Genomic DNA, 121,896 nt, shown 5'->3' with positions numbered 1-121,896 from the left:
AAGTTGAAGATAGTGTAAGAAACCTCTGGGACAACTTCAAGCGAACCAACATCAGAATTATGGGGTCCCAGAAGAAGAGAGAGAGCAAGATACCGAAAATATATTAAAAGAAATAGTGACAGAAAACTTCCCCCACCTGGGGAAAGAATTAAACTTACAAGTCTAGGAAGCGCATAGAACCCCAAACAAAAGGAATCCAAAGAGGACCACACCAAGACACATCATAATTAAAATTCCAAGAGCAAAGACAAAGAGAGAATACTAAAAGCAGCAAGAGAAAAGCAGGTAGTTACCCATATGATTGTCAGCTGATTTCTCAACAGAAACCATGCAGGCCAGTCGGGAATGGCAAGAAATATTCAAGGTGATGAATAGCAAGAATCTACAGCCAAAAATACTCTACCCAGCAAAGCTATCATTCAGAATCAAAGGCCAGATAAAGAGCTTCACAAATAAAAAATAAAAAAACTAAAGGAGTTTATCACCACCAAACCAGAATTATATAAATTGTTGAAGGGGGTTCTTTAGGATGAGAAAGAAAATAAAGATAAAAATTATGAACAACAAATATGTAAATATCAACAAGTGAAAAAGCCAGGGGAATTTAAAAAATCTGATGAACAATATTAACTGGTGAATATAATAGAATCAGAGGTATGGAAGGGGAGTGAACTGATGATTCTGCCCTCAAGGTTCGCCCACTACTAGGCAGTCTAGTCTCTTCCCCAATTAACCCAGAACTGGGGTTCTGTGCAGTTGGAAGTGGGGTTCAGTGCAATCCAGAACTTTTGTCTCCTTCCCGCTAGGGCAATCCAGTGGCACAGTCCGTCCTCTGCATGCAATGTGTGTGACTCTGGGGCTCTGCCTTTCGCTGCTCCGCCTTACAGTCCAGATTCCCTCCTGTATGAGCCTGGGTCCCCAGGGTCTAGTCTAGAAGTGGGGTTCATTGCAGTCGGAGCTGGAGCTCAGCACAGTCCGGAGCTTTTGTCTCTTTCCTGCTATGGCAATCCAGCAGCACATTCAATAGTCAGTCCTCTGTGCGCAATGTGCGCAAATCCTGGGCTCCGCTTTACAGCTTAGAATCCCTCTGTATGAGCCTGGGACCCCAGGGTCTTGCCCAGAACTTGGGTTCAGTGCAGTTGGAACTGGGTTCAGCACAGTCTGGAGCTTTTATCTCCTTCCTGCTAGGGAATGCCAACCAGGCACTCAGCTGCCCCTCCTCTCTGGCTCTGCCCTCTCCCCACGTGCGCATCCTGTCTCTGTACCTTAGGCTTTTACAGCTCCTCCAATTTTCCTTCTGGTTTTATTTTTCCTTCTAGTTATAGAATTTCCAGTCAGGCAACTTTCCTATAGTTCTGGATAATGTCCACTTTATATTCTAGTTGTATTTTTTGAAATTGTTGTGTGAGGCTGCAGTTAGGCATTTACCTATGCTGCCATCTTGGTTTCTCTCTCTTATTCAGGTCTTTGTTAAAGATTGTCATATCAAAGAAACTGCAATTTCAAGTTTACTCACAGAAAAAAATTGTAACTTGGAAAGTTTCAAAATAATAAATCTAACCCAGAATCATAATTTCCCAAGGGAAAAATGTTCTCTGGGCTTACTTTTACAGCATTCTTAGTTCAGTATACATCCACATTATTCAAAAAGAAAACACACATTCTTATTATATTGCATTTGGAAATGGACTCAGTCACCCATGTTCTCCAAAAGCTCAATTGTCAATTATCAAAATTTGTCAATTTTGTTGATCTTTTCTGATGATCATAATTTTTTTTAATTCTCCATTCCATTTATCTCTGCTCTAATCTTTATTATTTTCTTCTTTCTGCTAGCCTTTCTTAGTTTGCTTTTGTTTTCCTAATTTCTTAAGGAGAATGCTTGGGTTACTGATTTAAGATCTTTTCACAAACATAGGAACATATTGCTGTGTATTTCCCTCTGAAAACTACTTTTATTGCATCCCACAAATTCATTATGGTATATTGTGTTTTTGTTTCCATTCATCTCAGTTTACTTTCTAATAGTCCTTGTGATTTCCATTTTGACCCATTTTTTAATTTCCATATATTTGTACATTTTCTACATTTTATTTTGTTATTGATTACTAATTTTATTAGATGGTGGTCATAGAACATACTTTATATAATTTCAATCTTTTTAAATTTATTGAGACTTGTTTTGTGGCCTAACACATGGTCTAATGTTTCATGTGAACTTGAGAAGAATATGTATTTTGCTGTTATTAGGTGGAGTGTTCTAGATGCCTGTTAGATGCTCATAAGTTTATATTGTTGTTCAAATTTTCCATTCCTTGCTAATTCTCTATCCAATTGTTCTATCCATTATTAAAAGTGGAATATTGAAGTCTACAACTATTATTGTTGAATTGTTCATTTCTCCCTTCCCTTATGCCAGGCTGGCTTTATTAATTTGGGGGCTCTGTTGTTAGAAGTATATATGTTTATAATTGTTAAATATTCTTGATGGACTGACTCTTTTATTATCTTAACATACCATTTGTCTTCAGTGACAATTTTGTCTTAAAGTCTTCTTTGTCTGATAATTAGCATAATCAGTCCAGCTCTGTTTTGGCTAATGTTTTTATGACATATCTTTTCACATTCTTTCAACTTATTTGTGCCTTTGAATACAAAGTATGTTTCTTATAGACAATATATAGTTGGATTATATTATTTTCTATATTATTACTAGAAGCCCAGTTCACAAAATTCATGCACGGAGGTCTCTCAGCCCAACCTGCACCCTCTATAATCCAGGAACTCTCAGGGGATGTCCTACTGATGGCTTAGGCCCACTCCCCGTGGTTCTCTGCTCTCTGTGGGCCTGGAGGTTTTGCTGCAGTCAAGGAGATGCAGCCCCCATGCCTTGCTCTCTGCTCTCTCTCTGCCATGCACCATGCGAAGGAAACCCCAATGCCCTGCAGTGTGCTCTGTCTGCCAGGCCTGGAGGCTTTGCTGACACCAACACAGTAAGGAAGCCTCCATGCCCTGTAGTCCTGGCTCTGTCTGTGGGGCTTGGGGGTGTTCCAGCTGCCACCTTGCTAAGGAAACCTCCATACCCTGCTGTCTGGGCTCTGTCTGCAGGGCCTGGGGGTGCTCCTGCTGCTGTTGTGCTAAGGAAGCCTCCATGCCCTGTTGTCCAGGCTCTGACTGCCCTGTCTGGAGTGGATCAAAAACCGCTCTGGAGGCAGATCCAGCCTCGTTACTCCTGCGGACAGGCCGGACACTCCAGCAGCAGAGCTGAGGGGACTGAGCACCACCATCTTGTGGCTATGGGGGCCACTATTTTTGTTGCAGAATGATGGTTAATTTGAATATTACTCTATTATTAGATAGGATTATATTAATACATAATAATGTATCTCTAATATAATATATTTCATCATATGTTATATATTTATATATTAAAACTTTAATTTTATGTATAATTTTATACTATTTATATTTATTTTATTTATATAGTTCATTCTACCAACTTCTGTCAATTAATTGGAGTGTTTAACCTATTTGCATTTTAATTACTGATAAGATAGGATTTACATGGGCATTTTGCTATTTATTTTCAATATGTCTTTATTTTTGCCCCTCTGTTTCTCTGTTATTGTGCTAAGTAAATATTTTCTAGCACATTCTTTTCACTCCCTTGTTAAAAGGCATGAATCATAAAAGAAAAATTGGATAAATTGAACCTCATTAAAATAAAAAATGTTTATATGCAAATGCTAATATGCAAATAGACTGAATGTTGGAACAATCAGTTGCTATGATGTGCGCTGACCACCAAGAGGAATAAGCAGAACGTGGCGGGCATTGACCTGGATGGTGGAGCAGGTAAGTGGGGACACAAGACCAAGATGGAGTGCCAGTTGCTGTCATCGGGGTGAGGCTTGGGTGGTTACTTAAAATTCTTTGCTCCCATGCACCACAGTCCCACCTGGCACTCACACCTGCAGCCAGCACCAGAGCTACTGCTCCCCATGCCTAGTGCCAGTCCCAATCACTCAGCGCCATCAGCAAGTGTGAGCAGCATCTTCCAGCCCCAATTGCCCCTGAGGGCTTCACTTCCCCATGCTCCTGAGGGGTGGTCAGGGCAGCAGCCACCACTCACACCCACTGATTACACTGCCTCCACTTGTACCTGCTGATGGTGCAGAGTGATTGGGGCTGGTGCTACGGTGTTTCCCCGAAAATAAGACATCCTCCAAAAATAAGACCTAGTGCATGGAAAGATAAGATATCCCCTGAAAATAAGACCTAGCGCAACTTTGGGAGAAAAAAATTAATATAAGACAGTGTCTTATTTTAGGGGAAACAGGGTAGTAGTGGTGTGAGTGGGGTTTCTGCTGTCAGTGTGTAGGAGCAGGTGCAGCAGGAGTGGGGTTGCCAGCAGATAGGGAACCAGGGGCTGCAGCAGGAGTGTCTTGCCCCTTTGCCTACCGCAGCCTCAGGGACCACAGTTCCTTTCAAAGTTCATAAATTCATGCACTGGGCCTCTAGTATAGATAATAAGAAAACAAATTACCCCATAAACACAAATGGATAAAGATCTGAATAGTCACTTTACCAAAGAACCCAGATGGATAGCCAATAAACACCTGAAAATATGCACAATATCTTTACTCATTATAGAAATGCTCATTAGAACCAAAGTTAACATTGCACATCTTCTTGAATGGTAAAAATAAAAGACAAACAGTATCAAGTGTTGCAAGGACATACAGTAACTGGAACATTCATGAACTTGCTGGAATGAAGTATTCCAGCTTTGGAAAGTCACCTGGAAGTTTCTTACCAAGTTAAACATGTACTTACCAGATTCCTGAACAATGCTACTTCCGGTACATGATAAATGAAAATTTACTCAATATAAATGAAAATCCATGAAGACTTGATTATGAATGTTGATAGGAGCTTTATTCTTTATAGCCAAAAGCTGGAAACAGCCCAATTATTCATCAATGGGTGAATGCATAAACAAATTTGGTACATCATACAAGGATACACAAAACAACATGGACATATTTTAAAAGCTTTAGACTAAATCAAAGAAATCAGACACATGAGATGACATTCTGTGTGATTCCATTTATACAAAATGTTTTAAAAGGCAAAACTTGCCCTACCTGGTTTGGCTCATTGGATAGAGCAGACTAAAAGGCCCCAGGTTTAATTCTGGTCAAGGGAATGTACCTTGTTGTGGGCACATCCCCAGTAGGAGATGTGCAGGAGGCAGCTGATTGATGTTTCTCTCTCATCGATGTTTCTAACTCTCTATATTAAAATAAATAAATAAAATATATATTTTAAAAAAAGGCAAAACCTCAGATTCAGAAAGCAGATCACCAGGGTGAGGAGTGGGAGAGGGGAATGGTCTGCAAAGGTATTATATATAAGACAATTTGGAGGATGATGGGAATATTCTACAATATATCTTAATTGTGGGGGAGGTTATAGGACTATGAAAAACTGTCAAAATTCATTGAACTGTACACTAAAAGTGGGTGACTTTTGTTATATATAAATTATATCTTGATAAAGAAAATAGACACAATTAGCAAATAACAATAAAATACAAAATATTAAGACTAATTCTAACAAAATATACAAATGAAGACAATTATAAAACTATATGAAAGATTTGGCAGAGACAGTAAATGTCCAGCAAATATTCCATGTGCTCCCACACACATTGTAGTTCCTTCATTTACAGGTACATCATGGCCAAGTGACAATAGAATATGAGAGGAAGTGAATGTGTCAATGCGGGACAGAGGTCATTCATAACCAGTCATTTTTCACAGTTGTCTCTTCTCCGCCCATAGTGATATTAGAGACCAGAGATCCAAATTGATATCAGTGGATTTTACCTTCATTGTTTTAAACCAATATAATTTGGGGCTTTTTCTATTGGGTAGCTAGTGCTAATTACCCTGACTAATACACAAGACATTAAAGAAGAACCAGAAGCAGGAAGAGTTACACCATTTTCATCAGTATGAATACAAATTTTAATAATGTTTATGTAATTTCAAATCACAAGTTCATCAAGTTCATGCAACAAACTCATTGTACAATGTGTGTGGTAGCACAGACTAGAATAGTCACGATGTTCCTTAAGAAGAAGATGGTGGAGATCTTGCTCTGATAATAGCAACATACTTTAAAAAGCTACAGTAATTAAGACAGGGTACTATTTGAACAAGGATAGACATGTTAACAGTACTGAATAGAAAACCTCAACATAGACCAACATCTGATATATAAATGACCTTATAAATTATTAGGAATAATGTTGTCCATATGGAATTGAACTATGCTTTGAGTTAAAATCAGGTTAAAGACTTAAATATGAAAAACAACACTTTATATTTTTATAAATTAATATAGGAGAATATATTTATAACATCAGAGTAAGAGAGATTTCTTAAACCAACAAAAAAGGCACTAAGAAGTACTAGACATTTTTTTTAATATTGCTAAATTTTACTTCATTAAAATGTAAAAATTCTGTTAATCAAAGAACACCAAAAGAAAAGTGAAAATAAAGCAATAAATGGGCAGAAGATATTTGATGTGTGTGTGTGTGTGTGTGTGTGTGTGTGTATGTGTGTGTGTGTAAAACTCCCATGAATCAATAAAAAAGGAACAAAAGGAAATTGGGCAAAATGCATGAAAATATATTCCTCAAAAGAGGAACTCAAATGGCAAATAAATACGTAAAAATATTCGTCCTTACTAGAAATTAGGGATTTTCCCATTAGGACACAATTAGATATCACCAGATTAGAAAAAATATAAGAAAATCTGATGATCTCAATTATTGGTAAGAATGACTCTCAAACACTGCAGTTGAGAGTGTAGGACTACTTAAAACAGCCTGGCATTATTTTGTAAAGTGAGAATTAATTTATCCTGTGATTCATTTATTCCCCTCCTAGACAAAGAGTTTAGAGATTTTTTTACACATCTTATCAGAAGCTGCAAACAAGAACATTTGTAGTAGCAGTGTTTATAACAGCAAGAACTGAAGCTGATCAAAACATCTATCCCCAGAAAAATGCATAAATGGTGGCATATTCATATACTGAAATGCTATACAGTGAAATATACTGAAATGCTATACAGTGAAAATGAGATAACAATACTCCAGGCACCAACAAGATCTCAAAATTACAATATTACTACAGAATACATAGAAGATGATACTACTTACATAAAGTTCTAAATCTTACAAATATATTTAGTGGTATATGATCATGGAGGGGGGATGGCTACCTCTGAAGCAGGTGATGAAATGGTGATAATTTGTAAAGAAACTTAAACATTAATAAACTGGACTAAAACTAGTCTGCTTTTTATTATCATGATGCATCAGCAATTCCAAACAATATTATTGAAAAAATTCTCCTCCCCACATCTGCTTCCAGTCTCCATCTGATATAAAACTGAATACATTATTCAGAAATATTTTATTTCTCTAGTAAAAGTATCATGAGGAATAAGGGAATGATAGAACTAAGTTCAGATGAGAGGAGTTCTGGTCAAGACAGTAGAATAATTGGACACTGTGCTCATGTCATCCCGTGACCACACCAAAATCACAACTAAATTATAGAACAATCAATCTGTAGAACCACCTGAAATCTAGCTGAACATAAGTCCTCTATTAAGGATATAAAGAAGAAGCCATGTCAAAACTTGTAGGAGGATCAGAGACATGGAACAGGCTGTATAGCATTTCAGTATATGAATATGCCACCATTTACATATGCATTCTTCTTGGGCTATATATTTTGATCAGTTTCAGTTCTCACTATTACAAACACTGATACTACAAATGTTCTTGTTAGTAGCTTTTGATAAGATGTGTGAAAGGATAGATCTCTAAGCATTGTGTCTAGGAGGCAAATAACCCATGTGTAATGGTTAAGAATTTGGAAGAATATCTCAACTGCAAAGGTCCCCCTTAGGAGTAAAAGGGTCCTGGCCTCACACCAAGCTACCCAGCCTGTAGCACAAGTGCTGATAAGAGGAGCCCAGAAAACATTTGGCTGTGAAAATTAGCAGGGATTCCATCTTTCTGGGTGAGACAGAAGGCTGCTAGAAACCCAGGCATCCACTTAGGGAGCCCATACACAGATTCTTGCTCACAAGCACTCACCCTGGGCTCCTGCAGATGGACTGTGGCTCAGGAGATGCCAGAGACATACAGGGAGAAACTGAGTTGTGTGGCTTCAGGGTAGAGCTGGAGGAGCAACCATCATTGTCCCAGTGTTGAGCCCTTGCCCTGACAAGGCCAAATCTGAATCTCCATTAGTCTGGTAAACTCCACTCGTGCCACCCTGACAACTTCCTGGGATTCAAGCTCACCCAACTCATACACCACCTGAGGCTCTTTCAACAGCAGACTCCAAGCCTTGGCCCATGATAAAGTCTTTCTTTAAAAACACTCAAAAGTCTACATGTCCCAGACAGGCAGTGGTTTGTCTCTGTGTAGCCTGTATCTTGCTTAGTGGCCCCAGGCTCAACACTGATGCCATATCTGAATCTGCATTAACATAGTACCACTACCCTGTTGACTTCCTGTCTCACCCAACTCTCTTGCTTCCCAAGGTTCTTTCAGTGGCTGAGCTTTATAAGTAACCAGCAGGCAGCAGCTAGTCTCAAGGTGCCTTGGGCATTTTGCTGACTTACCACAGGCCTCATACTAGTGGCAGTTGGCCTTGGTTCACATCACGACCACTTTCACATGTATCCAGATCCAGCAGAGGCAGCTACCAACTACAGATCACTTTGTAGCACCTAACAGATAGCCACGACCTGTCATAGGTAGCAACTGATATTGGCCTGAACCAGACACTCCCAAGAGGCCCCAGAACCAACACACACAGTGGCAAGCTTCAGACTACGACAGAGTACTGCCTAATTAGCTCCACAAACAGCTTGCCCAAAATGTGGTCCCAGCAGGCACCAGAGCCTACTGGGGAAAATCCTGCCCTGTGGGGATCTTCCCTCACACAGCAGCACTTCTGCTGTGGTCTGGCCAAGCCTCACAGATAATCAGTCTGGGGGTCAACCTCACCCACTGATATGCTAACAGAAATCAAGGCTCAACTACAGCAAGAGTTCACATATCACCCACACAAGGGACACTCTTGGAGCACCCAGCTCAGATGATCAGAAAGACTGAGTCACTGGATTCCACAAGATATATATTACATAGGCACCCTGCCAAGACTGGGAGACATAGCATATCTACCTAATACATAGAAACAAACATAGAAAGATATCCAAAGTGGGCAGACAAAGAAACATGCCCCAAATGATAGAACAGAAGGAACCTCCAGAAAAATAACTAAATGGCAAGCAATCTACCAGAAACAGAGTTCAAAATACTGGTTATAAAGATGCTCAAGGAACTTAGTGAGAACTTCAAGAAAGAGCTAGCAAGCACACACAAAAAAGTACATAAAAATCATAAAAGAGAACCAATCAGAAATGGAGACTACAATAACTGACATGAAACCGAGGACTGAAGCATTGATTTGGAAGACAAAGTAGCAGAATATACCCAATCAGAGCAGCAAAAAGAAAAAATAATTGAAAAAATGAAGATAGTTTAAGGGACCTCTGGGACAACATCAAGCATACTAATCAAAAGGGTACTAGGAGGAAGAGAAAGGCCTCTCAGGGGGCCTGTCATTCCATTGTCTATGTCAACTCTCTGAATCAATTACCTGTGTGTAAACATGCATGTCTGTTACTTGTGCACTTGTGACTCTGTGTATATACATTCAAAATAAATCAATCTTGGACTGTCAGATGGACAGTTTAAAAGCTTTTAAAAAAATAAAGGGAAGAAAAAAGACATTCATGCAAATGGGAAATGAAAAAAAAGGTGTGGTAGCAATATTTATATTATACAAAATAGACTTTAAAGCAAAGGAAAATAAAACTACAACAACTCAAAATCTATGGGACACAGCAAAAGTAGTAATTTTATTTTCCTTAAGAAAATAAATTAATTTTTATTTTCCTTCTTAATTTCCTTAAGAAGGAAATTCATAACGATAAAGGTCTACCTCAAGAAACAAGAAAATTTTCAAATAAACAACCTAATCTTACACCTAAAGGAACTATAAAAAGAACCACAAACAAAGCCCAAAGTAAATGGAAGGAAAAGCCTAAGCGACTGAATAAACCAACAAAAGAACCAGTTGCTGTGCCTCACACTGACCACCAGGGGACAGACACTCAATGCAGGAGCTGCCCACTGGTGGTCAGTGTGCTCCCGCAGCCAACCTCCTGCACTAGGCCAACTTCCCATGGTCTCTCCCCCTGGCTGGCTAGCCAGTCCCCCCCCCCCCCCCCAGCCCCTATGGGCCCTTATCACCAGCCAGACTGAGGGACCCCACCTGTGCATGAATTCGTGCACCAAGCCTCTACTAAAATAATAAAGATCAGACTGGAAATAAACAAAATAGATCCAAAAAAAAAAAACTATACAAAAGATCAATGAGCCCAAGAGCTGGTTCTTTGGAAAGATAAACAAAATTAATAAACCTTTATCCAGACTCATCAAGAAGAAAAAAATAAAAGAGAGAGAAAAGACCTAAATAAATAAAATAAAAAATGAAAGAGAAGAGACAATCATGAGAAATACTCTCAAGGGGTGAACTTACAGGCACCAGCACCCTGCTGAAGTGAGTTATGCCCCATGTTATGCCCAGCAGATCCTCCATTATAGTTTTGACCAGTCTTTGATGATCCTTGAGATAAATCCCTCCAGTTGACATGCCAACAACAATAAAAGCTCAATTACAAAAGGAAAGTATGCATAGCCCACATAGGGGATGACCTGAAGAGTCTTGCTAGGGTGGCCAGAGTGGCTATGCCACTGGGCCCCATAGGAGATCTACTATGTAATGCCACTCTACCAAGATCATGAGACAAAGCCGCTCAACCTAATACACAAAAACAAATATAGAGAGAGCCGCAGCCAAAATGAGGAAACAAAAACAAAAACAAAAGAAAATGTCCCAAATGAATAAACAGAACAAAACTCCAGAAAAATAAACTAATCAAAGTGGACACAATCAATCTATAGATAGGAAGTTCAAAACACTGTTTATAAGGATACTCAACGAACAAAGGGAAAAAATAGATTAACTCGGTAAAAACTTCAATAGGCAGAAAACATAAATATGCAGATAAAACACATTAAAAAGGACCAATCAGAGATGAAAAATTCAATAACAGAAATAAAGAATGCATTAGAAAAAATTATTAGAACATTAGATGAAACAGTGATTTTGAAGGTAAAGTAGCAGAAAACACCCAATCAGAATAACAAAAAGAAAAAAGAACCTCCCAAAATGAGGATAGTTTAAGGGATCTTTGGGACAAATCAAGTATATTAATATTCACATCATGGGGGTGCCAGATGGAAAAGTAAGAAAGGAATTGAAAACCTACTTGAAAATTATAATGAAAAATCTTTCCTGACTTAGCAAAGGAAATAGACATACAAGTCTAGGAAGTTCAGAGAGTCCCAAACAAGATGAACCCAGAGAGGTCCACACCAAGACATATCATAATTGAAATGCCTACAGTTAAAGACAAAAAGAGAATATTAAAAGCAGTGAGAGAAAGGCAGTTAGTTAGCTACAAGGGAGCTCCCATAAGATTGTCAGCTGAGAGAATTTGCAATCAGCTGAGAGAATTTGCAACCAACTGCTCCCAACACCAGTTGAATTTGCAGATGACCTGCAGGGCAACCAACATGAAAAAAGCAAAAAAGCAAAAAAATAGCTGAAGTGAGGCTGATCTGAAATATTGTGAAGCTGGAAAGCAGAGAAAAGACAGAGTAGACAAGAAGAGGTTGAGCCAACTTATGCAAGTGCATGGCTGGGAAGCTGGAGAGATTTTGTGGCAGTGGAGCCCCTGCACTTCTGGGAGTGCTGGGTCTCAGCTCTGTGAAGGAATCCCCAACTCAGAAAAACAGAGAAGGGACAGGTTCCCTATGTAGCACCAGCTAGAGAGAAGCCGTGGAGATTTTATACACCTTGAAAGCTCTAACCACAACAATCAGGCAAAGAGCATTCCCTTTGTTGCAGATCCAGGGACAATCACTCTGATCTGGGATTGGGGGAGTGGCCATGCAGCAAAGCTCCACACTTCAGAGCTAGCTGGTGAGGAACTGATTGATACATCCAGCAGTAACTAAGAAGGCCTCCATTCCCTAGTAGGACATTGTGTAGAGAGGTGGAAGGGAGACTGGTCTGTGTGTCTATGGGAGGAAAAAAGAGAGAGATGGGACTTCCCTATTTCACTTCCACCTCAAATGCACTGAACCCCCAAACTGTGAATGTGCTAGATTTGCCTTGTTCTGCTATGATCTAAACCAAAGAAAATGGCTTGGGGCTAGAAATCTGCACTGATACTGCTCAGTCTGATGGCATGAGAGACACAGACATTTGGCCAGTCAGATCCTGGGCAAAGGCCCCGCCCCAGGTCAGCCTGCTGCACAGAAAAATTGAAGTGCCAACCAGGGCTGATCTTTTTTTATCCCCTCCTACTCTGAGTGAGGGAGTACCAGGGATCCAGGTGGAGCTGAGGTGTTGTAACAGTGTCTCCCAGGTGGGTCTCTGTCTGTAAGACCAAGGGATGTGTGCTGAGCCCTTTCATAGCATTACAGGGAAGCAGACCCAAGCTCCCCAGTGAGTACAGTTAGCCTAACCCTAAGAAAAAGAGGAAGTGCCCATCCGCACTTCTACAAGATTACAAGTACTACCCCCAACATGAGTCTGTTTAAACCACATACCCAGATCCAGGCTACCCCAGGCAGAAGAAAGATCCATGGGGAAAGGGAGAGCAACTAAGATAAGGGACATTCAAGGGGTGAGACTCTAGGCCAACCAATCTCTGGGCTTCAGAGGCCCACCCACTGGGCTGTTTGGGACTCTGCCCTGCCAAAAGTCATATGGGTGGCTGAAAGCTAGGCATGGATATCCACTGACATTGATTGCCCCAGAGAACCTACTGGACAGCCTATGACCTGCACACCAAGGGACCAGTATTGGGCAACATCAAACTAAAACCTAGTAGCACTACAAATAGCAGATCCAAAGGATGAGTGCAATAGGCACCAGGATCTGTGTAGCAGAACTCCACATTTTCTTTATAATTTTCTTTTTATTTCTTTACTAGAGGCTTGGTACATGAAATTTGTGCACAGGGAGGAGGGAATCCCCTCAGCCCAGCCTGCACCTCTCCAATCTGGGACCCCTTGGGGGATGTCTGACTGCCAGTTTAGGCCTGATTCCAGGGATCGGGTCTAAACAAGAAGTCAGACATTGCTCTCACAATTCTGGACCACTGGCTCCTAATTGCTCATCTGTCTGGTCACCCCTAACTGTCCCCCCTGCCAGCCTGATTGTCCCTCACTGCCTCTATGTGCCAGCCTGATAGCCCCTAACTCCCCCTCCCTCTGCTGACTGGTTGCCTCTAACTGCCCCTTGTGCCTGCCAGGTTGCTCCCAACTACATCCAGCCCCCACCAGCCTGATTGCCCTTAACTCCCCTCCCCTTTGGCCTGGTCACCTCTTACTGCCCACCTTTGCTCTCCTGGTCACCCTTAATTGCCTCCCTGCCAGCCTGGTCGCCCCCCAACTGCCTCACCCCCCCACTGGCCTGGTTGCCCCTAACTGCTGCCCCTGCCAGCCTGCTCACCCCTCACTGACTACTCCCCCTGCCAGCCTAATCGTCCCCAACTGTCCCCCCTGCCAGCCTGATAACCCCCAGCTGCCCCCCTCTGCTGGCCTGTTTGCCCCTAACTGCCCCCTTCCCCCCACCAGCCTGGTTCCCCAACTGCCCCACCTGCTGGCCTGGTTGTCCCCAACTGCACCCTTCTGCCGACCTGGTGGCCCCAAGCAGCCTGCTTGTTCAGTCACTTTGTCATCCTTTACTAACCCCCTGCCAGCCTGGTCACCCCATGCAGCCTGCTTGCTTAGTTGTTTGGTCATCCCTCACTAACTCCTCTGCCAACCTGGTTGTAGGCAGCCATCTTGTGAGGGTGCAAGGGTCAATTTGCATATTGCCTATTTGTTATATAGTATTATTATTTTGTATATAATTTTCTCTTTATTTTTTAATATTTCACTTAATTTCTTCTCTTTTATCTCTCATATCTTTTATTACCATTTCCTTTTCTCCATATGGTTTTTCTCTTTGTTCATAATTTTTTTTCTATTTTTCTCTTCTGCTTCTATATTATTTTATTTATTATTATTTCCCTTTAAACATTATTAAATATATGTATTTTTCTTATTCTCTTCTATCCTTATTTTCTTTTTTTCCACCTTCTTTTCTTTCACATTCTTCTCTTTCATTTTCTTCTTTCTGCTCTAATTCCTTTGGTCTCCTGTATTATAGTATTCTCTTTCCATCCTTTCTTCTTCTTCTCTTTTCTTATTCTTTTTTTGTTGGTGGTGGGGTTGTTTTTTTATTTTGTAATTGTTCTTGTTATTATTTTTTATTAGGTGTGTGGGTGTTGGTTTCAGTTGTTTTGTCTTGTTTTATTCTATGAGCATCTGCATAACAGTTTACACAACATGGTTGGGGTTGAGCCTCATAGTCAGCCAGCCTGAGGATCAAATCCTCAAAAATTACAAAAGCAATCAAGAGCCAATTGCAGAAGAAGACCCTCATAATCCACACAAGTAAAATTTCTAGAGCACCCAGTTCAGAAGATAAAGGAGGCTGACACCAGTGGGTCCCACAGCACACCCATTACAGAAGGTCACACCACCAGGACTAGAAGTCATAGCAAATTTACTTGATAAATAAAAACAAGCACAAAGAGACTGCCAAAATTGGGAGTTAGAGAAACAGGCCCCCAAAGAAAGTAAAAGGGAATTCTCCAGAATAAGAGCTAAAAGGAATTGAGATAAGTGATTTATCCAATATAGCATTCAGAATAATGATTATAAGAATGATCAACAGCATGAAAAAAGATAGAAGCTATGAAAAACAACTAGTTGGAAATGAAAAATGACATATCAGAAATAAAAAATACACTGGGAGGAATAAACAGTAGAGTAGAGGAAGCTAAAAATCAAATCAGCTAACTAGAAGACAGGGTAGAATAAAAATCACTCAATTAGAGAACCAAAAAAAAAATAATAATAATTCATGCAAACCAAATTTTGAAAAAGCTGGGATAATAATACTTATATCTGATTAAATATACTTCAAAACAAAGGCCAGAAAAATGACAAAGAAGGTCACTGCATAATACTAAAGTTATCATTTCAATAAGAGGATATAACCCTGATAAACATACATGCACCAATATTGAAGCACCTAAATATATATTTTTTAAAAACTTGGAGGACTTTAAAAGAGAGATTGACAGTAACACAGTCATAGTAGTGGATTTTAACACCCCACTAACTGGACAGATATTCTGGACAAAAAAATAACAAATAAACAGTGACCCTAAAATCAGATGAATTTAATTGACATTTATAGAAAATTTCATCCCAATAATACAAAATATACATTCTCCTCAAGTGCACATAGAACATTCTTAAATAGATCACGTCTATTATAATACAAAAGAAGTCTTAATAAATTAAAAAAGATTGAAATTATATCAAGCATCATTTGGATCACAATGACATAAAACTAGAAATCATTACAATGAAAAATACTCAAAAATATTCAAATACATGGATACTAAATAGTATATTATGAAACAATGAATGGGTTATCAATGAGTTCAAGGAACAAATAAAAAACTTCCTGGAAACAAATGAAAATGAACACACAACAACCAAAAATCCTGAAAGGGAAGTTCATATCATTACAGACCCAAAAAGTAAGAAAAATCTCAAATAAACAATCTAACTCTATATCTAAAAGAAGTAGAGAAAGAACAACAAACAAAGCCCAGAGTAAGTAGAAGGAATCCTATTTAATAAAGAGGGAATATGCAAATTGTCCATCATGCCATCACAAAGATGGCAGCACCCATAGCCACAGATGGTGGTGTTCAGTCCCCTCAGCCCCGCTGGAGTCCCCCAGTCCTTTCAGCCCCACCAGGGGAGGCGGTGGCAGGCACACAGTGTGGCCAGAGTTCCACAGTCCTTTCAGTCCAGTAAGGGGGAGAGGGGGAGGCGGTAGGTGCACAGTGCATCCAGACCCACCCTCAGCCCCCCAATTGCCCAGTGCTGGCCCGAGGCACAGGCAAGCCACAGATGGTAGCTTCCTGACGCCCAAGCTGCAGGCAAGCCTCGGATGCCAGTTGCCAGCTGCCCAGAGCCACCCAAGGCTCAGGTAACCAGGGTTGGCCAAGGCTTGCACTGCTGGCAGTGGTAGCAGCAGAGGTATAATGGGGTCATTGCCTTCCCCTGATTACTGGATCACCTCCTGCCCCTGAGAGCTCCTGGACTGTGAGAAGGGGCAAGCCAGACTGAGGAGACCCCCCCGCTCCAGTGCATGAATTTTCATGCACCAGGCTGCTAGTTAAACAATAAAGATCATAGTGGAAATAAATGACATGGAGACTGAAAAAAATACAAAAGACCAATAAAACCAAGAGTTAGTTCTTCAGAAAGATAAACAAGATTGAAGAACCATTAGCCAGACTCATCCAAAAACAAAGAGAGAGGATGCAAATAAATAAAATAAAAAATGAAAGGGGTAATGTAACAGTGATATCACAGAAATATAAAGGATTGTAAGAAAATACTAAGAACAACTACATGCAAACAAATTAGACAACCTGGACAAAATGGACAAATTCTTAGAAACATACAATCTTCTAAAACTCAATCAGGAAGAATCAGAAAATCTGAATAGACCAATAACAACTATTGAAATTGAAACAGTAATAAAAAAACTCCCAGTAAACCAAAGTATTTGACTAGACAGCTTCTCAGGTGAATTTTACCAAACATTCAAAGAAGAACTAACACCTATCCCCCTCAAACTCTTCTAAAAACTTCAAGAGGAAGGAAGGCTTGCAAGTTTTCTTTATGAGTCCAACATTATCCTAATTCCAAAACCTGACAAAGACACTAATTATAAATAAAGTTATAGGCCAATATCCTTGTAGACCACAGATACCAAAATCCTCAACAAAATATTAGGAAATTGGACCTAGCAACACATTTAAAAGATCATACAATATGACCAAGTGGGATTTATTCCAGGGATGCAAGACTGGCACAATAATTGCAAATCAATAAATGTGCTACATCACAAACAAAATGAAGGATAAAAATCATATGACCTTATCAATAGATGCAGAAGAAGCATTTAACAAAATCCAGCACCCATTTATGATTTTTAAAAAATTATCTTCAAATTATCTCCTGCATTGAGTCAGTGTACATCATAGTGATTGGTCGACTGGTCAATCTGGTCCTTCTTCCATTCAGTCTCTGGGCTTTTATTATATAGGATAGCATTGGAAGTCCTAGTAACTACGATCAGACAAGAAGAAGTAAATAACATCCAAATAGGAAAGGAGGAAGCAAAACTGTCATTATTCCCAGATGACATGATATTGTACATAGAAAACCCTAAAGAATCCATCAAATAATTACTATACTTAATAAGCGAATTTGGCAAAGTAGTAGTATACAAAATTTATATCCAGAAATCAGTGGCATTTTTATACATCAATAATGAACTCTCAGAGGAGAAAAAAAAATGGCAGCGGAATAGACAGACATGTCCCGAGCCTTGTCCCTGAGCAGATAGAAAGAACAGCTGAGGGTTGCACTGGGAGTGTTTGTTAGCGAATTAAGGTACAGCTATACTCCAGGAGGTGAGGGACAGCTGTATGGGATTCCCCTGACTGGGAAGCCCCCACTGCTGCTGGGTTCCCTCCCAGAGCCAACAGCTCCGACAGCTCGGAAACGGGGAAAGTAGATGTTACCAGAAGCCTAAAAATCTACAACTGTAGTACCCACTGAACAGCTGAAAACCCAGAACACCGGTCCCCAACTGGCACAAACATGCAGATTCAGAGGAGCTCTACACTCCACCACAAAAAGTGTATCCCAGATTTCGCCTGGGATAAGGTGAGGTCTCTGGTCCCTGCAAGAGGGAGAAACGCACATACTGTGGGAGCTGAAGGACCGGGGCTTAGAAAAATTTGTGGCTGTTGGGGCTGGCATGATCTGTGAATGTGGAAGGGGGTCCTCAGAGCTGCAAACAGAAGGGATCTCTAAAATGAAACCCATTTTGATCTGATGCAAAAGGACAGCCTAAAAATATTTTAAAAGTGTGCCACGTGCTTAGATACAAGGGGGGAAAAGGTAGTTTGCACACTTGTGCTTTTCCTTCTTCAAATCCTTGCTTCTGATTACTAAGCACAATACATAGGATCACCCTATGAGACTGCAAGGGAAAGTTGTTTTTCTGGAACCTGGGGATCAGAGCAGGGAGTGACCATCAAAGAACCAGCTCTTAGACAGCCCACTCCCACAAACTGGTATAGAGTGCCAGAGGGAAAGCAAAATCTAAGCACAGGCTAGAGAGGCCCTATAGATCTGGAGGTCAATCCAGAAACACTGCCACCCAGGGGTTGAATCACAAATTGACTCTTGTGTAATCACAAATAAAGAAATACAAGAAATTAAGACACAATGCCTGCTTAAAAATCAGGAATATTTCAAAACACGGAGGAGCAGTGGAACGCAGAGAACTGCAATGCTGTCTTGACTGGGAAGCAGGTGTACTAAACAGAATAATAGAGGAAGTGAATGATCTTCACTACTGCACTTTTTTTTTTTCATCTTTTACTTAAGAAATTATTTTTCCTCACTTGATTTTACCTTTTTAATTATTACATTTTTATTTTCAATCAGTATTATTACTACTACTATTTTACTTAAAAAGTGTCATTTTATTTTCTCTTTAGTTTATTTTGGGATTAGTGTTCATCTTTTCTTTTCTTTTTTTAAATATATTTTATTGATTTTCTTACAGAGAGGAAGCGAGAGAGATAGAGAGCTAAAAACATCAATGAGAGGGAAACATCGACTAGCTGCCTCTTGCACTCCCCCTACCGGGGATGTGCCTGCAACCAATGTACATGCCCTTGGCCGGAATCGAACCTGGGACCTTTCAGTCCGCAGACCGACGCTCTACCGCTGAGCCAAACTGGTTTCGGCTATTTTCATCTTTTCTTTAGCATATTTTCACTCTATCTCAACTCTACTTTTATGCCATCACTCTATTTCTAACTTTTCTCCTTTTGGTGTCCTGTTTCTCTTACCCTTTTCCTGCTTTAGATTTTCCCTATTTTTTTTTTTACACTCTGTTAAAATTTCACCCTACTTACCGTATTTTTCGGACCATAAGACGCACTTTTTTTCCCCCCAGAAGTGGGGGGAAAAAGTCCCTGCATTTTATGGTCCAAATATAGCCTACACATATACTGTAAAAAAAAAGTTTTTTTACTTGCCCGGCTCTGTGTGGTCTCTGTGTGCTTGCCCGGCTCTAAAATGGTTCTAAATGCTGCTGTTTACTTTACAGGGTTGATTACATGTGTTTATGACTGTGATGTTGGGTTTTAATGCACATAAAATATTTTAGGACACTATTTGTTTCAGAATCTTTTTTTCTTCATTTCCCTTCTCTAAAAACTGGTGCGTCTTATGGTCCGGTGCGTCTTATGGTTGGAAAAATATGGTATATATTTAATTTCCCATCTCCTGCTTCAAGTCCAAACACATCTCTCTCTTCTCTGTCTTCACTATCCAAAAAATTGTTTTTCTCTCTATCCTTTTGTTGTTGTTTGCATGAATGTTGATTATATAGATTTTTTATGCTTTTTTTTGTGAGATTGTTTTGCTTACTTTTTTTTTCTTCTGTTTTCCCTTGCCTCACTTGATATTAGTTGTTGTTTGTAGTTTGTATTAATCTCCAAGTATTTGTTGCTGGAATTTGTTGGGATTAGTGGCTGTTCTATTGGAGTTTTCTCCCCAAAAATATAGTTTGTTCCCCTTTTCTCTCTTATTCTCTTTCTTTTCTCTCTTACTTTATTTTCCTTTTTCCAATTTCATTTTGGCACTCCTTTCTCTTTTAATTATTATTTTTTCTCTCTTATTTCTCTTCTATCCCCTAATTTGCCTTTCTCTGGTGGTCACCTTTATTTGGAGTTATTGATATTGTGAATACATTCCTGTTCAGTGCCTTATGCATTTTACTTGGTTGTATTGTATTTGTGCCTTTAAATCAACGCAGGAGAGAGAGAGCTACATAGCCAGACACCCGTAGAAGAGAGACCATGGGGAGACAAAGAAACAGCCCACATATGAAAGAAAAGCAGGCATCGCCAGAAAAGGAAGTAAATGAAATGGAGGCAAGCAACCTGACAAAGAAATAATTCAGAGAAATGGTCATAGAGGGATTGAAAGGATGGAAGACAAATACGACAATATGAGTAAGAACCAAGAGGAAATGAAAAAGAATCAAGAAAAAAAATGAAAAATGACATCGCTGCTGTAAAGTACTCAATAGAAAGCATTAAGAGTAGAGGACAACATCAGTGAACTAGAAGACAAAGTAAAAAAAATACTCAAGTAGAGCAGCTTCTAGGAAAAAAAAAAATTAAAAAGCAGGAGGGGAACACAAGGGAACTTTGAGACAACGTGAAACAAAAAAAATCCACACATCGCTTCTCGGCCTTTTGGCTAAGATCAAGTGTAGTATCTGTTCTTATCAGTTTAAAAAAACATCCACAAAATAGGGCTTCCAGAAGGAAAGGAAACTAAGCAAGAAATAGAAAACCAGTTTGGAGAAATAATGACAGAAAACTTTCCTGATATAGGAAATAAAAAACCCACACAAATCCAAGAAGCTCACAGAGTCCCAAGCAAAATGAATCCCAAAAGACTGATGACAAGGCACATTATAATTAAATTGGTAAACACCAATGGCAAAGTAAGAATCTTAAAAGCAGCTAGAGAGACACAGAAAGTTACCTACAAAGGAACCCCCATCAGACAAGCAACTGATTTCTCAACATAAACTCATCAGGTCAGAAGGGAATGGAATGAAATACACAAAGTCATGCAAAGGAGGGGTCTGAATCTAAGAATATTGCACACAGCAAGGCTATCAATTAAAATTGAAGGTGAAATCAGGAGCTTCACAGACAAAAAAGGACTAAAGGAATTTATTATGACCAAACTGACAATGCAAGAAATGCTAAAGGGTCTGCTGTAAAAGAAAAGAAATAGATAGTGAAGAAGGAACACAGGGGTAAAGAATTAAAATGGTAACAAATAAGTACCAATCAATAATAATTATAAATGTAAATGAATTAAATGCTCCAATCAAGAGACATAGGGTAACGGATTCTATAAGAAAACATGACTCATATATTTCTCTCTACAAGAAACACAACTCAGAAAAAAAGACTCACACAGATTGAGGGTGAAAGGATGGATAAAAGTTTTCTAGGAAAATGCCAAGGGGGAGGATCCAAGATGGCTGCACAGGTAAACACCTAACCGCAGCTGCACACAACAATTTCAATAAAATACAACTAAAATATAAAATGGACATTGCCAGAGCTACAGGAAGTAGACTGACTGCAAATTCTACAACAAGAAGGAAAGAGAAAACCAGAAGGATAATCAGAGGAGCTGTAAAAGCCTAAGGTACAGAGACATGATACGCACGCACGCACGTGTGGAGAGGACAGAGCCGGAGAGGAGGGGGAGGCTGAGTGTCTGGTTGGCGTTCCCTAGCAGGAAGGAGATAAAAGCTTCAGACTGTGCTGAACCCCAGTTCTAGGCCAGACCCTGGGGGCCCAGGCTCAAACAGAGGGAGCCTGAGCTGTGAGACAGAATTTCAGGGGAGCGGCGAAAGGCAGAGCCCCCGGAGTTGCGCACATTGCGCGCAGAGGATGGACTGTTGACTCTGATGCTAGATCGCCCTAATGGGAAGGAGACAAAAGCTTCGGACTGTGCTGAGCCCCAGTTCCGACTGCTTTGAACCCCAGTTCTAGGCCAGACCCCGGGGACCCAGGCTCATACAGAGGGAAACTGGGCAGTAAGGCAGAAACCCAGGAGAGCAGTGAAAGGCAGAGCTCTCAGGAGAAGGGATAGTTGGCTGTGCTGCAGGATTGCCCTGGTGGGAAGGAGACAAAAGCTCCAGACTGAGAAGAGCGTGATAAGGAGCAGGAGCCGCCTCCAGGCGCTGGCAAGGAGCTGGGCAATAGGGCCCCTGGGGGGGAGGTGCCACTGGGCCCTCGACCGCTAATCACGGGCCTTGTAGCCAAGGCTGGGGGCTACTTCCTGGGCGGTTCCAACCCTGGCAACAGGCTGAAGCCGCACAGGAGGCCACAGAGAACAAAGGGGCAATGTGGGCCAGCCTGCTGAGCTTCTAGGACAAGGAGGAAGAAACTGAAGTTTTCAATGTGAAGAAGTCAAGTTATAGCAAAAAGATAGTAAAATTACTTAAGAAAGAATACAAAGAAGATCTTGAAAAAGCGAAGATTAAGACAGAACTCAACTCATCAGCCAACATTGAAACACAAATGAGTTTAAAAAAAAAAAAAAAGACAGAATTTCGGGGTGGCGGCGGCCAGGCCCAGAGCGGCCAGGCCCAGGGCAGTGGTAGCCAGGCCCGGAGCAGCCAAGCCTGGGGCAGTGGCAGCCAGGCTTGGGGTGGCGGTGGCCAGGCACAGGGCGGCCAGACCCGGAGCAGCCAGACCCGGAGCAGCTGGGCCTGGAGCAGCAGCAGCCAGGCCCGGAGCAGCGGAAGCCAGGTCCAGAGCAGCAGCAGCCAGGCCCCAGAGCAGCAGCAGCCGGGCCCATAGCAGCTGGGTGCAGAGTGGCAGAAGCCGGGCCCAGAGCAACCAGACCCGGAGCAGCAGCGGCCAGGCCCGGAGCAGCTGGGCGCGGAACAGCTTGATCCTCGCCTGCCCATGCCCCAGGGCTGCTTCTCAGACATGGCTGGAAACTTTTGGGGGAACTTGAGGGTCTGCTGAATCAAGTAATGAAGGCTTAGATCTGGATGTGTTGAGTTGTTGTAGCGCTGGGGTGTTGATGTGTGAATGCCTTATGTGGGGTCTGGATGAGGTTGGTTGATCTATTTGGATGTGTCTTTTATTTGAAGTGTATCCTTGGGAATGTGGAGGTATTATTGATTTGAGAAAATGCTAAGTAACTGATTTGCTACCTGAAAAATTTAAAGTTCTAAAAGTTTAAGGTCTCTAGCCAAAAAGAGGTTTTAAAGCTAACACCTTAATTTTAATGGAGAAAGGGTAGGACATGCCCTTCCTACCCAGAACAGGTAATCCAATTCCAGCCAGCAGTTATCTTTAAACAATGTGTTCATTTACATTTGAATGGCTACGCCTTTTGATAGCCCAAGGGCAAGTTTACATGTAAACAAGTTTGCTTCTCAGTTCCCAGGGCAGAAAAAACAAGGTTTAAAATTATTAGATTTTAAAATTTATTCTTAAAAATATAGAAGTTTATTAATTTAAAAAAAAACAAGGAAATTGAAAAACCTGATGAACAATATTAACTGTTGATTATAATAGAATCAGAGATACGGGAGGGGAGTGGACTGACAATTATCAGGGAAAAGGGGAATGGTGGATGCGGGAAGAGACTGAACATAAACTGTGCACCTATGGATGAGGACAATGGGGGGTGGGGAAAGGGCAGAGGGTAGGGTGAGAATCTGGCGGAGGGGGAAAAAATGAGGAACTTTTGTAACAATAAAGATTGATTTAAAAAAAAAGTTTTCCAGGCTAACGGAAATGGAAAAAAGAAAGCTGGGGTAGCAATACTTATATCTGACAAATTAGATCTCAAAGTGATGGGCATAATAAGAGATAAGGAAGGCCACTTCATAATACTAAAGGGAGCAATCCAACAAGAAGAAATAACTCTGGTAAACATATATGCACCCCAAATAGTAGCACCCAAATACATACAAAAACTCCTGGAGAATATCAAGGGAGAGATTAACAGCAATAAAATCATAGTAGGAGACTTTAATATCCCACTATCACCATTGGACAAATCCTCTAAACAAAAAATCAGCAAAGAAAAATCAATCCTAAATGACTCATTAGACCAGATGGAATTAATTGACATCTTCAGAACATTTCACCGCAATGCCACAGAATATACATTCTTTTCAAATACACATGAGTCATTTTCAAAAAAGGACCATATGTTGGGTCATAGGCAAAGTCTCTTCAAATTCAAGAAGATAGAAATCATATCAAGCATCTTCTCAGATCACAGAATCATAAACCTGGAAATCAACTACAATAAAAACAATCCAAAAAAATCAAACACATGGAGAATAAACAGCACGCTATTAAACATGACTAGGTTACCAGAGAGATCAAGGAAGAAATAAATAAAAAAAAATGTAATCACAACAAATGATAATGAAAACACAACAATCTAAAATCTGTGGGACACAGTGAAAGCAGTCTTGAGAAGGAAGTTCATACCTCTACAAGCCTACTGCAAACAAAAAAACAAACAAACAAAACAAAACAAACAAACAAAAAGATAACACAAGAAACAATGGTAATATACTACCTAACTCTACAACTCAAAGTGTTCAAAAGAGAGCAACAAGAAAAGCCCAGTGTAAGCTGAAGGAAGGAAATAATAAAGATCAGAGCAGACATAAACAACATAGAGACAATACAAAAGATCAATGAAACCAAGAGCTGATTCTATGAAAGGATAAATAAGATTGATGAACCTCTAGCCAGTCTCACCAAGAAGCAAAGAGAGAAGACCCAAATAAACAAAATCAGAAATGAAAGAGGTGAAATAACAACAGACTCCACAGAAATACAAAGGATTATTAAAAAAAATACTATGAACAAGTCTATTCTAACAAACTGGACAATTTGGAGGAAATGGACATATTCCTAGAAAATATAACCTTCCAAAACTCAATCAGAAAGAATCTAAACTGCTCAATATGCCAATAACTATGGAAGAAATTGAAGCAGTCATAAAAAAGCTCCCAGCAAACTAAAGCCCGGGGCAAGACAGCTTCACAAGGGAGTTTTACCAAACACTCAAGGAAAATCTAAAACCTATCCTCCTTAAAGTATTCCAAAAAATTCAAGAGGAAGGAACACTTCCAAGCTCCTTCTATGAAGCCAGTATCACCCTAATACCAAAACCAGATAAAGATAACACAATGAAAGAGAATAATAGGCTAATGTCCCTCATGAACACAGATACCAAAATCCTCAACAAAATTCTAGCAAGTCGGATCCAGCAGTACATCAGAAAGATCATATACCATGAACAAATTGGATTTATCTCAGGGATGCAATGATGGTAAAATATCTGCAAATCAATAAATGTGATACATCACATAAACAAATTGAGAGATGATAATCACATACTTGCTGGAAAACAAATCAGTTTCATTAAAAAAGAGATGTTGAAGCCAGGAAGACTGGTCAACAACTTTAATTGCTCTAACCTTTAGTTGAGATATTGTTAGCTGAAGCAGAATCTACCTTGTTTGTCCCATGAAAGTTTCTGTTATTTCCTGCCTAATGGCTACATGTAAATTTCTGTTTATGTCGCCTATAATGTTTTCCCCAAAGCCTCAATAAAAGGGGATGGCAGGGCCAGAGCAGGGAGTAGTAGTCCACTAGAGTTGGACTATCGCCTGCCCCCCCCCCCCCCCCCATATTGCCAAATTGAATTTCTTCAAGTCTCTTTTCATTTGTGTGTGGCCCTTCTCCAGAAGCTGAACCCTGAATTGGAACTCTTTCTATGCGGGCTTTGAAAGAGAGTCCTGTACATACTCATATCAATTGATGCAGAAAAAGCATTTGACAAAATCCAGAACCCTTTCTTGATAAAAACTCTCAACAAGGTAGGAATAGAAGGATTATTCCTCAATATAACAAAAGCTATATATGATAATCCCACAGCTAACATCATATTAAATGAGCAAAAACTAAAACCATTTCCCAGAAGAACAGAAAAAAATAAAAAAAAACAGGGATGCCCACTCTCACCACTCCTGTTCAACAGAGTACTGGAAGTATTAGCCATTGCAATTAGACAAGAAGAAGTAATTAAAGGCATAAAATTGGAAAAGAAGAAGTAAAGCTATCCTTATTTGCAGGTAACATATTGTACATAAAAAACCCAAAAGACTCATCAAAAAACTAATAGACTTAATAAATGAATTTGGCAATATAGCAGGATACAAAATTAAAGCCAAGAAATCTATGGCCTTTCTATACACCAATTAACTTACAAAAATAGAGATTAAAAAAGCAATCACATTTACCATTACACCAAAAAAATTAATATACTTAGGAATAAACTTAACTAAGGAGATAAAAGACCTATATGCAGAAAACTACAGGACAATGAAAAAGAGATAGAGGAGGATATAAAGAGATGGAAGAACATACCATGTTCATGGATTGGTAGAATCAACATCAATAAAATGTCCATACTACACATGCAATCTATAGATTCAATGCACTCCCCATTAAAATATTCATCTGGAATTTAAAAAAAAAGACCCTGAATAGCCACATCAATCCTGAGAAAAAAAGAATAAAGTAGGAGGGATCTCAATACCAGATTTCAAGCTGTATTACAAAGCCACTGTTCTCAAAACAGCCTGCTACTGGCACAAGAACATATTTATACACCAATGGAATAGAATAAAGAATCCCAGATCAACTCTCCCCAGTGATACCAACAACAAGCAAGGCTTAACAACAAGACTGCACACACAGCTCACGAAGGTCTTCACAAAGACTGTCCACTTCAGGTGACTGGGAAGGCTGAGTTCCTGGGCCCTGCTAAGAAACCTTGCACACAAAGCTACTCCATCAACTCAGGGAAGTAGCTTAAATGCAGAGAAGAGGCAAGCCACAAAGGAAGGAAATGGAGGAAAGCAAAAGAATGGACAAAGTTCAAAACCACAGTTATAGGTTTTTCAAGAATTTTGTAGAAAAGGCTGATAAAATAAAGAAGACCTTTGAGGATATGAAAGGGATCAACTAGAAATAAAGCATACAGTGACTGAAATAAAAAATATTATACAGAGGCCTAAAAACAGACTGGAAGATCGCAATAATTAAGTCAAAGATTTGGAACATAAAGTGCCAGAGGACACTCCTCTACAGAAGCAAGAAAAGAAGAGAATCCAGAAAGTTGAAGATAGGGTAAGGAGCCTCTGGGACAACTTCAAGCGAACCAACATCAGAATTATGGCGGTCCCAGAAGAAGAGAGAAAGCAAGATACTGAAAACCTACTGGAAGAAATATTGACAGAAAACTTCCCCCATCTGGTGAAATAAATAGATTTACAAGTCCAGGAAGCACACAGAACCCCAAACAAAAGGAATCCAAAGAGGACCACACCAAGACACATCATAATTAAAATTCCAAGAGCAAAAGACAAAGAGAGAATATTAAAAGCAGCAAGAGAAAAGCAGTTGGTTACCTATAAAGGTGTACCCATATGATTGTCAGCTGATTTCTCAACAGAAACTATGCAGGCCAGATGGGAATGGCAAGAAATATTCAAAGTGATGAATAGCAAGAATCTACAACCAAGATTACCAGCAAAGCTATCACTCAGAATTGAAGGCCAGATAAAGAGCCTCACAAATAAAAAAAAATGCTAAAGGAGTTCATCACCACCAAAACAGAATTATATGAAATGCTGAAAAGTATTCTTTAAGAAGAGGAAGAAGATAAAGATAAAAATTATGAACAACAAATACGTAACTATCAACAAGTGAATCTAAAAACCAAGGGAATTAAAAAATCTGATGAACAATATTAACTGGTGAATATAATAGAATCAGAGGTATAGAAAGGGAGTGGAGTGATGATTCTCAGGAAAAAGGGGAGTGGGGGGTGTGGGAAGAGACTGAACAAAAATTGTACACCTATGGATGAGGACAGTAGGGAGTGGGGAAAGGGCAGAGGGCGGGGTGGGAACCTGGTGGAGGGGAGCAATGGAGGGGAAAAAGCGGAACAATTGTAATAATCTGAACAATAAAGATTTTTTTTTAAAAAAAATCAATAAACAACAAGGATATGGAGAAAAGAAAACTCTAGTGCATTGTTAGGAATGAATATGGGTGCAGTCACTATGAAAAATAGTACATAACTTTATTTAAAAAAAATTAAAAATGGAACTGCCTTTTGACCCCATGATCTCACTTTTAGTTATATGTCCTAAGAATTGCAAAATACCAATCAGAAAGAATATATGTACCCTAAGTTTATAATAGCATTATTTTTAGTAGCTAATATCTGGAAACAGCCCAAATGCCCATCAGTAAGAGATTAGATTAAAAAAAAAAGCTGTGGTACAGTTACACAATGGAATACTATATGGCTGCAAAAAAGAAGGATCTCTTACTCTTTGAGACATCATGGAGAATATTATGCTAAGAGAAATAAGCCAGTCAAAAAAAAGCAAAATATAACATGATCTCACTTACATGTGGATTCTAAAGAACAAAATAAACTGTTGAACAAAATAGGACCAGAGGAATGAATGCATGGAACAGGTTGGCAGATGGCAGAGGAGAGGAGGATGGGAAGGACAGGCAGAGATCAACCAAATAATACATAGGACATAGATAATAATATGGTGAATGCTAGGAGGGGCAGGGGCAGAAGCAGGGTGGAGAGAGGCAAAGTGAGGTGGGGGAGAGATATATTTAATACAGTCAACAATAACAAAATACTCTCAGCTGATTTCTTAACAGAAACTTTGCATGCCAGAAGGGATTATCATGAAATATTCAAAGTAATGAAAAGCAAGTATCTAAAACCAATATCACTCTAACCAGCAAGATGTAATTTAGAATTGAAGATCAGACAGAAAGCTTCCCAGACAAGAAAAAGCTAAAGGAGCTCATCACTACCAAGCCAGTATTATAAGACATGTTAAAGGGTCTTCTTTAAGAAGAAGAAAAAAATAATTGGCAGTAACTACATATCTATCAACAATTACTTTAAATCTTAATGGATTAAATTATCCAATCGAAAGACATAGAGTGGTTGAATAGATAACAAGATCCATACATATGCTATCTACAAGAGACTCACTTCAGATCAAAAGACATCCAAAGACTGAAAGTAAAGAGATGGAAAAAATATTTCATGGAAATGGAAAAAAAAAAGAAAAAGAAAAGAAAAGCTGGGGTAGCAAAACTTATACCAAACAAAATAAACTTTAAAACAAAGTCTATAACAAGAAACAACCCCCCCTCTACCCCACAGAAAATCCACATCTAGGTATTTATACAAAGAAACCCAAAACACTAATTCAAAAAGACATATGCATCCATATGTTCATTGCAGTATTATTTATAATAGCCAAGATAAGGAAGCAATCTAAGTGTTCATCAATAGACTATTGGATAGAGAAGAGGTAGTGCATAGTATATACAATGGAATATGACTTGGCCACAAAAAGAATTAAATCTCACCATTTGCAATAAAACAGATGAACCTAGAGAATATTGTGCTTAGTGAAATAAGTTGAATAGAGAGGGCCAAATATCATAATATTTCATTTACTTGTGGAATCTAAAGAACAAAACAAACAAACAAAACAGGAACAGACTCATAGATATATGGAAATTTTTGATTGTTACCAGAGGGAAGGTGATTTTGGAGCTGAATGACCAAGGTGAAGGTATTAATAAGCACAAATTGATAGTTCCAAAACAGTCATGGGGATGTAAAATATAGCATAGGGAATATAGTCAATAATATTGAAATAACTATATATGATGCCAGGTGGGTACTAGATTTATTAGGATAATCACTTCATAGGTTATATAAATGTCCAATCACTGGGTTGTACAACTGAAACTAATATAATATTGTATGTCAACTTTATTTGCAAAATAAAAAAATTATTAATCATAAAAAGACCTGTACTTGAAAAACTACATGACATTGAAGAAATAAATTGAAGCAGATACAAATAAATGAAAGCACATATTGTGCTCATGAATAGAAAAAAATTGGCCTCATTAAAATGTCTATATTACCCAAAGCAACCTATAGATTCAATGTAGTTTCTATCAAAATACCAATGGCATTTTTCATAGAACAAGAACAAATAATCTAAAATTTATATGGACCCACAAAAGACCTTGAATAGCCATAGTAATCTTAAGAACAAAATTGGAAATATCACACTACTTGATAGCAAACTATGCTGCAAGGCTATAGTAATCAAAACAACATGGTACTGGCATAAAAACAGGCATAGAGAACAATGGACCATAATAGAGAGACCAGGAATAAACCCATGCCTATATGGTCCATTAATACATGACAAAGAAGGCAAGAACATACAATGGGGAAAAGACATTCTATTTAATAAATGGTATTGGAAAAATTAGACAACAACATGCAAAAAAATGAAAGATCTTCTTCACTGATACTGCCCATAGGGCAATGGAAGCTAAAGAGAAAATAAACAAATGGGACTACATCAAAATAAAAAGCTTTTTTACAGCAAAAGAAACCATCAACAAAACAACAAGAAAGCCCACGGTGTGGGAGAACATATTTGCAAATGTTACCACTGATAAAGGTTTAGTCTCCAACATCTACAGACAGCTTATACAACTAAATAAAAGGAAGATGAATAATCCAATTAAAAAATGGGCAATGGACCTAAATAGAATATTTTCAAAAGAAGACAGAAGGAAGGCCAAAAGGCACATGAAAACATGCTCAAAGTCACTAATTATCTGAGAGGTGCAAATCAAAACAACAATGCGGTACCATCTCACACCTGTCAGAATGGCCAACATCAACAAATCAACAAACGACAAGTGTTGGCGAGGTTGTGGAGAAAAAGGAATCCTCTTGCACTGCTGGTGGGAATGCAGAGTGATGCAACCACTGTGGAGAACAGTGTGGAGTTTCCTCAAAAAACTGAAAATGGAACTCCCATTTGACCCAGTAATCCCACTCCTAGGAATATATCCCAAGAAACTAGAAACACCAATCAGAAAGGATATATGCATCCCTATGTTCATAGCAGCACAATCTACAATAGCTAGAATTTGGAAACAGCCTAGGTGCCCATCAGCAGAGGATTGGATCCAAAAACTATGGTATATCTACACAATGGAATACTATGCTGCCATAAAAAAGAAGGAATTCTCATCATTTGCAGCAACCTGGATGGAATTGGAGAACATCATGCTGAGTGAAATAAGCCAGTCAATGAAAGAGAAACACCCCATGACCTCACTTATTTATGGATAATAAAGAACATTATAAACCGATGAACCAAAAGATAGATATAGAGACAGTAAAGCAATAAGCAGACTGTCAAATTACAGGTAGAGTAGGGAGATCTAGGGGAGATAATATATCAACCGAAGGACTTGTATACATGCATATAAGTACAACCAATGGACATAAAACTCTAGGGAGGGAGGGTATGTATGGGAGGAGGGGGGGGCAATGTTAAAATATGTTATATATATATATATAACTGGCAGTAATTAACACGGCATTTTTGGCCAAAATTGTATTGCCATCATTAATTACATTCTCACATTTACAAAATATTATCTTAAATTTGCTTTAAAATGAATCTTATTGCTGCCTAAAAAAAAAAAAAAAAAAAAAAAAAAAGAAAGAAAGAAAGAAAGAAAGAAAGAAAGAAACTAGACGGCCTTCATACAACATACACAAGAATGAACCTTAAATGTATTAAAGGGTTCAGTGTAAGACCGGAAACCATAACATTCCTGTAAGAAAACACAGGCAGTAATCTCTGACCCCTCCTTAGGTAAGGGAAACAAAAGAAAAAATGGAAAAATAAACAAATGGACCTATATCAATCTAAAAAGTTTTTGCAACAGTTGGTTAGAACGTCATCCTGATATTCCAAGGTTGAGAGTTCAATCTCCGGTCAGGGTACACATAAGAAACAATCAATGAATGCATAAATAAGTGAAATAACAAAGCAATCTCTCTCTCTCTCTCTTTCTATCTTTCTCTCTCTCTCAAATCAATTGAAAGATAAAATAAATTCAAAGTTTTTTCATAGTAAAAAAACAAAACAAAAGACAAACACCAATACAAAAAGATAATCTACTAAATGGGGAAGATATTCACCAATATTACTCTGATAAGAGGTTAATATTCAAAATTTATAAAGAACTTCTTAGCACCAAAAACAAAAGCAAATAACCCAATTAAAAATAGGCAAAGTACTTATATTTAGAAAGACTATACATAGCCAATAGACATATGAAAAGATGCTCAACATCACTAATTTCACACCAGTCAGAATGGCTATCTATATATATAAAAGCCTAAGTGACCATCAGTACAGAACGACAGGAATGACCAGAACAACCAATCACTAGGATGCACACTTATCTCCAGGGGGCAGATATTCAACACAGGAGCTGTCCTCGTCCCGTAGGCCCCAATCTCTGATGGGGCCTGCTAGTCAACCTCCTGGTCCCTCCCTGCAGCTGGGCCCCAGGCTGGGATGGGGAACTGGGGGTGAGTAATGATGGATGCAGGTAGTGAGAGAAAGAAGAGGAGTGAAGCAGGGAGGTAGAGAACCATGCAGTGGTGGCGCATGGGCAGTGAGGGAAGGAGGAGGTGGGGAGGCAGGAAACCTGATTGGCTCTGATTGCTGAGCCTGTAGTTATTAATAAATCAACAAACAACAGGTGTTGGAGAGAATGTCGAGAAAGAGAACCCTGTTGCACTGTTGGTTGGACTCAAATGGGTGCCCACTATGGAAAACAATATGGAGGGTCCTCAAAAAATTAAAAAGTATAACTTTTTTGATGCAGTAATTCCACTTCTGGGTATTTATCTGAAGAAATCTCAAACACTAATTTGAAAATATATATATGTTCATTGAAGCATTATTTACAATATCCAAGATATGGAAGCAACCCAAGTGCCCATCAATAGACAATTGGATAAAGTTTAGTACATATATACAATGGAATTTTACTCTGCCATAGAAAAAAATAAAGTCTTAACCACTTGTGACAACATAGGTGCACCTGGAGGGTATTATGCTTAGTGAAATAAGTCAGACAGAGAAAAATAAGTTCCATCTGATTTCACTTAATATGGAATCTAAAGAACAAATAAAATCACAAACAAAACAGAAACAGACTTATAGATACAGAGAACAAACTAATTGTTCCCAAATGGAAAGGGGCTGAGTGAAAAAATGAAGGGATTAAGAAATACAAATTGGTAGTTATAGAATAGTCACAGGAATGTAAAGTACAGCATAGGGAATATAGTCAATTATGTTGTAACTAGAGGCCCAGTGCACGAAATTCATGCATGGGAGAGAGGGAGGGTGGTCCCTCAGGTGGCCTATACCCTCTCCAATCCAGGACCCCTCGGAGGATGTCTGACTGCTGGTTTGTCAGAGATCCATCTTGCAATCTGGGACTGTTGGCTTCTAACCACTCGACTGTCTGTCAGCCTGATTGCCCCTAACTGCTCCCCTGCTGGCCTGATCACCTCTAACTGCCCTCCCCTGTCAGCCTGATTGCCCTCAAGTGCCCTCCCTTGCCAACCTAATCACCCCTAACTGCCCTCCCCTGCCAGCCTGATTGCCTCCTAACTGCTCCTCCTGCCAGCCTGATTGCCCCTAACTGCCTCTACTTCAGCCCTTGCCACTGTGGCTTTGTCGGGAAGGATGTCTGGTCTAATTAGCATATTACCCTTTTATTAGTATAGATAGCTATGTATGGTGCTAGCTGGGTACTAGAATTATTGGGGGGATCACTTCATAAATTATAGAAATGTCTAACCACTATGCTGCACACCTGAAACTAATATAAAATAATATTGGATGTTAACTTTAAAAAATAAAATAAAGCTCAGATGAGTACTTTTCCTTGGAGAGAGGGAGAGTGATGTTTGAGGACTGACACAAATGTTGAAAAGTATTTCCTACATTCAATTTCTGAGGGATTGACCTATGGATGCTTATCATATTTTATTTACGTACAATCCACAATCTATAATGGTTTATCTAATGTTTTTTCAACTTTATGATGGTGCCAAAGTGATACACATTCAGTAGAAGCCCTACTTCAAATTTTGAATTTTGATCTTTTTATTAGTTAATGATATGGAGCATGATATTGTCCTTGATGCTTGGCCCCACAGCACCCATGTAATGTAAGTGTTCTGAGCCTTTTAAGGTAGGCTAGGCAAAGCTACGATATAGGTTAGGTGGGTTAAATACATTTTCCATTCACAATATTTTCAATTTACAATGGATTTATCAGACTATAACCTCATTGTAAGTTAAGGAGCATTACATATTTATTATGTATTTGTTTATATTTTCTTCTGTATATACAAAATATTCTACCTCAAGAAAAAGAAAATTGAAGAAGCAAAATCATAAGGGATTGATTGGTGTTGTCCAGTCCTGTGCACGTGCCTAGGGTGGAGCCAGCACAGGGTGGGAGCTTGAGATGACACAGTGTATTAGAAGCTTCAAACTCAAGAAAGAATATAAAGGCTACAGTGGGTCAGAAATCACATGGCAGCAGCAGCAGGCACCTAGCCTGCACAGCGTAGGGGATGTGGAGCCTGAATCAAGGGGAAAGGTGGGAGGTCCACTCCTCCAGGCTAGGGAAGCCATAGCAATTTCTAGAAAGTGCGTGCTCAGTAAGATGGGGGCCAAGGTCAGAGGCCCAGGAGCACTGTCCTTTGTGAGAAATAAGAGCCCTTCAAGCTGAGGCTGAACAGAAAGGTGGTAGCTCCTGGGTGGGTCAGCAGGGTCACATACTGCTGGGAGGGCACCACTACAGGAGCCACTGATGACCTGTCTAGAGCTCTTCCATGGAGATAAGACAGGAGCCAGACTGAGATGGCAGAGCAGTGACTCTGGAGGGAAATGAGGTCAGCAGTGGATGCAACCCTCAGAAGTTTGGCTGAGATGACGAGGAACAGCAACTAAGAAAAGGCAAAGTCCAGGGAGGCATTTTATTAAACTTTTAAAATGCTCTTTTAAAGTTCCTAATCTGGTTTAGCCCTACCAAAGCAGAAAAAAAAGGGCCTCAGACCTTACCCTTATGCTGGCAGCTGAGCCCCAGAGATGGTCACTGGGGCTGAAGCATAGCTGCAGTGGCTTGAGGAAGGGAGGTGCTATCTACTGACTTGTTCAGAGCTGCTGCTAGATGTGATGGGAAAAGAGAAAGAAAACTGACATTTAGTTGTTTTTATTTTATAGAGAATACACCCTTTTTTGCCTGCCTGCACCTGACAGACTGCTCCTACCACCTGGCCCTGTGCCACTAGTGGGGAGGGACAGGGTTGATCCCCAGAACCTGGGTGTGCATCTTGGTTCCTTCACATTCTAGCTGACTGGTCTAGGCAACCTCCTCACTTTCTTTGAGCCTCTTTGGCTCACTGAACTTGAGGCTAACTCTTACCTCATCAGTGTTATTGTGAGGACGGAGGGCAATAATAGGATAGCTCAAAGAGCAGAGCACATGGTAACTACTTACTAAGTTACCTTTTAGATCAATGTTATCAACCTCAGAACCATTGCTGTAGAGCCTAAGACTATCGGAAAACACAGATATTTATGTTATGATTCATAACAGTAGCAAAATTATAGTTATGAAGTAGCAACGAAAATAATTTTATGGTTGGGGTCACCACAACATGAGGAACTGTATTTAAGGGTTGTGGCATTAGGAAGGCTGAGAACAACTGTTTTAGAGTAAAAAAACAGAAGACGTGGCTAGTGTTGCCCTGCCTCCCGGCCTCAGAAGTTTGTCCCTGTGCAGGTGCCTGGGGTGGATCCAGTAGGGTAGATAGGGTGGTGGGTGGGAATGAGTGTCCTTGCAGAGGGTCCATCCAAATCTGAGGTGTGAGTGTCCACTCCTCAGATTTGGCTGGACCCACTACACTCTCTCTCATGGTGCTCAGCAGTCGCTGTCTGCAAGGGCCTCCCCAGATCCTCAATGGCTGGGCATAGGCCCTCCCCTCAGTCCTTAGGAAGCACCACTGCCTGGGCCACAGGGTGCAGTTGTCATGGGGATGATGGGCCTGCTGAGCTGCCTCCTTAGCAACAGGACTTCCAGGTCAGTTACCATGGAAACAGCATCCACTCAGCCATTGGTGATGGGAACCAGGTTCCCTGCCCTTTCTGAGGACTTTTCTTTCTACCATGAGGGTGGGGCACCACAGCACTCCCTGAGCAGCCAGGAGCCCCCAGGGACTTGGCTTTTCCAATGGCAGATCACTGTTTCTCTCTACTGGGCAAGGTCACAGGCTTACAGGGACCTTCTGCACCAGGGGTGGCAGAGACTATCATCTGAGGGCTTTACAAGGGGTCTAAGGGCCAGGCCTAGCAGCCTCCCCTTGCAGTGGGGAGTGGGCAGAACTTTCTAACAAGGCCTAAATTCAGAGGATGCCCTCAGGTTCCCTAACCCACACAGAGTCCAAAGTCCTTGGCCACTCTGATAGGCAATCCTCTTTCCTGGTCATGAGATCTCCAGCTCGGTAACCTTTTGTTCCCTAGCTGCCCTCCAGCTTCTGAGGGCCTAACTGACCAGGCTAAGATGGTATAGCCCTGTTTTTTAGCCATCTGGAGCTCATGTGCACATTACTACCCCCCTCCTCCTTCAGGGAGCATCAGGTAGTCCCAGGGACTCTGGCAGCTGGGGTGGGAAGGATCTCAGTCAGGGTCTCCCCCACCACTGACAAAGGATGCACACACATTCTCTCATCCTCCTCCTTACTCTCACCAGCCCACACACAGTGCACAGCTGCCTCCAGTGTCCACAAGTGCTCTAGGCAGGGCAACGGCCGCCAACCTTTTGGACCTCAAGGACCACAAGTTGGCGATCAGTGCTGTAGGAGACCTGTCCACTGTCCTCCACAGCCTTGCTCCTGAGCCTCCAGTATTCATTCCCCAGCAACTTCATTCCCCCCTCAATCCCTGGCCCCTAAAAAAAGGCAGCATTATTGGATTATTTATTTATTTATTTATTTAAAGAAAATATGCAATACGGCACATTTACCGTTTTCTGTTTTAAAAGTGGAAGATTTGAAAATTGTTTGTGGGGATAGAAGGGCCTACTGACTGGACTTGGCTTCCCTAGCCTCCAGAGTGGCTGCACTGGGTCAGAGCTTTTATAAAATGTGTATGCGTGTGTGTAGAGGGTACTGAGGCCAGCCCTGATAACAAGGGTGTGTCCTCACTCCTCATGCCACTGAACCCTCCACACTCACTCCTGTTCCTTTCCTATTTCCAGGGCTACTGTGGATATAGATTAAGTAAGCCTTCAGGGGTGTGTGCAGAACTCAGATTGAGGTTTCTGTTTAAAATTTTCCAGCTCTGAGAACTCCCTGGGTCTGAGGGGACTTCTGCCCAGTAATGACAAAGGCCAGGTGGCTCCCTAAGACCCAGGATCCTCACCTCCTCCTGTCCTGAAAAACAGCTTCCCATTGCCTGTGGCCCATCACTGGAGATATTGACCTGTCCCACAGCCCAGGACAAAGCCAGCATTTAGCTGGAGCACAGAGGAGAGCTCTTGGAGCATGGATCAGTCTTCCTTACTATTCAGGTCTTGGTAGCAAACCTGCTCCTACCCTGTAGAGGCAGACCACTGAGCTTGACTCTAGAATCTTGTTGGAAAGGAGGATTATACCTAAGGAGCTTCTATAATCTGAGCTGCTTTCACAATGACTCCCACTCTGAACCTGCTTCTGGCTCCTAGTTACCTGCAAAATCAGGGCCAATCTCCTTAGCTTGGCACCCATGGCCTTCCCTCTGACCACCTGGCTCCAGGATCTCCTCCCAAAGTCCCCAGCTCCACACTGTACATTTATCTTCATCATATCCCCACTGAGCACTCCATCCCACCCACCTTTCTAACTTCCTTCCTTCCCTTCCCCACCCTCTCTAACTTTCTAACACTTCTCACATCTCAATGCACACACATTGGCTCAAGCCTACCACTGGCCACACACCTTTCTTAGGCCCTTCGGGAAGCCCAGCCATCTCCTATGCCCTAAGGTCATAAGTCCTAGAGCCATCAGCCAAAGCTCCCTGGGCTCTCACCATAGCTTGCTGGAGCAATGGGCTGGGTGTGAGGAGAGGCAGAAGAAGCATGACTTATTGAGCACCTACTATAGAATGTTCCTGGTACTAGGCTGGGCATTTCACATATTCTGCTTTTCTCATCCTGTCCTCATATATACTTGTAGGACGGCACCATAATTATTCCCATTTTACATTTGAGGTAACAGACTCAGAAAGGTCAGATAATTTGTCCAAGATCACACAGATAAGGCAGGGCTGGAATTCAGACCAGGTCTGGTTCCCTCCATAGTCTGGTCTCTCCCTCTGTATCATGCTTGAACACTAACTCAGCCCCTCTCAACAGTTTTTTAATGGAAGGAACCTAGGCTTTGGCCTAAGCAGGCATAAATTAGAATCTCAAATCAGGCCCAGCTCTGTTACACCTAGCTACATGATTCTGGAAAAAGTACCCCAAACTCAAGTTTTCTCATCTGTGAAATAGGGAGAATCAAAGTACTTATCCCATGATCTTTGTGAAATGGAAGGAGTTAATGTGTGTAAAATGTTGAAACAGTGCTTGGCACAGAGCAGACTCAACCAGAAGTACCCTCACCTCCCACTGTGCCGACAGGGAACTGAGGGCCACAGCGGGGACAGGATGTGCTTGAGGACCTACAGGAGGCACAGTTCAGAGTCCTCTGCTTCCATGTGGTGAGAGGTCAGGCTAGAAATGGATATGAAACCAGAGATGGGGAGAGAGGGGCCTGCTGAGAGGTATTGGGGTCCTCTTCCCTGAGGACTGGAAAGAATACTCCCCCCAGACCTTGCGATGCCCAGCCTGTGGGCTATGGTGGGCTGCTGGATGTAAGGTGACCTGGGTGTCCCGGCAACATTGGGTTAAATGAAATTGCACACATGTGAGTGGCTATCTACATGGCTCAACAGAGTGCTACATAGCTTATACATATACATTACATACATATACAGATCTTGCTAGGTTTGTAGTAAAAAAATGCAAAATTCTCAGGACCTTGGCCCCATTTTGTTCCAAGGACTCAGGAGACTGGGGCTCCCCAGGAAAACCACCAATGGCAGCCCCTAGAAGACTCCCAGCAGTGAGGCACCAAGTTCACTGCTAAGGGAATGGTGGTGGCTGGTGCCCTAAAACAAACACAATGACAGGTCTGCTCTAGGGACCCCAAACATGGGTAGGCCTCACCCCTGCCAAGGCCCAGCAACACACCTCCCAACCTTGCTCTGGCTTTTGCTTTTGAGCTTTGCCTAACTCCCCCTACTTCTGAGTATTAAAATAGTCTATAAAAGCAAGTGACTAAAAATTTATAGCTCTAAGAATACCTGGTTATTTTCTGCTGTCTTTTGTTTCTCTGGTGTGAGGTTTTTTTTTCTTTTTTAAATTATGATTATTATTAGTGTATCTCCTAAATCACAGTTAAACCTGAAGGAAGAAAGAAGAGAGAAAAGAGAGGAAGGAGCCCCAGTTCATAGATTGGATGGCAGTTTGGATCGCACTGGCTCAGCCCTGGCCCCAGGTTCCCTCTGGGAAGCAGCAGTCAGAGGGGACTCCCCAGAATAGGCGGCTCTTGCCCCAAACAAACAAAGAGGGGGTGGCAAAGAACCTGAGGATGTCTTCTGAGGCAGATTGACATGATGGCCCGAGGAGGCACCATAGGGCCTCCCAGGGGGATCAAGGCCCCCACTGCAGCCCCCAGTTTTAGGGAAAAGTGGGAAGGCAGCCACAGACTCCCTAGAGAAGTGTGGGGAGGCTCTGTGGAGGGTCTGTGCCCCATCCTGGGGTAGGGCCGGCTGAGAGGCTGAGATGAGCTTGATGTCCTGGGTTAGGCGGCCTGGGGTGACAGGTGGTGTGCCCCAGCGCTGGGGAACCTGGAGTGGTGGGGGGCTGGTTATAGGTGGCAGGAGCAAGGAACCATGGGAGCCAGGGGCCTGAAGTGGAGCATTTGGAAAAGTTCTTGGGGGGGCTGGGCTGTGGCCAGGGGGGCTGAGACGTCTTTGGGGGGTAAAGGCTATATGATAAGCCTCCCCAGAGGCCCCTGCCATTGATGGATGCTCAGGCTGCCATGGAGGTGTCTCTGGCATACTTGGTGATCCAGCAGCCAGACCTGAAGACAACTCCCCAGGAGGCTGGTCAAGCTGCCCTGGACTAGAGGATGGGGACCTGGATGAAGGTGGAGGTGGCAGGAAATGGGCCAGGAGTCCCAGGCCTCCCTGGGGCCCTGGTAGTGAGGGTAGTGGCTGGTTAGCCTGTGGGGAGTTGGTGCCTGGCAGTAGTGGGGTGAGCAGGGGTGAGTCGGATGAGGAGAGGGAGCCACCCAGTGCTTTGTGGAAGAGGCCAAATCCGGCTATGGTGGTGGAAGCTGTGTTGGCGGATAGTGTGGGAGCTGGAGAAGAGCCACAGACCCTGGGAGGTGGAGAAGAGCTGGATGAAGACAGGAGAGGGCTCAGTCCAGCGGGTGCAGAGAATCCAGCCAACTGTTGGATGTGGAAGGAGGAGGAAGATGGTGTATCCAACTGGGATAGGCTGCTGGTGGGTGAGGCAGAGCCCAGTGCAGAAGGGATGAAAGACTGCAGCCGCTTCAGATGCCTGGGTGTCTGCCCAGGCCCGAGGCTGCTGAGCTTGGGGCCTGGGGGAGGGCGGAAGATGGCAGTGGGCAGACGTGGGTGGTGGGTGAGGGCTATGGCTACAGAAGTGGTGGCTGCGGCTGCCTGCAGCGGTGCCTGGATCAGTGGGGTCCAGATGACAGGTGTGGTGGTCGGGGTGGCGGAGGTGGCAGCCTGGATGCGGTGTGCACAGTGAGCCATCTTGCGGTCGTGCTGCACAATCTGCTGGATGATCTCATTCTCCTGGTAGTTGAAGACACCTGAGTTGAGGTCATGCTGGACTTTGTGGAGAAGAATGGAGTTCTTCTTGCCTGGGCCACAGAAGGAAAGCAGGGGCTCAGGGCAGAGGAGAGGGGGAGCCTGGTCCACCTCCCTTCTGCCCTCTTGCCCAGTCCCCTCACCAATGCGGTCCAGGCGGTCCAGTGCCACCGTCTCGAAGGCCCGCCGCATCATGGGGTACTCCTCCAGCACCTCGTTGAAGTTGTCCACACTCAGCGAGTATAGGCGGCAGTAGGTGTCAGCGCGCACACTGGCTGTGCGTCTGCCCCGTGTCAGCAGGCAGATCTCTGCTGGGACAGCAGGAGTCAGGGTGGCCTCCTAAGGACCTCCTCCCAACCTTGTCCTGGGTCCCCACTACCTAGTACAGATGCTTGACAGATACATTCACAAGTCACCCATTCCATGCACCTTTCCCATCTCTGGGACCATCTCTCTGTGCTGGGCTGACCGACACCTACCTCTAGGCAGTGCCCATGAAGGGCCTGAAATGTTTTTCTCGGTCTCTCCAGCCCATTTCCCTGTCCCCTCAGGGTCTCCTGGCCACTCACCTCCAAAGTAGGAGCCATCTGCCAGCTTGGTCTCCTTGTTGCCCTTGGTGAGCACGCTGACCACTCCGTGCTGGATAAAGTACATCTTCTTGCCAATGGTGCCTTCTCGGATGATGTAGTCCCCCGGCTGGAAGACCTCAAAGTGCAGTTTAGTCAGCATGGATGTCACGAAGTTTGGGTCCGCGTTGGCAAACAGTGGCATGGAGGCCACCAACTTCCGGCAGTTAAAGTTGATGATCTCCTGCTCCCCAGAAAGGGTGGATTGGGAAAGAGGGAGGAGATGAGCAGAGTTACCAGGCAGAAAGGCATGGATCCCTTTCTGCCTGGCCACCACCCAGCTCACCTCCCGAAGTGGCTCGCTGAGCTCGCCCAGGATGCTCTCCTCATCGAACATCTTGCCCTGGTAGCGGTGCTCGTAGTAGTCATGGATGCGCTGCCGAGTGTCGGGCGGGAGCTTGTGGAAGGACATGTACTGCTCCACCTGCTTGTACTAAGTCCAGGGACAGAGAGAGAGGCTGTTACCTCTTAGCCGGCCAGCCCCACTACCCTGGTTGGCCTCACCTGACCTCAGCTCTGCTGGTGGCTAGAGTTGGCATTAATGCTGTGGGTGCACTTGGATGACCTTGGCTCCTTAAGCTTGAGGTCATCAGTGTGGGTATGGTCACACTGTGCCCCATACAATGGCCCTGACTGCCAGTAGCTGGGATGGAGGAGGAGCTCCATTCCAGTGACCGGTTTTCAATGTGCTCAATACTATGGAGATGGCCAGGGAAAGAAGGACTGTCGAAAGCCCAGTTACAAGAAGCCAACTGTCCAGGAAGTCAATGACATTTCCTCTAAACATTGGTCCCTCTGTGTTACACTGTGGACCAGAGAGGCCTTGCTGACTTGGGAAGAAGTTCTTTCCCACCAGTGGTAATAACCCGGCAGCATCAGCAGGACTGGGCTGCAATGGGTTACAAGGGCTGGAGGCTGAAGCCAGCCATCATGTGGCACATCATGTATTCCAACATGGCCGGGACTGAGACTAAGTCACTTTGTTGGAGAGCATCTATAACCCAGGGGAGGGGCCTGGGACAGCAGGGACCTTAAACATGTTTGAAATAGAGATTGTTGAACCTGCCCATCCTGGGGTGCTGCTCCAACCCACCTGGATTGCGGGTGGGAAGTGGACCACAGGCACTAATTGGGCAAGAACAGATTTTTCCCACAATGGAATGCAAGGGAAGTTCCTACCCAAGGAATAGTCATAATAGGCAGCCTACTCTCATATATCAGTGCTCCAAAGAGGTGGGGACATAGTGCTGCTGCAGAGATGCTGACGGGAACCTGGGGGCTTGGAGATGACCTTTCTTAACAGTCTTCCAGCCAAGCTGGCCCCTGTCTGCTGTAAGTTGTGTCAAGCAACAGGAAGCAGTGACTCTCTGTCTGGCTATAGCTGTACTTTTTTTTAGAATTCCCCATACATAGAGAAGCAATTAGGGTGGGGGGCAGGGTCTGGAGGTAGGACAAAAGTTAGAAAGTTGTTAAAGGGGTCCAGGTAAGAAAGAGTAGTGGGGACAGAGGAGGATGTAATATGTTTAATAGATATTTATGGGTGAATTATACATCGAAGAGCTATTAGCTAAAGGATGAAATGATGGCAACTCTCAAATGAAAAGCCATAGGCAGCTTGATTCTGCTGGACAGTAGACCCTGATGTGTTTTTGTTTTTTTTTTAATTATCCCTAATGGTAGTCCCAGACTGAGCCTCCGTTCTGCTCACACATTGAGCCTCAACCCTGCTCACAGGCCGGGCCTTCATGCTGGGCTATGTTAATCTCTTACCTGGCCCTTGAAGCACTGACCTTTATACCCTGACTCCACTCTCCTTTCCCTCTCTCGTCCCCTCACTTCTAACCAGAACCCTTTGCTCTAATCGGGTTTATTTCTTTACCACCCATCTATTAATATATACCTTTGCTCATGTTCATCATAATCACTGGCCTAGCATTTTCTTCTCCCTCCTCCTTCCTCTGCCTTCCCAAAATGACCTTCCCACCCTCTTCTGGTTCTTCAGGCTCTCCCCAGGCTTTCCTCTTCATGTCATGGGACCTGGGATGCCATCTCTCAGTCATCCCATCAGGAGACAGTACCTGAGGCAGACACGCAGGCAGTTCATAAATACATACTGAGCCCTACTATGTGTTGGACACTGGGGATCCATGGGGACTGGCCTACCCTCATGGAGCTATGACCTGGATAGGGAAGATGGATATTAAACAATTGGCTAATATAATTAATTAAGTAATGACAGAAGTGCGACGTGTAATGAAGGAGAATTTGAGGGTGTCACTGGGTCACATGATGTGTGGAGGATGACTGGGTCCTGGAAGGCTTCACCAAGGAGGTGAAGTTTAGGCTGAGATGTGGAGAGAAGGGGTCAGGTGAAAAGAGATAGGAGGGTTCCAGCTTGAGTCTGTGTGAAGACCCCGAGGCAGGGAAGGCACATTCAGGGAGGCTAGCAAGGCTGGTGCATAGAGGGCTAAGGAGCCCATGGCGTGTTCTGAGCATGAGAAGCGGGGGAGCGCTTACATGCCAGGCTGAGAAAACACACTTACTCTGCATCTTGGAGTAAGAGAAAGCTATCAGCAGTGATATGAGCAGATTTATATGTTTTAAGTGCCAATGCCTTCTGCCATCTGGAGAATGAAGTGGAAGGGGAAGAGGGGTGTCTGCTGGCTAATAAATGTTGAATAGCTTACTCTGTAGGGTCACCCCTCATAAATACCATGATATAACCCTTGGTATTGTCCCCATTTTACAGACAAGCAAATGGGACTTAGAAATGTGATGTTACATGCCCATGTTCAATGGAGAGCTTGTCAATGGGGAAGCTGGGCTTAGAACCGAGGCAGCCTTTTACTCCAGCACAGCCACTTAGGAAGCTGCTGCGTGATCCAGGCAGATGCCAGCTGGATGATGGGGACGAAAGGAAGCATTAATGACTAAGAGACAACAAGGATGGCTCCTAGTTTCTAGCCTGGGCATTTGTGCTACTGTGTCCACTAACAGGATGGGCAAGAGTAGAGGTTTGAAGCAAAGAAAGCAAGGGAGACTGTTCTCATTTCAGATGCAATGAAGTAAAGGTGTCCAGGGAGGCATTTAGACAGTGCGGGATGAGAAAGAGTGGGACTGATTATATCATTTGGAGCCTGCTGCATAGAGACGGACATGGAGCATGGGGATTGGGTGGTAAACCCATAGCACCCAGGAAGACAGGAGAGACAGAAACACAGAGAATTAAGCTCAAACTACCAAGAGACACAATGTATGAAGACTGAAAAGACAAGCAGTCAAGGAGAGCAAGGAGGACTAGCCTGTGAGGAGGAGGAAAGCCGATATTGTGTGGTCACGGAAAGCAAGTGTAAACCAGGGGGCAGTGATAACTGTCAAATGGAATGAATGCCCCAAAGCTCCACACAAGATGTGGACCCAAAAGGTGCTAGCCACACAGAGGGCACTGGCACACTCACCTTCACTGGGTTAAGATACAGACTCAGTGTCCATAAACAATGCGGAATTTTTGTATATTTTAGAAAAATATAAAAAAGAAAGAAAGACTGCAGCAGAAAAGTCAGCAGCGGAAGCCAGATGATGGTGGCAGGCTAGACATCCACTGGGGGCCTTGTGGGGACCCACTGGCTGGAGCCTGTGCTCCCTAGGGACCAATTGGCACCCTGAAATAGCCCAAAGTGGACACAGCTTTCTGTCCTACCTTCTCCTGGTATTGGCGTCTGGAGGAGTCCAGGGACTGGATCAGGGCGGTGGCATGGCCGATGAACATGGCGTAGCAGGTGGCGCCCACAATCATGCTGAGCATGGTGAGCCACACGTCAGACATGCCCACGGGCGCCTGCCGTCCATATCCGATGCACAGCATGTGACTCATGGCCTTGAACAGCGCATAGGAATACTGCTTTCCCCAGGAGCTGTTCTGTAGGTAGGTACACAGACAGAGGGTGGAGTGGTAGTGAAGGCTCACACCACTGAGAGAGCAGGCCTTCTCACCAGCACCTAGAAAAGTCCCCACCACTTCCCATCCCTCAACTCTTTCCCAGCTGTTAAGCCCAGGGCTCCCACTTTGCCAGTGGCTGAAAGCCTTGGAGAGGGGCAGGGAGGTCCATAATGGCAACCTATGTGACTGAGTGAATTCTCACTTAGGCTTTTCTCTTGCAGTGGGGGATCAGGATCAAATGAGAAGTCTAGAAAGGGATAGGAGTAGTGTAGCCCCCATCAAACCTCTCAGCCCTCACAGAGCAGCCTGGGCCTCTTGAGCAACAAAAGACTTCAGGCTGAGCCACACACACTGCTGTCATCTGCTTACTAAAATAGCTCCGTCCCCTTACCCACAACTGCTGTCAAGTAAAGCCCATTTCCCCACTGACCTCAATTATAAAAGCAGATATGTTCCCCCTAGGGGGACAGACTCTCAGATTAGGCCAAAAACACTGTCCTCATTTTGGGTGAGCAAAATCTAAAGTGCTGCTGAGCTGATTCCCTTCCTACATGAACCTTGCCTGCATCTATCCGAGGCTGTGGCCACCAGTTATCCTCTCCCAACAAAAGGTAAATTACCTGGGACATACAATGCTTGAGGTGAGGGAAGGGAGAGAGGGAGGTAACTGGCTATTTTTGTCTCCAAAGCTAGTTGTGTCTCAAGGAAGCCTCAGTGTGCGAACAAGGGTCAAAAGGGCCAGCTCCTGAATTTAGTGCATGTGTGGTCTTGTCAACCTCACATGGAGGAAAATGTCCCAGATGAGGGGGCCCCAGATGAATCTCAGTGCTGGCCACCTCCCCAAAGCTTCTCTGCTCACACAATGAATATGTTAACAATAATGTGGAACCTACCTTACTGCATAACCCACAGAACCCCTTGCCAGAGCCTCAAGCACTTCCAGGGTCACCAGGCTGTTCTCAGCACCTGAAGGCAGGCACAGGAGCTGCACGCCATGTTCAAGGTCTCTGAGACCATACTGGACAGAGCTGAGCTGGTATGGTGCTCAGTCCAAACCTGGGTGGGAGGTCTGGAAGGACTGATCTAAAAAAGTGGAGGGGGCCTGAGCACTGGGGGAACAGGAGGGACTCCCCAGCTGCCTTCAGTCAGAAATTCCAGCCTTATTGCTGGGGACTCAGGAATTCAATCCATATAGCTGATTCATTTACACTTACCTCATCAAAAGGCTGTTTTCTAAAGTCCTATTTGATACTGAAAGATGTTTGGAATCTCTTTCACCTCTTGAAGTCCGCTTCCCCTACTCAGGGGCCCTGGAGATCTGCCTACAGACCAAACCAAACTGGCAAGTCCCCCTGGACCTGTAAGCATAAGGTTCCCGGACACAGAAAGAAGCTCACAGGTCCAGGGGGTCCTCCATCCCTCCTGGAGTCCACCCTGTCCATGGAGGGATGGGGCCTCTGCCCTATGGCTTCCCTAGACTCAATTTCAACTTCTCTCAACCACCCACAGGTTTGGAAGGGATCAGGCTCAATCTGATCTGTCCTCCCTACTTAGGACACCACCTATGATCAGGATGTATGTGTGTATGTGGGGTGGGGGATGAGGGAATGACAGGAGTAGGAGGACAGTCCAGCTCTGAAGCTGGAGCAGAAGGTAGCCACTGTGTGTGATCTGGGAGTCTATGCCTGCTAACAACAGTGTCGTCCCTCTCATGGTTCTCTTTACTTGGGCTTGGCTTTCAAAGGTGGATCTGTGAGTAGGAAATTAGACTTGAGTGGCTGGGATGGGGCCTGCCCTGGGGTCCTGATCAGGGGTCGGATCAGCATTACCTTCAGATCACCTCTCTGTGGGTGGCCCAGTAGCCAGCAGACCACCAACAGGCAGGTTTGGAGCCAGCTGGTTCTTGGCACATGCTCAGAGGAAAACGACAGGACAATACAACCTTACTAGGGCCCTGTATTAATTATAATAAAATTTATATTTTGGTTTTGACCTTTCCCCTATGGGTTTTTCTGTATGCATTATGGATAAGGGCATGCCCAGAAAAAAGGTACTGTCTGTTAATGATGCCTAAATACAAATGCAAGTCTTTACCTAGAAAATCCTTCTTTTAAACCCAGGACTTTGGGGCCATTATCTCTTGCGTTTGCGCTCTACCTTCAGGGAGCACACCCATGCCATTTCCTTTCTCCTTCCCTTCCCCCACAGGCACATACCTCCCAGCCTCTAAAGGACCACACAAGACTTGCACCCAGGGGAGGAATGGGCAGCTGCAGTTCAACCAGGGCTAACACCTAAACCTGTCTCCAAGGCCCCCTTTCTCGGAGTTTCCAGTGAGTTAAAGCAGCCCAGCCATTCTCTCTTTCTCTCTTTCTCTTTCTCTGAGTGGCCCACTCCTTGTTTAAAATGTATCTTCAATAAAACCCATTTTGCTTTACTTTCATTTTCGTTGATCTTAAAATCTTTTTTGCATCAATGAAAAGAACTGAGGTCCCAGTCAGTAATCCCAATAGGTAACAGGTCTGCCTTTGGCAAACAGGCAGGAGGGCAAGAGACACCAGTCCAGCTCTGCCATGCCTGATAGAATCCAAGGAGCCTAGTTTTAGTTCCTTTGGGTGAAATCAGCTCCAAATAGCCAGGCTCCCAGTTGCAGTGAGGCTGTAAGAAGGCAGAGGTAGCAGCATCTGGCCACGAGCTCTGTGACAGACCTGTACTAGGTAAAGCCATGTCCCTGGCACCTCCGGGTCCTATATGTTGAAACTCAGGAGTTTTAAGTTGTGTACCTGCTCTGCCCCTCAGTGCCGCATCAGCCCCCTCTGCCCACACCAGGGCCCGGCTGGGTGCTCACCACCATGCTGTTGATGGACACCCAGCAGTCGTCAGGGAAATCCTGCAACATGGGGACCAGGAACTGCAGACAGCCGTCCCAGTGGCACAACAGGAGCATCATGCCGATGAGGTTCACGATGCGCACCACAGCGCTGGCCAGGTCGTAGGTCATGTGGAAGATCTGTCCACAGAGGTAAGTGACCAGGTGAGTGACCAGGAGGGGGGAACACCCCCACCCAGTCAGACCCTGCAGCTTTGAGTGGCACTGCTCTGCACACACATGGTAGTGCGCCCAGCTCATTTTCAGGTCAGGCTATGGCTAGAGTGGGAAGGTGTCAGGCCAGGCCCTGAAGAAGCAGATTGCAGGTGCAAGGCCCCACAGGGATCTGTGCAGGTGTGTGTGTGTGTGTGTGTGTGTGTGTGTGTGTGTGTGTGTGTAGGGGGACTCCCATAGTAAGTCCAGCCATCCAGGATCTCTCATCTCTTACAAAGCGGCTTCTCCTACCCTGGGGATTTGCCTATAGGCCAAATTAAACAGCCTGGGAGAAGAATGAGGGGTGTCTGGGATTCCCAGATCTGGAGAGGAGAGCACCTGGAGCCCCATACAGACCTGAAGTGGGTAGAGAAATAGTTTTATCAGCTTGTCTAGATCATGAAACAACAACAAGGAGAAGAGCCAACCAGCCTGATGCTCCTCAGGGGACCACAGCCTATTCACGACAGGGGCATGGTATTTCCCTAAATCAGTCACAAGACTCTTAGAACTCCCCCAAGGCCAGTGGGTTTTGCCTAAGGCAGCCATGGAACTGCAAGGAAATAGCTGGGATACACAGGCTCCAAGTTCACACAGACTTTGATCTCAGGCCCTCTTCCTATCCAATTTCCAGCTGTGGAACCTTCAGAAGATATCTAAACCTTTTTGATATGTTTCCTCATCTAGAAAATTGCAACAAAAAATTCTTACCTGTGTGGGTTGTCTAAAGAATTAAAATCTATACTAATAAAAGGGTATATGCTAATTAGACCAGGTCGACATCTTCTGGATGTCCCACTTCCTTCTGGATAAAGCCACTATGGCAGGGGTTGAGGCAGAAGCAATTAGGGGTGATATCAGGCAGGCATGGGGGAGCAAGCAGTTAGGGAGCAATCAGGCCAGTGCCGGGTGGGCAGTAGGGGGTGATCAGGCTAGGGGCACAGTTAGAGGTGATAAAGCAGGCAGGCAGAGCAGGGTGATCAGGCAGGCAGGCTAGGGGGATTGCAAGAGGGATGTCCGACTGCAAGTTTAGGGACCTGGCCTAAATCAGCAGTCAGACATCCCCAAGGAGTCTCAGATTGGAGAGGGTGTAGGCTGGGCTTAGGGACTCCAACCCCATGCACAAATTTTGTGCTCTGGGCCTTTAGTATACATATAAAATGCTTAGTATTAGGTGTAGAAGTGTTCAATAAATTGATAATGGTTATTAATAATCTTCATGATTAGTTAATAGGTATTAGTAGTAATGCTCTCCTATAAAGGTTAATAAAGTACAGCCCTCTCAACTCCAGCCCCCTGCCACCCGTCCATTTCTACAGCTGTGACTTCAAATGAGAGATTGAACTATGGCTGGGCAGGGCTAAGGGTGAGCACATCACAGTATCCACATTCCACCTCCCTTCTCCCAGTAATGCCTCTTGGTTCAGTTTCAGCAGGAAGCACCAGTGGATGAAGAGATGGACAGGAAGTCTAGAGGGAGTTCTCTAGAAGTTCTGCCTTGCCTCTAGCCTTAGAGACTTTGGAGTATGACCTCACTCTTAGTTCTGGTTCCTTCATACTATGCCCAGGCTTCCTAAAGAGGACTTTGAGCCAAAATTACTGACTTTTCAAATGCCTATAAGTTTACAAACTAGTTTAAGCCCATTTCAAGATAGGGAAACTGAGGCCCAAATAAACAGACCCTAGATATTTCTACCCCCATCTAGTGGTCCTCTAACTGCAGCTTCATACCTGGTGGCAGGATATTCTGATACTAGTGACCTCAGCTTCTCCTTCTGAAATGTGAGTTTAACCTGGGGTCTAGATTTTGAATCACTAAAGATGAATACTATTTTTCCATCATCCACAGGGCACACCCTCCTGTGGCCCCATTAGTAGTAGACTCTGAATGCAGACATGCTGTGAAATCTTCAGGATGAAATGGACCTTGGAAAGGTTCATGGAGAATGTCAGCTCCAACTTGCCCCATCATCCTTCATGAACAAGTCATCATCTCACTTAAACTCACAACAAACTTTGCTGAACATATTGTTGATTTACTACATTTTACACTAAGGTTCAGAGAAGCAAAGAACTTGCTCATGGTTATAGTGGCAGCACAGTAGAGGCAGAATTGAACCAGGGCTGCCTGCAGATTGTCAGATTGGCCCGGTGACAAAAAAGGTGGTTATTTTACAGATAAAACAATTTAAACCCAAAGTGACTGGGTTATGTCGCCAGATTTACAGCAAGCTTGGTCCAGGGCCACGTGGGACTCCTCAGCACCTGGTCCCAATCAACCCAGTGCCCTATGCCCTGCAGCCTAGCCCTACTGGGGCACAAGAACCAGCCCCAGGGTTGTCAGTGGGCCAGGTCCTGGCTAAACTGATACATCTTAGTGTAAGGAGTGGTGGACACTAGAGACCAGGCAGGGCAGTTTGGGATGGCAACCAGGGCTAAGTAGGGACTGGGGCCTGTGTCTGGGATGCAGAATATACCCAAGCAAGACCCTGGTGTCGCTGACCAACCCTCTGCTGCTGGCCATGCCCCAGACTTGAATCCTAAACCCCATAGGCTCTCTCTGCCGCATCTCAATCTTGCAGCAGTTCCTATGTATTATACAAGCACCAAGCTCTGGCTCTGTGGAAAGACTACACTTTTGCCTCTTTAACACTTAGGTGAATACATTGTTCTATGACCTTGGGCAAGTCATTAGCCTTTCAAATTCTTGGTTGACCAGGATGTCACCAGCTTCCCCAAGTGACACGGGACCAATCATGAGGAGGGCCAGTGACATGGGATCATATAGCCTCAGAGATGGCCAGCACCTGCCCTCACTTCCTACCACACTTCAGCCTCCCCTCTACTAAGAAGCTAGCTACCGTATTTTCCGGCGTATAAGACGACCCCCTAATTTTACAGTTAAAACATAGGTTTAGGCCTATATTCACTGTATAAGACTACCCCCCACTTCCAAGGCAACACCAGTTCTTTTTTTAATAGACAGCCTCTCTAACTCAGCCAATCCAAGCAGGCTTTTTATGCATGCAAATTATACATCTTCTGTACCCGAAGCTACACTGTGTTCTTGTAAAAAGCCTGCTCAGATTTGCCAGAGTCAGAGAGGCAGTCTATTAAAAAAAGAACTGGTGTTGCCTTGGAAGTGGGGGGTAGTCTTATACAGCGAATATAGGCCTAAACCTATGTTTTAACTGTAAAATTAGGGGGTCGTCTTATACGCCGGAAAATACGGTATCTGCCCACCACTTCTCAGGGTTGCTGGAGAAATTGATGTGGCTAAAAATGTGTTCTGTCACCTGGACACATACATACATAGGATCATTATTATTAATTTCCTTCATTTCTGAGCTGGACTGAATGTTTGTCACCCCCAAATTATTTTGATGAAGCCCTAATCCTCAATCTGATAGTATTAGGAGGTGGGGCCTTTGAGAGGTGATTTGACTATGAGGTTGGAGCCCCATGAATGGGATTAGTGCCCTTCAAGGAGAATACATGACAGAAATGATCTACAAACCAGAAAGCAGGCTCTTACCAACCATGATGGCACCCTGATCTCATTTTTCCAGCTTCTATAACTGTGAGAAATAAATGTTTAAGACACCCCCTCCCCCCACTCTGTGATATTTTTCTAGAAGAGCCTGACCTGGATAATAGGAGCTAAAAAGCTAAAGGAAGCCTTGGATCACTTTTTGAAAGTGTCTCAGATGGCCACTGCCTACAGTAACTGTTTTGTTTTGTTTTGTTTTCTGTGAACCACTTAATATTTTGTGTATCAAGGGTGGCACATTTTTATGCAATATCTTCTTTTCTTTTTGTATTACCTATGTTTTTCTTTTCTTTGTAACTAATTATCTTCTAAAATCAGGTCATTGTCTAATTTTACCTTTATTGTGATCTCAGCAATGAATATGGTAAAGCAGATGGTAGATAGGGTCTCAGGGTAAAGGTGATTATGGGGATCAAGGCCATCCAGTGTAGACAGTGACATGTGAAAAAGCCCCACTCTGTGCAGGTACAGCTCACAGGGAATCTGCCTTTGCCTTTGTGGGAAGAAAGAAGGTGCCCTTTTTTGCCGGAAGTCACAGACTACTTTACCCTACAGAGGACATGTTGGGGGTAGTGCCTGGTATTGGGCTGAAGAAGGATGTATTTGCTGGGAGGTTAGTAGGGGGATGATGGGCATTTGGGTGGAGGGGAGGTGTACTGTGGATAGCTATCAGACACTAGAAAGCCAAAAACACCAACATGGAAAAGTCTGACTTTCATGCAAAGAGTTGGTGGGGGGCATCCATTCAGGGCAGGAGGGTACCCCAGATAGTGAGGATCCAGGTGTGGTTGCTGAGAGCAAGGCTGGTTGTTGCTGGGAGAGGTTGTCAAACACTGTGGGCTGGAGCCACAGGCCACCTGCAAGACTGCTGCACTGTGCAAATATTTGTCTTGCTCTTTATTCTTTATTACAGTCCCCTTTTATGATATTGGTTCTGTCTATGGGGGTGAGTACCTTCATTTCTAGGTCTCAGCAAACCTTGCTGGATGAGCAGCCTGGGAAGCCCACTGTCTGTACCCCAGATGGCATTTGGGGGAAGCTCCATTCCCACTCCCTCTGTAGTGTCTCGACCCAGTGCAAAGGCCAAGTGACGATTCCATTTTGGGCAGGTGCTTTCTCTGCTCTGAACCTCAATTTTCTCATCTGTGTCAATAACTGCCAGCTCCTGTGCTGTCTTGGGGTCAGGGGAGAGATACTCAGTACATTTCCTTTCCTTCCCTCTTCCAACCCTCAAAACAAAGAGTTGATTTCTTAATCCAGGAGAGACCAAAAACTGCAGTTTCCACCAGTCCTCCTCTTAGGGCCTGGGTGAGTTCCCTCCCAGGGGCTTGTTTTCTCCACAGGAAAGAACAAACTTCTGGTGTCTCAGGAATAAGCAGCCATATGGAGGACAGAAATCCCAAGCTTAAGGGAGTAGCTGCTCCAAGTATATCCCAGGCACAGCCTGGAGATATATGAACTGAGGTGTCATGCTGAGTCCCTTTCGGGGCCTATAGTGAGGGCCAGGACCACCCCTCTGTGTTTATCCCAAACCTCGATTCTGAGAGAGATGGGAGAAATCAAGGCCCACACAGAGAGGAGGCTCATTAGGAAGTCACACAGCCACCAGGGCCTGGCCTTTTGCCTCCATCCCCCCACCCACTGAGCTAAGCTGCCAAAGGTAGGAAGGAAGAGGCTTCTGAAATGGGTTACTGGGGTCCTGGGCCCTTTCAACAAACATCCAAAGAGGAAGAGACCAAAGGGTTTCTAACAATAGCCTCAGTGCCTATAACAAGCTCACACCTCAGAGGGAGGGAAAAGGGTTGGCTGTGAAGGGGGATGCTGACCTAGATCACCTAGGATGGAAGCAGGAGGTGTCATCCTACGAGATGGCAGCCTGCATCTGCCAAGACCTTCCATGAACCCTAACTCCTAACACCTGCTACTAATGTTCAGAAACTCTCTGACTGGGGTACTGGGCTGGACTAGGGGAGACAACTAAAGCTGTGGGTCAGGAGTCCAACATCTCTGGAGCTTCACCATGGGGTCCTCAGGCAAGCTTTTCCCTCACCATGGGAGGCTCACTCCTCAGTCCCCCTGAAGTTGTAACAATGTCCTCAGGATCAGCTAAGGTGATCTCACCAAGGGAGGCTGGGATAGGGACTAAGCCCCAGCCTTTGAGAACACCAGATCATAACTGACAGTCAGGAAACAGGTCCAAAGAAGGAAGAAGATTCACATAGGAAGTTGAAGGAGATAGGGCAGGGTTTTCTCTATTAAATACCTCCCTCACCAGGTCTCATGCAAACTGGTGACTCAAAAGTAACCCTTCTACTGCTTCCAGCCAAGTGGAGACTAAGAGAAACCCAGGGGCTGGAGTAGGCCATTAAGGATTGGATATAGGGTACTTGGGGCTAGCTTAGAAGCCCCAATCTAATCCAAGGGGTCTGGTGGTTGTTCTTGGATGGGCAGTGTGCCTAGCAGAAACTGCATAAAACAATTTACTCCCCAGTTGGTAGGCAAAATAGGGGTGCTGTGTGGAGGGGTGGGGAGCCATCCATCTGGTCTCCAGGGATCTCCCTTCCTGCCCATGAGACTGGGTAGTGATACACAGTTTAGAGCCCTAATCTGAAGTCTTCTAGGGCCTCTAACTATCCTAGGGAAACTCCAGAGCCAGAGCTTGCTGTACCAGTTCTGAGTCACCCAGAGGGCAGCCAGGCCCAAGGGGCAATGGGGACAGAAGCCCTGCCCTGAGTTCCCAAGATGTATTGTGTGGAAGACACACTTATCTCCTGTCTCAGGACTACCCTGCCCAGCCACTGGAAGCTCTGCCCACTCCCCCAAATGCTGCAGCCCCAGGCCTGGGCTTAGGGGAAACAAGGCTAGCCACCAGGGACTGGGGCCTGGAGTCATGAGTTGATGCCAAAGAAGGAAAGAGCAGCCACTGCATTTGATGACAGTCTAGCAGTGAGTTCAAGATAAACAGAGGTTGGGTTTCTCAGGGACTGAGTGAGCCAATATGGTCCTGCATTTCTACTTGGGACAGAAATCAAGACAAGCCTCTCAGGGTGTTTCAGTAACTACACCTTCATTCTTCCTCTGCAGCCTCTCAGAGTGGCCCTACGACCCTAACACCATCACCATAGCCACTGGCCCTTCTAAGCCATGTGCTCAGGCCCACATGCCAACCTCCCTCTGCACCTAGATGTCCCCCAGCTATCTTAGACCCAATCTATCACATGGTAATCCTTCACCCACAGCCTTCAACTTGCTCTGCTGCCTACCTTCCTAATCCCAGTTGAAAGCTGTCCCTAACAAAGGGAACAACAGAATCAAAGTCAACCTTCTTTCAGGTCACCTGAGAAAACAGGAGTCACATGGAACCTGGTCAGGAGGTCTAGGTCAACAACCCTGCCAGTGGGGCAGCTGACCCTCTGATCCTCAATTTCCTCACCTGACAAGTCAGGGTAATAAACACTGCCCTGTTTGTCTAGCAAGCTGAGAACCAGTGAAATAATGGGTAAAAAGTATTTGAGAAAAAGAAACGCCCTAGAGAAGTACTAAGATAACTGGTAGGTAAGAGCCTTTATTTTATTTTTCTTTTTATTATTTTAATCCTCAGGTGAGGGTATGTTTTTATTTATTTGAAAGAGAGAAACATCAATCAGCTTCCTGCCACAGGCAACTGGATCGAAGACTGAACCTACCACCTAGGTATATGCTCTGATCAGGAATCAAACCCACAACCTTTTTGGTGTGTGGTATTGCTCCAACCAACTGACCTATCCAACCTGGGTGAGAGCCTTTATTAAGTGATTCTTGGCACCAGGCTTTACATAAAGGGTTTTACAAACATCATTTCATTTAATCCTCCCAATAATCCAAAGAGGAAGGTACTACTTATATCCACTTTGCTGGTAAGAGACTGAGACTCAAAGAGGCAATATGGCACTAAGGTCACACAGGTAGGCAGTGTGGGGCCAGCATTTTAACTCAAATCTCCACTGTGTCATTTTAGTTCCAAAGCTCTCAAACATTGCCCTATACCATACAGGGACTGCAGATTGCTGGGAACCAAGAACACTAAGTGGGTTCTAATCTAGCTCTGCCAGGTATCTGCTGCATGACCATGGGCAAGTCATTGCCACTTCTCTGTCAGTAGAAAGAATGCAAATTTTTGAAGCAAAAGAGAATTTCTGCATGGAGTAATTCCGATAGACTAGTATAGGCACTTCTGTGGCATAGGTGCTCGTGACAAGTTGCCAGTGCACCAACCACAGGATGGGTGCTCCTGGCTGGGGTAGTTCTTCCTGTCCTGTGCCTGGGAACTTTGTATCCTGTATCTGGGAAATATCCTAGTTGAGCAGAGGTCCTGGAGAGTAAGAGAGCAATATCAGCAGTAAGCTGAGGCAGGAAACGCACATCTGCAGAAACTTTAGGACCCCCGGGTGGGATGTCTCAAAGAGCACTTCTCTCCAACTTCCAGGCTGGCCTGACTATTGCTGCTGCCAAGAGATGCAACTTGGGTGGTGGCAGATACAGATGGAAACACCTGGCAAGACCATCTGTTGTTTCAAACCCCAGCTGGTAGTCCCCTCTCTTTCCCCCATCCCAGACAACTGCATTCAGCTCACAGAGTAGTAAATTTTGTTCAGAATGGTGTTGGTTTACCTGTTTTCCTTACGATTTATTATTTAGTTCCTGTAATCTGTGCTCCACCTTTTGTGCATACACAACTCTAGACTCCTGGTGCTTTCACTCTCTAGAGCAGGGGTGGGGAATAATTTTTCTGCCCAAAGCCTTGGATATTTATAGCATAATTCCCAGGCCATATAGAATTATCAACTTAAAAATTAGCTTACTTAAAAAAAATTAGCCTGCTATATTTAGTCAAACATTTAATTAACTCACCGATAATGCCTTGGCAAGGCCAGACCAATTGATTTTGCGGTCCTTATAAGGCCCATGGGCCAGATGGTCCCCATTCCTGCTTCAGAACCAGGCTGCTGGAAACTACTTTGCCTGCTGCTAGCACTGAGGGTGGAAAGTCCTCTGAACCAATGGTTGGCAGATAAGGGGATATAAAAATTCTAACCACCTTTCTCAGTGCATCAGCCTGCACACTGAAGGGTTGTGGATTTGATTCCCAGTCAAGGGCACCTGCCTGGGTTGCAGGTTTGATCCCAGCCCCTGACATTCCTGGTCAGGGCACATTCAGGAAGGCAGCCGATAGATGTGTCTCTCACATTGATGTCTCTGTCTCCCTCTCTCCCTCCACATTCCACTTTCACACACTCTCTCTCTCTCTTTTTTTAAAAAAAATATATTTTATTAATTTTTTTTTACAGAGAAGAAGAGAGAGGAATAGAGAGTTAGAAGCATCGATGAGAGAATCATCAATCAGCTGCCTCTTGCACACCCCTTATTGGGGATGTGCCCGCAACCAAGGTATATGCCCTTGACTGGAATCAAACCTGAGACCTTCAGTCCACAGGCCGACACTCTATCCACTGAGCCAAACCAGCTTCAGCGACATTCCACTTTCTCTTAAAAAAAAAAAAAAATCAATGGAGCCCCAGCTGATTCGGCTCAATTGGTAGAGTGTTAGTCCACAGACTGAAGGATCCCAGGTTCAATTCTGGTCAAGGGCATATAACTTGATTGCAGGCATGAGCAGGAGGCAACCAATCAATGTGTCTCTCTCACATCGATGTTTCTCTCTCTCCCCCTCCCTTTTACTCTCTCTAAAAGTCAATGGAAAAATATTCTCTAGTGAGGATTAACATTAACAACAAAATTAATGAAACAAATGTCCTTGGGTGAGGATTAATAAAAACAATAAACTTTTAACACATCTGAGGCATGGTATATACTATCCCAAAAGGTCCCCATGGGATGGGGCCCAAGTAACCCTTCATGGTATATACCCTTGCTTAGCTTCCTTCCTTCCTTTCCCTTTCTCTCTTCCCCAGTTCCTTACTATATCTTCTTGGAAACAATTCCCACTAAAAAAATCACTTTCATACAAATCTTTATCTCAGGGTCTGCTCCAGAAGGACCCAACAAAAATCTGGATTCCTGTTTCTCATGATAAATCTGTAGATCTAGCAACCCGAGGCCATTCCTACTTGGTAACAAGTGGCTAGAGCTAGACAGAAGATGTTCTCCAGTTTTTCCCAGTCTACTTTATTCCCTAATGCTTTCCAACTGGCCCATTTCACCATTCACATTCCCTGTTTGGCCCCTATAGGATTATGAATTTGCAATCTTTATAATATAGTGCAGTGGTTACCAGTGCATGCTCTGGAGTCTGGGTTTATGAATTACTGATTCTGTGACCTTAGTAAATCCCTTAATCTTTCTATCTCTAAGTTTTCTCATTAAAACATGGTTCCTGGGTATACCTATATAGTATCCTTTATGGATATTAGAGACTTAAATGGGATATTGCCTATAAAGTGATTTGCCGAGTATCTAGCCCATGATATTCAAGGAATTATTAATATTTGTCCCCCTGGTGTAGGTGTGCCTGCTAAACTCTGACAGCTCACTTTCAACTATCTTGAGATTATTTTCTGGCCCCTCAGATCCTGTGGGGGAAGACAATCTTCCCCCAAGAGATCTGCGTCTAAGTACCCACCTCTTCCCACTGGTGAATGTATCTAATGAGGCGGGAGAGACGCAGGAGGCGCAGGAGACTGAGAATCTTGGTAAAGCGGACGATGCGCAGGGCCCGGGCTGTCTTATAGACCTCTGAATCAATGCGTGTCTCCACAATGAGGAAGATGTAGTCCACAGGGATGGAAGAGATGAAATCCACCACAAACCAGCTTTTGAGGTACTTCATCTTAATCCGCTGTGGGTCTAGGATGATCTCTGTGTTATCTTCCACCACAATACCTGTGCGGAAGTTGAGGACCAAGTCGATGAGGAAGAATGTGTCTGACACCACATTGAAGACAATCCAGGGTGTGGTGTTCTCATCCTTGAAGAATGTGATGCCCACAGGGATGATGATCAGGTTCCCCACCATCAGCAGCAACATGGTCAAGTCCCAGTAGAATCTGCCCAGAGACAAAGGGGTCAGTTGCTAGAAGGATGAAGAGAATGAGTCACAAACTGAGAGAAATTCTGAGGGAGAGTAAATGTAGGAGAGAAATCTCGAGAGGTTCTATGACACTGCGGGAGCCAGGGCAAGACATGGAAAGAGGCTCTTCTTTCACTAAAGGTACTAACTGCCTGCCCCTCCAGGAGCTCCCTAACGACAGGCTTTCTACCTGTATCCCTATGCCCCCAGTAAGAGTCAAGCTGAAAAACAAAGAAAACAATGGTATCATAGAGAAGTACAGGGCTATTTAATGGTAGTAACAGTTCACCCAGAACTACCCTGGGCTCAGGCCAGGCTGCTCCATCCTCTCTGAGGGACAGCTGATGCTGAGGCAGGCTAGCAGACAAACATGCCCCCCAGACCATGACCAGAGAGCAGGGAAGGCCCAGGTTCCAGTCCTGTCTTTGTCACAGATGCTGTGTGACATCAGGCACATGCCCTCCCTGCTCTGGGACTCATTTTCCCCAATGTGCAGTGAGGGGTAGAGCTTCAACACTCAGTCCTAAAATTCTGATCTGGCTTCTGGAAGCACCCTTTAACCTATATCCTAGCATTAGAAAATGCCAGGCCATCAGAGATTTTCATTCTTTTTTGTTGTTGTTTAAATTTCTTTATTGATTAAGGTATCACATATTTGTCCTCATCCCCCCATTCCCATCTCAAACCCCTCCCCATGCATGCCCCCACTCCTCTGTTGTCCTTGACCACTGGTTAGGCTCATATGGATACACAGAAGTTTTCATTCTAACATGAGATTGGGGTAGTTATATCTTTAAAAACATGAAGTGTTAATGGAGCAATTTCAGATACCAATGAGTTACCACTCAATGCAATGAAGTGAGACCAGATGGGGCTTATCTGCATTATTTTTGATAAGCCCTAAAAGAAACTGCAAGTGCTTCCTGAGGGAGGGAAGCAAAGCCTCTGAGAGGTAAGCAATATGAGGAGGTAAGAGCCACTCTCAAGCCTCCCACCTGGCCTGGTAGGGGCCCCTCTGAAGTGTGCAGACAGCATAGATGGGCAACGTCTGGGCAGTGGTCACCAACCTTTCTGACCTCACGGACCATCAGTGGTCCACAGACCACTGGTTGGTGACCGCTGGTCGATAAGGTATAAGCAATCATCCTGGAATCATCCAAGACCAGCCACCCAGGACTGGCCTTAAAACAAAGCACTTGCAATCCAACACCCTTTCTTGATAAAAACCCTCAGCAAGGTAGAGTTTTATGACAAACCCACAGCCAACATCATACTCAATGGGCAAAAACTAAGACCATTCCCTCTAAGAACAGGAACAAGACAGGGATGCCCACTCTCACCACTCCTGTTCAATATAGTGCTGGAAGTACTAGCCATCGCGATTAGACAAGAAGAAGAAATAAAAGGCATCCAAATTGGAAAAGTAGTAAAACTGTCCTTATTCGCAGATGACATGATACTGTACATAGAAAACCCTAAAGACTCCATCAAAAAATTATTAGACTTAATAAATAAATTCGGCAAGGTAGCAGGATACAAAATTAATGCCAAGAAATCTATGGCATTTCTATAAACCAATAATGAACTTACAGAAACAGAGACTAAAAATGCAATCCCATTTACCATCGCACCAAAAAAATTAAGATACCTAGGAATAAACTTAACTAAGGAGGTAAAAGACCTATACGCAGAAAACTACATGACACTGAGAAAAGAGATAGAGGAAGATGTAAACAGATGCAAGAACATACCATGTTCATGGATTGGTAGAATCAACATCATTAAAATGTCCTTGCTACCCAAAGCAATCTATAGATTTAATGCACTCCCCATTAAAATATCAACAGCATACTTCACAGACCTAGAAAGAACACTCCAAAAATTCATCTGGAATTAAAGAAGACCCCAAATAGCCACAGCAATTCTGAGAAAGAAGAATAAAGTAGGAGGTATCTTAATACCAGATTTCCAGCTGTATTGCAAAGCCACTGTTCTCAAAACAGCCTGGTACTGGTACAAGAGCAGACATACAGACCAATGGAATAGAATAGAGAACCCAGATATCGACCCAAATCACTACGCTCAATTAATACCCTGTTTCCCTGAAAATAAGACAGTGTCGTATATTAATTTTTTCTCCCAAAGTTGCACTAGTTCTTATTTTCAGGGGATGTCTTATCTTTCCATGCCCTAGGTCTTATTTTCGGAGGATGTCTTATTTTCGGGGAAACACGGTATTTGACAAAGGAGGCATGAACATACAATGTAGTCAAGACAGTCTATTCAACAAATGGTGCTGGGAAAATTGGAAAAATACATGTAAAAAAATGAAACTAGACCTCCAACTTACACCATACACAAAAATAAACTCAAAGCGGATACAGGACTTAAACATAAGACGGGAAACCATAAAAATACTGGAGGAATCCACAGGTAGGAAAATCTCAGACACATGCCGAAAGAACTTCTTCACTGATACTGCTCCTAGGGCAATGGAAGCTAAAAAGAAAATAAACAAATGGGACTACATAAAAATAAAAAACTTTTTCACAGCAAAGGAAACCATCAATAAAACAACAAGAAACCCCACTACATGGGAGAACATATTTGCCAACAATATCAATGATAAAGGTTTAATCTCAAAAATTTATAGAGAACTCATACAACTCAACAAAAAGAAGATAAGCAACCCAATAAAAAAATGGGCAACTGAGCTAAATAGACACTTTTTGAAAGAAGACAGAAGGAAGGCCAAGAGGCACATGAAAACATGCTCAAAGTCATTAATCATCAGAGAGATGCAAATCAAAACAACAATGCAGTACCATCTTACACCAGTCAGAATGGCTATCATTAACAAATCAGCAAACAACAAGTGTTGGTGAGGATGTGGAGAAAAAGGAACTTTTTTACACTGCTGGTGGGAATGCAGACTGGTGCAGTCACTGTGGAGAACAGTATGGAGTTTCCTTAAAAAACTAAAAATGGAACTCCCATTTGACCCAATGATTCCACTTCTAGGAATATATCCCAAGAAACTAGAAACACGAATTAGAAAAGATATATGCACCCCTATGTTCATAGCAGCTCAATTTACCATAGCCAAAATTTGGAAACAGCCTAAATACCCATCAGCAGATGAATGGATTAAAAAACTGTGGTACATCTACTCAATGGAATATTATGCTGCAGTAAAAAAAGAAAGAGTTCCAACCCTTTGCAGCAACATGGATGGAGATGGAGACCATTATGCTAAGTGAAATAAGCCAGGCAGAGAAAGATAAACATCACATGATCTCACTCATTTATGGAATATAGTGAATGGCATAGACTGACGAACAAGAACAGACCCAGAGACTGAGTAACATTGATCAGAATCTCAAAACCCAGGGAAGGAGGGGATCGCTGGGGATAAGGGGGAGAAATCAACCAAGAGACTTGTGGGCATACATATGAGCCTCATCAATGGACACAGATACCATGGGGGTGGAGTATGAGTGAAGGGTAGAGGATAAGGGGGGGGATAAGAACACATAATATTATTAAGAGAGAGAGAGAGAGAGAGAGAGAGAGAGAGAGAGAGAGAGAGAGAGAGAGAGAGAGAGAGAGAGAAAGGAAGGAAGGAAGGAAGGAAGGAAGGAAGGAAGGAAGGAAGGAAGGAAGGAAGGAAGGAAGAAAGAAAAGAAATGTGTGAGGTAACCAGAACCTCAAGTATACCTGAGAATGCCTTTACTGCCATGCTAACAGGCATCAGCTGTACGGTAATATAACCTAGGGCTATTGGTTAAGTATTTCTGGACTTAAACTCCTAATCCTTCACTGGTGGGAGCCCTTACTGGGCTGATGACACCAAACACCTTGGTCATCCACAGGTGGGACAAAAAAGAATAATTATATAGGGATCATCACCCATCTCCCCTTCTGTATGACACAAAATTAAACCACTGTTCCTTTGTGTGTAAAATTAAACAGAAATTTCTAGCTGGTGAGGACACCAAAGGAAGGGATCATCACTCCTTCCTCCTGGGAGAGGTGTAGAAAATGAAACAAAGACCTTGTCTATGCAAAAAGAAATTGACAGCCAGTTTAAAATGGAATTTCCATGGCCTAGAGCAAAGAATATCCTTACATGATATTATTCCACAAGGTCACTATAATTTTCCCCACATCTGGGTTATCCCCATTACCTATAATAGTATAATAGTACCTCACACCATGGGGTATCAATAAAAAATCATTTACTTTATTTTATTATATATATTATATATATATAATATATATATTTGTTGCTGGTGCTTGGAGAAAAGGTAACACAGCTCTAGATATTTTATTTTATTTTTTCCTTTCTTACTCTGCCCTTTATCAATTTTTTTATAGTATCAGGAATATATTTTTTAATTTTTTTATTATTTGTTTTTTACATATTTTATTGATTTTTTTTGCCCCCCTCCTTCCCTCCCACACATCCCCTCCCTCCCCAGAGTTTTATGTCCATTGGTTGTACTTATATGCATGTATACAAGTCCTTTGGTTGATCTATTATCAACCCCAGATCCTCCTCCCCTCCCCGCTGTAATTTGACAATCTGCTTGTTGCTTTACTATCTCTATATCTATCTTTTGGTTCATAAGTTTATAATGATCTTTATTATCCACAAATGAGTGGGGTCATGTGGTGTTTCTCTTTTATTGATTGGCTTATTTCACTCAGCATGATGTTCTCCAATTCCATCCAGGTTGCTGCAAATGATGAGAATTCCTTCTTTTTTATGGCAGCATAGTATTCCATTGTGTAGATGTACCATAGTTTTTGGATCCAATCCTCTGCTGACGGGCACCTAGGCTGTTTCCAAATTCTGGCTATTGTAGATTGTGCTGCTATGAACATAGGGGTGCATATATCCTTTCTGATTGGTGTTTCTAGTTTCTTGGGATATATTCCTAGGAGTGGGATTACTGGGTCAAATGGGAGTTCCATTTTCAGTTTTTTGAGGAAACTCCACACTGTTCTCCACAGTGGTTGCACCACTCTGCATTCCCACCAGCAGTGCACGAGGGTTCTTTTTTCTCCACAACCTCACCAACACTTGTCGTTTGTCGATTTTTTGATGTTGGCCATTCTGACAGGTGTGAGATGGTACCGCATTGTTGTTTTGATTTGCACCTCTCGGACAATTAGTGACTTTGAGCATGTTTTCATGTGCCTTTTGGCCTTCCTTCTGTCTTCTTTTGAAAATATTCTATTTAGGTCCATTGCCCATTTCTTAATTGGATCATTCATCTTCCTTTTATTTAGTTGTATCAGCTGTCTGTAGATGTTGGAGATTAAACCTTTATCAGTGGTGTTATTTGCAAATATGTTCTCCCACACCGTGGGCTTTCTTGTTGTTTTGTTGATGGTTTCTTTTGCTGTAAAAAAGCTTTTTATTTTGATGTAGTCCCATTTGTTTATTTTCTCTTTAGCTTCCATTGCCCTATGGGCAGTATCAGTTAAGAAGTTCTTATGGCATACATCTGAGATTTTGCTGCCTGTGGATGATTCTAGTATTTTTATGTTTTCCAGTCTGATGTTTAAGTCCTGTATCCATTTTGAGTTTATTTTTGTGTATGGTGTAAGTTGGTGATCTAGTTTCATTCTTTTGCATGTAACTGTCTAATTTTCCCAACACCATTTATTGAAGAAACTGTCTTGACTCCATTGTATATTCGTGCCTCCTTTGTCAAATATTAATTGAGCATAGTGATTTGGGTTGATATCTGGGTTCTCGATTTGATTCCATTGATCTATATGTCTGTTCTTGTGCCAGTACCAGGCTGTTTTGAGAACAGTGGCTTTGTAATACAGTTTGAAGTCTGGTATTAAGATACCTCCTACTTTACCCTTCTTTCTCAGGATTGCTGTGGCTATTCGGTGTCTTTTATTGTTCCAACTGAACTTTTGGAGAGTTCTTTCTAGGTCAGTGAAATATGCCGTTGGTATTTTAGTGGGGAGTGCATTGAACCTATAGATTGCTTTAGGAAGTATGGACATTTTGATGATGTTGATTCTACCAATCAATGAACATGGTATGTTCTTCCATCTGTTTACATCTTCCTCTATCTCTTTTTTCAGTGTCATGTAGTTTTCTGCATATAGGTCCTTTACTTCCTTAGTTAAGTTTATTCCTAGGTATCTTAATTTTTTTGGTGTGATGGTAAATGGAATTGCTTTTTTAGTCTCTGTTTCTGTAAGTTCACTGTTGGTGTATAGAAATCCCATGGATTTCTTGGCATTAATTTTGTATCTTGCTACATTGCCAAATTCATTTATTAAGTCAATTAGTTTTTTAATGGAGTCTTTTGGTTTTTTTAAGTACAATATCATGTCATCTGCAAATAAGGATAACTTTACTTCTTCTTTTCCAATTTGGATGCCTTTTATTTCCTCCTCTTGTCTAATTGCAATGGCTAGTACTTCCAGTACTATGTCAGGAGTGGCGAGAGTGGGCATCCCTGTCTTGTTCCTGTTCTTAGAGGGAATGGTTTTAGTTTTTGCCCATTGAGTATAATTTTGGCTGTGGGTTTATCATATATAGCTTTTATTATGTTGAGGTATGATCCTTGTACTCCCACCTTGTTAAGAGTTTTTATTAGGAAAGGGTGTTGGATTTTATCAAATGCTTTTTCTGCATCAATTGATATGACTATATGATTTTTATCTTTCAATTTGTTTATGTGACGTATCACGTTTATTGATTTGTGGATATTGTACCATCCTTGCATTCCTGGAAAAAATCCTACTTGGTCATGGTGTATGATCTTTGTGATGTTCTTCTGGAGTCAATTTGTTAGAATTTTGTTGAGGATTTTGGCATCTATGTTCATGAGGGATATTGGCCGGTAATTCTTTCATTGAGTTGTCTTCATCTGGTTTTGGTATTAGGGTGATGCTGGCTTCATAGAAGTAGTTTAGAAGTATTCCTTCTTCTTGGATTTTTTGGAATAGTCTGAGGAGGATAGATTTTAGCTTCCTTGAATGTTTGGTAAAACTCTCCTGTGAAGCCATCTGGCCCTGGGCTTTTGTTTGCTGGAAGCTTTTTGATGACTGTTTCAATTTTTTCCCAAGTCACTGGTCTATTGAAATTTTTAGATTCTTCCTGATTGAGTTTTGGAAGTTTGTATTTTTCTAGGAATATGTCCATTTCCTCCAGGTTGTTCAGTTTGTTGGCATAGAGTTGTTCGTAGTATTTTGTAACAATCCATTGTATTTCGGTTGGGTCTGTTGTTATTTCACCTCTTTCATTTCTGATTTTGTTTATTTGGGTCCTCTCTCTTTGTTTCTTGGTTAGCCTGGCTAGAGGTCCATCTATCTTGTTTATTCTTTCAAAGAACCAGCTCTTAGTTTTGTTGATCTTATGTATTGTTTTTTTGGTCTCTATGTCGTTTATCTGTGCTTTGATTTTTGTTATTTCCTTCCTTCTGCTTACACTGGGCTTTTCTTGTTGCTCCTTTTCTAACTCTTTGAGCTGTAGAGTTAGATCATCTGTTACCTTTTATTCTAGTTTTTTTGCAATAGGCTTGTAAGGCTATGAACTTCCCTCTCAAAACTGCTTTTGCTGTGTCCCATAGATTTTGGATTGTTGTGTTTTCATTGTCATTTGTTTCCAGGATGTTTTTAATTTCTTCCTTGATTTCTCTGGTAACCCAGTCCTTGTTTAATAGCGTGCTGTTTAGTCTCCATGTGTTTGATTTCTTTGGATTATTTTTATTGTAGTTAATTTCCAGTTTTATGCCATTATGGTCTGAGAAGATACTTGATATGATTTCTATCTTCTTGAATTTGAAGAGACTTTGCCTGTGACCCAAAATGTGGTCTATCTTTGAGAATGTTCCATGTGCACTTGAGAAGAATGTATATTCTGTGGCTTTGGGGTGCAGTGTTCTGAAGATGTCAGTTAATTCCATCTGGTCTAGTGAGTCATTTAGGATTGATATTTCTTTGCTGATTTTTTGTTTAGATGATTTGTTGAAGGGTGACAGTGGGGTATTAAAATCTCCTACTATGATTGTATTGCTATTAATCTCTCTCTTAATGTCCTCCAGCAGTTTTTTTTTTTTATGTATTTGGTTGCTCCTGTATTGGGTGCATACATATTATATTTACCAGGGTTATTTCTTCTTGTTGGATTGTTCCCTTTAGTATTATGAAGTGGGCTTCACTGTCTCTTATTATGTCCTTCACTCTGAGATCTAATTTGTCAGATATAAGTATTGCTACCCCAGCTTTTTTTTCATTTCCATTTGCCTGGAAAACTTTTTTCCATCCTTTCACCCTCAGTCTGTGTGCATCTTTTTTTCTGAGGTGGGTTTCTTGTAGACAACAGATGTATGGGTCTTGTTTTCTTATCCAATCTATTACCCTATGTCTTTTGATTGGAACATTTAATCCATTTACATTTAAGGTTATTATTGATAGGTACTCATTTGACGCCATTTTTATTCTATACCCGTGTTCCTTCTTCACTTCCTATTTCTTTATTTTTACAGTAGACCCTTTAGCATTTCTTGCATTGCTGGTTTGGTGGAGATAAATTCCTTCAGTCTTTTTTTGTCTGTGAAGCTCCTGATTTCCCCTTCAATTTTGATTGATAGCCTTGCTGGGTACAGTATTCTTGGATTCAGACCCTTCCTTTGCATGACTTTGTATATTTCATCCCATTCCCTTCTGGCCTGATAAGTTTCTGTTGAGAAATCAGTTGCTAGTCTGATGGGATTTCCTTTATATGTAACTTTCTGTCTCTCTCTGGCTGCTTTTAAGATTCTTACTTTGTCGTTGTTGTTTGCCAATTTGATTATAATGTGCCGTGGAGTCTGTCTTCTGGGATTCATTTTGCTTGGGACTCTGCGAGCATCTTGGATTTGTGTGGGTTTTTTCTTCTCTATTTCAGGAAAATTTTCTGTCATTATTTCTTGAAATACTTTTTCCATGTCTACCTCAGTTTCCTTTCCTTCTGGAACCCCTATTATTTGAATATTATTTTGTTTTGTATTGTCCCAAAGCTCCCGTAGGCTCTCCTCCTGCTTTTTAATCTTTTTTTCTAGTTGCTGCTCTACTTGGGTATTTTTTTTTTTCCATCTTATCTTCTAGCTCACTGATGTGGTCCTCTGCTTCATCTAGTCTACTCTTGATGCTTTCTATTGAGTTCTTCATGGTAGCTATGTCATTTTTCATTTCTTCTTGGTTCTTCTTCAATTCCTCATGGTTCTTCTTCAATTCCTCATGGTTCTTCCTCATTTCTTCTTGGTTATTGTCAAATTTTCCTTCCATTCTTTTTAGCCATCCTAGGATCATTATTCTGAATTCTTGCTCTGGTAGGCTGCTTGCCTCTGCCTTGTTTACTTCCTTTTCTGTTGATGCCTGCTTTTCTTTCATGTGCGGACTATGTTTTTGTCTCCCCATGGCCTCTCTTCTCAGGATGTCTGGTTATGTGGTGTTCCTTCTCCTGCATTGATTTAAAGGTACAAAATACAACACTACCAGGTACAACACAAGAGGCACTTAACAGGAATGTATTTATAATATTAATAACCTCTAATAAAGGTGACCACTAGAGAAAGGCTACTTAGGGGATAGGAGAGAAGGAAGAAAGGTAAAAATAAAATAAAGAAAAATTTTTAAAAATTAAAATTAAAATAAAAAAAAATTAAGTAAACAAAATTTAAAAAGAGGGATAAAGAGATAGAAAAAGAAGAAAAAAAGTAATGACAAAATGAAGTTGGAAAACAAGGGAAAAAAAGAAAAGAGAGAGAGAGAGAGAAGAAGAAGAAGAAGAAGAAGAAGAAGAAGAAGAAGAAGCAGCAAACTAAAAAAGAAATGGGAAACAAACTATATATTTGTGGAGAAAATTGCCATAGAACAACCACTGCACCCAGCCAATGCCAGTAACAATACTTGGAGATTAATACAAACTACAATATCCACTATTATTAAGTAAGGCTATGATATACAGAAGTAAAAGAAACAAATAAAAACAGAGGATTTTTTTAAAAAAAAATCAAAAAACAAAGCAACAATAACAACACAGGAATAAGCATAACAATTTCACTAACAAGCATAAAAATTCACAATAATCAACCTTCACTCAAACAATGCGAAAAGGATAGAGGGGGGAATAGCTTTTTTTTGTTTGTTTTTTTAACTAGTTAATATAGTGCAGAGATTAGTATTTATACACTTGGATCAGGGGTTGGAACTTAGGTCTATAAGTATAGTGAGAGCTTTAGCAGGGGGTATACAGAAAGAACAGAGGAAAAATTAAAGCTGGAAAGGGATAGGATAAACCGTAGACTAAAAGGGTAAAGTTTAGTAAGGGAGTGATGGTGTAAAGGTCGAGTTGAGATAGGGTTGAATGATGCTATAGTAGAGATTAAAATAGAATGAAGGTTACTCCCAATGTAAAATAAAGAAAAAATAAAATGGTACTGGAGAGAAAAAAAAAAAAAAGAAACAAAAATTGCAAAATAGCAGTAGTAATAGTGATGATAGAGATTGAAAAATGTAATAATTAAAAAGGTAAAATCAAGTAAGAAAAAAAAGAAAAAAATCGTTCCTTAAGTAAAAGATATAAAAAATGAAAATTAAATAAAAGATGTAAAAAATGAAAATAAAATAAAGTATAGTAAAATTAGCATAAAAATGTCCAGTAGTGGTCATTCACTTCCTCTGTTAATGTATTTGGCACTCCTGATTCTCGGACCAGTCTTGCAGTTCCCAGCATTCCACTGCACCTCAGATTCGTAAGGAAATCCTTACTTTTAAGTAGGCTATATCTTAGTTATTTGTGTCCATTTATTTTTGATTAATTAAAAGATAAAAGAAAAGGGGGGGAAAAAAAGGCAGTTTGTAATTCAGCTCTTAGGTGTCAGTGTTACCGGTTTGACCTCCCAGTCTTTTTGGTTGCTCTGGCCTTCTTTCTCTATGGCTCTAGCTGGCAGGGTGTCGGCTGGCTCCCAGACTATTTCTTCTGGCTCTGATCCCTTGTTTCCAGGAAAGAAATTTCCCCCTGCAATTTCCCTGGATATGCCCAATTGGGCAGACCTTCCCTAGTCTTCAGAAGCAAGGGGGTGAAGGGGATCAGGAGCCAAGGTGTCCAGATGTTCCGCCCTTGGCGGGACAGCCGCGATTCTTAACACTCTGTCCCGTGACCCCTGGCGTTTTAAAGAAGTCCCGCTTCTGGGGAGGATTTCGTCAAACCCAGCACTAGGTGTCACTGCAGCCTTCTTTGGGAGCAGCTCAGCTCGGCGGGCGGTAGTGCTGCGCTCCCGGCTACTGTGGAGGTGGGGCCGGAGCTCCCCAGCTACCGTAGCTGCCTGCGCCGTGGGACCCAGATCCCTCAGGCTATCCCCGCAAACTCTGACCTTTCCATGGGTGACTGAATAACTCCCTTGAATCCACGTGTCTGTGCCAATCCGGGCGTCTCAGCTGCTCGATGGACCTCCCAGCTGTGGGCTTTCCAGGCCTCAGAGAAGCTCCTCCTTTTCTGGTATGATGGCGCAGCCTTCCCTCTGGGAGAGCTCGCCGGGAGAGCTCGCCGAGGCCACGGCAGTGCTGGCCACTTGGTCAGGAAATCCTGCCCAGTGGACTTTCCTTACCTTCCTTGAGAATTCCGCTGCCCCTTAGCTGCCAATCAACATTTCCTGAGCGACTCAGACGCTGATTCTATCTGTTCTGGGACAGGAGTCAGAACAAGTCCGACTGTTCGGTTGCCATCTTCAAGCTCCGCCCCCCAGCTCTAGATATTTTAGAATTACAACAGCACATTGTACAATTTTCCCAAACAAACATACATGTCTGGCAGCAATTTAAAAATGACATGAAAGGACTTCATCCCTTCTACTATGCAGAGGGCCCCCCTGGGAAGGCAATTGAGCATTCTACAATATATTGGCCCATCTTGCCATTTTGGCCAAAAATGAACCTCTTCTTGTGGTCTAGGTGCCCACAACTGTTGCCTGACCTTTCAGTTCATGCCGAGGCTGGAGCACCATGGTGGCTGGTACCACGGATCTTTTGCCCACCCAGTGTGGGGAACTGGGCCCTCTCTGGAAAACAAACATGGGTTCCCAAAAATATGAGATCAATGCCTGGGCCTCGCCAGCAGGTGACGGGTTCCTGAGGCAGGTGCTGGGTATGGAGCCCATGGGGGCATAGGCTACCAAGGAGACAGAACTAAACCTCACTTCACCCTGCTTGGCCCCGGAGGATGGCTGGTTAGGCAGAGACAGGTAAGATTCCTCAAGGAAAGAACAACCTAAGACAGGCACAGTCACAGAGGGGCCATCAGGAGAGAACTTGGGGGTCAACAGAGGTGGGGCACAGACCCTTACCAATGCCCCCTGCAACATGGCAGGCGCCTGAACCTTCTCCCATTCTGAGGGAGGTCTCCTGCCCCCTTGGCTGCTTCGCTTCCCATGAGCAGCTAAAAGTGGGACCCAGGTAACAAACAGAGACTTGGCTGAAAACAGCTGCCCTTTAACTGCAACAAGACTTATTTGAGAGGACTCATACCCATGGTGTGGGCAAGTGGGTTTTTAATATCCAAGTCCAGCCTAGCAGCAGGAATGCTCAGGCCCTTCTCAAGAAGAGAAATAATCAACTCCACTAGTACACACATGGTAAATGAGATTGATGCTAGAGTGTTGAGTATGACAGATGAATGGTAGCCAATTTCTCAGAGGAAAGTAATGTGGCTAATGGAAATAAATGAATATTCTAAAAAAATACAAAAAACGAATGTACTGTTCAAAAAGCTGTTCCTAAAGGGTTAACAAAAATTCTTACTGGCAGAGTGTCCCACAGTAAAATTGCACAACATGTTACAAACCTAAAATAGTCATAGTGTAGCGTAAATAAGTTAAAATGTAAAAGCTATCAAGAGTACAGTATAAAATTTCCAAACGTTTCCTATTATTTAAAGTAAAAAAGGGGGTGACAGTGGAAGAATATCATGTAAGGAAAAATATCCTGAGAATAATTTACATCTAAAAAATTTGAGCTTTAGAAAATTAACCTTCATTCAAAACGCTAATAGCAATATACCCATGAAAATACACACATGGTGACAAAACAAGTCAGGGGAAAATCATTTGTGGGGGAAAAAATGGAAAAGAGTCCCAAATAAAATTTAAAGAAAATATCCCTTTATTAACTTTTGGTGGAGAATATGTTTGTATATTTTCAGAAAACAACTCCAAGATCATCTGGAATCCTGTAACAGAGAGAAATAGGCAGAAGCGCTCTAGCCATAAAGACAGAAGAGACACAGTATTCAGAGATGGAAGATGCTGATGATGCCTCAGCATACCAGCAGACAGCAGCTGCGGGTTGCTGAAGGATGCCCAGGACCAAACCAGAGACGGGCGGACCTGCATTACCACCATGTGTCCACCAACCAGATCTGAAATATCATGGCTGGAATGTACACATAAAGAACTATCTGGCATTGAAATTGGGACTCAAAAAAACTGTTGGCCCAGAAAGGAACTCACTACAGACTGATTCATTTGCCTCTCAGCATAACCATTATGTCTTGTTGCAGTTTAGGTTCTTAACAAGGGTATTTCTTGGATCACATGATCTCACACATCTAGAGGAAATAATGAACATAAACAGACCCAGAGAAAGAGAACCAGCGATCAGACTCTCAAACCTCAGAGGGAAAGTAAGGGAGGGTGAGGGTAAGGGGAAGAGATCAACCAAAGGACTTGTGTGCATACATATGGGCCTACCCAGTGGCCATGGACAATGGGAGTTTGTGTGTGGGGGGACATATCTAGGGAGGGGTTTGGGATGGAATGGGGGAATAAGGACAATTATGTGAGACCATAATAAAAAATAAAAAAAAAAGCACTTGCACTGCAGGGATGTTTTCTTCTGTTACTAATTTATACAGTTAGACAATAACAGATAAATATATTAATATATTAATCTTTATTTAATAAATCTTAATTAATAAAGAAATAAGAGCACATATCTCAATGTGGGGTTGGGAGAACAAGAAGAGGTACCAAAGAACTTATATACTTATATGCATAGCCCATGGACATGGGCAATAGGATAGGGTAGAGAAGACCTGGGTCGGGGGAGGGGAGCTAGCTGATTTGGCTCAGTATATAGAAGAGTCCTGGGTTGTATTCCTGTCAAGGGCATATGCCCAGGTTGCAGACTCAATTCCCAGTAGGGGGTGTGCAGGAGACAGCTGATCAATGATTCTCTCTCATCATTGATGTTTCTATCTCTCCTTCTCCCTTTCTCTCTGAAATCAATAAAAATACATTAAAAAAATTAATATTCTACTGCAGGGAAGCCAGGAAGAAGGGTGTGAGAAACAAGCACACAAGGTTTCCCTGAGTCTTCAGAGGATTCCACCACAACCCTGCATGAAGAAAGAAAAAATTCTTTTCTAGGTATGAAAGAAAAAATTACTTCACAGCAAACTGTTTTCTTTACCAGACTCAAAATGGTGCTATGAGTCAAGGAGAGAGCAAGGCCTGCTTCACAGAGGTGGGCAGACAGTGTCCTACATCTCACAGCTCAGGGAAGGGCAGCTTTTGGAGAGACTGCCTCTGACAGTTCAAGGTCTCAAGATAGGGCCTCAAGTCAGAGACTCACTCGACTAGTGCTTCTCATTCTAAGACTGATGGCAAGAGGTCAACTTCAGCTCCTTTTCTGCCCCCAAACCCACCAGCCTTTTTTCTAGATCCAATCTGCCTATGACCTGAGAACCCAACCTAAGACCTGAGAGCCTATCCCAGCCATCACACTAGCACACAAAACACAGCACACCTTGCTAATGACTCAGGGGCCCTAGGAGAATGGCTTCAGTGTCTAAGGCAGCGTTTTTCAACCGCTGTTCTGCGGCACATGAGATGTTGCCTGGTGTGCCGTAGGTGCAGACAAGACAAGAATTTTATAATTTTTCACTATTTTGTTTACTTAATATTTCATAATAAAGTAATTATAAAATACTTTCTTTGTGTTTATTTGATTCCTATTCAAGAGAATTACTTTATATATAGTCAATATAGGCACAGAGTTAAATTTTTTAACATTTTCTAATGGTGGTGTGCCTCGTGATTTTTTTCATGAAACAAGTGTGCCTTTGCCCAAAAAAGGTTGAAAAACACTGGTCTAAGGGGTGTTTTTAGCTGTGAACACTCTCTTGCCCAGCCTCATGCACATCATCCAAAGACAGCTGCAGACACTAATTAAATGCCACACACATGTATCCCTATTTACACACAGTGTGTAAACACTCCTGCATCCTCATGACCATCACCTCTTTTCATTTAATCTCTTGTGAAAAACAAAGCAAAACAAACAAACAAAAAATACTGTGGCACAGAAAGACCACTGAGGTTCCTGTAGTCCTCTGTACATAAAGCTAATAATACACTCAAGCTGGAGGAGTTTCTAAAATTAACAGAGCGAGCACAAGCAGCTGCGAATGCTGACTCGGTCAGACCTACCATTCCAGTGGATTTCTACGCTCTCCCAGCTCTAGTGCTTTCAATTATAGACCAAATTTGACACAGTAAACTCAGAGTTGTGACTATTAGTCAGAATGAAAGGAATTTTTTTTTGTGTGTCATTTAATTTAATTTTATTTAGTGGTCTTCATAAAATTAAATTAAATGACACAAAAACACCCATTTCCTTTCATTCTGACTAATAGTCACAACTCTGAGTTTCCATATGCTAAGGGATATTTCTGGTGCCTGATCTGGGCTGGGGTTGGAATACTGGAGCACTTCTACTCACAAACTACTATGCTGGAGCATTTCAGGGCTACTCAAAAGGCAGTGTAATGTGGTGGGGGAAAAGAAGCACAGGCTCTCAAAGCCAGCCAACTTGGGTTTAATTTCTGGTTCCATCATTTACTAGCAAGCCACTTAATTTCTCAATGCCTCAGTTTCCTCATCTGCTGAATGGGGATAATAACAGAACCTTATTGACTGAATCATTATAAAAATTTAATGTTTGTAATATGTTCTGACCTTTGCCTAGATATATTATTAAATAAGTAAATAAGTAACTCAAAAGTCAAAAAATTCTGAGAGAAGTGGTGAGGGAGGAGGAAGATTTAATCTTCTAGGGAAAAGCCAAAGCAAAGCATCTCCTGGGGGTAGGGGTGAAGGGTGACTCAATGGTTTTATAAGAGTCAACAGTGGGAGAAACCAAGATGGCGGCATAGATAAACACCTAAACTGCTGCCTTCCACAACAATTTCAAGACTACAACTAAAAAAACAGAACAGACATGATCCAGAACCACAGGAAAACTGGCTGAGTGGAAATTTTACAACTACAAGGAAGAGGAAAGCACACTGAGAATCAGAGGTGCTGCAAAGGACTGAGGTATAGAGACAGGTGCACAGAAAGGAAGGGTGGCTGAGGAGAGGGAAGGAAGCCCATGACTGCATTGAACCCCAGTTCTGGGCAAAATGCCTGGGCCCAGGTTCATATGGGGGGAGTCTGGACTGTCAGGTAGAGAAAGGCAAACAGACTCAGAGACTTGGGGAAGCCGCAGCAGGCAGGGGTGTGTAGGCGTGCATGCAAGGGCAGGGCTGACAAGAAGCCAATACTGTTTGCTCAGCCCTGATACTCAGCCCCATCCAAGCCGAGCACCGAGGCTTTTAGAATTTTGAAAGTCTGGTCCTATAAGACTGTCTCCAGCATAGGTCTCCTGGCATAGACACAGCTAATACGCATAGGCAATTGGCCTGGAGGTCAATTCCTCCCAGTGATACCAACAACAATCAAGACTTAACTATAGCTGAAACCGGTTTGGCTCAGTGGATAGAGTGTCGGCCTGCAGACTGAAGGGTCCCGGGTTCGATACTGGTCAAGGGCATGTACTTTGGTTGCGGGTACATCCCATGGGGTGTGTGCAGGAGGCAGCTGGTCAATGATTCTCTCTCATCGATGTTTCTAACTCTCTATCCCTCTCTCGTCCTCTCTGTAAAAAATCAATAAAATATGTTAAAAAAAAGACTTAACAATAAAAAGGCTGTACACACAGACCATAAAGGGGTGCATCAAGAGTGTCCACCTCAGGTGACTGAGGAGGCTGACCCACTGGGCCATATAGGAAACCTAGCAAACAAAGCTACCCTACCAACTCAGGGATGCAGCGAAAATGCGGAGACAAAGATCACTAATGAAAGAAATGGGGGGACATAAATGACTAGATATAGAATTCAAAATCATAGTTATAAGGATTTTCAAGAATTTCCTGGAAAAGGCTGGTAAATTTAGCCAGACCCTCGAGGATATGAAAAAGGACTAAATAGAAATTAAACACACACTGACTGAAATAAAAATAATATATATATATATATATATATATATATATATATATATATATATATATATATATATATTATTCAGAGACCCAACAGCAGACTAGAGGAATGCAAGAATCAAGTCAAAGATTTGAAATACAAAGAAGCAAAAAACACTCAACCAGAAAAGCATATGGAAAAATAATCCAAAAAGATGAAAATAGTGTAAGGCCTCTGGGAAAACTTTAAGCATAACAACATCAGAATTATGGGGATGCCAGAAGAAGAGAAAGAGCAAGACATTGAAAACCTATTTAAAGAAATAATGACTGAAAACTTCCCCCACCTGGTGAAATAAATAAACTTACAAGTACAGGAAGCACACAGAACCAAAACAAAAGGAATCCAAAGAGGACCACACCAAGATATATCATAATTAAAATGCCAAGGGCAAAAGACAAAGAGAGAATCTTACAAGCAGCAAGAAAAAAGCAGTTGGTTACCTACAAGGGAGCACCTATATGACAATCAGCTGACTTCTCAATAGAAACTATGCAGACCAGTCGGGAGTGGCAAGAAATATTCAAAGTGATGTATAGCAAGAACCTACAACCAAGATTACTCTACCCAGCAAAGTTATCACTCAGAATTGAAAGACAAATAAAGACCTTCACAGATAAAAAGAAGGTAAAGGAGTTAATCACCACCAAACCAATATTATATGAAATGCTGAAATGTATTCTTTAAAAAGAGGAAGAAGAAGAAAAAAGTAAAGATAAAAATTATGAACAACAAATACCCTGTTTCCCCAAAAATAAGACAGTGTCTTATATTAATTTTTGCTCCCAAAGATGCGCTAGGTCTTATTTTCAGGGGATGTCTTATTTTTCCATGAAGAAAAATACAGTACACATTTATTGTTAAATGAAAATGAAGAAAATTTATTACCTGTATACGGTATGGTAGTATGGTAGTTGTCAACACAAACCAGACAAACTGTGAATCCTACAGTATCAAGAATTTATTCATTTATTCAATGACAATCATGTCATCATCTTCTGGAACATCATCATAACAATCCAATTCCTGAATTTCCTGGTGAATTTCTTGTGACTCCATTTCTTTCAGAATCAGTGGACCAAATCTCTCATGTTTAGCAATAGCACTGTCTTTAAATGAGTACTTCTTGTCAAGATAGCCTGCTCGCAGTGCATTTGCAATGCAACTGTCAGTGATTTTCTCCCATGAATTCTTCACCCAAGTCACAACTTCTTACAGTTTAGGTTCTACAAAGTTTCCACGCTGATTTCTCTCCATTCTATTTTCAATGTGGTCATTAATTTCCATGCACAAATTGTCTTTGAATGGCTTGTTTATTGCAATATCAAGAGTGTGGAGATAGGCCGTCATTGCTGTGAGAATCATTATCTGATCTATTTTTATTTTGTGAAGAAATGTCTTCATGTCTTTAGTGCGGTGAGTGCTGGCTGCATCCCAGACTAGCAGACCTCTTTGGCTCCCTTGCATAACAAGCGGCGGCATTAAATCAACCCATTTCCTTATAACTGCTGTGTGGCCCAGGCTTTTTCAGTTTCAAGAATAAAAATGCCCAAAACACATACAATCTTTTCCTTCTTGCCCTTAGAAATGATTAAAGGTGGGATTTTAGTGCCACCCAGACGAATTGCCAAAATACAGGAAACAGGTGCACTTTCGTAAGCAGTGGAGGGAATGTACACTAAGGAGGCACCCCGCTGTTCAATTGTTGTTTGAGATGATTGGCCCATAAACACTGCAGTTTCATCCATAGCAATCATGTTGGAAAGATTGTATTTAGAGAAGTCAGCATCATCAATAAACGACTTGAATGCAAGTACCTGCTTAATAACTTGAGCATCTTCCAACCTAAACAATGTTGTACTGGTAGATCTTCTTAAAGACAGTTCACTTCGCTGAAAGAAATTATCCAGCCAGTGTTGTGATGCTTTGAAGTCTTCGGGGCTATGTCAAACTGTGGTGCCATTGCAAGGGCAAATTCTTGAATCTGAGCCCTATTCACAACCAAAGCCTTTGCTCTCCTGTCAACAACCCATTCACAGATCAGATCTTTCAGCTCGGAAAATAATGGTTGCCTACCTGATACACACTTGCGCTTTTTAGCATTTCCCTGGTCCACTTGTTCAATGAGGTTACCATACTCTGCTCGCCATTTTCGGACCAATCGGATACTCAACATCTTCTCTTTGCAGAAAGCAGTAAGATTTTGGCCCCAAGAATCTTCCACGATTCCTTTCTTGTACTCCACGGAGTAGCTTTTTCTTTTTGCACTCATTTCTAGGGGTAAAAAAAAAAAGGACTTTTGTGGTATCAAGGTGGGGGGAGGGGGATCACTTAAAATGACACGGGGGGGGGGGATCAGAGGAGGGAATCAAAATGGCACAGGAGAATCAGAGGGGGAATTACCATTTTAGTAACCCCTTTTGATCTTCCTGTGTCATTTTTGATTGCTCCCTCTGATCCTCCTGTGTCATTTTAAGTGATCCCCCTCTCCCCACCCCTGTGCCACTGAACACCTTCACCAGACATCCCCTCTACCCCTTTATCAGACACTTACCTCCTGGGGCCTGCCTGGGGACTGTCACTGGGCTTGCTGGGGCCTGGATCTGGGCTGGAGCAGGTTTTGCCACTGACTGAGAACCTTCAGTTATCATGAGGACGGCCGCGAGCATCAAGTAGTGTCACCAGAGACAGACAAGCACTCAGCACCTTCGCCATGTCCCATCTGCTCTAATCTTCCTGTTCTTCTACATGCATCTGTGAAAGTCTCCTCCTCTCTCCCGCCCCACGCTCACTGCTCACTCTGACCTCCCCTCCGCCTCCACACAGCAGTATCGTCAGGACTCCGCATAACGTCACTGGTTGCTAGACGCCAGTCCTAGTGACCAGTTTACAGTAAATTAATTTTCATTCTGAGACAGAGCCTTGGGGGGGCCTTATTTTTGGGGGGATGCCTTATATTTCACTCAGAAGGAAACCTGTAAGAAGGTCTTATTTTCGGAGGATGTTTTATTTTTGGGGAAACACAGTACGTAACTATCAACAAGTGAACCCCAAAATCAAGTGAATTAAAAAATTGAGAACAGATTAAACTAGTGAATATAATAGAATCAAGGGCTTAGAAAGGGAGTAGACTGATAATTCCCAGGGGGAAAGGAGTATGGGGGTGCAGGAAGAGATTGAACAAAAATTGTACACCTACAAATGAGGACAGTGTGAGGGAGGAAAGGGCAGTGGGTGGGGTGGAAACCAGGTTGAGGAGAGCTATGGGGGGAAAAAGGAGAAACTATTGTAATAATCTGAACAATAAAGATTTATTAAATAAATAAATAAAAGAGTCAGCAGTGGACACCAGTGATTATAATATTCCCTGAACAATAAGACGACAGCAGCTATTCACCTTGGTAGATGGATGCCAATTCTCAGGGAGCTCATGGTCCAGTCAGAGGATAAGGCATAGATAGAAAACAAACTGGACCATAATGTAAGAAACCATCCCACCCAGCACTCCAGGCATATGAAAAGGTGGGCTCCTGGTGCCCAAGAAGGGCGAAGCCAGGAAGTGCTTCTGGAAGAGGTGTGAAGTGGGGCTTTGGGAGCTGCCTTTGGCCTCACAGAGGAACCTTCCTTACTCTTTGCCAGATGGTGACACAGACTTCTGAAAGCAGAGCCAAACCAGAGCAAAAATGAAATTCAGAACCACAAACAGTTCCCAGCCCTCTTGCCAGCCCCACAGTGCTGGTCTAGCCAGGGGAAGTTGGCAACAGCTTCCCCACTGGCATCTTCCACTTCCTGGCACCTCTTATTCCACAATTCTAGTGACCAGAGTCATCTTAAGTGATGCCTAATGTTCCTGGGGATTTCCAGTAGGAACTCCTTGGTGACTGGAAAACCTATATTCCTGAAGATCCCCAAACACTTCACACATTGAGTGCTTGCTTTGGGCTTTCCATGCATTATTTCACTGAACCCTCACACCAGCACGAAAGTGGCTGCTATTATCTGTATTTTACAGATTATAACTCTGAGGTTCAGAGAGAAGTAGCCATCTTCCCAGACAACACAGCTAGTGAGGAGCTGGGAGGTCTATGGGACTCCAGAGTCTGACCTCTTGGGATTTTAACAACCTTGGTGGGATTCAGGAAGGCGGACAAGCCTTTCTCAGACCTTTGCATCATACTGGAGAGGTGGCCACCTCAGCAGGTGAAGTCCCTGGTCCAGAGACAAGAGAGAAGAGAAGGTTGCAAAGAATTTTCAAGAGGATCCATCCTCATGATGCTAGAGCCTTATAAGGTACTTCCCAGAGTGGGCAAGGTAGCACACCTTTCTTTTTTCTTTTTTGTTAATTATCACCCAAAGAAATTTTTCCATTGATTTTTAAAGAGAGTGGAAAGGAGGGGAGAAACAGAGAAACTTTGATGTGAGAGAGACACATCAATTGGTTGCCTCCTGCATGTGCCTAGCCTACAACCGAGGTTAAGTGCCCTTACAGGAATAAAACATTGGACCCTTCAGTCTGAAGGCTGACCTCTATCCACTGGGACAAACTGCTAGGGCAAGTAGCACATCTTTAAAGCACTAAAATAATCTGTCATCAGCAACCAGTAAGGTCCAGTTGCAGTTGTCCTGTAGAAGGGAAAACTAAGGTCCACAAAGGATGGAATTATAATATTTTTAAATCCTTGAGCCAGATGCCCATGTTCCCCTAGCATCACACTGCCCCTAAAATCATTCATGAATAAATCCCACAGTCCAAGGAATGCATCCATGGTGGTAGGTGGTGGACTCTGGCAGGGAAGCAGTGGACAACTACCCTCAAACATGCTGGAGTTGGCACACGTCTGAATTAGAGGCATTGATCTCTCCAAAGCCAGATGACTCTCTACTATTGTATGTAGTGTTCTCTAAGCTGGTAGGAAGTCTTGGTCAGAAAGAGGCCCTGCCTCAGGGCCCAAGGCCTATCTTCCCTCAATCCTATACTTTACTTCCTACCTGAGCCAACAGATCCACCCAGGCAAGCAGCTAGAGGGCATGGCCTACAGGCCAGCTTTGGAGAAGCAGGTTCCATGCACAGGAGGAGGGAGGGACCACAAAAAGCCAGATAGCTTTCTACACTGACACTTGAAGCACTTCATGGTTTGGTCTCAGAGGAAGGGCATGGCCTCAAGGCAACTGAGGGAAGAGAAGATAAGAGGCTCCTGACTCTAATCTCAGAGACTCAAGGACCAAAGACCCTTTCCTTCCTGAAGGTTTCCCTGGATGGGGTTAGAAGTGGAGGTCTCAGAACAGGATGAACTCTATTAGCCTCCTCTTGTCCCCATATGCCCATGCTTGCCTTTGAGCACATATGCTCATACACACACATTAATGCACATATACATGTCTACATAGCTGCACACATATACATATAGGGTGGCAGACAAGCAGTTTTACACAGAGTTTATTCTTACATTATTATTTATTAGTTTTAATCAATTGTATTAATTATTAATTATTTTCTTATTTTCCAGGCAAACCAACTTGTGCCCCACCCTATATGCACAAGCATAAACATACCCAGGATTACATTTTTCTTCATATGTACTCCTATGAATTTTTGCCCTCATACATGCATCCATTTTCACACATGCATATTTTCTTTTTTTTATTACTTTATTAAGGTATTACATATGTGTTCTCATCCCCCTATTATACCCTCAAACTCCCCCACACACACTCATGCCCTCACCCCCAGTTGTCTGTGTCCACTCAGGCAAACTTATATGCATGCATACAAGTCCTTTGGTTGATCTCTCCCCCTTATTCCAACCCTCCCCTACCTTCCCTCTGAAGTTTGACAGTCTGATTGATGCTTCTTTGTCTCTGTATCTGTTTTTGTTCATCAGTTTATGTTGTTCATTATATTCCACTAGAGGCCCGGTGCATAAAATTCTTACACAGGGGTGGGGTGTCCCTCAGCCCAGCCTGCAACCTCTCCAATCTGGGACTCCTCCAGGGATATCTGAGTGCCTGTTTAGGCCTGATCCCAGCAGAGCAGTTGGACATTCAGGCCTAATCGGGCAGTTGGACATTCCTTTCACAATCCAGGACTGATGGCTCCCAATGATGCACATGCCTGTCTGCCTGATTGCCCCTAACTGCTTCTGCCTGCCAGCCTGATCACCCCCTAACTATTCCCCTGCCAGCCTAATAGACCCCTAACTGCTCCCCTGATAGCCCAAATGCCCCTGCCCTCCCTTGCTGGCCTGGTCAAACCTAACTGTCCTCCCTTGCAGACTTGATCACCTCCAACTGCCCTCCCTTGCAGACCTGGACCCTCCCAACTGCCCTCCTCTACAGGCCATCTTGTGGTGGCCATCTTGTTTCCACATGGGGGAGGGCATCCTTGACCAAATGGCGATGGCCATATTGTGTGTTGGAGCGATGGTCATTTTGCATATTACTCTTTTATTAGATAGGATAAATGAGTGAGATCATGTGATATTTATCTTTCAGTTACTGGCTTATTTCACTTAGCATAATGCTCTCCAGTTTCATCCGTGCAGTTGCAAATGGTAAGAATTCCTAGTACCATAGTTTTTTAATCCACTCATCTGCAGATGGGCACTTAGGCTGTTTCCAAATCTTAGCTATGGTGAATTGTGCTGCTATGAACATAGGGGTGTATATATCCTTTCTGATTGGTGTTACTAGTTTCTTGGGGTGCATTCCTAGATATGGGATGACAGGGTCAAATGGGAATTCCATTTTTAGTTTTTTGAGGAAACTCCATACTGTTCTCCATGGTGGCTGCACCAGCCTGCATTCCCAGCAGCAGTGCACAAAGGTTCCTTTTTCTCTGCATCCTTGCCAACACTTGTCATTTGCTGATTTGTTGATAATAGCCATTCTGACAGATGTGAGATGATATCGCATTGTCATTTTGATTTGCATCTTTCAGATAATTAGTGACTTTGAGAATGTTTTCATATGTCTCTTGGCCTTCCTTCTGTCATTTTTAGAAAATTATCTACTTACATCCATTACTCGCTTTTTGATTGGATTGTTTCTTTTGTTAAGTTGTATGAGTTCCCTGTAAATGTTGTATTGTAGATTAAACCCGTATTGGTGATAACATTGGCAAATATGTTCTCCCACACAGTGAGCTTTCTTGTTGTTTTGTTGATCGTTTCTTTTGCTGTGCGGAAGCTTTTTATTTTGATGTAGTCCCATTTGTTTATTTTCTCTTTAGTTTCCATTGCCCTAGGAGCATTATCAGTGAAGAAACTGCTTCAGCATATGTTTGAGATTTCGCTGCCTGTGAATTCCTCTAGTATTTTTTATAGTTTCCTGTCTTATGTTTAAGTCCTGTATCCATTTTGAGTTTATTTTTGTGTATGGTGTAAGTTGGTGGTCTAGCTTCACTTTTTTTTTTTTTTTTTGCATGTATCTGTCCAATTTTCACAACACCGCTTACTGAAGAGACTGTCTTAACTCCATTGTATGTTCATGCCTTCTGTCAAATATTAATTTGGTATAGTGGTTTGGGTGGATTTCTATGTTCTCTATTCTATTCCATTGATCTATATGTCTATTCTTGTGCCAGTACCAGGTTGCTTTAAGAACAGTGGCTTTGCAAAATAGCCTGATAGCTGGTATTGAGATCCCACCTACTTTGTTCTTCTTTCTCAGGATTGCTGCAGCTATTTGGGGTCTTTTTTATTCCAGATGAATTTTTGGAGAGTTTGTTTTAGGTCTGAGAAATATGCCATTGGTATTTTAATGGGGATTGCATTGAATCTATAGATTGTTGTGGGTAGTATGGAAATTTTGATGATATTGATTCTATCAATCCATGAACATGATATGTTCTTCCGTCTTCCTCTATCTCTTTTTTCAGTGTCCTATAGTTTTCACATATAGGTCTTTTATCTCCTTAGTTAAGTTTATTCCTAGGTACCTTAATTTTTTTGATGTAATGGTAAATGGGATTGCTTTTTTAGTCTCTCTTTCTGTAAGTTCATTATTGGTATAAAGAAATGCCATAGATTTCTTGGCATTGATTTTGTATCCTGCTACATTGCTGAGTTCATTTATTTAGTATAATAATTTTTTCATGGAGTTTTTAGGGTTTTCTATGTACAGTATCATGTCATCTGCGAATAAGGACAGTTTTATGTCTTCTTCTCCAATTTTATGCCTTTTATTTCTTCTTCTTGTCTGATTGCAATGGCTAGTACTTCCAGTACTATGTTGAACAGGAGTGGTGAGAGTGGGCATCCCTTTCTTGTTGCTGTTCTTAGTGGAAATGGTTTTAGTTTTTATGCATTGAGTATGATGTTGGCTTTGGGTTTATCATATGTAGCTTTTATTGTGTTGAGGTATGATCCTTCTATTCCCACCTTGCTGAGGAGTTGGTTTTTTTTTTGTTTGTTTGTTTGTTTGTTTGTGTTTTTTTGTGTTTTTTTTAATCAAGAAATGGTGTTGGATTTTGTCAAATGCTTTTCTGCATCAATAAATATAATTGTGATTTTTATCTCTCAATTTGTTTATGTGATGTGTATCACATTTATTGATTTGTGGATATTGTACCATTCTTGAATCCCTGGGATAAATCCAACATGGTCATGGTGTAGGATCTTTCTAATGTTCTGCTGGATCTGACTTGCTAGAATTTTGTTGAGGATTTTAGCATCTATGTTCATGAGGGATATTGGCTTATAATTTTCTTTCATTGTGTTGTCTTTATCTGGTTTTGGTAATAGAGTGATGCTGGCTTCATAGAATGAGCTTGGAAGTGTTTCTTCCTCTTGAATTTTTTGGAATATTTTAAAAAGGATAGGTTTTAGTTCTTCCTTGAATGTTTGATAAAACTCCCTATGAAGCTTGCCCAGGCTTTTGTTTGCTGGGAACTTTTTTATGACTGCTTCAATTTCTTCCATAGATATTGGCCTATTGAGATTTTTAGAATCTTCCTGATTGAGTTTTGGAAGGTTGTATTTTTCTAGAAATATGTCCATCTCCTCCAGGTTGTCTAGTTTGTTGGAGTAGAGTTGTTCATAGTATTTTTTAACAATCATTTGTATTTCGGTGAGATCTGTTGTTATTTCTCCTCTTTCATTTCTGATTTTATTTATTTGGGTCATCTCTCTTTGCTTCTTGGTGAGCCTAGCTAGAAGTTCATCAATCTTGTTCATCTTTTCAAAGAATCAGCTCTTGGTTTCACTGATTTTTCATATTGTTTTTTCCCCTCTGTTATTAATTTATGTTCTGATCTTTATTATCTCTATTTTTTTCTTCTCACTCTGGGCTTTTCTGATTGCTCTCTAATTCTTTGAGTTGTAGAGTTAGATGATTTGCTAACATTTTTACTTGTTTTCTGAGGTAGGCCTCTAGAGCTATAAACATCCCCCTCAGGACTGCTTTCATTGTGTTCCATAGATTTTGTGTATTTATTGTCTTTAGTTTTCAGCATGTTTTTAATTTCTTATTTGATCCCATTGGTAACCCAATCATTATTTAATAGCATGATATTCAGCTTCCAAGTATTTGAGTTTTTTGGATTTTTTTTTTTTTTACTGTAGTTTATTTCCAATATTATGCCATTGTGGTCCGAGAAGATGCTTGGTATGATTTCAATCTTCTTGAATTTGGGGAGACTTTGCTTGTAACCCAGTATGAGGTCTATTTCTGAAAATTTCTAATGTGCACTTGAGAAGAACATATATTCCATGGCTTTGGGGTGGAATGTTCTGAAGATGACAATTAAGTCCATCTGATTTAATGAGTCATTTAGGATTGCTGATTTTTTAATTAATTAATTAATTAATTTTTCTTTTGTCTGGAGCAGTGGTCAGCAAACTCATTAGTCAACAGAGCCAAATATCAACAGTACAACAATTGAAATTTCTTTTGAGAGCCAAATTTTTTAAACTTAAACTTCTTTTAACACTACTTCTTTAAAATAGACTCACCCAGGCTGTGGTATTTTGTGGAAGAGCCACACTCAAGGTACCAAAGAGCCACATGTGGTTCGTGAGCCACAGTTTGCTGACCACTGGTCTAAAGGATTTATCCAGATTCTCTCTAAAGGACTTTATTAAAGTCCCTTGCTATGATCGTATTGTTGTCAATATCTCCCTTGATATATTTCAGGATTTTTTTTGTGTGTGTGTGTGTATGTGTGTGTGTGTGTGTGTGTGTGTGTGTGTGTGTTTATGTATGTATTTGGGTGCTCCTGCATTGGGTGTATATATGTTTATCAGGGTTATACCCTCTTGTTGTATTATGAAGTGGCTTTCCTTATCTTTTATCATGACCTTCAATTTGAGGTCTATTTTGTCAGATATAAGTATTGCTATCCCAGATTTTTTTCCTTTCTATTTGCCTGAAAAATATTTTTCCATCCCTCACTTTCAGTCTGTGTGAGTCCCTTGTTATGAGGTGGATCTCTTGTATACAGCATATATATGGGTCATGCTTTTTAATCCATTTAGCCACTCGATGTCTTTTGATTGGAGTATTTAGTCTGTTTCCATATGAAGTTATTATTGAAAGTTACTTTTTTGTAGTCATTTTTATTTTTGTGCCGGTGTTCCTTTTTACCTTTTTATTTCTTCTTTTTACAGCATTCCCTTTAGCATTTTTTGCATTGCTGGTTTAGTAGTGATAAACTCCCTTAGCCTTTTTTGTGTGTGTGTCTATGAAGATCCTGTTTCCCCTTCAATTTTGATTAATTGTCTTGCTGGATAGAGTATTCTTGGATTCAGTCCTTTGTAATACTTGTATACCTCCTTGCATTCTCTTCTAGCTTAATGTGTTTCTGTTGAAAATTTACTTGATAATCTGATGGGAGATCCTTTGTAGGTAACTCTCTGTTTCTCTCTTTCAGACTTTAAGATTCTCTCCTTGTAGTTAACATTTGCCATTGTAATTATGATGAGTTTGGTCTTTTGGAATTCATCTTGCTTGGGACTCTCTGTATTTTTTTATCTTTTTTCTTCCCCATATCCGGGAAGTTTTCTGTTGTTATTTCTTCAAATAGATTTTCTAATCCTTGCTGCTCTTACTGTCCTTCTGGCAGCCCTATTATATGTATGTTACTTCATTTCATGTTGTCCCAAAGCTCCCTTAGCCTCTCCTCCTGCTTTTTAATTTTTTTTCTCCAGTTGCTTTTCAGAGTGCTTGTTTCTCTATCTCATCTTATAATTCACTAATTCAGTCCTCTACTTCTTCAAGTCTACTGTTGAAACCTTCTATGGTGTTTTTGATTGTAGCCGTATCACTTTTAATTTCTTGCTGATTCTTACATAGATTGTTGATTTTCTCATCCATCTGGTGTATGAATTGTATGACCATTACTCTGAATCCTTTTTCTGTCATGCTGCATGCTTCAATTTCACTAATTTCCTTTCTTGGCAACTCCTCATTTTCTTTCCTGTGGGGATTGTGTTGTCTCCCCATTCTGACTATCACCAGAAAGTTCAAACATTGAGTTGCATGGGCCTGGGCCATGTGCAGTGGAAGCTTCATACCACCCAAGTGTCACTGAAGAGCTCCTACACTAAGACATGTGGCTGCCATGGGTTGGGGCGACCCAGGTTTGCTCAGGGACAGCATTACCAGTGCTCAGTGTGGCCTCGTGTGTGCACCTAGAATCAGGGATCCTACCTGCGACACACTGAAACAGAGACCCTGATGCCATGTGCCAAAGAATCAGAGTCCCCTAGCGTGTGCCAGTACCAAGAGTCGAGTATCAGAGTCTCTGTTGCTTCGTGTGGCCTCATGCTGAGAATTAGAGTCCCTGTGTGCAAATGCACCAAGAAGTGGAGTCATTGGCTCTTAGTGCAAATGCACTGGTAGTCAGGGATCCCAGGCACACACGTTAAGAAACAGACTCAAGTCACTAGTGTTCAGTGCTGCCTCCTGCCTGGAGAATCAGAGTCCTGGTCAACTTTGGGGACTGGATTGCACAGTAGCATTGTGTCAGCAGGAAATCCACTCCTGTGCTGTGGAAAACCAACTTCATTGTGCGCTTTCCCAGAATCAAAGTCAGGTGGCACTACCGCCCTGAGTGGGCTTCAGGTATGGTCACCCAATTGTGTTGTGGGGAACAGATTCCCAGTGTCCACTCACTCCCAGGCTCAAATGCCTGTAGTGATGCTGTGGCCTGTATGAGGGTGGGTCTATCAGTTAGTATGGTGGTGCCAGGGAGCCTGCAGGGAAGTGGATAAGCTCTGTGATTCACAGAAATCTGCGACCGGAATGTCTGGATTCTTGGTGTCTGTTGGTCTGCAGCTGTGGTCTCAGGTCTCTATCCCCAGTGGCTATAGTGTCCTGGTTTTTTGTGTGTTGTTTTTGTTTGTTTGTTTGTTTGTTTCTTTTGAGAGCCAAGTTTTTTTGTTTGTTTTTTTAATTTTTTTAAAATTTAATAAATCTGTTTCACCCTCCATAGCTCCCCTTCAGCTGGTCCCCATCCCACCCTCTGCCCTTACCTCCCCCCACACACCACTGTCCTCATCCATATGTGTATGATTTTTGTCCAGTCTCTTCCCATATCCCCAACTCAGACATCCCTTTCCCCCTGATAATTATCAATCCCCTTCCATTTTATGACCCTGATTCTATTATATTCACCAGTTTATTCTGTTCCTCAGATTTTTAATTCACTTGACTTTTAGATTCACTTGTTGATAGATATATATTTGTTGTTCATAATTTTTATCTTTACTTATTTCTTTCCCCCCCCCCCCTCTTTTTAAAGAACACCTTTTAGCATTTCATATAATACTGGTTTGGTGGTGATGAACTCCTTTAGCTTTTTCTGATCTGTGAAGCTCTTTATCTGCCCATCAATTCTGAATGATAACTTTGCTGGGTAGAGTACTTTGGTTGTAGGTTCTTGCTATTCATCACTTTGAATATTTCTTGGCACTCTCGTTTGGCCTGCATAGTTTCTGTTGAGAAATCAGCTGATAGTCATATGGGTGCTCCCTTATAGGTAACCAACTGCTTTTCTCTTGCTGCTTGTAAGATTCTCTCTTTATCTTTTGCCCTTGGCATTTTAATTATGATATGTCTTGGTGTGGTCCTCTTTGGGTTCCTTTTGTTTTGGGTTCTGTGTGCTTCCTGTACTTGTAAATCTATTTATTTAACCAGGTGGGAGAAATTTTCAGTCATTATTTCTTCAAATAGCTTTTCAGTGTCTTGTTCTTTCTCTTCTTCTGGCATCCCCATAATTCTGATGTTGGTATGCTTGAAGTTGTCCCAGAGGCTTCTTACACTATCTTTAACTTTCTGAATTCTCTTCTCTTTTTGCTTCTCCAGAGGAGTATCCTTTGCCTCTTTTTATTCCAAATCTTTGACTTGATTCTTGCATTCCTCTAATCTGCTGTTGCGTCTCTGTATAATATTTTTATTTCAGTCAGTGTATGTTTAATTTCTAGTTGGTCCTTTTTAATATCCTCAAAGATCTCATTAAACTTATTGGCCTTTTCTAGGCAATTTTTCACAAACTTTATAACTGTGGTTTTGAACTCCATGTCCAGTCATTTGTTCTCCTCCATTTCATTTGTTTGTGTTCTATTTCCCTGTATCCTCATTTTCACTGCTTCCCTGAGTTGGTAGGGTAGCTTGGTGGGACTGGGTGTCCTATATGGTTCAATGGGTCAGCCTCCCAGTTACCTGAAGTGGACACTCTTGGTTTCCCCGTTTGTGGACTGTGTGTACAGCCTTTTTGTAGTTAAGTCTTTTTTTTTTTTTTTTAATTACCAAAGTTCCTGAAAAAAGAGGACTAGTTTATTTTTAGTATTAAGGAAGTTAACATTAATTCTCATTATTCAGACTCATCCATAATGAAAGTCACCAGCTTACAAAGTTGCAAACCTATACAGTGTCTAACAACTCCCACTAATTGTTAAGGACTTACACAAAAAAAAGGTTATGTGCATAGAAAAGATCAAAGAGTAGAAAGTGCCAATCAGAGGTATCCAGAGAGAAAGAAGGTTTTCTGTGACTGAAATAACATTTCCTGTCCATGGTTCTGGAATAAAGCACTTCTATTAGGAGCTGAGAAATTGCTGGTATCCCAACTGGATGCCTTAGCTCTCTGCCATGCCAGTTTTGGCCAGCCTAATGCAATCAGTTGGAGAAAGGCCTGGAGAAGAGCAGGAAGAAATGCTCAACTTCTGATCAATCTCCAGCCCCAAGGGTAGGGCTGAAGACTGAATACAAATATACTCAAAGCTTGACCCTGAATGGCTGTAGGCCAACTTGGAAAATGAACCACCTCGTATTTGAGTCAAACCTGCTCTGAACAGCCAGTGTGCTTCTATTCCAGGGCCCTTGTCCTGGAAATTCTTGGGAAAATGGGCATCAGAGGTGAGAGGCTGACATAGCTAGCGTTCTGTGATTTAAAAGGTCATCACTCACACAGATGGAAGCAACAGCCCTTAACACTATCCTTTAGATTATCAACATGATTCTACCTTTAGGGCAGCAGGGCTGAGTAAACCTTAATGATTTCAGGTTAGGCAGACTCTTGCGTCATAACCATTGTAGAAGCTATCGGTTCTACTCTATAAAATCTATGTGCAGTAGAGATCCAGGAGGCTGGGTCACTTAAAGACTGTGGCAAAACACATGGTCTTCAAAGATTTGCTCTTCGTCTAGTGAGAAGCTCTTGTCACAAATCGGACAATTCAAAGACAGAGTCTCAACGGGCTGCTGCTGCTAGATGTGATCAAAAACGTTGCCAGCGATGCTTGATTTACAGGTGGGACACTTACTGATGGAGGGCACCGCTTTCTTGGATGTCAGAATAGGGGTTTCCAAAGATAAGTCCTGGGTGTTGTCCTGCTCCTCCTTGATCCGAAGGCACTTGGTACGGCATACTGTCAAAATCCAGATCCATGTAACTCATCAGCCTGACATTATCCCTCTTCAAAAGATCATTTTCTCCTTCCAATCTCTCTTTCTCTTTCAGTAGAACATTATATATCATCTTTTCATCACTCAGCCTTTTGACAGGTCCAAGTTTTCATCTGTTAACTCCTGCTGTTTCTTCGTTGCAATAGCTTCTTGCTGCTTCAGCTTCTCCACTGTCTTCTCTAGCTTCTGCTCGTGCTTCCTCTGTTCCATTAAACTGAGAAAGAGCTAGCCATTTTCCCTTTTCAGACGTTCCAACTGCTCTGTCTTATCTTGAGCTTTCTGAACAAGCGTCTCCATTTCTTTCTCTTGAGTAGACAGCTGTGCTTGAAGCTGATCCACTCTGACTCCCATCTTCTGGTTTTGTTCTTTCAGTTGTAGCAGCTCTGTCTCCTAACTGTCCTTCTGCTCCTTGACTTTCTGTTCCAACTTCTTGTTGATGCTCTGTAAGGTTTCTAGCTCCTCCTGCTTTTTTTGGAGCTCAGCCTGCATGTCTGAGTTCTGCTTCTGGAGGCTGACACAGCTGTCCTTCAGCTCCTGGTTTTCCTTGCAAAGCTCATTGTTGTGTTGCTCAATCTCTTCCACCTCACCCTGAGTGGTAACAACCAGGATGTCCTCCTCACTTTCTGGACGGAACTGGAAAGGGATACTTGCTCCCCGGACCACACCATCCAGATCAACATAGCAGAACTGGTAATACTCATCATCCTTTGGCAGGCAATAAGCTTTGAATTGGACTTCTTGCTATTTGGTTGATAAGTTGTTTGGGTCAACAGGCAAAGTAATCCACATGAAGGTGTAATATTCACAAGTTGTCTTCCATCCCACTCTAAAAATTCCAATCCAATCCCTTCGAAGGGGAGTGAATTGCTGGGTGAGGGTGTAATAGCACGTGACATCCCCTCCAGGAACATAGAACTTCTCCACACTGTTAAAGATGACCTGAGAGAAGTGACAGTGGTCCCGCAAGACAGCTGACGTGGGTGGGTTTCCTACCGACTTCTCCATGGCAGGGTCCAGGGATAGCAGCCAGCCACGATGCCACAGGTCTGGGTCTGTAGTTAAGTCTTGATTGTTGTTGGTGTCACTGGGAGGAACTGACCTCCAGGCCCGCTGTGTCTATAATGGAAGAATTGCTGTGCTTGAGACATGTTTATGGGGCACGACTTGTTCCAGTAAGGTTTTGATGCTCACTGAGTCTGTCTCTTGAATGTGTCCCTTATGAGAGTAGTTGAAATATTGTGTCATCTCACACAGACCACTAAATACACTGGATCTCCAATGGGGTGCAGGTCAGCTACTATCTGAGGCCACCCAGCAGGAGCTACAGCAAGAACTATAGTTTTCTTCTCTTTGCTTGGGATTTGGCAGTTTTGGAGCAGTCTGACTGGAGCTGCAGTTTATTTGGTTAAGCTGCCACAGGGCAGGCCATTTATATGCAAAAGCTGCTGTGTGGAGCCTGGTTGGATTTGTAGAATGTGCGGGGTTGGGGCCTAAGGGATGGGTGGTAACAACCAGGATGTACTCCTCACTTTCTGGACGGAACTGGAAAGGGATACTTGCTCCCCGGACTGTCACTAGGCTGGGGCCTGGCAAACAGTGATGGCATCAGTCAGCCCTCTCTGCCTTTCCACATTTCCAAGTCCCTGCTTCTCTATGCTTCAGCACAGTAAACAATGATTGCTGCACGCACCTCTGCAAAAAAGTCACTCTCACTTTCAGACCCGATGGCCGACAGACCAGCTTCTCCCCATAGGCATCTGGGTCACCTGCGTGATCCCAAAAACTGGAATTCAAAGTGATCAGGAGCTTGTTTCCTTTTGGGTTGAAAAAAAGCCGTGCGTTCAGTCACCCACAACCAGCCTGATTCGCATGCCTCCGTACCGCAGCTTTTCAGCTTTTCAGCGCTTGTGCTCCATTCAGCCAGCTTTCCCATGGTTCTGGGTGATAGATGTTTTATCTTTTAGTTGTAGTTTTGAAACTGTTGTGCGAGGTGGCAGATTAGTTGTTTACCTTTGCCACCATCTTGGTTTCTCGAGAGCCAAGTTTTTAAAACTTAAACTTCTTCTAATGCCACTTCTTCAAAACAGACTCACCAGGCCGTGGTATTTTTTGGAAGAGTCACACTCAAGCGGCCAAAGAGCTCGAGAGCTGCAGTTTGCCAACCATGGTCCTAGCCGGTTTGGCTCAATGGATTGGGTCCTGAGACCAGACTGAGTGGTGCTGAGGCCAGGATCCTAGTCTCATGCAGCTCTGTTTCTCAAGATGGTGTGGTCTCTGTACCCGTACTGGCCATCCCAGAGTGTCTGTGGTGGAGTGGGGCTCCATCATGTAATATTGCCTGGTTTGGCAGCCCCTTGGAAACTGTCCCTGGTTCATAAATGCAGAGACCACACACGTCCACACTCTCCTCTATCACTCCCTCACTCTCTCCCTCCCTACCTTCCTGCCAATCGCCATCTTCCTTCCTCCAACACATGCATATTTTCTTGCACATCCACTTGCATTCATTTTGACACAAATTATATCCACTTGGAATCCTGTCAGCTGGAAGAAAATGTCTTTTGTCAGCTGAAAAGGGATCTCTTCTAAGACTCTCTCAAAACTCTCTCCAAGTGAGCCTCTGGCTTTGGATCTTCTAGACTGCTGCAGACTCCAGGGCCTGTGTCCCTACAGTGCTGGATGTAGGCCAGGGTCTCCATGCTTTCTCCTAGGTCCGTGGCATACCCAGGGTCTTTCTTTTATCCCCCTCCTCTATGCAAATGGTTCTCACTCAGACACCACTCCTAGCACCAGATGTGCATTCCAACTGCCATCTGGAGGACCAAGTCTAAGGCTGAACTCAGCTGAATGGCAGAATATTTCAGTCACCTAGGCTCTAAATCTCAAGTCAATCCTTAGCTACTTACTCTTTTCTCCCACCTATCTCTGAAAGCCCACCAAGCTATTACCAAGTCCTATTTGGCATCCTCTATATTGAGTCCTGAACCTGTCCCCAGTTGCTCTATCCTAGATCAGTTCCTCACCACTCCTCACCCAGACCCTTTCCCCTGCCCACCTGGTTCCAGCCCCTACTCTCTTTTCTCCACCTCACATGTCCTCTGGGTTACATTTCTAATCAGCAAGTGATATGATCATATCACTCCTGCTTAGACTCTTTTGGTGAATCTCAATAACTACAGAAAATAGTTTGAGCTCCTTGATCTAGCATCTCCTAACCCTCTTCCCTCTTTGCTTTCCTGCTCCCTTTATATCGATAGTAGCCAGTTGGACACTTGACCTCTGGCCCTATCTCCATCCTGGTCCCTTCTGAGAACCATTCCATCCCTCTGGGGCCCTATCTTTTGAGGTCATTTCCCTCCTTCACGGCCCAGATCAATTGCTTCCTCCTCCACCATCTGCCTAGCCCTGCTGGTCTATGTTAGCAGTTGTCACACCCTGTCCCTTTCACCAGGTACCACTCCTTCCAGCCTCCCCAAAATCATAGAACCTAAGGATCCAGGAGTCTTTGTGTCACAAAAAGAAATTGGAGCTTGGAGATTTCCCCTCCATTTCTGATCTATCCCTTGCTTTTTCAGGCCCCGCAAAGGGAATTGCCCAAGTTAATCATGAAGATGATGAGAATGAAGGAGGATAGTGTCGACACTTGTTGGGTATTTATTTGCCAGATACTACTCTCAGTCCCTTACATGGATTATATCATTTAATCCTCAAAAAACCTCTATGAGGTAGATACTATGATTATGCCCACTTTACAGATGAGGAGACTAAGTCATAAGAAATGGAGACATTTTCTATATATGATGGATTAAGAACTCAAACCCAAACAGCCTGACTCCAGAGACTCACCTCTAACCACTCTACAGAAATATAAATCCAACCAGAAGTATTTTCTCTCTCCCAAATGCTATGCTTCTTTCTACTCTTCTTCCTCCCAAACCCATCTCCTGCACTATCTTCAATGGACCACATCCTCAACTTCATTCACTGACTCCTCTGCTTCTTCCCTTAAATGAATCTCAATTATCACTCTCTCAAACCCCATAGACCTCAGGGTCAGGGTGGGGTCAGCATCCTCCCACCTCCATCTCTAATCTCAAAAGAGCAATGTTTTCTCTCACCCCATTCTCCTTTCCTTCCCAATCCCTTATCCCTGTGGTTGGCAAACTGAGGCTCGTGAGCCACATGCGGCTCTTTGGCTCCTTGAGTGTGGCTCTTCCACAAAATACCATGGCCTGGGTGAGTCTATTTTAAAGAAGTGGTGTTAGAATAAGTTTAAATTAAAAAAATTTGGCTCTCAAAGGAAATTTCAATCGTTGTACTGTTGACATTTGGATCTGTTGACTAATGAGTTTGCCGATCACTGTCTTATCCAATCATGTCAAGTCTATTCTTTGGTGTCCCATGAACTTCCAGTTGGCTAGCCCTCTGATTCTTCCATAAGAACCCTCCTTCCTCTCCTCAGCCCTACTAGACATAAAAGTCCACCTCAACTACCTTTCTTGTACAATCTTTCTGGCACCCTCTTCACAAGATCACAACCCTTCAACCCTTGTTAAGTTTCCATGTGCAGGAAATCCCACAATCTCAGAGGAGTCCTACTAAAATTCAAATGCCTTAACTCCTGTGCTTAATTTTCTCATCAAGGTTCCATACTCAGCTGGGCCTTCACCTCTGCCAGCCCATTCTCCCAGGAGTCCCTAGAAAACTTCCCCTCCCATTCTCCTATGACACCTATTCTGAATTATACCCTCTCTCTTCAAAGCTCACTCTCAACAGATAATACTACCTTCTACCTCCTGCCACTGGACTTGCTTAATCCTATGTTGCTTAATTCTCCCTCAACCCTTTCCCCTCCTTCAGTCACAAGGGAATCAGAGACATTTTCACCTGCCATCATGACACCATTTCTTCCCCAGGGATCTTAATCTATAGATTACCCCTTTTCATCTATATCTTCAATCTCCCTCTATACTAATCCTTTTCTGTAGGCTTTTTCCCCCCCACTCTCTATACTTAAAATAAAATCACTTCCTTATCCCTACTGTCATGTCTCTTCTCCCATCAGAACCAAGCTACCTGAAAGAGGTGTCACTATCCAGACTTTCTCCCTTCCTTTCCATCCCCAATATTCCTTCAGCAACATCTCCATGTTTGCCCTGCTGCAAAATTCAGTGGGCACTTTCCAGTCCATTTCCTTGTGGACCCTCAGCCTCATCTGACACTGTGCGCCATTCTGGGGAGACACCCATCCCGGTTGGCTTTTCTCTGTTCTCTCTGCCTCTCCTTTACCTCTCTTGGATGGATTCCTATTCCCCTGCAAGACCTTTAAATGTTTTGCTCCTTTAGGCCCTTGCCTCTTATCCCTCTTACATTATCCCTGTGTGACCTCACAAACTCCCATGGCTTCTTTATTCTGCTGGATTTCCAGCTAGACCTCTCTCTCAAGCTCCACTTGCTGCCTATATATCTACACCTGGATGTCCATGGGAACGTCACTCTGGATATCTACAAATATAATCTTCCTCACCTTTGGCACTCAGTCATGTGGGTCTTATGCTCTGTTGCAGACATATCCAGCAACTTTCAGTACCCCAAACACACCATGCTTTCGTTGGCCAGTGGGTTTTCCTACACTGTCAACTGCCTGGAACTCTCTCCCCAACTATGGTTCAAAGGAAGCATTACTTCTCCTGGGAATCCTTCTTTGCACCCTCAGAAATCTGGTTAGGCGCTTCTCGTGTGTGCTGCCCTAGCACGGTATTAATCACACTGTGATGAAATTTGGTTGTCTATGTTGTGATCTTGACTCTCTGAACTTGGCACATTGCCTTTTATATAGCAGGTCCTTAAAATATGTGAATGTGTAGAAATATGTGAATGGTGAGTGAAAGAGGAGCTCCTTGGAGCCATAGGTTGAGTGGCATGGAGCCCAGCAGAAGCTCTATGAAATGGGAAGCCCTCTGAAACCCTGACTCCTTTCCATGAGGCTTTCACAGGCCCCCAAGACTCAGGCTCCCAGCAACATTCATCAGCAAATGGCCCCCACCTGGTGCCGAAGATGATGGTGGAGATATCACAGAGCAGAAGGGAAGGTGCTGGAATGGGGAGGAGGCAGATGAACAAGAGATGGGCCTTAACGGTTCTGACAGAGTGGGATGAGAGGGAGGTTTGTGGGTTAAGAGTGGGGAGATTGTGGCCAAAGCCTTCAGTTAAGGCCATGACTGTGTTTCTAGCTTGACCACCACAGGCTCAGGTGGCAGAACACACCATGCCCCTCATTACAGGCATGCCCCTCAGTAGGCATCTTAAGGATTCTCCCTTCTTCCAAATAGGCCTAGCACAAAGACCTAGGAAGTGGGGGTAGTGGGGAGAGGTGAAGGGCAAGGCAGGAAGCAGTTTGATCTCCTGGATTCCTTCTCTGTTCCCTACTTTGCAGACCCAGGATGTGTGTATGCTTCTCAAAAGCAGAATTAAGTTCCCTTCCTTGTCTGAGATGTGAATGCATAGCTGGGCCCAATAAATTTATTAAATGGATGGGTGGGTAGATTAAAGACTGTTTCCAGTGGGGAAAGGAGACTGCCAAAAGTAAAAATAAAAAAGAATGTGCTAAAATGTTAACACTGATTATTGCTAAATGGTGGAATTATGAGTGATTTGTGTTTTCTCCATCATACCTTTCTATAATCTCTAAACTCTATATTTTCAAAAATATGGGCAAATATTATCTTTATAGTTAAAAAATAAATCCATATTTAAGCAATGACCAGTGTCCCATTCTGTGAAGAGTGCCGTAATGGCTGTGCAGACATGAGAAGGTGTGGGTGACACGAAGATCTGGAGAGTAGAGCTTTCAGGGGAGGCCAATGATGGAGGAGAGAGGAGGCCTCTTGAAGGGCAGATGTGACAGGCAAAGGACACCATGTGAGGAGACACACTTGTGGGCACTTTCCTCACCTTCCCTCCCTCAAAACATAAAAACTGTTTAGAAGCATGGACTTCCCTGACTGAAGTTGCTAAGTGGTTAGAGTAGGGGTGTCGAACTCAATCAGAGAAGGGGCCAAAATCTAAAATCCAGCCTAAATCGCAGGCCGAATGGTTTACTGAACAGTCATAAACTGTCATTGTGATGGAAACGCAGTGGAGTGCAGTGATGACAGCGAGGTGCGGGCCACATTGCAAGGCCTGGCGGGACGGATTTGGCCCGCGGGCCTTGTGTTTGACACATGTGGGTTAGAGTGTTGGCACTAAAGGGTTTGATTCTTGTTCAATGACAGGCACCTCAGTTATTGGTTCATTCCCAGCCCTGATCCTGGACATGTGCAGGAGGCAACCAGTCAATGTATCTCTCCACATGAATATTCCCTCTCTTCCCTCTCTTCCCTCTCTCCCTCCCTCCCTCCTTCTCTCTCTCTGAAAAGCAATGGGAAAAAATATCCTCAGGTTAGGATTAAAAAAAAAAAAAGTATGGATCCTGTTTATTTCTCTCTGAGGCAGAGTTGCTGCCTACCTCCCTCTCACCTACCCAAAGGAGCTGCTGGCTGCCTGGGGGTGGGGGGAAGTAGGGTACTCAGGAATTCTTCTTACCTGGGCCCCTGGGGCTGGCATTTTAGCCTTCTCCTCAACCTGACTAGAAACCTGCCTTTCACAATCTTACCAGGCTGGACCCTCAGCTCTGGCCTCTGAGAAGAATATACCCTCTACCCCTCAGATCTAGTCCAACTTCCCCACTGCTTCTCCCTGACCCTGGGGTCTCCCCCACTATAGTAGATGAATTGCTCTCTTCCTCTCACCCTCTCCTGGCCACTGGGGTTCTATTTTTAATCCACCTCAAAATCTCTGACTCAGAGTCACACACAGGGCTTCCAGATAGCTGCTCCCTGGGCCTGGCACTCCTTCCAAAACAGATTCAGAGTCAGGGGCACCTAATGCTTGGTTTATGGGTGGGCTGTTTGTTTTTGGTATCTTTATTTTATAATTTTTCTAGGATTATCAATTATGAAAGGAACACAATTTGTTTTTGTAAACCCAAACAAAGATGTCCCTTTACTTCTGCCTCTTCACGTTCCTCTCCACCCTAAGCTGAGGTCACAGCCCCTCATCATAGTGTGAGGGCTAGTCTTGGACATTCCGTGAAGACAGGTGAACTGTGTGAGGTCTATAAGGGACTGAACTTCCCCTTCCTCTTTGGTGAGCCTTCAATGACAGACATAGCACACAAATCACTTGGGCTCTTACTGAGCTGCAGTAGGTGTGGGGTGACTGCCAATAGGCTCCCAGGTGACGGAGATGCTGTGTTCCAGAGACCACACTGAGTAGCCAGGCTAAAACAAATGGTATGTATGGTTGTTAGGCATTCTGGTGTTTAAATACCTGGCTGTGTGGCCTTGGATAAATCGCTTAACCTCCTGAGTCTGTTTTCTCATGCAAAATAAGAACATTAATCCCACCTCTTAGGATTCAATTAGATAATGTTTAAAATATGCTACACAGTGTAAATACTCAGTGCATGCTGGCTGTCATTATCATCATCATTCTTGTGACCTGGCCTGAGGGCTATGAGGATCCTGAAGTGTGTGGACTGGTTCCATCTATAGGAGTCCTTGGTCTGGAGGACAGACAGACCCAGCCACTTCACAGGGGATCTGAAAATTGAGGTCAGCTCTGTGGGTAGATGGGGCCATAAACCAACTCGAGGGATGGGAGTGAGGAGTTGTCTGGTTCTGGAGCTCCATAGGCTGGGGAGAGCAGATGAGAAATTAAACTAGGCTTGAGAATGTGGACAGAGAGGAACTGTCCTGCTCCATTACCTGATGGATACTCAAGACCCAAAGAGGAGGGGCCTGAGTGTGTCCCATGGGCAGGAAAGTCAGTGTTTGTGATTACAGGAAGAGGCCTATGCTACAAAGCAGAAGGAATCCAGGTGAGGGAGTGGTATGAGAATCTTGGATTCTACTCCCATCCCCATTCCTAATTTGCTATGTGCTCTCAAACAAATCCCTGCTTCTCACAATACCTTCCTCAGTTTCTCCATTGGTTTAACAATGTTCAGTTTCCCATGAACATCTGCAGTGTGGAGGCTGAAGAGGCCAGACAAGGGTAGCTGGCCAGATGAAAGCCTTCTGAGAAAGGAGTGTACATCTCAGAGAATTGTGACGCCCCTGCCCCAACCTAACACAGTTGTGAAGAAAAGACAGGGACATCTTGAATGCCAGACTTAGTAGTCAGGACTCTTCTAGGGATATGGGGAGCCATGAACTTTGCAAAGGAAGGGCTCCTTAAGGAAGGGATTGTCACTGCATTTTCTCAATGGCACAGCTGAATGCAAGCCTGGGCATAGGAATGCTAAGGTATGAACTCATTGCTTCTCTAATGGACTGAGATCCCCTCTAGAAACCGTAAATATGTGCCAGATAGACACACTAATAGATACAGCAGAGTTATCTGTTCTACAGCATCCCAAGCTGCCCAGATGCATCTTAACCTCTCTGAGCTTCACTCAGCTGATGAGAACCTCTGGGAGAAATGGGGGAAGGGACTAGCAACTGGAGAACTTCCCATATCAGTTTATAGGAAACAAAGAAGGCTCAATATGGCTCTCCCCACTCAGGAGAATGGGATAAAAATAGGATACTGCTTTGAAGGAGCACATGAGAGCAACCTCAGGGGAAACTAGGTAAGAGAGCTCACCTGCTGCTGCAGCCAGAAGCACCAGTGTGAAGGAGAAAGGAGATGGATTAGGGTCAGAACTTCCTAAAACCAAGTAACAATGGGGGCAAGGGTAATGATGACATTGTTTCTTTTTGGGGGGAGGGGCTGCCCCATAGAAGGCAGCTAAATATTGGCATTGGGAGGATGTATATGGCCACCTTCTTGCTGGGATGGAGGTCTCTTGGGCTGCCTGGGCTCTGAGAATGTGAGCCGGTCAGGACCCCGCTGCCTTTCCTCCAGGAAACAGTCTGACAAGGGATATGTTTCCTGGGGTCCCACCAGCCCCAGAGTTTCCTGATTTTGATTGCTAACAACCTGCAAGGAGGCAGGGGACTGATTTTCTAGAGACAGGCCCAACATGAATGGGGTTAGGTGACAGTGTCACTCCAGACTCTTGAGAACACTGCAGGGCTACAGCAAACATGGTGCCATCAGGGAATTGCAGACCGTACATGTGGAAAGCACTTTGTGGGTGACAGAGGAAGAATCACCTGGGTGCTCCCAAAATCATACCTTCCTGGGCCTCACCCAAAGAGGCACAGGCATCTGTAATTGTATGAAGGGGCTGGTAACTTTGTGATTGCCCACTGAAGCTTTGAGGGTCTTGCTCAAACTAAAATCCAACCCATCTCTGGTTCCATTTTAGATGAGAAAATCAAGGCCCTGGGAAGTGAGGCATCAGCTCAGCCCACAAAACTGGACAGGTCAAGTTTTCACCAGGCCTCTCTATTCACACCCTTGGACTCTTTCTCCAAAAGGTGCAGAGCAAGGCAGCTGGATGATAACTGCCCAGAGCCTGTGGGACAGGATAAAAGGCTAGTTGAGTTTCTTCCCTTGCCAATTCCAAAGTTGATTGTTCTGCTGGCCTGTTTCTTGAGACTCATCAATCATAGTTTGTCCAGTGTGACTTGAATTATTCGAGGCCAGGTCTGAGCTTCCAGGAAGAGATGTTGCCCCATGAGGAGACGTGGCTAAGAACAAATAAAAAACCTGATCTCTATTCCAAAAGGGGAGAGGGTGGACTCAACAGAGCATACCAATACCATGAAGCATGCCAGGGAGACCCTGGCTCCATCCCCCAGGATAAGGGCAGAGCCTCAGCAGAAAGAGGCCTTTAGGTAAGGAATCACCACCTACCCTAGGAGCACGTCTGGCTGGCCTGGCTGCATTTCTGTAAAAGGGGGAGATTCTCATCAGTTCTGCTTGTGGGTAGCTGTCCCTGCCTCACTGGCTCAATTTGTACTAATGGGGTCAGGATTATGGGTTCAACACTTATTTAGCCAATTAGCTTTTCTCTCCACTGAATACAGAGGGAAAGGACTTTGCTGAGGTCACACAGCAGAACAGGATCAGGGTCTGGAGGGTAAACTCAGTGTGAAAGGAATGGACAGTCACAAGTAGGGAAAGGTAAGAACAAGAGGACCCAGGGCTCCAGGATGGATCAGACCTGGTGCTGTACCAAGACCGGCCCAATCTGCACAGTCCCTCCTGCTGGATCAAGTTTCTTCTAAAAGGTGCAAATGGCATGAACTAGAACTTTGGGTCTGAGGGTCTTTCCTGTTCCTGGGGAAGGGAACGGTAACCATACCCTCTGGCAAACTATAAGTGGGAGAGCTTTGGTAGTGAAAGGGGATGGGGAGTGAAAGGGCCTGTGATGGGGAACTTCAGGGTAATTACTTCTGGGCTCCAGGCTACATGCTCAGTAATGTTATTACAGCAGCAACCATGCTTTATGGGCCCTAATACATCAGAAGAAGGGGATCTCCTCAGGTTGTGCAGCTGGGGCTAAGATCCTGTGGAGCTCCCTTAGGGAACATAAACACACATGCACACACACACACATACACACACACACACACACACACACACACACACACACTCAGCATCAGAGCATTATCTGGGGCAGTGGGGTCAAAGTCCTCACAGGTGAAGGGTAGAATTTAGGAAGAACAGGTCCAAAGAGGCAGATTCTAAGTAGCCTGCCCTCAGGGCCTGCCAACACCCACCCAAGCCAGGCAACCCCTTACCTCAAGCTTCCAGATATCAGCTGCCAAGAAATTGTACAGAATGCTTCTCTCTTCAGATCCAGTTCCAATCTGCTTCCTCCAGGAAGTCTTCCCTGACCATCAATCCATACAGGTTTACATTTTCTCTGCCCTCCCCTAAACCAGATCCCGGGACCTTAAGAGGAGCTGAATCTTTTATCCTCTTAGCTAGGTGGATAGTGACCCCCACCCTCCGTAATGGGTGAAAACAGTCTTATAATGAAACATCTGGTCTCTGAGGTCACACACCCCACCTTGGCTTGCCCCACCCCAAGCCCAGAAGACAATATATTAGCCAACCCCATGTTATATTTTAAAGCCTTGTTCATGCAGACATAACATGTCTACCCACATAGGTAAATGCTTAGACAGACACAAAATCAGCAGCAGCTAATTATCAGGCCCCACCTGAAGGTCCTGCTGCTTGTTCTGCAATTTGTGGGAGCCCAGAGGCGGGGGTGCAATGAGGTGCAGGGTATCTCTTTGTCAAGCCAGCACACCTATCTTCCCAACCCTGAGCACTGCTCTGCAGGAGTCACAAGCTGGCTGCCTGGCTGAGAAGACAGACACTAACCCACAACAATCAGAAAGCAAAGCAGGGTAGGAGTAGTCACATGTGAGACTTGGTTCTGGCATCCAGAAGAGGTGGTACTGTTCTTTACTTATAATTTATATGTTACCTCCCAGAAAGGACAGATTAGCTATTTGACCAATTAGCTGGCTCAGATTGGCCAAAGAGGTGTAGGAGCTTAGGGAGCTTAAAGGAAGAGAGGACTTCCTAAAGGTGAGAGCACAAAGAAGGGGTTGGCAACATGCCCATACTGCCCCAAGATGTAGTGTCTCAGGGACAAACTGGGTTGGCTTAGAGGCTTTGTTCCTGACCTCAGACCAAAGCCTTATCTTGGTCCAAGGCTGAACTTTGACCCTGAAAATAGACTCAGCTCTAATCCTGATCAGTTTGGGCCCAAACTGTGGCCTCATATTGAGCCTTAGCCCTGTTTACACACTGAACCCTCATTTGCTCACACACTGTGCCCCAACATGCTCACATGCTGAGCCCCGACCCTGCTCACACACTGAACTCAGAACCTATTCACAGACTGAGCCCCAACTGTGGACAGAAATTGAGCCCTAAACCACATACTGACTCCACTTCCTCACTTCTCTGAGGATGTAATAAATAGATCATGTGAACACCTGTTTCTCTGGTGTAGAGAACATAGATACATGCCATTATCTACTTGACCCCTTCCCTTTTGAACCCCAATCACTCATATCATGGAATAGGTGCATCAATGTCACTGTTTGTGGTTCCAAAATCTCAAATGTCTCCACTCCTGTCAGAACCTGCCAGGGGAGGAGCAGGTGGGCAAGCATCCTACTCCAGCATCCCTGAGAACCTCAGCCCCAGAGTGTGGGGTTAGGACAGGCATGTCTCAGCCTCCAGATGCTGCATCTTTGGATAAAGAAAGTCTCCCTTCTCATTGGATGAGCTTAAATTAAGAAGAGATCCTGAAAATACCTCTAACCCCAAACTTTAGGCATGGAGCTAGGAAAATGATTTTAAAAAACTCCAATGACAAGAGCATTAAGTAAAAGCCTTCCCTGGCTGAGGACACCATCAGGTGAGACTGTAGGGCTATAAGACCCTTGCCTCCATTTGTTATATAACCCACTTGAGTTTCAGTTTTATCTCTGACACAGTCTTATCAGTGACCTTAGGCTAGTAACTTGCCCTCTCTAGTTCTGTGCTCCCAATCTACATATATATATATATATATATATATATATATATATATATATATATATATATATATAAAGCTAATATGCTAAGTGTCCCTCCACCCATCTGACCAGTCACCATGATGTGTACTACCACCAGGGGGCAGACGCTCAATGTAGAAGTTGTTATGACTTGTGTTGGCCATTTACAGAGAAACAGCAGCATGGACCTAGCGCCCACCAAGCAATACTCAGCTTCCCCCAAGTGGGACACAGGCCCCCCACCATCCCAGAGTGACAGCCCACCAAATCACAGCCCGCACTGCCATGGCATAAAATGCAATCCACAGCCCAGCCCAGCCCAGAAATGATGGCTGTAGGCATCAGGTAATGACATCATACAGCAATGCCCACCTCCCTCTCCCTAGTGACAGGACATCTATAATAATAAAAGCATAATATGATAATTAGACCAAACGTCCTTCTGAATGACCTTCTGGAAAAAGCTGGGGCTGGAAGGGAAGCCCGGGTCCTAGGTACCAGAGGGAAGCCAGTGCCAGCAGCTGGGGGAAGGAAGGCCTACTCTTTTTTTTTTTTTTTTTTTTTTTAATAAATCTTTATTGCTCAGATTATTACAATTGTTTCTCCCCCCCCGCCCCCATAGCTCCCTTCCAACCGGTTCCCACCCCACACCCTCTGCCCTTACCTCCTCCTCCAACCCCACTGTCCTCATCCATAGGTTATACGATTTTAATCCAGTCTCTTTCTGCATCCCTACACCTCTTTCTCACTGATAATTATCAATCCACTCCCTTTCTTTGCCCTGATTCTATTATATTCACCAGTTTATTCTGTTTCTCAGATTTTTAATTCACTTGATCTTCTTCCTCTTCTTAAATAATACCTTTCAGTATTTCATATAATACTGGTTTGGTGGTGATGAACTCCTTTAACTTTTTCTTATCTGTGAAGCTCTTTATCTGCCCTTCAATTCTGAGTGATAGCTTTGCTGGTAATCTTGGTTGTAGATTCTTGCTATTCATCACTTTGAATATTTCTTGCCATGCCCATCTGGCCTGCATAGTTTCTGTTGAGAAATCAGCTGACAATCATAAGGGTGTGCCTTTATAGGTAACCAACTGCTTTTCTCTTGCTGCTTGTAAGATCCTCTTTTTGTCTTTGCCCTTGGCATTTTAATTATGATGTGTCTTGGAGCATTCCTCTTTGGATTCCTCTTGTTTAGGGTCTGTGTGCTTCCTGTACTTGTAAGTCGATTTATTTCACCATGTTGGGGAAGTTTTCTGATATTATTTCTTCAAATATGTTTTCAGTATTTTGCACTTTCTCTTCTTCTGGCACCCCCATAATTCTGATGTTGGCCTGAAGTTGTCCCAGAGGCTCCTTACACTATCTTCAACTTTCTGGATTCTCTTTTCTTCTTGCTTTTCCAGAGGAGTGTCTTTTGGCTCTTTGACCTGATTCTTGTGTTCCTCCATTTCTGCTGTTGGATTTCTGCATAATATTTTCCAATTTAGTCAGTTTATGTTTAATTTTTAGTTGGGTCTCATGAAATTTATCAGCCTTTTCTAGAATATTCTTGCATAACCTTATAACCGTGGTTTTGAATTCTATCCTCCATCCTTTCATTTGAGATCTATTTTGTTTGAGATCTATTTCCTTGTTTCGGCATTTTTGCTACTTCCCAGAGTTGGTAAGATGGCCTTGTGTGTTTGGTGCCCTATATGGCCCAGTGGGTCAGCCTCCTCAGTTACCTGAGGTAGACACTCTTGGTGCTCCCCTTTGTGGACTGCATGTACAGCCTTGTTGTAGCTAAGTCTTTATTGTTGTTGGTATCCCTGGGAGGAATTGACTTTCAGGCCAATTGGATGTGGGTATCAGCTGTGTCTATACCAGGATACCTTCTGTATTGGAGACAATCTATAGGATCAGACTTGCAAAATTGCAGAAGCCTCTGTGCTCAGCTTGGATGGGGTGGAGTCTCAGGGCTGAGCTGACAGTCTTGGTTTCTCGTCAGCCCTGCCCTTGTGCACTTGCCTGAGTTTTTGCCTGACCTCTGCCTTCCATGGCTCCCCTGAGTTTCCGCCTGATCATCCCAGATTCCCCATGCAAGAGCATGGGTGCCCCAGGGGCTTGCCCGGAATTGGATTGCGTCTCTGTAGTCTCCTTCTAATTCCTTCCGCTACGAAGAGGCAGCGGCAACCTCACTCACACACAACTATAGACCCTGCCCACTGCAGCTCCTGGCTCCCCTCGTCTCCCAGTCTGAGTCTCTGGGTGCCTTTCTCTACAGTCCAGACTCCAAGGAAGGCCTACTCTTGCATGAATTTCATGCATTGGGCCTCTAGTGTACATATTTATAAAAGGCTAATAAGCTAAGTGTCTGTCTGGGTAATTATGTCATGTAGCAGCACCTGGCTTTCTCTCCCTAGTGACTTCAGCCCAGGAACATGACTTACTTTATTTCTTCAGCCCAGGAACATGACTTACTTTATTGCCAGGTGGAAACATTTAACATTGTAACCAAATGTCTGTGAAGCATTTTCACGTGCCTCATCTCATTTGATCCTCACAGAAGTCCTGGAGTAGGTAAATGGGAGACTCAGTGGAATCCTATTTTCTTTTCATTAGCTGGAAAATGGAAATTTAGAAAGCTTAGAAACCTGACCCAACTGAAAAGAAGGAAGAAATGGAGGACCTTGAAAATGATGTTAGGTTTTCTCACTGCACAGAATATAGTCAAACACTGATGCAGTTAAATATTTTATCTTTATTCTTCCTGTGTGATCTACAATAATAATCTGCTTCATGTTGATATTTACTGCTGTGTTGTGGACAATTACCTGAAAGAGAAGTTGGGGTGCTTCACTGGGCTGGAAAAAATTTAGCTAAATCAGAAAGCAGGTCAAATTAAACAAGTTTATTCCATATCTACACTAATAAAAGAGAAAAATGTTAATTTTCCTTCACTATGCCCACAGCCCATCAGGAGTAATATGCAAATTAACCCAGCAAAGATGGTGGGTAAATTTGCATATGCAGACAGCAGAGGCAGAGGCCCTATGCAGCCATTGGAGTTGGGGACATGGGCAGGCGGTGGGAGGCAGCACTTGAAGCCACCTGAGATGGGGACTCGGGCTTGCTGCCTGCCTGGGTCCAAGCTGCCACACCACCTGCCTGGGTCCAAGCTGCCTTGTGATCACAGGATTAAAGAGCGTGGGTCCAAGCTGCCCTGCTATCATGGGGCAAAGAGCCTGGGTTCAAGCCACCCCACGATCACAGGACAAGCAGGCCAGACCGAGCTGCCCCACGATCATGGGGTGAAGAGCCCAGGTCCAAGCCGCCCGTGATCATGGGGCGAGCAGGCCAGGTCGAGCTGATCCACAATCATGGGGAGAACAGAACAGGCGAGGCCAAGTTGACTTGTGATCATGGGGTGAACAGGCCAGGCAGAGCATGGTCAAGCTGCTCTGCAATCCCAGGCGAAGAAGCCACTCTGCTGAACAACCTGCGCTATGAACCTATTCCCCTCTAGCCTGCAGCCATGGGAAGTCTCCCTCTCCCCAGAGTTAGGAGCACCAGCCCAGGTCTACCCAGCAGCCTGGTCTGACTGCAGGGGTAAGTTCCTGCAGGCTGGGGTTTGATCCTTATGCATTAGCAGTAGGAGACCAGTGCCTTTGTTACTGCTTTGTGTCCCGGTTTTAATTGGACAAATGCCCGGCGGTCCCAGTGGCCAGCTTAGCAAAATCTTTTAGGAGGAGAATTCTGTCTGGGTTTCCTCAAATTCCCTCAGCCCCTACTCACCCCTCTGTAAAGGTACAGAACAAGTGAGGCCCCTAAAATAAAAATCAGCTGTTTCATGAGTATGGCATCCCTTCCTATTTTAAAGGAAGCTGAGTTCCATGTGTACTATGCTATGATATCTGAGGCACAGGACAAGGGAGACCCTAAGTGTACTATGTTTTGATATTTCAGTCATTCTTTATTGTTCAATGTAATTTATTTATATATGCCTCAGTTTTGTAATAGTTAAATTGCTAGAATAATACATCTTGCTATAAAATATTACTAGAAGATCAAATAATCCAGTGACATTTACTGTTACTTTCTATAAATGAACACAATCTCTGGTATGCTAAAGTGATAGGTATTACAGAAATATTCAGATAGAGAGACCTACAGGCTTGATTACAAGTGAGGTTTACTATCACAATCCAAATCTATTGCTTGAAAAAAAGCAGAGAACCAACTGGAAAGTGAACCAAGTATAATCCCTTGAAGGGAAAATGTAAATTGGATAAGCTTTGCTATTACAGGAGCAAGAAGAAAAAATTCAGATGCAAGAATGAAAACCACATTGCATCCACTCTAAGTAGCTGTTAAAGAAAAAGAATGGTATACTATAAAAATACTTAATATAGATTGTAAAGACATTTGTTCAAAGAGGATTTCCTAGAGTAGGTGGTATTTCAGTTAATTTTTTTTAAATGTGAAGAGGTTAGCTAGATAAGAAAAAGGTGTAGGGGTCCCAAATTGCAGAGGGTGCAGGCAGAGCTGGGGGAATCTCCCCCTCCATGCACAAATTTCGTGCACCAGGCCTCGTGTGTGTGTGTGTGTGTGTGTGTGTGTGTGTGTGTGCACGTGCACATATGTATGTGTGTGTGTGTGTGTATATATATATGTGTGTATATATATATATATATATATATAATCTGTGGCTAAGTTGACTTGTGCATGTGCAATACATATAAAGCTCTCACTAGCGCTAATCACACATATGTTTCCATATGTCATTGTTGATTGTGAATTTGGTTGACACTTCTATTATAGAGAAAGGGTGAATAGCAATATTAAAATATTTCTTCTAACTAATTTCCTTTCAATGTGCATGAATTTGTGCACTGGGCCACTAGTTTATAAGATAAAGAAGCTTGTTAAGGCCTGTAGCTGGTATTCTGAGACCTGATATATTTCCCATGCCAGCTGAACCCCAGCTCCTCACAGCCCTTTCACACAGATGGATGTGGTCAAACATTAACTGCAATATTTTTAGTCTCAGTGGAATGTTTTATTGAACTACTTTAGTGATTTAACTTTGTAAAGCTAACAAAAAAAAGAAGGAAGAGAAAAGAGGCATAAATATGATTTTAGAGTCCTAGAGGCCAGGTTCAAATGCCAGTCTGGTTCTTTCTGGCTACATGATTTGGGGCAAATATTCACCCCCCCACACACACACCCCCATCAAAGCTTGTTTTCTTACCTGTAAATTGGAGACAATAGAACCTATTTTTCTGGATGCTATGGAAAGTAAATGAAATATAAGGTATAAAACTATTAGCACAGTCTGGCACATGGTAGATGGTTCGTAAATGGTGGTTACTGATCTGTGAATCTCCCTGCTCTTAGTCTCTATTGATTTGAGTCTAGGATTATAAACTCAGATAGCTAAATGGGCATGAGTTACATTATTGGGTGTGGGATAGGTAGGCTGTGAGCAACCAGAGAGCAAAAGCCACTTTAAAGAGGGCAGTCTGTAGTCTGCTCCAGCTCCCTACTGTGGGGTGGCAATGTGGGCCCAAAGTTGCTAGGGTTTCCAATTTTTCAAGAGAAACCCAAAAGCAAAATTTTTATGTTACATCTTTTCATTTTAAAACATTATCTCAGATTTGTTATGACACATTATGCTAGCCAAATATCTAGACACTGTAATTGGTCCATGGGATAAATGCTGCTTAGTAATCTCTGGCCTCAGTACTTCTATCTCATCTTGAGCACCCACAGTGGTAAAGAGCTCAGTGTTGCCTCTCTGTGATGCCTCTCTCCTCCATTCTGGACAGGAGCTGATGGTAGGGAGTGATTCTGAGTGGCCTCCTAGGCTTTGGGATCACAGATTTCCAGGTCCCTGACAATGCTTTCTCAGTAAAGCCTGGCTGGCAGAGAACATCCTCTCTAAAGCCAAAACAATGTCCCTGCCCTCCCCATGGCCTGCTCTGGCTGGGAAATGTGGATTCTTCATCATCCTCTGGGCTCAAGCAAGATGGCCTGGCCAGCCTCAGTAGCCCTTCTATTAATTAGGAACTGGCAGTAGCAGCTTTGTAAGAGCCCTTGAGCCAAGATGTGTGTATGCTGGATCTGGCTGCTTCCTTAGTTTTATAACAAACCCCCCAGGGACTGGGGCTAAATTTTCTGCTGCAGAGAGAATGGCAATTGCACAGGCCACTTAGATTATGACACTTGTCAGCCCCATCATCTGTTTGTGGACTGGGTAGACTTTCTTCCAGGATAGGAGAGGTCAAAGAGAAGTAACCGGTGAGCCCAGCCCACAGGGGAGTCTGCTTGGCATGTATGGGGCAGGGGAGGGTGGCATTAAGATTCAGACAATCCCTCACCACACCTTAAGGTGCCAAGGCAACTGCTCTTAGAGGATGCCTCTGTCCTCCCAGTCATCCAGTCGGAGCCATCTCACACTGGCTCTCCTCTCCCAGAACCTCTGGACTCTCACTGACAACATCTGTTCCTTTCAGGGAATCTCACTGCAGCACAGTAGTCACTGCCCCTCCTCCTTCTTAGCATGGGAAAGAAGCTGCCAAAGGAATGGATGAATGAGGGCCCTCTGGCTACCTGGCCTCCTCTTGTTCACTCCATCCTAACAGCCAGCATCCAGGGTCATCCAGGGTCCAAGCAGCCATGCAGGAATGGAAGAAGGTTGTGAATCCGACACCCCAGGTTTGTAGCCTACCTCTGTGGCTGAGGTCTGCTCAGAGAGTTCACAGAATTTACCCTGCTGTATTGGGCACTGGAGGTCAAAGGGAGAAGACAGAGTGTCATCAGGGAACTTAGTTAGGGAGCCCGGGCTAAGCACAAAACAAATACAGGTTCTGAACTTCAGTACTATAAACATGTTCTGGGCACCAGCAGCATCGCATCACCTGGGCATTTATCAGAAATGCAGAATCTTAGTCCCCGCCTCAAACCTAATGAGTCAGAATCTGTATTGGTGAATTGGATGACATGACAGTGTGAGAAGCACGGCATTATAATAAACCTAAAGCTCCATTCAAATGCCATGGAGAGAGAGGAATGATGGTAGCTGCAGTGACCTGAGAGGGCATTCCAGAAGACCTGGGGTCCTAAAGCATGAGAGAGGAGAGAAGATAGACAGGCAGACATCCCAGAATTGTGTGTGTGTGTGTGTGTGTGTGTGTGTGTGTGTAGGGCGGTAATGGCTAAGGGAGCAAATGGGGCATGGCTGGACAGGGGAGAGGCCCCTGCCTAATTATGTAGAAACCAGACCAGGGCCTGAAGTCATGCAACAGGGAGAACATGGAGTCCAGGCCTCCCACCCAGCAATGTAAGGTTCCTGACCCATGGGGTTTCTGTACATTATTGGCATCCAGGGAGACCACAGCCTGAGCATACCCACCACTAGCCATAGTCTTATCAGGTGGAGCACACCCTCATCATGAGAGAATCCTGCTGCCCACTGTGCCAGCCAACACAAGCAGCTCACCTTGGAATTCCACTCTGAACCAAGGTGCCTTTCCCCTTCCACTTGCACCACGCCTGCAGCACTTTCAGGATTTCTACACTAATAGCAGAAGCTGCATTTCTGGGCAATGGCCCTGGAAGGTCTACTCTAGGAGGGACCACAGAATCTCCCAGCCCCAGAGTCAAAGCTGCTGCCTTCTGCTTCACTAACTCCTACCTGAACAGTCCTTCCCATGGTTGAAAGGGAGAGGTATAGGTGTGAGACTGAGGAAACAGAAACTAGTCCCCAGGCAGAGTATCTTTTCATCTTTAGGCATCGAATTGTGTTTTCATTTCCTCCCATTGCTGGCAATGGGATGCCCAAGCCTCAGATTACAAAGGGCACCAGGAATGCCAGGTTTAGGAGGCTAGCACCTGCTCCTACCAGGCCAGAACTCTCTTCTGGGATGGCCTAGACTGGAGTGAGGTTCACAACCTAGATGGTCTTCAACTTAGAGGGGCCAACAGATCCCAGAAACTGAGTGTGATATTGTGTGTCTGGATGCACATTTATCTTTTTGGATAGAGATTTCCAACAGGTTCTCAGTTAGGTTCTCTGATTCAGGTTCAGAACAACTCGCTTGAGCCAAGGACAGAGGCCTGTCTAGTCTGCCCAGGAGTAAGGAAAGGCTCAGTGGATAGAGTGTCAGCCTGCAGACTGAAGGGTCCCAGGTTTGATTCCAGTCAAGGGCATGTATCTTGGTTGCGGGCACATCCCCAATGAGGGGTGTGCAAGAGGCAGCTGATTGATGTTTCTCTCTCATGGATGTTTCTAACTCTCTATCTCTCTCTCTTCCTCTCTGTAAAAAGAAAATAAATAAATAATTTTTTTTTTTTTAAAAAAAAGGAAGCAGTGTGGACAGGGGCTGTATGGCTCACCACAGCATCACTGTTCTCTGACAGGGAGCTGAGCTTCTCACCTCTATGGGTGATCACAGTTGTACAATTCATGTCTGACATAATAACAGGCAATGGGATTCCCATTTTCCAAGGTGAAATCTGAGGCTCAGACAAGGCTCATAACCTGAGCAGGGCCCCATAGCAGGCAGGGATGAGGAGCTGATGTGAGGTGAGCAATGGCAGTGTGTAGGGCCAGTTATCAGCACAGGAGGCTATTGGCCTAGCTTCCATGATTTGGGGGCCCAGATGTTCTGCCTCAATAAAAGGACCCTGTCTTCCCTTTCTTTCTTTTCCCTTTCCTTCCATTCCCTTCCTCGTGGCTCAGGCTAGTAGATGGAAGGGGTAGAGGGATGAGAAGGGCCAAGCATCCCATTCTCAAGGCCAAGATAGAGCTAGGAGCACAGGAGTGGCCCCAGAACTGACATCCCACATAAGGACTTCCCTGCTAGTCCCATGTCTACCCACAAATTCCCAGACACCTGCTCAGACATCTAGATATACAAAGCCCCCCTCCCCAGGCCTATAATCCCCATCCCTTCCTCCATCCCCCCAAAGCCTCACCCTTCAAAGCCTGATCAACTTCTGGGAATAAAACCAGGTACATCTTCACATGGGGTTCCCAATCCTTTTCTCTCCTCTTGGAAAAACAAGATCATGGAGATGCTATTTTTATTTATTCTAGGTTTCCACTGCCAAGCAACTTCCAGGATATGGCTTATGTGGAAGGAAGGACCTGCCCAGGACCCAAGAGCCCAACCTACCTTGGGCGGGAGCCTGGGACAATGCCCTGAGGGGCTGTGTGTCCTGGCCTCTTCTTTTACCAAACCTTATATACAAGTTTCAAAAGGCAAGTGAGTACCGTAGTAGAAGAGGAGGGAAGGGGAGGCTAGACAAGCCTTAGGAGCCTGGAAGTGTCATGGGAGTAGTCAGGGCATGATGTGTGGAGGTGGGGGTAAAGGGTGAGCAGAAGCAGAGGTAGCCAAGAAAAGCCTATCATTGAACATGGCCAATAAATATGTGGGTCCCTCAGAGCACAGCCCACTCTCCAGCCCTTAGAAAAGGCACCAGCCTTCTTCCCCCAGGAATAGATGTGGGAAGCAGCCCATGACAGCAAGCTCTGAACTCCAAACCACACATTCAATCTATTATGGTTTGCTAGCAATTCTTTATTAAACCAATGCTGCTGGATCAATGCATCCTGCCCATCAAAATGATGAATAAATCCTCAACTGGCCCAAGCAATACTTGCAGAACTTCTTGTAAAGCCTGAGCTAGCAATGGGATTAGCGCCATATGGAGGCCCAAGGCTAGTGGCTGAAACTTGAGGGCTGAGGCTTGGGGTGCTGGGTTAGGGGCAGTGAGTGAGGTTGGGTTGGGTGTGGCAGTTTCTAAGCTTAAAGATTTAGCTAGGTCTTTGCCTCTTGGACCTGCTGAAAATGACATCAGCTGCGCTGGCTTAGTGACAGGAGAGGCCTGACCACTGCTCCTCCAGAAGCTCACACAGATGGTCTTTCTTAGATTTCTGTCCTCATACCCAGCCCAGCAGCAAACAACTACCAGGCTGCACACAGAGGATGTGTTCTTCCAGCTACTGGTTCCTGTTGCTTATTGGACAAATCCAAATTCAAAGCCCAGTCTGACTTTTTACTGTTGTCCATTTTTCAATTTTGCTGCATACACCCCTCCCTAACACATCAACCTCCCCCTCCACCAGCTGGCCTGCAGATAATGGAAGATTCTACAGCAATGGACTGCAGATAGACATGCTAAGGTAGGTAGAGGATCAGGAAGGCTCCCATAGATGAAGTCAACCCAATCCTACTTCTACACCATCCAACAAAAGGAGATATTGGGAAGGCACAGCCCAGTGCCCAAATGTTCAATCAAAGTCTATTGTTGATGAAGGACAGGTGTGCCTGGCATTGGTCCCTCACAGTCCCCAACTCCTGGATGGTGATGAGAACCCTGAACAGAGGTTTTCAGACAACAAAGAGGTTAGAGAGCTGAGCAAGGGAAGGGAGGGAAGGAGGGCCTCCTCAACAATCTCAACTGGTTGATATTGGCACAGCTTATCTCCCACCAGGGAGTTCAGAAGGAAGAAACCCAGGACATCCAGAGGATTGCCTACTCCTCCCTAGCTCAGGCTGCAGTCCTCGAGGCCCAGTGCTGATCAGAAGAGAGGCCACACTTTAGAGAGCTGGCACTGGGAACCAACCGCAATTCCTGACGGGAGGGCTCATATTTGTTTACGCAATGTGAAGACCTTCTGGAAACAGGAACTTTGGACAATAAGGTTTGGAAGACTAGTCCTTCAAAAAATAAATAAATCAATGTTTAAAAGAAAAAAGAGGGGAGAGGCCTTCTGGTCACCTATTTTAAGTGTTACCTGACTGGTCATTCCCAGCATGAGAAATCTCTCTCATTGGATGGAAATGGCTTTGTTCTCATAACAAATCTACCTTCCCCGAAGTTTACAAAGATGACTCTGAGTTGACAAAATGCTCATTGATAGTGGTAGACAAGCAGGATAGGCCAGTAAGAGAGCTCAATATGGGGCAGGGCTCAGAGAATAAATTAAACCCAGCTCAAAAGGTGGGCTGTTTTTTAAGACCCTCACTTTAATCCTGTGTATCAATAAAGCCCAAAGGAGCACTGGGGACCCAAGACCTTGGTTGAGGTAGGGGAATCCCTGATTTCAACTTCAGAGGCAATCACCAATTTCTCTTTTTGCACAGGCCCAGGGTGGTATCTGCTGTGCAGTGGCATCTGACTCAGGTAATGGAGGAGGGGGCAGGGTCCCTCTCCTTGACCGGCAGTCACACCGTTTGTTTGGGGCCCCACAGCTGACCCATGAAAGACCTAGCAGTTGCTAGAACTTGGGCCACTGGAGTGAGGACAGTACACTGTATAAACTTGGGGTCACATGACAGCTGCTCATCAGTCAGGGTATAGGGCATCTTCACTGACCACTGTGAGCAAGGTCATCCTGTCCTGCCAGTCTGGATACCAGCTACCGAGGATATCTACTCCTGGCCTACCACTTGGCATGAGGGACTGGGCCCAGAGTTAATGTGGATACAGAGGACTTTCATCCTGGGCATGAGGCCCCCGTGACCTCAGTCCTCCAGAGGTTCAGCTCTCCCTCCCCAGCTACAGCTTCCCAGGGCACCAGAGGCAGATATTAACAGCATAGGAGTCAGCACCCAAGGAACTGGCCCAACTGCCAAGAGGTCTGTCTCTCTTCATGGCCCTGTTCTTCAGGCTGAATGGACTGTCTCTAGGATGACTACTCTGACTCTGTGGCCCAGAGGAGATATATGGCTTAAGATGGCAGGGCTAGGCCAGGATTGGAACACCTTTTCAGCCAGCATTTAATATGGCCAAGGTCTGCAGCCCAGAATACAGAGGAAAGTTCCCTGCACTCTGCAGGAAGGAGGTCTGGGGATGTCTTGGAGCTTCCAGTGTGAGAAAGGAAAGTAAGTTAACTCTGGCTGAGAGACAGGTCTGATAAGGAGCATCCCTGCGACAGACAGCCCTGAGCACATGGGCTTCCTTACCTGAAGTCGCTGTAGGGGTGGATAATCCAAAACCCAGCTGACTTAACTCTCTCCTGCTCCCGCTCCACGGCTTTCTGGCTGCCAAACATCCTCAGGGAGAATTTGTTGACCCCCGGCTGGAGCATGGCCCCGAACTGGCGCTGCATGAAGCCAGCCTGATCCAGGTGCACCTCGGCCTCGGGGAGGATCTGGTCGCCAGTAGCCGTGCCTCCATCCACTTTGATAGCAGTGTCCACGGAAGGCTGCTCGCAGGAAATGGAGGCTGACTGCGGCGACAGCGACTGCTGGAGTGGCGGTGGAGAGGCTGAGGTCTTCGCCGAGGAGCAGGGGCGCTCAGGCTCACCCTCCAGGCCCGGAGGCGTCCTGTCCTCGCCAGAGGACGCGTCGCCCTCAGCAATGAGCCTCCTCTCCTCCACGGAGTCATGCAGGTGCCTGTGACTGCTGCTGCCACCCGCTACGCCGCCGCCCCTGCTGCCCAGAGAGGCCAGGCTCCCGCAGAGGCGCCGACAGTCTCCGTTTGTACTGGACTTGCCCGTACCACGGGCGGGCCCCTCGCCGTCCACCGCCCCAAGGACCGCGCCTCGAGACTCCGGACCGCCTCCGGCTACCGAGGACGAGGGCAGTGGCCGCAGCTGGATGCTCCTGCGGCTGGGATCCTGGAGATCCCCAGCACCTTCCTCCTCTGCGTCCTCTTCCTCGTCCATAATCCACGCCTTGGCCCCCACCTGCTGCGGAAGGCTGTAAAGTCGCTTGCGCATGGACGGCGGTAGCTTGTCCATGGTGCCAGGGCCGGGGATCCGACTGGGGGCACCGGCGCAGGGGACAGTCCAGGTCTGCCTGCCAGTCAGTCCGCCCACGGCGACGCGTCCTTCGCCGCCGGCTCCAGACTGCCTCAGGCGCCCATGCTCCAGCAGGCTGCCGCCGCGGGGAGGTTCCCAGTCGGGCTTCTGGTCCCTGGGCTCGCCGCGCCGCGTCTCCGCCCGGGCCGGGCGCGGAAACCCCGAACTCCCTCCCCTCCTCTTGCGTTCTGGGGCGCGGTGCGCGGCCGGGCTCCAGACGCCCCGCCCCACGGGGAACAATGGGCTCGGGGAGAAGCTGCTCAGGAGCGCAGAGCGCAGGACTCGCGCGCCTCCCGGGCGTATGACCCGCGGGCAGACGGGCTATTCGTCTGCCCGGCTGCCCGGGTTTTATGGCCAGACCCGCACAACCTTGCCTCGCCTCCTCTGGATGAGCCCGGCCGGCCCATCCCAGGGCTTCTGCCGCAACCAAGCGGAGCCCAGCTGTCCACCTAGCTTACATCGGCGGCCGCCTTTCCCTGAGCGCTTTCCAGCATCGCTCAGCTCCCGGGCCCCAGAATATTCATGAAGCCGCCGCAGCTCTCGGGTTGCTGTAGGAGCGGCTCACTCGGCCCAGAGGGCCTACCTGGGCTCCTTAAAGGGGCAGCGACGGAGGCAGGAGGCTGGGAGGTGGGCGGGGACCAGGGGCGGGTCTGGCTGGGGGCACTAGGTGCACTCTCGCCAAACCTTAGGACCTGGGGTGAGAGCCGTCCTTAATTCTAAACCCTTAATATATTTCCTCGGCCAAGGGCTGGGAGAGTACCCCAAGTCTAGGGTTGCGATAGGAGTTGCCAATCTCCCCACACCAGCGTTGAGTGGCAGGGTTTCCGCGGTCTTTCCTCCGAGCTTTGGGTTCACCTTTCCAGAGCGGCTTTGCTTCTCAGTTGAGTCTGAGATCCTCCTGGGTGAGGCGGGCCTGTGGTCTGGATTCTGAGACGCGCCTGGAGAGTATTTTCTGGGAAATGCGCTGCTTGGAGGCTTATTCTTGTGAGAGGCAGGAGGGGGGCAGGAAAAGGGGGGGGGGGGGCGGGAGTGGGTAAATCCGCCGGCCTCTCCCCTGCGGAGATTTGCAGCATCCGGGCAAGGAGCTGCTGAGGGAAACTCCGGGACCCCACCAGGACGCGCACGCGGGTAAGACCCAGCTCTTTGAGGTAAGACTTTGAGGAAATGCACCTGCAAGTAACCACGGCTTCGGAGTCTAAATGCACGCACCTCTCCCGGAGTGGTTCCCATTGCGGGTTTCTGAGGCCAGAGGCTGCTAGCGCTCTGGAACTAGCTTTGCACCTCCTTCTCCCTGGATTCTCATCCAGACAATGACATCCCTCTGTGAAACAAAGCTAGGGGTATTCCTGCTCCTACCCACAAGCACCAGAACACAGCCCCACTCCCTTTGAGTCTGCTCTCCTCCCCCAGCCTCAAGTCAGCTGGTGGTCCTCTCTGTCCATGTACAGTCTCCAGGCTGATGGACCAATTCCACCAGCTCAGCCAGAGATACAACGCAGCTCTGCTCTGCATCACCCTGACAAAGCCCGGCCCCTCCCGTCCACACCAGTTGGGCTGCCAGACCCCCTTTCCTGACCTGACCTGGGGTCACCAACCTCTCAGGGCAACATTCTATTGTAGAATTAGCTCAGAAGTGGAGATGGAGCATTAGAAGGAAGAGACTTGGCCAAGGAAGATTGAAATTTAGGTTAATGCTAAAGTGGACCCTCACCAAGATAGGAGGTAAGCAGTAATATCCCCTAGCTCTGCCGTCTCTCTGAAGAATAACATGAAGTTTTTCTTCAAAGGATTTTTTTATTCTCACTCATAGCCCATTTGTGACCATCTCTCCTACCCCATTCAAAGAAGAAAATTTGGAAGCAAGATGGAGGGGAGTGGGTAGCCTGACAGGGGCTTTTCTGTTCTACCCACTGGATTACAGGACTTCCCATAGAGGGAGGGAGTGACTAGGGTGATATCACCATTAGCTGGCATTTCAACTTTTGAGCAGCTCTGAACTGACACTTCCCTGCATAGATGCTGGGAGGCCTAATCCCTACACATCCTTGGGTCTCCTTGAAAAGGATGTTCTTAATCAGCTGTGATCCCTGCCTGCCCTTGTATGCCAGGCACATGGGGATACTTCCATTTAACTCATTTGTGGGCTTCTGTGTCCAGCAGGGAACTAGTCTGCCCTACCCCAACTTCAGAAAGTCAGCCCAAACAGGCTTCCCAGTGGCCCATGGTAGGAAAAGCCCCTTCTCGAAGAACTTTCTTCTGGACCCCAAAGTGTTGGTCATGTCCTCACTTTGGGTCCCCATGGTCCATGAGCTCCTGTCAACCCGAGCACTTATTATACAGTATACTCCGTGTCCCCTTCATGACTGAGCTCCCTAAGGATAGGATAGTTCCAACTCATTTCAGGGATCTCAGCACTAATACAAGGGTGGCAGAGAGCAGGATCAATAAATGTCAACTCTATGCATAAGTAGAGGGACCCTGGAAGTTAGCTAATGCCATTGAAGGGGATCCTCAAAGGAGACAGAAGATATGATCAAGGTTCTGCTGCCACAGGTTGACCAACGGTCAGAGCCCCTTAACTCCTCCTTTTCTAGCACCTCACCTGCCCTCAGTTTGGTCAGCACTACCCATTCTGGGCCACCCTTGGGTACAGAAATGACCACTGAATAAAACAGGCACACAGTATCCCCTGATGAAACCTGGCCTCTCCTTGTCTCTGTGTGAAAACCCTAAAAGAGGACAGCAGTGGCATTCCAGCAGTCTGGGAACAGGGAAGGAGATCTTACTCTGACAGATTCTAAATTGTGGGGAATCTAGACTATCTACACTCAGGAAAGAGGAGAAATTCAGGACAGGAAAGAAGTGGGTACTAAATCACGCCTCGCCCTGTAAGAGATTTGAAAATGTGGGGTGGCTATGGAGGCTTCCTAGAAGAAGAGGCCATATTTGGGGAGACATGTGTCCAGCACTTCATTTGTTAAACTACATGGAATTGTGTGGGCCAAATATGGCCACACTTTTATAATTTCTCATGGCTCTAGCTAACATTCTTTTAAAAAATAAGAATTCTTTACTGTTGAAAGTATTACATTTGTCCCCCTTTTTTCCCCATTGACCCCCTCCAGCCCACCCTAACTCTACCTCCTCCCCCCCCCCAGGCCTTCAGCACCCTATTGTCTGTGTCCATGGGCCATGCATATATATATACATACAACGTTTTGTTGATTAAACCCCACCCACCCACCATCCCCCGCCTTCCCTCTGAGATTACACACTCTGATCCATACTTCCACGTCTCTGGCTCCACTCTGTTCATCAGTTTATTTTGTTACATAGATCCCAAATATGAGTGTGATCATGTGATATTTGTTTCTCTGACTGACTTATTTCACTTAACATGATACTCTCTAGGTCCCTCCATGCTGTCTCGAAGAGTAGACATTCTTTTCTGCTGCCTAGTGGGCTTCTGTACCACAGGTTTTTTTGTGTGTGTGTGTGTGTTTTTTTATCCACTCATCTACTGATGGGCACTTGGGCTATTTCAGGTCTTAGCTATTATAAATTGTTGTCATGAACATAGGGGTGCATAGATGTTTTCTGGCAGGTGTTATGGGTTGTTGTTTTTTTGGGGTTTTTTTTAAGATATATTCCTGGAAGTGGGATGGATCACTGGGTCAAATGGCAGTTCCATATTTAATTTTTTGAGGAAACTCCATACTGTTTTCCATAATGGCTGCACCAGTCTGCATTCCCACCAGCAGTGTACCAGGGTTCCTTTTTCTCCTCATCCTCGCTAGCAGTTATCATTTGTTGATTTGTTGATGGTAGCCATTATGACAATGGTACCTCATTGTCATTTTGACTAGCATGTCTCAGATGATTAGTGACTTTGAGCATTTTTTCATATGTCTCTTATCCATCTGTATGTCCTCTTTGGAGAAGTTTCTATTTAGGTCCTTTTACCCATTTTTAAATTGAATTGTTTATCTTCCTTTTGTTAAGTTGTATTAGTTC

At 43.8% G+C, this 121,896-nt stretch overlaps 1 protein-coding gene and 2 pseudogenes across 1 annotated transcript; 1 reads left to right on the top strand and 2 right to left on the bottom strand.

The window, feature by feature from the left end:
• The first annotated feature begins 20,714 nt into the window (after positions 1 to 20,714).
• LOC118709632 lies at positions 20,715 to 20,887 on the top strand (annotated as a pseudogene).
• A 16,196-nt stretch (positions 20,888 to 37,083) lies between these two features.
• HCN4 (hyperpolarization activated cyclic nucleotide gated potassium channel 4) lies at positions 37,084 to 118,808 on the bottom strand. Its single transcript, XM_036456516.2, has 8 exons — positions 117,044 to 118,808; positions 58,836 to 59,259; positions 48,433 to 48,594; positions 45,345 to 45,563; positions 41,931 to 42,077; positions 41,588 to 41,828; positions 41,162 to 41,326; positions 37,084 to 41,071 (listed from the first exon to the last, which is right to left on the bottom strand). Exons 1-8 carry the CDS (start codon positions 117,820 to 117,822, stop codon positions 39,624 to 39,626), a joined length of 3,585 nt encoding a protein of 1,194 aa, XP_036312409.1. The 5' UTR covers positions 117,823 to 118,808; the 3' UTR covers positions 37,084 to 39,623.
• LOC118729184 lies at positions 90,901 to 92,615 on the bottom strand (annotated as a pseudogene).
• Positions 118,809 to 121,896: the final 3,088 nt, after the last annotated feature.

The sequence above is a fragment of the Pipistrellus kuhlii genome, unplaced genomic scaffold (assembly GCF_014108245.1).
Source record: "Pipistrellus kuhlii isolate mPipKuh1 unplaced genomic scaffold, mPipKuh1.p scaffold_m20_p_1, whole genome shotgun sequence".
NCBI classification, from domain to species: Eukaryota; Metazoa; Chordata; class Mammalia; order Chiroptera; family Vespertilionidae; genus Pipistrellus; species Pipistrellus kuhlii.
The sequence above is the reverse complement of the archived record's forward strand: the minus strand, read 5'-3'. Positions and strand labels throughout refer to the sequence as shown.

What these genes read in the sequence shown, in the direction of transcription:
- HCN4 (XM_036456516.2), bottom strand. Translation starts at nt 117,822, where the DNA reads ATGGACAAGCTACCGCCGTCCATGCGCAAGCGACTTTACAGCCTTCCG. An exon ending in ACATTCACCAGTGGGAAGAG is followed by an intron (nt 48,595 to 58,835) that starts GTGGGTACTTAG and finishes CTCTGTGGACAG; the next exon opens with ATCTTCCACATGACCTACGA. An exon ending in GACGCCAATACCAGGAGAAG is followed by an intron (nt 42,078 to 45,344) that starts GTAGGACAGAAA and finishes CCCTGGACTTAG; the next exon opens with TACAAGCAGGTGGAGCAGTA.